This window comes from Tenrec ecaudatus, chromosome 18 (genome assembly GCF_050624435.1).
Source record: "Tenrec ecaudatus isolate mTenEca1 chromosome 18, mTenEca1.hap1, whole genome shotgun sequence".
In the NCBI taxonomy this organism is placed as follows: domain Eukaryota; kingdom Metazoa; phylum Chordata; class Mammalia; order Afrosoricida; family Tenrecidae; genus Tenrec; species Tenrec ecaudatus.
In genome coordinates, this window is record NC_134547.1 from 28,315,751 (window position 1) to 28,459,929 (window position 144,179).

Consider the following 144,179-nt stretch of genomic DNA (forward strand, 5'->3'; position numbering starts at 1 on the left):
TTGAAACTTAAGCTCTTGGTGGGTCTGCCTCCTGCCATTGCCACCCAGAAGGGAAGGCCCTATTTGCTGGGTGTTTTGTGTATGTCATCCAGGAGAATCGTCCAACTTAGTCTCCGCTGTCTTAAGAAGGTGACACGCGTGGTGGTGTCCCGTGCTACCTTCCCAACACACAGGAGCCCTGGTGGTGCTGTAAGAGAAAGGTGAGGCTGTTTGCTCCTGTAAGGAGTTACAGCCTTGAAAACCCTCCATAAGGTCACTCTCAAGCTGAAGAGGAGCCCTGGTGGCATAGTGGGCGTGTACTTACCTGCTAACCACAAGGTCAGTGGTTCAAACTCAGCAGCCACTCTGAAGGAGAAAGATGAGGCTTTCAACTCCCGTCAAGATTTAGTCTCGGGAACCCCACAGGGACAATTCTACTCTATGAGTCAGAATTGCCTTGATGGCAGCAAGCAATTAGAGCTGAAATTCTGAGCACCAGGTTTCCAGAAAGCTGTGCTTAGCTACGAAAGCCCAAAACCTATCTGCAATTTCCAGTGGGTTTAGCTTCCTTCCACGGTGTTCCTTCTGCCCATTGTCCACGGATGTGAAGAGCCGTACCCTCAGTCAGAGTAGGGAGGGGCAATCTCTCTTAAAGGCTGGCCTGGGTGTATTCTTGATGAAGATCACCTTGCCCTCCTTGGTCAGAAGGCCCCGGGAAAAATCTCCTAACACAACGTCCCAGTCCCAGTCCTGGTCTGGATTCTGCAGTCCCACCTGAAACTGTGATATACTGATCTGCCACCAATCATGCTTCTGTGCGTTTCCCTTGCCTTCCCATATCTTAAGTCTCAGCTCTCTGCAAACGTTTGGATCCCAGTATGACCTTGTGTCAATGGTCTCCCCATCCAGGTGATATGTCTTTTCTTGTTAAGCCTTAATAAGTGTTCTCTTTAAATCATATTTGAAATCAGGGTGTCTTTTATACCTTAAAACAGGTCTCTGTGAGTCTAAGTTTCCAGTGCACACAGCACATAACACACACGTTCTCTCTCTCTCCTCCCCTGCCCCCCCCCCCCCCAAGGCAATTCTGATTGTCTCAGAGCACCCACAGCAGGTGGAGTGGCCCTCCAGCCTCTCCCAGCTGGCCTCCCAGGTGTCTCCTTTGCTGACCAGATGACACAGTGACATTCTGCCTCCGGCTGAATGACACTTTTCCTGCACTTTGGGCTCTGTCTCATTCTGAACCCGAGCCCGGGGCGGCTGCTTCTGGGTCACGGTTTGTCAGCCCACTTCCTCCCCTCACTGAGGAAGTACTGACTGAGGCGGGGGCCTTGGGTTCCCACCACAGCCCGTCACATGACCCTGTGAGGGGGCTGTTTGAATGGGAAAGGGCTGTCTGACTCTTATGGTGGTTAACTGTGAGGGGGCTGCCTCACTTAGAGGTGGCTGTCTGGCTGTGAGGGGCCTGAGGTGTCTGTGGGACAGTAAAGGGACTGCCTGACGAGAGGGAGCTGTCTGATAGTGAGGTGTGTCTGTCTGACTGTAAAGGGACTGCCTGACGAGAGGGAGCTGACAGTGAGGTATGTCTGTCTGACTGTAAAGGGACTGTGTGACTGGGAGGGGCTGTGACTGGGAGGGGCTGACTGGGAGGGGCTGTGAGACTGGGAGGGGCTGTGAGACTGGGAGGGGATGCATGACTGGGAGGGGCTGCGTGACTGGGAGGGGCTGTGTGACTGAGAGGGGCTGTGCGACTGGGAGGGGCTGACTGGGAGGGGCTGTGTGACTAGGAGGGGGCTGACTGTGAAGGGGCTCTGACTGCAGTGGTGTGACTAGGAGGGGCTGTGTGACTGGGAAGGGCTGACTGGGAGGGGCTGTGAGACTGGGAGGGGCTGACTGGGAGGGGCTGTGTGACTGGGAGGGGCTGAGACTGGGAGGGGCTGTGAGACTGGGAGGGGCTGTGAGACTGGGAAGGGCTGTGACTGGGAGGGGCTGTGACTGGGAAGGGCTGACTGGGAGGGGCTGTGAGACTGGGAGGGGCTGTGACTGGGAGGGGTTGCATGACTGGGAGGGGCTGTGAGGCTGGGAGGGGCTGTGTGACTGGGAGGGGGCTGGCTGTGAAGGGGCTCTGACTGTGCAGTGGCATGACTAGGAGGGCGGTCTGATAGTTAGAGGGAGGTCAAACTGTGAGGGGGCTCTCTGACTTTGAAGAGGCGGTCTGGTAGGAAGCTGGTTGACTAAGGGTCCTGCCTGACTGAGGAGTCTGTCTGACTCTGAGAAGGTTGCCTTTTAGGAGCCTGTGTGACTGTGAGGTGTGTTTCTGACTGCGAGGGAGCTAACTGTGAGGGGCTCTTTGAATGGGAAGGGGCTGTATCACTGTGAGGGGGCTGACTGAGGCATCTCTCGGACTCTTAGGGGGCTGTCTGGTTGTGAGGGGGGCTGCCTAATGGTGAGGGACTATGCAGGGGCTCTGACTGTGAGGGGCTGCCTGACAGTGAAAGGGCCCTCTGACTGTGAGGGGTGTCTGACAGGGGGCTGTCTGACTGTGAGTGGGCTCCCTTTGACGCATCTGGCCAACTGTGAGGGGGGGCTGTGACTGTGAGGGGACTGACTGAGGCGTCTTCTGTGAGGGGGACTGAGGGGACTGTCTGACTGAGGCTGTCTCACTGTGAGGGGGTGTGTGACTGTTATTGGGAACAGCTAGCTCTTTGTCCACCTCACACCCAAGGCCAACCACCCTGTGCTGCCCTGTGGCCTGCAGCACCTGTTTCAGGCCACCTGGGGGAAGGCAGCTCCACGTGGCATGGACAAGGGCTAGACGCTGTTCCCACACCGCCCTAGGGCAGAGACAGCTGCTCTGGAAACCATGTGCTTTATTGAGAAGCGGGTCCCCAGGGGGTCTCCTGGGGCTGTAGAAAAGCGCACACCGTGTGGTTTGGAAGGAAGCCACCAGACATCCCTTGCTGCCAGGCCCTCAGCCTTTCCTGGTCCTTGTGCCATTAGGCCGAATGGAGGGAGGGCAGGTAGGATACCTGGAGTGTTCCACTCTATCCCCAGGAGGGAAGGAAAGGGTCCCATCCAAGGACCAGGACCTCTGTCCCCCACTTGGGTACGATGCACCCCAACTCCCGTCCTGGGCACAGGAAGCCGGGGCAGGGGCAGGGCCCGCCCTCAGTACAGGTCTGCAAAGGGCTTGGAGTAGTTGAACATCAGGTAGTCCATGTAGTAGAAGTCGTAGGCCCGCTGCCGCTGCAGGGTGGAGAGCTGGGCGAAGTACTGGTGGGTGATCCCGGCCGTGGTCCGTGCCTCCTGCGAGTGCCGGTCCTTGAAGCGGGGGAAGGTCAGGTTCTGGGGCGCCTGGATCAGACTCAGGAAGAAGTTGGCATCGTCCTCCATGCTTTCAAATTTGCCCACAAAGTCATAGTCGATGAGACAGGGGCTGCAGAGCCTGCTGACGTGGTCCCAGTGGATGTCCATGCCCACGGGCCGGTGGACATCCAGCAAGTACTGGACAAACTCAGGGAACCTCACTCCAGAGCCGCTCCGCAGCGCCTCCCGTGAGGCGTTGGCCCGGTAGCGGGCCAGGATGGCCTTGCCGAAGACGGGGTGGTAGTAGCTGTTGGGGTGCTCGAATTTGTCGCGGAAGGCCGAGACGAGCCTCTCGAAGGGCTCGCGCACGAAGAGCATCTTGGTGTAGGTGCTGAGGCGGTGCAGGATGCCCTGGCGGTCGAAGGTGTCCAGTCGCCGCAGGGCGCTGCTGTAGTGCACCGTGTCGTGCTGGATGTGGCCGGTGGACGCGGCCAGCCCAGCCAGCACCATGAGCACCCGCTTCCAGTTGGAGCAGCCAGCCTTGGGCACCTCACAGTAGAGCACGCGGTGGCGGTCTTCCACGAAAATGCGGGACACGTGGCGCGGTGTGATGGCCCGGCGGCTGCCGCTCGCCCGAATCTTGGCACATGCCTCGCGCATCAGCCGCTTGCGTTCCTGCTGCCTCTGCTGCAGGTGGACCCAGTGGCTGCTCGGCTCCCGGGGGCCCGGCCAGGCCAGCGTGCTGGTCAGGTTGTGGGCAGGGGTGGTGGCAGCAGCTGGCATCTTCTTGATGAGCAGCCTCCGCCGCCGCTGCTGGAATCGCAGAGGAGCCCTGGCCTTTGGATGAGGTCCAAGCGGGCCATGCACCAGAGTCCCGTGACTGTCCCACTGTGTGTTGGGGGCCCTGGGGACCAGACTGGGCCAGCCCCGGGTGTCCCTTTGTGTAGGCGCCTTCAAGTCACCATCCTGGTAACTGCCTGGTGGGAAGGCCTGGGGCAAGAGTACAATGGTCACCAGGGTGGACAGGACAGCTGAACCCAGGGCCACACATACCAGGCCCTACCTCTTTGGTGGCCTGAGTTCCACCCTTGGTGAGGGGGAAGGGGGCAGACTGGTTCTGTGGCATGTGCCCTCTTTGTCTCTGGCCTGCTCCTGGCCTAGTGCCCTGCCCACTGTCCCTGTCCAGCAGAAGGGCTGGCCATGGTCTCGAGCCCACAGTATGGGGACTGCGATGCAACTGTCCTTTTGGCCACAAGATGGTGCAGGCCTCCCAGAAACCTCTGTGTGGTGGGGTGGGCAGGGAGCTGGAGGCCTGCTGGGGGTTGGTCCTGATTTACTGCCTCTGTTAGCTCAGCCCCGAGCAGCCATCTCATAGCAAAGGGTAATTCACGGGCCCAGAGCCTCAGGCTTTGTTCCTAAGGCTCCTGGGACGGGCCAGACACATTTTTCTTTCCAAGAATGGATTCAGCCTGAGCTCAGAATGTGTGCCCTCTCCCTCCCAGTGTCCCCCAGGCTCTGCAGTGGGATTTATGGGACTCAGAACTTACGTGGCGCGGTGGCCGGAGCCTGGTGCTGAACTTCATTCCTGAAAAGCAAGCACAGTACACCTGTTAGGACTGTGATTTGGGGGGGGGGGGGTGAGCGGCTCTGGGAAAAAGCAATCTGTGGGGGACTGTGGAAACCCCAGCTTACGTGCTCGTGCCACCCGACAGCCCTCCGCATGGTCCCTCTCAGGGCAGTGTCTCAGCTCCTAACATGATCTCGACCAGCGGCCCCTGCCCAGCAGGGCCCCTTCCACTGCTCCCTGGGAAAGTTGGGGTCTCACAGAATCCCATCCCTTCGCTGTCAGAGCTTCCTGAAGTCAAGTCACAGATGAGCGGATGATTCCGAAAGCACTGTTTGCCTCTCTCCACACCTCCCCAGCCATGGGGTCTCTGGGCACCTGCAATAACACTCATACACAACCTGTACCCACACCAGGCACACGCCAGCCCTGCCAGGGGAGTACACTCCTTCCCCTCAACCAGGGCTTGCCCCCTAACGAAGCATTCCCTCCAGATCTGGGCCTTGTCGGCCAGCCTGGGGCTTTGGGCACGAGCTGCCTGAGCTGCTCACCCCGGGACGATCAGCGCTCAACAGGCCCAGGCGGCACGAGGGCCCAGCCGGGAAGCCTTAGCTGGCTGGGAAGCTGGAGCGAATGTTCCCTCTGCCCACTAAGAGGCCCTTGGCCTGGGCCGGGGTGGGGCTGCCCAGGGTGACACACTCAGGTGAGGCAAGCCTCTGGGCCAAGGAGAGGGTTCTGCTTCACCCCTGGTTTGGTCTATTTGGGGGGCAGAGGGGAGCTGGGCAGGGGCAGGGGCTTTCTCTTGGGTAAAGTACCTCAGGAGTACAGACCCCGCCACTCCCTGCCTAGGCACTGAGGAGCAGGGCTCTGCCTTCCACATGGTGAGCATTTTGGCTCTGAGGTTTCACCGAGAGTCACAGCAGAAGCACGCACGCCTTACACGAGCAGGGAGTCAGAAGCTCCAATGGACATGTCAGCACGCACGTCCAGCCACCCAAGACCGCGTCCTGGCTGCCGCCTGGGGTTGGAAATCAGGCTCTTGAGCCCAGGTACTTGCCCTGCTCTCTCTGGAGACTCAACAGAGATCTAGGCTCCGCTGCCGATACAACATCCAGATCCCCCTTCCCTGGGCCTGGTCCCCACCTTCTCTGTGAGCTCTAGGGTCAGCACTGATGGGGCCCTGGTCTCACACCAAAGATATGTCCACCCATCTGCACCCATTAGCAAGCAAGGAGGGGTGTGGAGTCACCGTGAAATAGGAAGCCTGCACCCCTGTGTTTGAGGCCCAAGAGCCATGGAGCTGAAGGCAAATCAGGACTCCCCAGAGTTTAGGGGCTCGCTGCATTTTTTCTTCTGCTGAAATGATTGTGTGATGCCTTTGGGCTGGGGCCAGAGTGAGTTAGGTTGTTACCTGAAAGGCCGGCAGTTTGAAGCCACCAGCTGTTCTGCTCCCGCAGTGTCAGAAGCCCACAGGGGCAGTCCCACTCTGTGCTAGAGGGTCTCTGGGAGTCAGCCTGACTTGATGGCATTGAGTTGGCTTGGGCTGGGCTGGGGGCAGGGCTATATCCTTCGTTAGGCAGATGTCAGAGTATCCCTACATCTCAAACCCAAGTGAGCATGGGGTAGGTGGGTGTTGAAACAGGTCTCCCACATTGCCCCCCCCCCCGAGAATGGGGAGAAATGCCAATAATGCCTAGGGTTCCTCGAAACCTCCCAGCTTGCTCCCTTCTTGCCAGTCAGCCCCTCCTCTTCCTCGGCCCATCTTCCCTGCCTGGTTGTCTCCGTTTTGTGTGCGCTTCCTCTTGCAGCCACCGACGACAGCCATTCCCCAGACCACGAAGGGGCCCCAGTGCACGGTTCAGTCTTCCTTCACACTATTGGGTTTCCTTAATTATTTTCTTCTGGTGACGGCAGCTGCTGGTTCTGTTAAATCACTTCTCCTTTTCAGAGTCTCAGACACAGGAATTCACTCTGCCTGTCAATCCTGTCACCCTGTCAAAATGCCACACTGCCTATTGTATTCCTTTCCTGGGGAAATCAGACACACCACGTTTGGCAAATGTGGGACCGGGGAACCACTTACCAAAAGCACTCAGCCAGCTGTGATCCCCCAGCCCCATCCAGCAGCCCTGCCCCCCAGCCTCGGGGGCTTGGGAGCTGTGGGTCCTGGCCAGGTGGACCTGTGGATTGTGAGTCAAAGGTAGTGTTGTGGGATTGCTCTGTGTCCCCCCCCCCCCCAAAGATATGCTGACCTCCTAGCCGCTGCTGTCAGAGAGAGTGACACTGTTTGGAAAGAGTGTCTTTGAAGGTGTTAGCGGTTAAAGGAACATGGGATCACAGTAGGTATCCCTGCACTGTCATCGGGTCCGTTCTGAGAGCAAACACTGAACGGGGCGAGGAGAACTACACTCCAGAGGGTTTCCTATGTTTTTACAGGCACGGGCAACCTTGTCTTTCTCCCAGGGATCAGCTGGTGGGTTTGGACCATTGATCTTGCAGTTAGCAGCCCCATGCCTAACCCAGAGTGTCACCAGGGCTCCCTCATACCAGACCTTCAAAAACCAAACTCACTGCCATCGAGTAGATGCCAGCTCACAGTGACCCTACAGCACAGGGTGGAACTGCTCCTGGGAGTTTCTGAGGCTGTAACTGTTTGGGAGAATAGAAAGCCCTGTCTATTTCCTGTGGACTGGCTGGGGGTTTTGAACTGCAGACCTTGTGGGCCACAGCCCAATGTGTAATCACTAGGCACACAAGAGTAGGCAAGTCCTCATCCCATCTGAGTGCTGTGCTTGCAGAAGAGGAGAGAAGGCACATCAGGGGAAGATAAGATGTGTGACCAAGTGACCTCTTGGCCAAGGAAGGTGAAGGAAGGTCAAGCTGCCACAAGCTGGAGGGGACAGGGCTGGCTCTTCTGGAGTGGACAGAAAGCCGGCATACTGATTTCAGACTTCTCCAGAACTGCCGAATTTAACCCTATAACACCTGAACTTTTAATTTCAGGGGGAAAATGTTTTTATTCTTTACTTTCATAGTTATCAATATAGATATTAATATATACATTTTAATTAAATGTTACAAAAATGTCGTACTCGGCATTATAGGGATAATACATTTCTCTTCTCAGCTGCCTAGTTTGGGTTGTGGCAGTCCTAGAAAATGAATACAGACCCTTTTCAAAATTGACTCACTCAAAGGCTGGCCAAGCGAGAGCCCCCAACACAGGCTGGGTAGGGGGTCCCTACTAGACAGGGCCTGCAGTGGAGTCTCCTGACCTGTCAGTCATGTTTGCCCCCAAAGCCAATGTGGCTGCAGTTGACACGTTTGGAAAGATAATTTGTCTTTAGAAAACCCAATAACAGAATTTACGTGGAGCTTGTGAGTTCTCTGCCAGCTATATCTTCCCATACAGGATAAAGCAGCTCACTGAGCAGAGGGAACTGATCTGGTCACGTCTTAATGAGGGCATAGACTTCACGAAGGTAGAGTGATGGGCTTTTCCCCTTGCCAAAGGCCTAGCGCCTCTGCTTTGTTTCCCATGAAGGAAGCTTGTGCAGGGTCAATTTTATGCCAATGTAATGGTACCTGTGTGGTAGCAGGGGCGGAAGCCAGCCTGTCAATCAAGTGGTAGCTTGGCGGTGCCTCCTTGGGGGCATGGCCTTTTTATGAGACACACTGGGCATTTCCCTTGCTTCCTCTTGCTCTTTGCCCTCCTGCTTGCTCGGATTCTGTGTCTGCATCTAGGGGTGGCCCCGGGGAGCTGCTGACCTGGGATTTTGGATTCAGGCATCTCTGTAAGCAGTAGCCTGTGATCACTGCTTCTCAATTCACCTTTCTCGTTCAGTGACCTGCAACTATGTGTCTGAAGAGGCTCCAGCTAGCCTCAGACCCATGGGCTCAAGTTGGATTGAGTGGGGCTGTCTTGGTAGGAAGTTCTCTCTCATACATAGATGAGTGTCGCTGGTTTTGGTTCTCTAGACAACCCAACCCAACACACTGATCCTACGTGTTGCTCCCATCCAGGCTGACGTAAAGGCCATCCTCGTTGTAGACGCAAGAAAACCAGGAGCAGGACAGCGTCAGAACCCTGGAGAGAGACACGGAGAGTCCAGGGGTAGGCAGTGATGGGAGGGACTGGAATCAGAAGTCACCAGTGCCAATATCCTGGGGGTCCCTTGGGGTGGCTTTGACCTCAGGATGACCACCAGCAGTTCCTCTCAAGCGCCCAAATCAGGTAATATCTAGATGTACCCAGTCTTCCCTTCTACCCAGTGGTTCCGATGGTGCCAACTACTCACCCTCAACAAGACCAAACCCCAAACCAAACTCACTGCCATCAAGAGATGCTGACCCAAGTGACCCTATAGGGCAGTAGAACTGCCCCCCTGTGAGTTCCTGAGATTCCTTATGGGAGTAGAAGGCACTGTCTTTCTACCTTGTTGTTGCTGGTGGTTTTGAACTGCTGACCTAGTGGGTCCCAGCCCAACTTGTAACCATTACACCACCAGTTGGTCCATACTCCACTTTCAGGTTCAGAGTTTGCCCTCTCCTCTCAACATAGTGCTAGAAATCTGTTTGTTTTTTTAAGTACCATCCCTTCCTCCCTCCCTGGCTCCCACCACACAGGAGGAATTCAACAACCTCTTCCTCCCTTGTTTGCCACGCACCTGGCTGGCAAGCACCAAGATCAGCATGAGCATCCGTGAGAATAAACATGCTTGAGTTACTTAGCCCGCCTAGTGCATCCCTCCAGGTGAGCTTGTTGGTGGCTGAAGTTTTTCTACTGCGTGTTTGACTGCTTGTCTTCCTTACCTGGACAGGGGAGGCTCGGCCTGAGGAGACAAGCTGGACAGCTGGTCTGGGGCAGAGTAGCCAGTGCTTCACCAGCATGTAAATTGTGAAACAGAGGGAGTCCCTTGTCCCCTTCCTTTCTAGTCACAGAAGGGCAATCCTGCAGGCCCAACACAGACGCTACAATGCCTGGTGTCCAGGATGCACTGGGAGAGGCTGAGGGGACCAGCCTTTCGTGAGGTCATGTAGAGGTGATGCCAACATGGATCAAAAGGGGTCCCAAGAGCCTAGAGAGGACAGGCAGCACCTGGTGAGCCCCTACCTCTACTCTCCTACCCTTGGGGGATGGTGCCTGCAGCTAAGTGCTGCTCAGAGCCCAGCCCGGGTCCTGACAGGGCAGTGCGGCCACTCTGGGCTCTGCGGCCTGGGAGAAGAGCCCCTGAGGACAGGGATGAGGACGAAGGGAGGGACCAAGAGGTAGAAAGGGGTAGGCATGGATCCAAAGTTCCTGGCTCACGTGGAGTTTCAAGTCTGGCCCTGGGTTTCCTGCATCAAGCTGATTGTTCGGCAGTTTTTCTTTTCTTTTTAAATCATTTTACTGGGGGCTCATACAACTCATCGCAATCCATACAGCTGAGCAGTTTTTCAAAGACCTGGACCTTCCAGTGGCTGGGCAGTGTGCCTGGCTAGCCTATCCGGATGTGCACTGGCCCCTCACATGCCCACTATGCTGCCCAACACAGGTCTGAGTGGGGAGACCACTAAAAGCAGCATCCCTAAGCGAATTCTAGTCCCCCATTTCCCCCTCCCCCTTAGCAGCAGCCCCACTCTACTCCTCAGCAGCAGAATCGAGCCCAGCTGCCCAGGGCACTGCCAGGGGCTGCACCCCGTGGCTGTCCCACCCCCTTCCTCATCAGGGGAAGCAGCCCCTACACCTGGATGGTTGCCTCCAGAAAGACCTTCGACCTTGGCGTCTCAGGCTTCTGGTGTCAAGGCTCACCCAGCTTTGGGGGGGGGGCAGCTCTCTTGACCTCACATGGCAGCAGAGAGCGGCAGAGTGGTCGCCCCCATGCTAGCATGGGGCCAGATGGGGTAGGGGAGAAAGTCCTCACTGAAAGTACCAGACCCGCCCACAGGAGAGGCTTTTTGAATGAGGGCAGGTAACCTCAGAGGACGTTCTTGACAAGGTGGCAGGAGGCGGAACAGGGCACACTGCCAGGCTGTCCAGGCTGAGATCTGGCCCGGGGGATTACATAGACACTGGGCTTCTCCCCAGGATGCTGGCTGAGGCCTACCACGCCCCCACAGCCTCATATCCCAGGAAGGGGCTCAGTGTCACTGTGGTCTCCTGCGGGGTGAATGGGGTGCACAGTCACTTCCCTGACTCTCAGCCCAGCTCCCTTTAACTGCAAAAGACCAGCTGGCTGCCAAGCATTTGGGCACAAAGAACCTCGGACGAGTCCTTTGACATCTCTGACATTCCTTTTCCTCATCTGTAAAATGGACATCAGGTTGGTGGCACGGTCGGGTGAGTGCTTGTTGAATGGAGGCCGCTGGGCACGTGCTGGCCATCTCCTGTTTACTGCCCAGCAGTCCGGGGAGGGAGGCAGGAGCTTCCCGTCTCAGGCTGAGGGGCAGCTGATGGCTCTGAAGGCTGCTTGTTCTGTTTGCTGATTCCATCCCCTCGGCTCATGATTAGGCTCCTCCCGACTCAACTGGGCAGTTTTCTGACAGCTCAGTTCGCTGGTGAACCCCCCAAGCTGTCAGACAGGCCAGGCCGGCTGGTGCTGCTGCCAGTCACCCTGCCTGCTGCTTAGCCGGACTGTGAACCTACCAACCGTCAATCACAGGCCGGGGACGGTGCCCAGCCCTCACCCAGCCAGCCGTCCTCCAGGGAGGCAGCCCTGGCATTCATGCCCCCGGAAGCTCTAATTGGTCTGTGCTGGCCACAGCGCCTGCAAACAGAGGGCTGGCCTTGCTGTCCACAATGGGATGGGGAGGGAGGTCCTCAGCTCATTCTTCACAGGCTGCCTGGTGCCCACGACATAGTATTACACACCCCGCCCGTGTATAAGCTGTGTGGGCCCCAGATTTGGAACATTTTCAATGTTACACGGAGCCCTGGTGGCATAGTGGTTACATGTTGGGCTGCTAACCACAAGGTCAGCAGTTGGAAACCACCAGCGACTCTGTGGGAGAAAGACGGGCTTTCTGCTCCCATTAGGAGTTAGTCTAGATACTCACACAGGCAGGTCAACCTGCTCTATAGGATCGCTATGAATCGACTCAATGGCAGTGGGATTTCAATGTGACACCATGTGCGCTACTAAGAGGAGCACGTCTGTGGCTAATACTCTTTGCAGGGCCTGTGCCTCTGAGCAAGTGCCTTGTCTTCCCCTCATGTGTCCATCCTCCCAGTACGGTGGGGCTGGGAAGAATAGGCAGGAGTTAGTGCCTGCTGCAGATGAGAAAGGACTATTTTTGTCATATGGCCGCCTGTCCCCCTCCCCCCCACACACGGCTGGCTTCTTTCAACAGGAGTAGTCTGCCCTCTGCTCTGTAGATCAACCAGCCATACTGCCCAGTGTCATTTGGTCCTTCCCTTGCTGACTGAGCCAAGTGTCAGTTTTTAGACACCAGCGAGACAGGGGTGGTCCCTGTCCTCATGAAACGTTCTGTATAGCAGGGAAGCCCAGTATAGAACAAACACTTTGGCATGAGAGGACTGCAGCAGGGCAGGGGCGGGGGGCTCCCTGGCAATGGGCGGCAGCAGATGTGGTCTCCATGCCTAGGGCTGTGATCATACTTTATTGGCACAGAGGGGTAATGGTGGTATTCCTGTCAGAGCTGTTCCAGGAGAGAGGGGCTCACAGGAGAGAGACTTGAAGGCCGGGAGACTATAGCTGAGGGGTGCCCAGAAGAGCAGGATTGCAGTGGCTGACAGGGGCCAGCACACCCAACTCCTATGGTCTGGCCAAGGCATTAGACCGTATCTCATGAGGATCAGGGAACACTTCTCACTCAAAAACTCATGGCCAACAAGTCTATTCCAACTCATAGTGACCCTATAGGTCGGAGCAGAGCTGCCACGTTGGGTTTCTGAGGCTATGAATCTTTATGGGAATCGGCAGCCTCATCTTTCTCCCTGGGAGAGGCTAGTGGGTTTGAACTGCTGATCTCATGGTTAGCAGCCCAGTGTCTAACCCATTATGCCACCAGTGCTTTAGGCTACAGACTGGTTGTGATTTGTGGAGCCTTCTGGAATCAAGAGCCAAGTCAGAGCAGAAAGGCTGGTGAGAGACTGTTGCCACTGTCCAGTGTGAGAATGGAGGGGAGAGGTGAGGGATCTTTCAGGAAGAACAGCCAGTGAGGTTGAGTACCTATGAACATTTGACAACAATAGCCTCTGGGTAGATGGGAGGAAAACCCTGGTTTTCCCCTTCCTATGGTGTGAATTCTCCAGCTGTGGCAGACATTAAGCTACTGAGGTGTTTGCGAGTTGGGAAGACATGGATCTTCTGAACCAGTACCAACCTGCTTTGGTACAGAACAGTCTCAGCTGGACCTGGGGGCTCCCTCGGGGCAGAGTAAGGGAATCTGCTCTGTGGTTTGAGCTGTTGGCGCCATTTCTTGCGAAGGGCCTCCCAAGGGTAGCTGACCAGTCAGAGGAGGGGGGGGTGAGGTGAAGCGGCAATGAATGTGCACAGGGCCTGGGCTCCAGGCCTGTGAGCAGCCACAGCAACACCGAAGCAGCTGCTCACACCAGGGTGTGGGTTTGGTGGAGTCCTGCCCTTTCCCAAAGGCTTCTGGGAAGCCACACCAGTGCTCCTGGGTTAATGGCATGTGACTTGCTTGGCAACCGGGGTATGGGTGACTGCTCTCTAGCCAGCTCTGCAAGGAGGGGCCTGATTTGGTCTCAACATTGGTGAATGCCTACAGTGCGGAAACGGAAAGAGAAGCCACAGATTGCCTCTGGAGCTGGCTAAGGTGGTGCCATGGAGGGGCTGCCCATTTGCATGAAAAATGCCACCAGAACTAGCAAAGCCAATTGCCCAACTCCAGGACAGCAGGGCGGGGACAGAATGCAACGGACACCAGGCCCCCAGAGGAGGCGCCAGTGGAGCAGCCTCATTAACTCGGTGGCGAGCACAAATAATGATTTCTCTCTCCAGTCCTGCTGGCCCCAGGGTGTGCCATGCCAGCTGCAGCATCAATTACTGAGGGGTCTGGCTGTCAGACCAATCACAGCTGTCACCTGTGAGACGCTGGAAAGTCACAGCCGAAGACCAATCCCAGCTAACGCTTTCTTTAGGTGACTGCTATGAGGACTGCTCTGTCTTGAGGGGGTACTCAGGCCACTGGGGAGCAATGCTGGCCTGCCAAGGGGAGTCAGGCTTAGTGGCACAAGGTCACAGGAGACCATGCTTCCCACAAGTGACACAGAAAGGGGCCACCCTCATTCTATGACGCTCACCTTTCCGACACAATCGCCGAAGCCAAAGCAGGTGCATAAGCAAATGTGGTGAAGAAAGCTGATGGTGCCTGGCTATCAAAAGAGATAGTGTCTGGGGTCTTAAAGGCTTGAAGGTGAACAAGCAGCCATCTAGCTCAGAAGCAAAAAAGCCCACATGGAAGAAGCACACCGGCCAGTGCGATCACGAGGTGCCAAGGGACCAGGTATAAGGCATCATGCAAAAAAAAAAAAGATATAAGTGTGTGTATGTATGTGTATATGTGTGTATATGTATATATGTATATATATACCATATTAAATGAAGGGGGAAGTGCAGAGTGGAGACCCGAGGCCCAAGTGTCGGCCAATGGAGATCCCCTCATAGAGGGGTTTAGGAGAGGAGATGGGTTAATTAGGGTGCGAGGTAGTACCAATGAAGAACACAGCTTTTCCTCAGATCCTGGATGCTTCCTCCCCCCAACTACCATGATCCGAATTCTACCTTGCAGGGCTGGATAGGGCAGAGACTGTACACTGGTACATATGAGGGCTGGAGATACAGGGAATCCAGGGTGGATGATACCTTCAGGACCAAGGGTGTGAGGGACGATGCTGGGAGAGTGGAGGGTGAGTGGGTTGGAAAGGGGGAACTGATTACAAGGATCCACATGTGACCTCTTCCCTGGGAGAGGGACAGCAGAGAAGGGGGGGAAGGGAGACTCCGGATAGGGCAAGATATGACAAAATAAGGATGTATAAATTACCAAGGGCACATGAGAGGGAGGGGGGAAAGGGGAGGGAGGGGAAAAAAAAGAGGACCTGATGCAAAGGGCTTAAGTGGAGAGCAAATGCTTTGAGAATGATTGGGGCAGGGAATGTATGGATGTGCTTTATACAATTGATGTATATGTATGGATTGTGATAAGAGTTGTATGAGTCCCTAATAAAATGTAAAAAAAAATTTATTTTATAAAAAATAAAGCGACTTTAAGGCAGAAAGCAAAAAAAAAAAAAAAGTGTCCAAGGGATCAGGTATCATGCATCATCAGAAAAAAAAATCATATCTTTGTGAAGGAGGTGGGAAGTATGGAGTGCAGAACCAAAGCCCATTTGTAGGCCACTGGACATCCCCTTACAGAAGGGTCTCGGGGAGGAAACGAGCCAGTCAGGGTGCGACGTATCAATGATGAAAAGTACAACTTTCCTCTAGTTCCTAAATGCTTCCCTCCTCCCCCCCTATCATAATCCCAATTCTACCTTACAAATATGGCTAGGCCAGAGGATGTACACTGGCACAGATAGGAACTGGAAACACAAGGAATCCAGGGTGGATAATCCCTTCAGGACCAGGGTGTGAGTGGCGATACCAGGAGGGGGAAAGGAGGGTAGGGTAGAAAGGGGGAACCGATTACAAGGATCTACATGTGACCTCCTCTCTGGGGGAAAGACAACAGAAAAGTGGGTGAAGGGAGACATTTGACAGTGCAAGATATGACAAAATAATAATTTATAAATTATCAAGGGTTCATGAGGGGGGGGGGAGCAGGGAGGGAGGGGGAAAATGAGGAGCTGATGCCAGGGACTTAAGTGGAGAGCAAATGTTTTGAGAATGATGAGGGCAATGAATGTACAAATGTGGTTTATACAACTGATGTATGTATAGAACGTAAAAAGAGTTGTATGAGCCCCTAATAAAATGATTTAAAAAAAGAAAGGGCCACCCAGGGGTGGGACACCGACCCTCAAGAGAGCTCCTGGATGGCTGGTAGTGACCAATGCTACCCAGGGGTGGCCCACCTAGGGGCCCTGGGCTGGGTGGTGTCAGCACGGTAGAGAAGGCGCCCCAGCACCAGACTCTTCCTCATTGAAGCTCCCTTCAACTTCACAGGAACACGGAGCAGCAACTGCATTTCAGGCGCCATGTTGTGTCATTTCAACAGAGCAGAGCCTTTGGTGTCTCGTGGGTGGTGGGGGCAAGGAGGGGGTACACTGACATACAGACTTTGGGCATTATTAGATGCATGGGTGGAATAAGACTTAAAAACTCACTGCCATCAAGTAGATGCCAATTCACAGCGACCCTAGAGGACAGGGTAGAACGGCCTCCTGTGAGTCTTCTAGACTGTAACTGTGTATAGGAGTAGAAAGCCCTTGGATTGGCTGGGGGTTTTGAACTGCTGACCTTTGGGGTCGCAGTCCAATGAGTACCACCACCAGGCTCCTTGGAATAAGTCTCTCTCCCTCCATCCCTCTGCTTCCTCCCTTATCCTTCTCTCTCCCACTGCCATCAAGTCGATGCCCCTTTGACTTTCTGAGGCTGTAACTGCTGGAATAAGACTAGGGGGGCAGGGAAGCTGGGGGTGTGGGTGGAGACCACTGGTTGTATATTATTACCTTTTTTTCTTCTTCTTCACCCTGTCTGAAACTAGCCCAGGCTCCAATAGCACTGAGGGGCAGGCTTGAATGTTTCTTTGCCTCCTTTTACGACCACCCAGACCAGTGTTTTGATTGGTTGTATATTTTAAAGCCATCCTGTCTGAGGGATGACCTAGAAAGACACCAGAAGAAATTAGGATTTATATATCCAAACATAGGGATGAGAAGTGGAGGCCTAGATGCAGGCCAAGAAGAGGGGCTGAGACGGGGAAGACAGATCAAGAACACAAGAAGCCAGCATGAGAGGCCTGGGAGCCTGGTATCTTGTGGGCATGGTGGTAGAAGGTGAGAGAGCTATCAGATATCTGGGTTCCCCAATCACACTGCCAGAACCCTTCACAGACAGGGAAGTCCGGGGCGGTAGGGGTGGGGGAGCGAGGGTTGGGAAGGGTTAGGACCCTGGACTTGGCCATTCAGACGTATCAGACCCATAGTCTAAGGGGGCTTCAAAATGTTCATGGAGAAATAGGATTCCAAGATAACGGAATCCCCCATTAACTTTAGAAGCTCCCTTGTGGCTCTCAGGTGGGCCATGATAAGAATAGAAGTTTGGGTAAAACCAGTAGAAATGAGCCAGCACGGGGGCCTTGAGTGAAAGGGAGAGAGACTGGGAGCAACATTCAATACAGCTAGGCACCGGGATGTTGCGTGGAATGTTCAGAGCCAGTCTTCTGAAGCACTCCCTTGGCCATGACCCCTTGGCTCTCTTCCTTCAGCATTGGGGAGAACCTTCTCCACCCATAAGAGGTGCCAATGGCTGGGGGCAGGAAGGCTGAGGACTAACCGGAAGGCTCTGAGGTTCCAGGTTAGCCCTTTTCAGGACAATGGCCTCTGCCTGGCCATCTGCAGCAACCCTTTGGAAATGAGACTTGTCCACTTGGCGAAGAGAATGTGCTCCTCGTGGAAGGGCTGCTACAGGTTTGGCTGGCATCGCCGTGAAGGGCGAGTTAAAGATGTTCCGCTGTGTTCCTGCATCCTTTGAAGTTCCATCAGTGTGGTCGCCATCAGAGCCAATCCCAGCTGCAGTGTGGTCCTAGAGAGCCAATCCCAGCTGCATGCATCTCCTATGGAATGAAGATTCTCATCTGGATCCCCAGACAGGGGCTGGGACAGCCTCCTAGCAGTAAGGAATGGGAATGGACTACTCCCAGAAACAAAGGCAGCCGACTTGGGGCCTGGGATCTTCCGAGCCTATGAGTGGTGGAGATGAGAGGACTGGGCTCCTCCCTAGAATTACTCCCTAGAATTAATGATTCTGGTGAGCTGGGTGGGAGCCATGCGGCCCACCGTAGCATCTTCTGCAAGATTAAACGTCAGTCCTTCTAATGACTTGATTTATGTGGGGAGGTTTAGCGCTCCAAACAAAATATTGTGATGATGGCAATAAATCATGCCCGGGATGCTTACAGTGGCAACTGTAGTGTGTGCTGTTTGTTTGGGAGGTGGTTACAGAGTGAGGGGCAGCTTGGAACAAGCTCAAAGTGCCAGGGGAGCTCAAACTGAAGGGTGTCATGCAGGGCAGGTCAACCAGGTGTGTTAGAGGGGTTGGAAGATTCGCAGGCAGTGCTGAGATTCTGTGGTTGGAGAGGGCAGGGGTGTGAGGAGCTGAGATTCTGTGGTTGGAGAGGGCAGGGGTGTAAGGAGTTGGGACACCGCCGGCAGGCACCGTCCTGTGCTGCGGTGGTGGTGTGTGGTGGCATCTACTGCCTGCCCAGCTGCACTCCCAGAAGTCAGCCCAGGAGGCGGCATCTGACTCCCGAGGTCGCCCATTCGCCGCTCAGTCTACCTCTGAAAGCTAGCCTGAGAACACACTGCAGATCACGCTGGAATGTTCTCTAACTAGCTTGCTCACGACATCGCCGGAAGGGACCCTTGCCAGAGGAGGCTGCTGCGCATCTGGTGAAGCAGGGGGCCGCTGGGGGTGAAAGGCCCTCAGGGAGGTAGACTGGCACAAGAGCCCAGACAGTGGATTCTGACTCAACAGCTTGTGCCAGGAGGGGCAGGAGTGGGTCTCATTCCATTTGGCCATTCACAAGGTCGCCACAAGTCAGCGTGGGCTCAACGGCAGCTACCTGTCTCAAATCAACCTCAAGATTTGCCTTCACAACGCACTGAGATGGGACCCGAGCCCACTTTCCAACACCCATCCTCAGCTGAGGTGCTATCAGAGATGCTGTTTTGTCTGACCCCCGACCCTGAGACCAACTTTAACCATTAGACAGGGTGGAGGGTGGGGGTGTCTGGCAGGACAGGTGAACACCCCAGGGCTGCTACAGAGACACCTGGGCTATTCCTACCAGCCAACTAACATCCCCCCTCTAGCCAAAAGTCCGCAAGCAAACCAACCTCCTCCTTGTTGGTAAAGTGTAGTATATTGTTGGCATTAGGAAACAGGAGGAAAGGGGGGCAGAGCCAAATCTCAGGGCAAGGCCTACTCATCCCGAGGCAAGTGAAATGGCTCATCCGAGCTGTTTCAGTTGGGTTTTGGTCTCGGTGCCTCCTGACGGCTCAGCCAGGGGCCTCAGCCCTGGTGCACACACATCTGTTTGGATCCTCACAGCTTCCTGTTTTAAGTCTTTGATGAGCAGACCCACGTGACGAACTAGGAATGGCGAGGACTGAGTTGAGCAGAGCATGACCAGATGAAGAGGAAGCCACTTGACCCTGAGAGCCGGCGCATGCTTCTTGCTGGCTTGAGGGAAGGTCTGCTCTAGATGTGAATTGAGGGTTTTGTTTTTCTCTTGACAACCCAGTCCCAGTCGAACACACCATGTTAGGTCACGCAGAGAGTACAGGCCCCACGGGATGGAGAGTCCACAAGAAAACCATGAGGGTCTAGCATGGTTCCTGCCCAAGGAGAAAGCTGCCACATGGCACCAGCACCTCCACATCACTCCGCGGAGTGAGTCCCCCAGGAGGACTGTTAATATGGCTGCTTTAAAGACCAGAGATTTAAAGACCACTGCCACATGTAAGATGCCTGGACAAGAGCTGAGGCAGCAGTCCACCTGTTTGACTCTTTGGCGGGAAGATGCAAACATTTGAGGGGTTGCTTCCTCAGTCTCTAGCTGACAGGGGAAGGCAGTCCACTGTCCATGAGCTTCCCACCCACACTCCATGCACGTGCCAATGCTTCATCATTCATCTACCATCCTGCCTGAGAGCCATGTGCCATCTACAGGGCATTCCATGTCATCAACACGACACCCCACTCTCCATCCAGGTCCCACTCGTCACCCACCATACAGATCCCACTGACCAATATCATGCCACCTATGTGCCACCCGCCCAGCATTTCTGTGCCATCCATGTGACAGGGAAGACACTACAAATGCAGCACAAGCCTCTCCCCATCTGGATTCTCCCATCACATCTCAACTCCAGTTACATTTTCTATGAGCAGCATAGGGTAAGATCCCAGGTAATGGTGGCTTTCTCCTAGTGGCTGGCATCCCTAGGTTATGCTTCTTCTGGGTAAATCGCCCTTTATGCAGCATCTCCAGGCTGTAGGGTCCTTCCAAGAGCACATCTCTCTGCCCCAGGAGGAGAGTGTCTTGGTCATGACTCCAAAGCTCAGCTTCCTGCTGGCCTGGAGGGTATGGCCAGTGGGTTTGGTCTTGGGATGAAGTGAGCCTTACAAGCAGATGAAGTGAAGGCAGAAGGGTGGGGAGAGTGGGGGAGGCCCAGGAAGTGAGTTCTAGGGGAAGGGATTCGGGATGGAGGTCAGGCAAGGGCTGAGGACACACAAGTGGGTAGTTGGATGGGAGCTATCCTGGATCGGTGGTCTGGGACAGAAAGGTTACTCAGCTGCAGGGAGGCTCCAATTAGCCCTGGAGCTGAAGGTGCAGCCTTTAGTTGTACCATCTCTATGGACAAGAGTGACAGTTCCTTGACCTTTATTGGCTTCTGTGACACTGATGGTGACAGCTCCATATCTAAGATAAGCAAGGGCCCCCCCAATGCCCCTCTCAAGTGTACAGCCCAGGCTGCTTGGAAAAATGTCACCTCTCTCCCCCCGGTGCTGAATGCAATCTCCAGTGTCAGAAGACAAAAGGCTCTGTCCGTCTCGGATTAAAACAAGGGTAAGACAGAAATGTTTGTTTTTCAAAGCCTGGCACATTTTGATAATGAAACCTTTAGAACATGGAATACGGAAACCATTCTAATTCCAGGCAGATAAGGAATAATGGTAACGTATTTCAACTTCAGAAGCAAAAATAACCTTTTATCACCTAATTTAACAATGTTACTGGGGAAATGTGTTAGGAGAATGTAAAATGCTATTTAAATGATAAAATATGCTGCCTGGGATGGCAAGGATTTTAATTGCCACAATCAGAGTCCAAACACACTCCTGTCCCGGCTCTGCAGACGCGCTCGCAGTGACAGGGACGGGGAGGGAACAGCAGAGAGGGTCAGCAGCAGCTCAGGCTGCCTCTCCTGGGACCTGCCAAAACCCGACAGCTGCCCCGCTCTATCGTGCTCATCAGCGCCTTTGCCTGGTGAAGTATGAATCCTCAGATATTAATATTAATTGGCCAAACATTAATATTAATCAGTTACTATATACTTCCCATGACAAAAGATAAAGGAGCCTTATTATGCGGTGGATCAGAGTACACAGACGATCTAAGTGGATTTCCTTGGGACGCGCAGCATAAAGCCGCCTAAGCTTCTTAGGCATGTCATCTCTGCAGAGAAGGGGGCTCGAGCTCCCCCGTGGGCAAATGAACAAGCAGGAGAAGCCTCGCAGGAGGGGAGTCTCCATCTCCTCCATTCAGGGTGGGGGTAGCAGGCTGGTGGGGTGCAGTGAGAGTGAATCCTCCTCCCCTTTTCTACCTTTGCTAATCTCATCACACCCACACCCCTGTGGGGAAGGATTAGTGGTCACTGTGGAAAACCTCATCTCAACCCCCACAAAGAGATGAATGGCCAGGCTGAGCCCCTCACAACACGCCCAGAGGACCTAATGCCCCCCAAGACTTCCTGTCCCTGCGGGTGGTGCGTGGGGGAAGTACTGACTCCCTAGGTCCTCATTTGGAACCTATGGGTTCAGGGCTGAGGCTCTAAAATGGATAAGAAGAGGCCCTGCGCCCATTGCACTGCGGCAGGTCGCCAGAACCGGGTTGGTTTTGCCTGAGAAGAATGGCCGTGTCTCAGCGCGGTGCATCTGGCTCTAACCCCAAGGCGCACTGCCCAGCAGGGCCTGGAGTGGTTGGGAGCCCCCTAGCCTCACAGACCCTGACGGGCTGGGGGCTGGTCTCGCCCTGGCAGCGTGATTACCGTGGTTTGGACATCTGGCCGCCTACCAGAGCCCTGGGAGGCCAGCCCGGTTAGCAGTGCTGGTGGGAGGGGCACCGAGACAAATGCGCTTCCAAGTTTTCCCAGCAGAAGATTAACTCCGTGCAAGCTTCCCCACAGCAGCCGCCACAGGCGAAGGCACATCTGAGCACAATTAACATTTTAAGCACTAATTATTTTACTTGGGTGTCTATGTCTGAGGATCCTTCATTTTCAGTTTAATTGGAGAAAAATGGTCATCAGTTATCGAGCAGTGGGAGGGCGGCTCTCTGCTTCCCCAACACCGAGGCACACGGCGGATCAGCTGAACATATGGGCTCTGCCATAGCAGAGGGCCGCCCCGCCAGGCAAGGGCGTGGGGGCGGGCCACGGGCACCTGGCCCACAGCCGGACATGTGCTGGAAAGGCTTTCGGCCCAGGTAACTACTGGCCGTTTTGATGACTTCCATTTTGCTCCCTTTTCGACAACAGCAGCAGCTGCAAGCAAACCACCTGCAAACGGAAACAGGATTCCTTGTGAAAAGGAGGGCCTGTAATATCCTGTCACTTCCCTTGCACTTGACACGAATCAGCACTCCGAATGAAGTCCTCAGGCTCCCACGGGGACCTAAGCTGGGCAGCGGGGGTGGGACTGGGAGAGTCAGCAGGCGGGAGGGCCATCCTGGGAAGTGAAGGACCAGGATAGTGTGGTGGGGCGAGTTCAGCTCAGGGGGTTCAGATCCGTGCCCACCACTGCCCTTCCCCTCCCATGAGACTTTGGTCCTCACTTGTGGAAACTAAAAGGAATGTTTCATTTTGCTTTTTCTGGGTCCCATTTGGGCAATCAATTAAGAGATTCAAAAATTCTGGAGGGGAGACACTGAGAAGCCTGGCTCCTGGAGGATGCAGCTCTGTCCTTCAGTGGGCTCCAGAGATGGTCTGGCCTGAGGCCTGGGGACTAGAGGTGGGCAGAGGGGTAGCCTAGGACTGAGGGAGGCAGTGTGTGGTGCCACCTCTGGCCTCCCCCTTCAGTCCTTCCTGGAGTCCAGACCAGATGGGGAAGGCCTACAGGCCCGTGAATAAGAGGCAGGACAAAGGACTTCCTCAGAGAACTGGCTTTGGGTCTGTGGGGGGGCAGGCCCAGGCCTGTGGACCTTCTCTGAAGCCCTGGGTGGGAGGAGCACTGGACAGGGCAGTTCTGTCAAGGCCCCTCCTTCTCCTTCCCCTCCTGCCTCCTCTGAGGGGAGTCTCTATCCACAGGGACCAGGTGCCTTCTCCCACAAAGCCCCTGCAAGTGTGAACACATCCACATGCAGACACCCAGGCAGCCGGCAACCAACCTTCACACTGCTTCTGCGGTCTCTGCCAAAGCCTTACCCCTTGTCTGTCCATGAAGAAAAACTTCCAAGACGTCCTTAGAATTGTGGTTGTCACCTAATATTTCATCTGTGCAAGAAAATGCACCATACATAGTATGTAGTATCTCTTTTTGTGGAGCTCTGCTGGCCCAGTGGTTAAAGTGCTCGGATATTGTTACTTTGAGGTCTAAAATATGCCTGACCCAAGTCATGGTCTGATCACTTGCCTCCTATGTGTGAAAGCTGGGCATGGAGTAAGGAAGACGGAAGATGAATCGGTGCATTTGAATGGTGCCGCTGGAGATGAAGATGGGAAGGACCATGGACTGCAAAAAGAGAAGTACGGCCAGAGCACTGCTTAGGGGTGATGAGAGCAAGACCCTATCCCACAGGCTCAGGACACGTTGTCAGGAGAGACCAGTCCCTGGAGAGGGACAGCATGCGTGGCAAAACAGGGGCAATGAGAACGAGGGAGGCCCTTGCGGTAGTTACATAATCTGGTGTCGATTTGGGACCTGAGAGGATTACTAGTGAAGGGGTGGAGTCTGGCCTGTCAATCAAGATACAACCAATGAGGCCTCTGTGTGGGCATGGCCTTCTCCTGAGAACTCTGAGAATTCGTGTATTTCCTCCTTGGAGTCAGGAGACTCTCTCTGCTCACTCTCTTGAAAATGCTCTGACAAGACACGTGGCACTACTACGCTGATATACCCCGAGCCCTGGGGACTGGAAAAGTCACAAGGAGACTCCTGCCAGCGCCGAGATGCTGGCACCACCACCGGCCCCAAAGATTTTCTACTCACGCCTGTGATCGTCCTGCATTCGGCATCATCGCATGTATAAAGAGGACTTTATAGATTGGTATCAGACATATGGGCTAATATCAGATTATGGGCTTGGACTGGGTTGGGATGCTTTCTTAATGTACAATTGCCCTTTATATAAAACGCTCTCTTATCCATTGATGAGCCTGTCTGGATTTGTTTCTCTAGTCTACCCGGACTAACACAGCCCTCAAGGAAATGGACTGACTCGTGGCAGCAACACTGTGCTCAAGCATGAGAACAATTCTGAGGCTGGTACAGGACCAGGCAGTGTTCCAGTCACTATGAGCCAGAACCATTTTTGCATGGTATCTTAGGATTGGCCATAACTGAAACCAAACCAACTGCCATTAAGTCAATTCAACCCAACAGCAGCAGGTTGGGGGTTTGGGTTGTTGTGAGATGCTGCAGAGGCAGCCTGACTCACGGTGAGCTTATGCTCAATGGAGTGAAACGGTCCCCCCCCACCAAGCCCCATGATCAATTGTGGATGAAACCATTGTGATTGATTGGTTTTCATTGGCTGATTTTCAGAAGTATACCTCCGGGCCTTGCTTCCTAATTCATCTTAGTCTGGAAATGCCGCTAAAACCTATTCAGCATCATGTCAACACGCAAGCCTTCACTGAGAGACAAGTAGGTGGTGCCTTGCACTGGCCAAAGATTTAATTTGGGTCTTCTGCATGGAAGGTGAGAATTCTTCCACTGGACCACCACTGTCATGGAGTAGAGTTCAACCCATAGCCCTCTGGTTTCTGAGACTGTTGTACATCTCGATGGGAGCAGGCAGCCTCATTTTTTTTTTTTCTTGCAGAGCGGTTGATGGTTTTAAATTGCCAACCTTGCAATCGCAGCCCCATTCTTTTACCACAGGGCCACCAAGGCTCCTTATACACAGTAGAAAGAATCACAAGGCCAGCACCCAGGTTCAGATACAGAGCATTGTCAATGTCACTGAGCTCCCTCTGGGCCCCTCTCAGACAGTCTCCTGATGCCCTTTCCAGGGATAACTACTACTGAAGTCTGGGTTTCCCATTCCTTTGTCCTTTAAAATGCCTTAATTTTTTGCATGGTAGCTTAGGATTGGCCATAACTGAAACCAAACCAACTGCCATCAAGTCAATTAAACTCATAATGACCCTTCAGGTCAGGGTAGAACCACACTCTGGGGTTTCCAAGATTATAAATCTTTATAGGAAAAGACAGCCTCATCCTTATCCCATGGAGAGACTGGCGAATTCAAACTGCTAATCTTGCAGTTAGCAGCCCAACCCATAATCCACTACACCACCAAGACTCTTCTGGGATGGGCCATAGTGAGAGTATGTGAACCACCAAACTCACTACCACTACCGCTGACTCATTGCGATCCTGTAGGACAGAGTAGAACTGCCCCCCTGTAAGTTCCTGAAGCTGTAACTCTTTACAAGAGTAGAAAGCTCCGATTTTCTCCCAAGGAGTAGCTTGTGGTTTCAAACTGCAGAACTTGCAGTTAGCCAAAGCACTGTGCCACCAGAGTGGGAATATTTACACCACAGAAATTGGCAAATGCTCTAAGTCACGGCTGTGGGTTTTTGTTTGTCCTCTCAGCCTTTGCCTTGGGTTTACCTGGAATGCAGGTCAGGCCGTCACCTAGGAGATGAGGATCCTCTCAGCTGAGGGCTAACCTGTGGTTGAGGGGGCACAGCTGTTAACAATCTACCCTCATGGAGCCCCGGATGGGTGCATCACCTAGTAGAGTTGGTCTGGACAATGCACCTCAATCATCTACTTCTACAAGTTCTAGAAAAGTCCAGACTAGAGGTGACCCCACGAATCTGCCCCCTCATGTTTTATTCCAGGGATCACAGTATTTACAGACCATCCCCGGAGTCAACCTCATGCTCACCAGTGCTCCTCTCAACCTGAAATTATTTATAACTTGGCATTCAGGCTTGAAAGCAATTTTCTCAGAATGTCTGATGTATGATGTATAGTCTACTTGACATGCATGTGCCCAAACCGACTGCTATGCAGGTCTGCCCCTCAATTACTATTACCCTGAATTAAAATGGAGAGTTAATATTTGCTTGCCAGGGTGCTAAAGTAGCATCCAGCACCCTCTGGAAAAAGACACACCTTGGGAGAAATAACAAAATACACCATGATTCGGTCAAATCATTATTTCCTAACGTGCTGTGTTAAGCATCACTCAAGATAAAATGGCCTGTGTCAAGCTATGCCAAGACAATACACTAAACTAACACATCTGCTGTTGCTCACACAATGGAATGTTGTTAGCAGCAGTTGAGTGATTCCTGACTCATAGCACTTCTATGTACAACAGAGGGAACACAGCAGCACCCTCATAATCACTGCAAGCCACTTTTGAGCCCATGGTTGTAGACATTGTCAATCTGGTGTCAACTTAAAGACTATTAAGAGTGAAGGGGTGGAGTTTAGCCTGTCAATCAGGTCAAAGCTTGATGAGCTCATTTGGAAGTGCTATGGAGATAAATAGCTCACTGGAGGTGGGACACACACATTCTGCTTCATCTCCCTGCGAGGGAGACATTACTGTTGACAAGTCATATGGAGCTATGCTGATGGCAGCCAGAGCCCTAGAGCTGGAGGAGCCACGTGGAGATCCACACCAGGGCTGAGATGCTTCTCCACCACCACCGGATCCACAAGACTTTCCACCCGCTGGCCTGTGATCTTCCTGCACTTGGCGTCATTGCATGTGTTGCATGAATCTGAAGAGGAATTTACAGAGTGGTATCGGGCATACGGGCTAATATTGGACTTATGGACTTGATCTGGACTGGGTTGTTTTCTTAATATACAATTACTCTTTTATATAAAGCTCTTTCTTACACACATGAATGCCTATGAATTTGTTTCTCTAGTCCACCCAGACTAACACATATCTCATTAGGGATCTTCCTCTTCTTCACTAATCCTCTGCTTTATGAAACACTGACATCCTTCTCCAAGGACAGGTCTCTCCTGATAACACATCCAAAGTGTGATAGATGAAACTGTGTTCTCCTTGCTGCTCAGGGACACTCTGGCTCTACTTCTTCGAAGAAGTGTGTGTTCCTTCTTCAGGCACTCCACAGAACCTTCAATATTCGTTACCAATCATGATTCGAATGTATCCATTCTTCCTTATTCTTTGTCCAGTTTTCATATGCACAAGAGGCTCTGTAATACTTTCAAGAGGTCTTTTGAAAAAGATTGGCCCTGTGCGGTTCATTGGTTGATTTCTTGACTGCTGTTGCCACGGGCATTGACTGTAGATCCAAGTAAAATGAAATTCTTGATGATGTCAACCTTCTGTTTATCATGATGCTGCTTCCTGGTCCAGGTGTGAACTTTTTCCTCTTCTTCATTTAGAGATGTAATCCATGCTTGAAGCCTGTAGCCTTTGCTCTCCATCAGTAAGTGCTTCAAGTCCTCCACTTTCAGCAAGCAAGGTTGGGTCATCTGCATGTTGCAGGTTGTGGGAGAGTCTTTCTCCAATTCTGATGCCACATTCCTCTTCATATTGTCCATCTTTTCAGATTCTTTGCTCAGTATGAAAACTGAAAAAGTATGGGGGAAGGATGCAACCACGATATAATCTTTCCTGATTTTGAACCACACAGAATCTCCTTGTTGTGTTCAGACAAATACCTCTTGATCTATGTACAAGTTCCACATGAGAACAATTAAGTGCTCTGGAATTCTCTTTCTTCACAATGTTGTCCATAATTTGTTATGACCCACACAGTCAAACGTGTTTGCATAGTCAATTAAACACAGGGAAACACCTTTCAGGTATCCTAAGCTTTCAACCAAGATCCAGTTGACATCAGCAATCATGTCCCTCATGCCACTTCCTATTCTGAATCTGGCTTGAATTTCTGGCAGTTACCTGACAGTGTATTATTGCAACCATTTTAAAAGTTATCTTCAGCAAAAATTCTTCTGGTCAATCAAAGGAAACAAACTATCCAGGCGTAATGGCATAGACAGATCTGACAAATGTTCTTGTGAGCTGCTAGGTCATGGTGGACTCCTGCGTGAGTCTAGTCTCATGCTATGACTTGAAGTAAAATGCAAAGGAATAACTTAATTCTATTTATCAGCAAGCTCTGTCCACACAGGATAAAACATCAGTGAAATTCGGGAGGAACAACAGCCAACATGGTCTGGGGTCCCTGGGGATGCTGACACCCTCTGGGAGGGCAATTGTCCATCCCAGCCTGGTTGGAAGGGGAGGTAAGATGCGGGGTGGGGGGGGGATCCTACTTCCCACAGAGATTTCTTGGGATGGAGGAAGCCTGGGGGGTGGGCAACCTTCTTCTCGTTGTTAGCCCTCCATCTTGTGGGAGTGGGGAGTGTGTCGGCTCAGGCTGGCTAGAATCTTGGCTGGGATTGGGATGGGGACAAGATTAGGTGGTTGGAACTAATATTGAAAACAAGAACCATGGGGATGGGGATGGGGATGGAGGGGAAAAATAAAGAGCTGATACTAAGGCCCCAAGTAGAAAGACAATGTTTTGAGAATGATGATGGCTACAAATGTGCTTGACACAATTGATGGATGTATGGATTGTGATGAGTTGTATGAGCCCCCAATAAAATGATTTTTTAAATGTTAAGAAGAAAAAGGAATGAAATAAAATAAAACAAGAGCCAAAGTCTCTGCGAACTCCTCACTCTCTCTTGCTGCTGATGGAAGTGGAGTGAAGAAAATTGAGACCCACCCTTGTCAGGTTAAGCAGTAAATGAGACTCTGCAGAAAGGCAGGGTGGAGGCGCAGAAGGCCTACGGAGCGTCCTCACTCTCTTCACGGATTCTGGTCATTTCCTCGCCTCCCATGGCTCTCTTCTCTAGTCAGGGAGAGTGAACTTGCTCAGGAACTTCTGCTCAAATCCTGTGATCCACCCCCACCCCACCCCAATGTCCAAGACAACGATGATTTACCACAGGAGCACAGCACGAGAGCTCCCTGGTGGCTTTCTGAACCCCTAGCTTCTTTCTACAAGGCCTGGAGCAATGAGGTGACCCAGGGATGTGTCTAATGAGACTGGTGAGTGGCCTTTTGCCGAAAGTCCATCGAGGTGGGGAGGGGGGACTTTGAACGACTGCTGGCTGACTCGTTTTAAAGGACAAGAATCCTCGTTCTTCTGCAGCTATTTCCATTTCCCCAATTAATGACTCATTAAGGGCAGAAATCAAATAGCGCAAAGACGTTCCAAGCAAACCTTGGCAGGGCTGTTAGTTTGGCCAGTCTCAAACCTCTCAACATATGCAGGCAGATGACAGGGGCAGCGTACACAGAGCCCACAACCAGCCCTGGGAAGCGTTCAGCAGTCAGAGAATATGATAAATTTATCCAGCAGAATGTTCTCTAGCTGCATGTCACATTCTCATCAAGAATGGGTAAAGGGTAATTGGATTTAAATGTCAAGATGTTCCCAGTGTAGGGTGGAAGACACAGATCTATTTCCTCAGCTACAGTTTTTTCCCCTGTCTTATGGCAATAACAACTGAAACTAATTGTTGCTGAAGATGACAGGAAAAAACTCTCCAGAACTTGGAGGTAAATGCTGAGTCATAGTCTTGGAGCCAAGTGTGTGGCTAATCCGATGCCGGGATGTCTAACAAGCAGTTGAATTGGAGAGTGAGAAGCTGGGATGAGGTGTCAGCTGGAGAGACAACGAACAGACTGAACAAGGTCCCAGGGATACCCAGCAGGTCGTGGCTGGGAGGGCTACCCTGGGGAAGAGAGAGAGTAGAGTGTGACAAGCCCAGGGACTCTCTGGGGACAATCTGCCCTCCTTCAAGGTGGATTTGGAAAAGCTGACTGTTGGATCTATTAGCTTGGGGCTGATCAGGTGAAGGGGTGAACTGTCTTCTCCATTCAGCTGAACTCAAACCATGGGCACAAGGAACGCTTATGCCTGCTTCCCACACTCAGGGCAGCTTCCATGTGCCCTTGACCCCACACTTGGAACTGGAAGGCCAAGGATACAGTTCTGTAGTCTTTCTTACAGAATAATAATACTGCTGAAAAATTACGGAGACCTTTATTAACAAAACTCATCAACACGAGAAATTGCTGCCTCTAGGTGGACCCTCTGACTTTTCCTTGAAGAATCACACGTCCCTCCGTTGACACCAGGTCAAAACTGGAGGAGCACAAGCACATTCGCCCCCACAGTTCTGTGAGTTCAGGGAACAAAAGAAGCCTGGAGGAAAAGATCATGACTAGAGGCTAGATGGGTAGGAGGGGTCCCCCAAAAGAAAATCTCCTAGGACAGTCCTTGCTCCCTTGGAGAATGAGCAGATGCATGGTCATAATGGAGAACCCATTTCCTCACTGCAAGCTGCCTGGCCTTCTCCTCACCAATACCATTTTCACTTAAAATGTCTTCCTAGTTACTTCCCTACCCCAGCATGATCAGCCAACATCCTTCAAGAAAGTCTATCAAAATTACCCCCTCGAGAATCCCCAAAGCCAGTCCCTATAACCCAAGCTGACCTCTCCACCTTGAATGTAAGGGGCTCCGCAGATCCACTTGGAAGTCACTGTTCTGATCAGACCCTTACGAGTCAGCATCAGCTTGATGGCAGTGAATTTTGTTTTTGTGAGTAATGAGACCCGGACACATATTACTACGGAAAGGAGTTGTCTGCAGCCATCCACTGAGGGCAGAGACATGTTTAGACACATTGTGTTTGCACTAAACCCACTCACGTAGGACCTGGAGCCCCAGGAGCAACCCTTGAACTCACCATAGACGCGATGGCAGGGGACTGGGTCTTGCCCTCCCGGAGCTCTGAGGGACCGGGGAGGCACTGACGTGTCTGCTGGTGCTCAGGAGAGACACAGAGCAGCCTAGTCAGTTTCAGGTCAACTGGGGTGGGGAGCAAGCAGTGTGGAGCATGTCCTTGGGGTTGTCAAGATTCCCTTCCTGATCACCCAGAGACTGCTGAGGAGCAGCAGACGCAGACAGACAGACAGACAACTGGCCACCATGCACTGCCTCTCGTGCAGAAGCTGGGGAGCTCTCAGTCTCACCTCTCTCCTTCGGAGAGGCTCAGGGGGTTGAACCACTGGTCTTGGGATGAGCTGCCCAACACCTAACCCAGAGCAGCACCGGGCTCCTTAGTCTAATGCGACAGTCGGGAGAAAATCACGTTCTGGGGGTCAGACCAGAACCAGTCGAGATTGGTTCAAAATACCTGTGGGAAGCCCATCCAACCCAGCCCTCCGCTCGGGTTAGGAGGGTCTGAGGAGAGTCCTGATGGGTCTCTCAAATTAGACCAAGACTTCCTCTTCCTCATCTGGGCTCTTAGTTGATAAACAAAGGCAGCGGATCCTCGGGTGTTGAGATCAAATAGGAAAGGGTGACAGCAGGGAATCCTGGAAGGCACCTGTGGGGAGCCAAGCAGGATGCCACGACCTACTGTGTTTGGCTCACTGAGTTCCAGATGGGTTTACCACGGACTTCCAGAAAACCACCTCTGTGGGGGCGTCCTATGGGCTGTCCTCACGGCTCCGTTCTTACCTCTTAAGAATCCAGTTCTCAGGTCAGCAAGCACAAGGTTGAGAGTAAATCAGTCAGCCTGGGGGCAGAGTTTGGGGAGCTGGGAGCTCCCTGGCCCAGGGGAAGACAGGCACAGGTTCCACAGGGTCAGTAGAGCCTGGGGAGACTGTCCTCGGCTGTGTCCACCGCAGAGGAGTGAGGTAGGAGGCCAGACCTGGAGGGGACTGGGGCTCTGAGACCCAGCTGCACAAAGGCTACCCATGGCCCGCAGCAGTCATTACCTTTACAAGCAGGGGGAGAAATGACACCTTGGAAAACACCACATCCTCAGAATCTCATGTCTAGAATACTGAATTCCCATGACAGGTGTGAGTGAGTGATCTGGTAGGAAGAGGCACTGGATCCCAGAATAAAGTGATTCTCTGTGGTGGGGGCAGTCACACACACACACACACACACACACACACACACACACACACACACAATGGATACCCACCCACACCCAACGCGCGCGCGCGCACACACACACACACACACACACACACACACACACGACCCATCCACCCAGAGTGTTCCTGACTAGAGCAGACCCCAAGCCCAGGCTGCTGGGGGTGGGGAGGCAGAAGGCAGACGGGATTCTTGGCTGAAGGCATTGTTCTCACACATTCACCTTTTTAAAACTGCTAGTGGCGCACCTGACACCTGTCCCCATCAATCTGCGAATTCTCCTCACACTTAACTGCTCACTCTTTCTGGGAGCTGCTGTTAGGCTCATCCCAGACACTCCCCACTGAGAAGCAAACTCTGCCTAGGTGGGGGTGAGGGGGGACTGTGTGCCAATGGGAAGGGCTACAGCTTCCCCTGCCCTCCTCCTTTCCCATCTCTCTCCTGCCAGGTGATTTCCAGGGATAGGCTGTCTCTGCCAAAGGCAAAATTTTCTGATCCAAAGCCAGGGCTGGCCCAGCTTCCTGTCAGCAGGCACATGCCTTGAAAGGATGTCACCCTTTCTGCTGGACCAGGAACTTCCCTGTCTGACACTCCTCCAGCTTCTGGCCTGGCATAGGGGGACCCTCAGACAGAGATCCCCTCTCAGCTTCTGCTCTGCAGGGCCCAAGCTGGGGAAGACTTGGGGCTCAGCAGACCTCATCCAGTCACATTTCCCTCCACCCTCCAGCCCAGGGTGAATGCATCAGCACTCCCCGAACTGTGGGCTGTGCATGCTGGGAAATCAGAAGGTCCTCCATTCCCACTGCAGCTGAGAGGCAGCACCTAGTGTCCACTCCCAGAGGAAGGAGCATGTCTTGGGGGTCCTGCCAAGGTCAGGGATGGAAGCTAACAGAGCACTCCTGTGACAGCAGGCTTCGGTGTGGGCGTGGGGCCTTGACAACATGCTCCATGTAAGAACATGTCAGATGTGCCAAGTGACGTTTCACCTTTGTGCTGCATGTTCTGCTGGAGCTGGAGCTAGAATAGGCAATGATAGACTAATCCATGGCCAGCCAGTGAAGCTACAGGATGCCATGTGAAAACACAATGCTGCTGTTGCTAGGTGTCACCAAGTGGGTTCTGACTCATAGCAACCCTGTGTCCAACAGAACAAAACACTCAACAGAAGGAAACACTGCCCGGCCTGCACCAACCTCACACCTGTTCTCATGTTGGAGCCTATGGAACCCGCTGTGTCAATCCGTCGTGTTGAGGGCCTTCCTCTTCCTTGCTGCACTCTACTACACACTAGCATACATTAAGAGTGAGAATGACAAAGACGATGTTCAGCACCCTACTCTGAGTAGCAACTGAGATCTTAAAAGCTCAGCCAAGGGGCAACTATTGGTCTCTCCCTATCCGAAGGAAAGAAGAAACAATCCAATGGACTGGCCCTGAGACCAGGAGAGAGAGGTGGTGCCCGGCCACCACTACCGCCTGCTCTGAAAAGCCTCACCTTAGAAGGTCCTTGGATGGAGTGGGAAAAAAAGGGGGAGCAACAGTTTAATAATCAATGAGACCAGGCTTCTGGGCCAAATGAAGACATGGAAGACCCCCAAGGCCATGGTCCTTTAGTCACCTTCAGATGTGGAACTGAACTCACCCTCCTGCTACAACAACCAGCCACTGAAGTTCAAAGGCAGTTTACCCAAGGATGGAGGGTTCAGAAAGAAGAAATGGAAAGAACACTGGGAGGAAGTAGATGTGCGGTTATGTTGAGGGGACATACCAAGTGTATAAATTGTTAAATGTGAAACTGATGGTCTACTTTGTAACTTTCACCTCAATCACAAACACACACACACAAGTAAACGAACAAACTGAGAACCAGAGAAGTAAAAACCAGAGAGAGGATGCAAATGAAGCTGCATGTCACAACACTGCTGGCTCGTGGGTTCTTGTGCTGGCGGTGAGCCCTGCAGTGTGACTCCTGGGTCAGGACTGGACAAGGGGCCACCATGAGCCTCCGAAGGCTGGCGTTCAGAACGACCTTACCTGTGGCTCAGGCCCAGTCAACTGGAACCTTATACTCTCCCTGGCCACTTGCCTGGTCCAGGGACACAAACCAAACCCACTGACACTGGGTTCATTCTGACTCATAGAGACCCTATGGGACAGAGCAGGCCTGTCCCTACCCCCGATGTGTTTCTCAGGCTGTAAATCATGTTTGATAAAACAGAAGGACAGTAGAAAAGAGGAGGGCCCTGAACAAGTGGCTGCAACAGTGAGCTCAAACACAATTGTGAAGAGGGTCCACCACCAAGCAGTGCTGCATCCTGCTGTACTCTGGGTTGCTGGGAGTTGGAGCTGACTTGATGGCCCCTATCAACCACCACCTTTCAGAGCACTGTCTCTTTTATCTCCCTCCATGTGGCTGGTGGGTCCAAACTGCTGATTTTGTGGTTAGTAACCCCATTTGTAACCCACTACACCACCGGATCTTCCCAGAATGAAGCCTCATCAGAACCGGAGAGACGGAGCAAGCCCATGTGAGAGGGCAGCAGGCCATCACATGCAGGTGATCTCTAGCTAAGAGCCAAATCCTCCTCACAGCTCACAAGCCCCCTTCTTCCCACAGCCCCTTGCTGCCCTGGCTCCCCCACTGGGGGACTATGGTTCTCTCTTGGGCAGCTCTCTTCCCAGTGCGGCTGAGGAATGCCCAGAGGTGAGGCTGGCAATGCCAACCATACCAACAGCAAGTGTCGGTTTGCAGCTTTGTGTGCGCCATCACCAAGGCATGGTAGCATGTGGCCCCACCTGAATAAGCCCTGGGTGGCAGAGACACCGTGTCTGGTCATTCCTGGCAGAGCTCGCATTGTTGAGGGTCATGTGGAGACCTGGGCAAAGCCCAGGGGAGCTGCAGGCCCCCTCTGCCACTGGAGCTGCACAGGAGCAGTGCCACACAGCCAGGCTGAGGGTCTGGAGGCCCCCATACCTCAGACTCTTGCACAGAGAGGGTGTGAACTGTGGAGGGCGGGATCCCAAGCTTTTAGGAAATCAGGCATTGGGCAGAATTCACCCCAAAGAGTCTAGAGCCAGGATCTGATATGCAACAGACTAGGGGTCTAGAATTTTTTTTTAAATTCTAATTCATCATAGAAATGAAGGCAGTTTCACCTGATGGGCCAGGGTTGGTGAGAACAACCCTATGAACCTTCAGGGGAGCTTGTGCATTTTTTTGGGGGGGGCACCTGCAGCCCTGCCAGGCCCCCATCCACAGACAGTGCAGTCTGTCCGGGCCTCAGGCCAGCAGAGGGGGTACTCCCAAAGCAAAGATGCAGAGGTCTGTGCCAACCCAACAGTGCCCAGAGGCCACTCTGGTCCGCAGCCACCAGTCGGAGACTGTGGGAGTCCTTCCCCGAGCGCTTGTTCCACGGGCACCTGGTCTCGGTGATTACCACTGAAGGCAGCAACGGAAGGCAGCAACACTGCAAATATTACTTCATGCTCCTCCCCGCCCCCCGCCCCCCGGCAGGTCACACACTCACGCATGGTGAGACTCACAACACAGACTCCCGAGTGTGTTCCTGACTCGGGTTCATAAAGAAACCCAAGTGCAGACACCCAGCCCCACCCAGCAGCCACCCAGGGATGCCGGGGCACACAGCATGGGTTCACCCAGTGCATACAGCAGGGCTGCCCAGGCCACACGGGCAGAAACTCCAGGGGCAGTTTGGCTACAGCCGCTTGGACGCTCACAGGTGGACCAGTCCTGGGGGCAGAGGTTTCGCAGGGGGTCAATGCCCAAAGGACAGGGTCTCTCCCTCCCATTAGCAGTGCTAGGACATGCATAGGTTTGAGTCATTGTTCCCCAGGATGAAGCCAAGGGAGCTGGCGCCTGAAGGGCTTTCACGCTTCGTGTGGCAGGAATCAGGGTGTTCAAGGGGGCTGTGTGTCAGGAGCAATCAGGCAGGGGGAGGGACCCCAATGCCAGGCCTGCTGTCTGTCACATACTGTGCCCAGGCCTCACTGCTCACTACCTTCAGCAGCCAGAAGGAGGAAGCAAACCCCAAAAGGGTTCTTTGTCATTGCTCGGCTTGGTGCCTGCTGTCTGGAGGCCATGTGTCTGGATGGCCCTCCTGGGACCTGGGAAAGTGACCCGGCTTCAGCTTGCCCCAGTTTCCAGCCTGAGGGAAGCCCTGGGCTGCAGCCTTCCCCCCTCACCTCCAGGGCTGAATGTCCCAGGGCTAGATTCCAGGAAGGCCAATCCCATGTGACCTGGGGAGTGGCTGGCTCTGTCACCTGCCCTGTCCTGTCTCAAGCCATGTCCCTCATTCCATCCAGCTAGGCAGCACAGACGCCGTGAGAGATTTGGGGCTGGAGGGCCACCTGTCCAGTTCCAAGGAGGTCTTGGGGCAGGGCAGGGGGCGGCCGCGAGGGAGCCTGGCCCACCACATACCTGTTTATCATCTTCTTCCACACAGGGAGCAATGATGGTCTTGACGCCCCAGCAAAGAACCCAGAGTGCTCTCTTTCTTAGTGTCCCAGGTGAGCAAGTCCATTTGGACCGGCAACCAGCCCTTAGCCCCAGCTACTCTTCCCTGAGCTTCCACAAAGCACCTACCATGACCAGACACACAGACATGAGAGGAAAGAGGATCCAGGAGCCAGAGCCCAGGGGGCGCCTGATGCTGAATGGACCAGTCTTGCTTGCGGGTCACCCCTTGACCCACATCCAGACTCGCCTCACCCGGGCCGGGTCTGGAGGGGAGCAGCAAAAGCCCATAGGAATCAAACAAACGCACTGGCATCGTGTGCTGTGCTCAGGGCAGAACTGTGCAGGGTTTACAAGGGGGAGCAGATCGCCAGGCTTTCCTCCAGAGTGGCTGGAGGGTTTGAACCACTGACCTTTTGGTAACCAGTTGAGTGCTTAACCACGACACCACCAGGGAACTTTAAAGCCCATGGCTGTTGCTAAGTGCCTTTGAGTCGGTTCCAACTCAAACGTACAAGGGAACAAAACGCTGCCCCCTCACAAGTGTGGCTGCGCTCGAGCCCACTGCTGCAGCCACTGTGTCAAACTCTGCCCTCAAGGAGGGGCTGTAGGTCACACCTTCCATTTGTGCAGTGCTTTGAACAGATGAGAGGCAGATGTAACCCTTCATTTTCACTCATGACATGAGTCAGGATAGGAGCAGGTGCTGCTGCCCCGTGACCAGGCCCCACGCAAGGAGCCCGCGGGGACCAGACTCAGCACCGCCAACGAAACAGTGGCCCGTGCTTCCAATCTCACTTCCTGCAAATTTAATCACCCATCATATGGGTGAAATACAAAGACTTCAGGCTCAACAATAAGCATGTGGACCTGGGAGGCACTTCTATGGGGAATCACGCAAAGGCAGCCAGAGGTGCCCACCGGGTTGTGTCTAGTCAAGTCTGGGGGTACACACTAGAGCTGTGTGGTGGGGATCAGTCCTAGGGGTGCCCACTGGGCTGTGGGAGGGTCAGTCTTGGGGATGTCCACTATGCTGTATGAAGCCAGTTCTACAGGTGTCTATTGGGTTGTTGGGGTCAGTTCTGGGGGTGTCACTGGAGCTATGGGGTAGGGTCAGGCCTGGGGCAAGCGGAGATGTTCTTCCCTGCCTGGAATGCTCTTTTTTCTTTTTTTAGCCATTTTATTAGGGGCTCATATAACTCTTATCACAATACATACATACATCAATTGTGTAAAAGCACATTTGTATATTTATTGCCCTCATCATTCTCAAAACATTTGCTCTCCACTTAAGCCCCTGGCATCAGCTCATTTTTCCCCTCCCTCCCACTTCCCCCTTCCCTCATGAAACCCTTGATAATTTATAAATTATTATTTTGTCATATCTTTCCCTGTCTGACGTCTCCCTTCACCCACTTTTCTGTTGTCCGTCCCCCAGGGAGGAGGTTATATGTAGATCCTTGCCCTGAGTCTCTGGCATGCATAGTTGTGGAGTAGTCGTGAGTGTCCTCAGGATCACGATCAGTGTCCTTCATGACATATCTCACACACACACACCACACACACACACACACACACACACACACACACACACGGTCTCATGACAGAGGCTGAGCTTGGCCTGTGCCTCAGTGACTCCCAGAGCTCTAGGCATTGCTCCCAGCCCATTTTCCCTCACCAACCACCCAGCGCTCCCTCCAGTCCGTGACCACCTGCCCCTTGCTCTGCCTGGGTCTGGTTTCCGCTGGGGCCTGCTGAGGTGGTCTTTCTTCCAGGCCAGCACCCCTGAAGCAGGCCCTTCAGAGCCTAGAGAACAGCTGGGAGCTCCTGGGGAAGGCCTGGCACCAGCCCTCAGTGGGCCCAGCTTTTCTATAGCTGCCACCTGCAGTGGGCCTCTGCAGCTCTCTCCAGAGGTAGGGTGGGAAAGGAGAGGGGGTTGGAGGGGAAACAGGGCCTAGAGGGGCTGGCAAACGGGGCCAGCCAGCAGCACTTCTGTACCGGTTACTGCTCACAATGGGGGAGGGGCGTCCTCCAGGCTGCAGGCACCCATTTTAAGATATCTTCAATTATTCATGGAGACTTGGCAGAATGACTGGCCGCCTGGAGCTGCCCCACAGATGCATTTTGCAGAAAGCCGCTGGTCTGCTTCTCGCGGGGAGGGCTGCTGGGGAAGGACCCCCACTCCCACCCCACGCTATGGCTGGCCCCTTTCAGGGTTGCTGACCTTACCCTTCACCCTCTTTGAAGAGGCTGCAGAAGGCTAGTGGACAGCAGCGGTGCCAGCCCCATGGCCAGGGAGTGAAGATGCGGGGTCTGGGAAGGGGCAGGCTGAGGGAGACGGTGAGGCCTGGACAGAGCCCGGGACAGAACCTGATATGAGAGCAGTCTGGCCAAGGGGCTAGTGGAGGCCCAGCCAGAAGTCAGAGCCAGTGCACAGCTGCCTCAGCTTGAGCCTGCATGGTGGCTGTGCCCCCATCCCCCCAATGTTGGGTGAGGCTGGGGCACCGAGGAGCCAGGCCTGTGCTCTCTAGGTGGTGCCTGTTTATGCCTAGGATGAGGGCAGAAGCAGCCTCAGGCTGGGGGCTCCTCGGACGGCTCTGCCCACCCAACATCTTCATTTCCACCCCAGCACTCAGTTCTGTCTGGGCACCACCCCCTCTCTCCTCTCAACTTCTGCGGTTTGGATAAGATGACCTTAGACCTCAGCCAGAGGCAATGGACTCCAGATGGACCAGCTGGGGTTGTCCCCAGCCATCAGAAGAAGCTCCAGGGTGAGCCCGGAGGCCCAGAGAGGAACTCTGCCACTTGGGGAACCGGGCTGCCTGTAGACGAAGCCCATCCAGGACGGCAGAGGCCTGGCGTGAAGGATCCACTCTGACAGCACAGAGATGATGCCCAAGTACAGACCTACCTGAAGCCCCTGCTGTGCGAACGTCCATCCACACCTGGGCCCTTCCCCTCCCAGCAGACCTCTTCCTCTGGCACCTGCCTTCTCCAGCAGGAGGCTTAAGCACCGTCCTCCACTCCCCATCACAGGCATCAAGCCAAGGGGATCTCCTTTGGCACGGCACACACACCTCTTGTGGAGGACACACGTGTCCTCAAAGCTCCAGAGATACTGGGCGAGGGAACACCCCGTGGACACACATTCCCCCAGGTCGGGCATGCACATATTCTAGACGTGTGGACACCCGAAGACGTGCCCCAGGCCTGTGTGCACATCTGCTGACATGCTCGCACATGCACACACACACACACACACACACACACACACACACACCCGGGATCCATCCCCCCACCCCTAAACAGGATCACTGCAGGATCCCAGGGGCAGTGGATACCAGACTAAAGCCATCCCATGCCCTGGCTGGACAGGGTGGTGCGGCAAGAGCCTCCTCGTTTCCTGCAGGCCCCCAGAGCCAAGCTGTGCTTATCTGTGGTGGGGTGAACTCCGGGTGAGAAATGATTACCTGTCACTCAGGGCTTGATTGATGCAAACCCCTCCCCCAGGGCTCTTGGCAAGGAGCTGGCAGATTATTGATTATCTGAGTCACTCGGTAAGCAGGCAGGCAGCTGGAGGCAGGACCAGCCCAGAAGTGGAGAAGGCGCCGTGAGGCCGAGCTGCCTGGCCAGTGAGCACGGACTTCTCCGGAACCCTTCAGTGTGTGTCACCCACAGTGAATGCGGGGGTTGCAGCCAGAGCGGCAGGAACCGAGGGAGACCTGGCCACCAGGAGTGCTGGCTGTGGGGGCTGCAGGCAGGGGCAGCCTGGGGTTCAGCTGTTTCCAGAGAATGTCCTCCCTCAGGGCTCAGCCTTAGTTTACCCCAACACCTCTGCTAAGCCACCCCTGGGACATCATTCTTACCAGGTTTACCACCCATCTGCCCAGTTTATTAATCATGTCTGGCAGTGCACCCAGGATGATGATGATGGTGTGTGTGTGTGTGTGTGTGTGTGTGTGTGTGTGTGTGTGTCATGTCGGGGAGAGGACAGAGGCAGGCAGACTAGGCCTTGTCTGGGAGGCGTCCATCCTGGAAGGATGAAGAACAGGGGAGACAAAGAGGCTGCGGGCAGACAAGAGGGCTGCTGCGGGCAGACAAGGGAGACAAGAGGACTGCTGTGGTCTGGCTCACTGCGCCCTCTGCTGGTGGCAAAGCAGATCACCCCTAACCCACTGCCATCGAGTCAATGCCGACTCATAGCAACCGGGTGAAGGGCTTCCAAGACTGTCCATCTTTACAGGAGCAGAGACTGCAGGGATCACTCCTGTGGCACAACTGGTAAGTTAGCCCAATACGGTCCCCATGCTTTAAGTAAAACCTTGGAGAGTAGAGGGGCTTGATTCTGCTGGACATAGGAGCTGGAAGTGACCCGCTGTGGCCTAACAACAGCACCTGGGGTAGGCATGGGGTGGAGGGCAATGGGGTAGCTGGGAGTGACCACTGGCTCTCGGGGCCTTCGTGTGCTCAGCACCAAGCTTCTCAGCAGACTCTGAAACCTCCCGCCGCTCAACCTATCATGTGTGTATATGTGAACGTTGGGGGTCTCCATTGTGGAAGACAGGCAACACTGGGACAGATGACTCTGAGTCTGAGGTCGACCACAGGTGCAGGCCTAAGACGGGCAGGGTGCCTCTGGTCAGACCAAGCTTTGCTTGGATCAGGCCCTGACCGCCCCTGGGTGGGCTGGCCTGGCCTGGTCAGGGTTCCTCCCTGTGGCTAGGTCTGTCCTGAGAAGGGTTCTCAGCAGCCATAGCTGTCCTGCTGGGGGCTTTCCCACTGCCGAGGGAAAAGAAACTGAGGGGGCAGCTTTGAGAGGAGACAGGGAAGCCCCTGACCCTGCATATCCTTGCCTCCCCCTCCCCCAACCCTGTTGTCCTTAAGACTTCAGAGCCAGGAAAAGTCCCAGCTCCCGTGAGGGGAAAGGACTCAGAGTAGAGTCCCATCTTGGGGCCTTTGCTGCCCCCTCCACAGTGAGCAGACCACCGGCTTGGCAAGGGAGTTTCAGTTGGGCTTGACTGGCTGGTAAACAGCTGCTAGTGGGTCTTAGGTAGTTTGGGGTGACCACGGAACCCAAACAGTCCCTCACTACTCCTACCTTACCAGGAACCTGTTCACAGGCAGCAAAGATGCACCTCTCCTCCAAACACTGCCGTGGGGCAAATGCACAGTGATTGAAGCTAATTGTCTTCTCTGGGTTAAAAGCCCTTCCGGTTCACCCAGTCCCAGCCCCAGGGATGTGGCCACAGTGGGATGGTGGCCAGCGAGAGGTGGTTGGCAGGGACCTGGACCCTGCCCAACAAGCCGGTGTGTAGAGCTCAGGCTGGTGGGGAACAGCTCCAGGCCCCACTCCGCAAATGTCTGGGTTATTTCAAACCCACAGAAAAGCCTGGTGAGGGGAGTCTTGGGGCCCCACTCTCTCAAGTCCAGTGATGATTCCCGGACCTCAGTCTTGGTCACTGGGGTAGGCAAATTGTCCAACCCCAATCCCATGTCCTGGCCTCCCCAGGTGTCCCCCAGAGTCTCAAGGCTGCAGGTCTTGCAGCCTGTGTGGTCCCACCACCTGCCGTCCAGGGAGGCCCAAACCCAGGACCTCTTCCCAGCCTCAGGCCAAATCCCTTCAGGCCCAACCTTGCCCAGGCAGCAGTCTAGTCTAGCTCCTCCAGATGCTAGCTTCTAGGTGGCTCTAGAAACCATTCTCAATGAGCCTAAGGCGTTTCCAAAACAGAAGCCACCACTTCTCCTGCAAGAAGCACAGGGGACTCGAAGGAAAAATTCCAGACAAGAATTACACGCCATCAACAGAAGATGATGTTACAGCAGCTGCTCAGCCCCTTCCAGCCTGCCCTGCAGTCATTCCCCACCACTCCCCCCTTGCAGATCTCTCAGCTCCATCTCCCACCCCACCCCCACCCCTGGGCCTGGCTTCCCCCACCCCACCAGGATCCCTTTGGCTCTGGGAGGAATGGGGAGAAACAGCTCTCCCCCATCCTGCTTCCCCCAGCTCTCGGCTCCCCCACCCGACCCACCCCCGGCCGACAGAAGGTATTTGCTTTATATCAAAAGAAGTGTAAATGTTTTTTAAAAAATGTAGCAGTTTCAGCAACAGTTTGGAAAACATGTTTCATTTTGGAGGTGGCAGCCGGCATGCCCTGTCTCTGGCTCTGGGGTATCACACCTATGACAGCCTGTGGGGGAGGAGGGGTGGGCAGGTCCCTGGGCCTGGGCACCTGCGCCTGGGAAGACTGCCGGCCTGTGAACTGAAGCCTCTCGGCAGTCCAGATCCCAATCAGGCCCAGAGAGACCCCGGAAGCCTTCTTTCCTGGCTCTGAGTAGCACGAAGAATTCAGGGCCCTCTCAATGGGCAGGTCCACACCACCCTACTCACAGCCTCGTCTCTCTCCCCTAAGCCAGAGGTGATGTGACACCCTACCCCACCCCCCACCCCACTTCCAACAAGCCCAGCTGAGTCTTAGGAGCTCACTTCTGCGTCTGTGCTGCCTTGGTGCCCCCTGCGGCTTACATGTCCTCTTGGGGAGGGGCCGGGAGGATTCCGGGTCTGCTCTGTGAAAGGCACATACACATTTATCTCAGTCCCTCCAAAGAAGCCGGTGGGGTTGACAGAAAGGGGTTAGACCACAGGGACAAGGGGAACCAGAGGAAGGACAGTACAGATGACACTCCAGCCAACGTTTGGGAGACAGAAATCGGGTTAATGAGGGGAGGGCCGTAGATTCTAGAAAGACATGCTAAAGGAGCCTGCCGAGGCCAGACTGGACCACTGATTTGCCCCACCGGAGCCAGAGAAGCTCACAGAGGGCCAGTGGGAGTGTGGGATTGGAGATGTAGTAACCAGGGGACTGACTGGAGGCTCTCTTAGCCCCATGACTGGCGAGAGAGACTGGCCAGAGGACTGTGAAGGTGGGGAGGGGGACGGGAGGATAGCACTGAAAGAAGAGAATGGCTTAGAAGCCTACACAGAGAAGGGTCAGAACCCAAGCTCACTCCCCGCTCTGCACAAAGCAGGGTTCTCCCTGACGCGAGCTGGCGAGCCCAAGTGCCTCCCTTAGAGCTGGCTCACAGGAAAGATCCTGCCAGCCCCCGACATCGAGCTGGGCCCACCACTGTAGAGCACAGCCTGCTCTCCACTGTGCATGACAACTCAGCATCTGAGAGTGGGTTTCGATCTGAAAGAGACCAAAAGAAGCAAACAGAAAGAGCTGACCCCAGAGGATGCAGACTTCATTTATGGAATAGTCAAAAACTGGACCCGGCCTCAACATGAATCCATGGGTGGAGGGGGTAGGGTTACATTGAAAAACGATGCCTCTTTGCCATGAATATCATGAAGCTGCTAAAAGGGAGGACAAAAAAAGCTACAGGCATTGACATAGAAAGAAGCACCACATAGTGCTGGTGTCTGACAGCAGATGGCAGTACCTGAAGTTTAATTACATGTATGTAAATTACAGGTACATAAGAAGTGGAAGCCTGGCAGAAGGTGGGAAGCAGAGCCACATATGTATGCTGAGACTCACTCCTAACTGGGACCACACACGAGCCACATGGAAAGTCAGAGAACTTCTGCCCAGCCCCCAGCCCCAGCCCCACCCCCGTGTGTTTTCCCAGGTGCGGCTGGAGACTCTTTCCTGTTTGACTTAGAGCAGGGGTCCTCAAACCACGGCTCACGGCCCACGTGTGGCCTGCTAAGGGCATTTATCTGTCCTGCCAGGTGTTTTTGCCCCGTTTTGTTTTTTTACTTCAAAATAAAATATGTGCAGTGTGCATAGGAATGTGTTCATAGTCTTTTTTTCAAACTATAGTCTGGCCCTCCAATGGGTCTGAGGGACAGTGAACTGGCCCCCTGTTTAAAAAGTTTGAGGACCCCTGACTTAGAGGGCCAGAAACTCACAACTCTTAGCTGACTGAGCTAGCTTGAGGCTGGACACACAGCAGGTGCTCAATAACTACTTATTGGATAAACAGGAGGATGTACATATGGGTCATGGGAGGGTGGGTACAGAATGGTAGAATGGGTGGTAGTCGAATATAATCAAATAACTTGGCCAGTGAACCCCACTCCCTGCAAGGAGGTGAAGGCCATCCTGAGTTTCAAGTTGCCAGCTAGCTGAAGCTCTGCACACACCACTCCCCGCACCCCAGGGTCCTGTCACCTTCTGCCTGAACAGACAGCAATGACCAGGAGAGAAATTTCAACTGCTGAGTTGCCAAGGCAACAAGCAGCACACAGGGATACAGAGTTGACAGGCCCGAGGAAGTCCTGTCTTCCATTACCTACATCACAGCCTGATCAGCTCTCCCTCGGGGTGTGTTCCTCTCAGTTCAGAAGTGGTCGAGCAGCGGTGCTTCCCACCCTTTACCCCAGCTTCTCGGAGGAGCTTCTGCAGTCCAGCCAGGAGCCCATACCACTGCGTGCAGAAACGTGGACTGGGGTCTCAGCTCCAACTGGGGCTTAGGTCACACTAAGAAGAGGACGAAGTCAGGGTGGTGCCGCTGGGCCTTCAACTGGCCACCCACCGCATATCTAAGACCCTGACTGAGCAGCAGCTGCAGCCGAGTGGAAGTTGAGGGACAGGCCAGGGCACATGGACAGGTAGTGACTTTTCACGGACAGAGCTCCTTATGATCTGTAGAAGCGGAGATTTTTTTCTCTTTCCCTCCAAGGACCAGGAGCTTTGAGCAATGATGTGCCCAGCACAGGCTTCTCAAACCATGTGGTGACAAGTGGGGTAGAGGGTGCTCAGTGAGCTGTGGTGGTGCAGCCCTGCCACAGCAGGGCTGAGTCTAGAATTCCTGCCTCCAAGATCAGTGCTGTGTTCTTGCAAGGTAATGGTGGATGAGAAGAGCTCCCACAGGAAGACGCTACTGAATGAGGTCCAGAGCTAGAGAAAGGGGCAGCTCCAAAGGCAGAAAGGTCGATAGGAAGCAGGGTCCAGAGAAACAGAGGCTTGAGAGAAGGTGTGGTGCTGTGGAGCGAGGAGCAGGCTGGATTTGATAGGCTGGTGGGGCGAAGTGGGAATAGGGAGGGTTTGGGGAACGACCAACTATGTGGTCAGTAGGTTAGACCACTGTACTCTGTGTCTGAGTATCAGAAAATCTGCGTGAACGTTCAGATGTCTTGGAACAGTGTGGGCACCAGTCCTGGACTTCAGGATCCTACCCCAGAGTGAGGTAGGGAAGCAGGCTCCTGAAGCTCAGGCCTTGGAGAGGGACAACAACAGTCATGCTGTTGTGAGGTATCATCGAGTCACTTCTGATCCACGGCAACCCTACGGATAACAGAATGCCCGGTCCTGCGCCATCCGTACAATTAATTGTCCCAAGCTTGAGCCCATTGTTGCAGCCACTGTGTAAACCAGTCAAGTTGAAGGTCTTCCTCTTTTCTGCTGCCCCTCTACTTGACCAAGCATGAAGTCCTTCTCCAGGGACTGGTTGGTATCACCTGACAACCTGTCCAAAGTATGTAAGACAGAGTCAGACCAATTATCCAGAGATGTGGCTCTTCTCTCTGTGTCGCTGTAATTTCCAAGGATCAATGTATGGGGCATGCACGTGTGAAACACTAATAGAGGAGACTGGTCCAATTTAGTTATAAGAAAGCCATCTCAGAAGCACAAACAGAGAGAATTCCCAGAAACATCCAAGCAGAGCTACTAGTGGAGAACATTCGAAATCCCTGCCTAAAAGAGATAGAGGTAGTAGAAGCCATGCCCCATTAAAACCAGAGGCTGAGGCAAGAAGACCATGAGACAGAGCAAAGGAGCAGCACCAAGATTATACGGCAGAGCTGTGGGCAGGCTTCCTGGCCCATGGAGAAATGAGGTTCAGCCCACATGACTGCAAAACTGAAGAACAGCCTTTGGCCACTGGTTGAGGAGAGGCATTGGTGTGGACCAATAACTGCATCCTTAGTGCTTTCTGATCATCTCTAATAGACCCCCATCATTGTGAGTATTGTCTGGGAACTTGATGTCCCCGCTGCCATGAATTATTGAGCCTATCAGAAAAGCAGAGTACCATGGGAGGAACGGTCAGGTGTCAGAATAGGGTGAAGAAAGAGGAAGGGGAACATGTCTGACCCCGGCCTTGTGGCAGTTGGCCTTGGGCCATGTGGGGACGGATGCTCCTCCTCCCTCCTGCAGCATAAGGAGGTCAGATGTGGCTTCCAGGGCATTTCCCTTTTAGGAAACTCTCTTTGGACTACTCAGAGCATATCATCATGGAAGGGACTGTATCAGATCTCATCGTGGGATGATTATATCATCACTGAAATCTTGGTCTAGCCAATTTGACAAATAATCTATGACCATTATCATTATACCTCAAAAGGTGGAGGGCATCAATGCCAGAACACTTTGTTTTAGTAACCTGACACTCTGTGATACTCACCTTCCCAACATGATCACTGAAGACAAAGTGATCATGCAAAGATGAAGAAAATTGATGGTGCCAGCTATCAAAAGAGATAGTGTCTGGGGTCTTAAAGGCTTGAAGATAAACAAGTGGCAATCTAGCTGAGAAGCAACAAAGTCCACACAGATAAGCACACCAGCCTCTGTGATCATGAGGTGTCGATAGGATCAGGTATCAGGCATCAAAGAACAAAAAAATCATATCATTGTGAATGAGGTGGAGTGTGAAGTGGAGACCCAACATCCATCTATAGACAACTGGACATCCCTTTACAGAAGGGTCACAGGGAGGAGACGAGCCAGTTAGGGTACAGTGTAGCACTGATGAAACATACAACCTTCCTCTAGTTCTTGAATGCTCCCCCCCCCACCCACCACACTATCATGATCCCAATTCTACCTTACAAATCCAGCTAGACTAGAGGATGTACACTAGTGCAGATAAGAACTGGAAACACAAGGAATCCAGGACAGATAACCCCCTCAGGACCAATAATTAGAGTAGCGATATCAGGAGGGTAAGGGGAAGGTGAGGTAGAAGGGGGGAACCAATCACAAGGATCTACATATAACCCCCTCCCTAGGGGAAATGGACAACAGAAAGGAGGTGAAAAGAGACATCAGACAGTGTAAGACATGACAAAATATGGAGACCCAAGGCCCAAGTGTCGGCCAATGGAGATCCCCTCATAGAGGGGTTTAGGAGAGGAGATGGGTTAATTAGGGTGTGAGGTAGTATCGATGAAGAACACAGCTTTCCCCCAGATCCTGGATGCTTCCTTCCCCCAACTACCATGATCCGAATTCTACCTTGCAGGGCTGGATAGGACAGAGGCTGTACACTGGTACATATGAGGGTTGGAGGTACAGGGAATCCAGGGTGGATGATACCTTCAGGACCAAGGGTGTGAGGGACGATGCTGGGAGAGTGGAGGGTGAGTGGGTTGGAAAGGGGGAACTGATTACAAGGATCCACATGTGACCTCTTCCCTGGGAGAGGGACAGCAGAGAAGGGGGGAAGGGAGACTCCGGATAGGGCAAGATATGACAAAATAACAAGGTATAAATTACCAAGGGCATATGAGGGAGTGGGGAATGGGGAGGGAGGGGGGGAAAAAAAGAGGACCTGATGCAAGGGGCTTAAGTGGAGAGCAAATGCCTTGAGAATGATTGGGGCAGGGAATGTATGAATGTGCTTTATACAATTGATGTATGTATATGTATGGATTGTGGTAAGAGTTGTTTGAGTCCCTAATAAAATGTAAAAGAAGAAAAGAGAAAAAAATGATTAGGACAAAGACTGTACAGATGTGCTTTATACAATTGATGTATGTATATGTATGAACTGTGAAAAAAATTGTATCAGCCCCAATAAATTGTTAAAAGAAAAAAAATTAAAAAAAATATGAAGGAGAAAAAAAAAAGACATGACAAAATAATAATAATTTATAAAGTATCAAGGGTGAGGGAGGAAGGGAGGGAGGGGAAAATGAGGGGATGATACTAAGGGCTCAAGTAGAAAGAAAATGTTTTGAGAACGATGATGGCAACAAATGTACAAATGTGCTTGACACAATGGATGGATGGATGGATTGTGATAAGAGAGGTATGAGCCCCCAATAAAATGATTTAAAATTTTTTTAAAAAGAACTTTGGGCCAGGGAATACATAGGCCCTCAGAAATAGGGAAGGACACAAAACAAAGGAAACACAAATTGACAAGTGTGATACAAACAAAGACTTCACCAAGACAGTAATAAGAGAGCCCACAGACTGGGAACACAACTTTAGCAATGACACATCAGACAAAGGGTTTATTACTAAAATACACGAGTCTCTAGCTTACACTAAGGAAAAAAACCAAAGAGCCCACCGAGGAATTGGGCAAGAGACCTGAACAGAAGTTTCAAAAGGCAGAAATCCAAATGGCCAATAAACTCATGAGAATTAAATACCCAATCTCTAGCCATAAGGGAAATGTAAATTAAAACAACTATTAGATAGTACCTAACACCCTCAAAGATAGCCCAATTCAAAAAATCAGGAAGCAACAAGTGCTAGAGAGGGGTGTGTACGATTAGGAACTCTCATCCACTGCTGGTGGGCCTGTAGGCGTGTGCACCGCCTACACACTGGAAATTGATCTGGTGATAGCTAAAATAAATAAAAATGGAGCTACCATATGACCCAGCAATCCGTATGACCATATGACTCTACTGGGCATGTACCCAGAAGAGGTAAGAAACATCTGCACTCTAATGTTTATTGTGGCACAGATAATTGGAAACAATCCAAATTTCCACCAACTGACGAATGGATTTAGAAAACTCTGGTATATACCTACAGTGAAATACTATGTAGTCCTGAAAAGTAGCACTGAACACATGAAGTACATCCCGCTCATGGGAAGACTTGGAGGACATTCTTCTATGTAAAGTTAGCCAAGCATAAAGGGATAAGTACAACATAAGTCCACTGAGGTAAGTTCAAAAAGCACAATGGGCTTAGAGGATAAGCTACTTAATGCATAATTCCCGGGTCCAGGTCCAGGCACTCTGGCAGGGGTCAGACCCAAACCTGCATATGGCATCTGTGTTAGTCTGGGTAGACTAGAGAAACAAATTCATAGATACTCATATGTTATAAGAAAGAGGTCAGGGAAAGAGGGACCAGAATTCAACCCAGTGCTCCAAGATGTGAATGCAACATGCTGACGTGGAGCAGGGAACCAGTGGAGAGGACTGGGGGGCTGGCCCCAATCCCAAATACTAAGTGGACACCTGTCCCTTCCCCAGAAGAATGTATTTCAAAAGACGGCATCAAATCTGCAGCTCTGGGAGAGGGACATATCTGATGGGAGCACACGGGTGCTGATGAAGGGGGAGGAGGAGAGAGTGGAGCACATCCTGGCCCACGAGGCCTTGAGAGCGATGATCCCAATTAGCGCAGCCAGTGCACAGAGAGGACCACATGGCCAGCCCCACTACGAGACATGACACCCCTAACTTGCCCATAGCTCTACAGGGAACAACTCTGGAGACACAGTGCAGTGTGGGAATTACATCCAATCTGATCCCGCCACACGGAGGCAAAACACTAAGGGGTGCAATAGAACAGCAAGGGAAGGGAGTGGCGAGGTCCCCAGGGAATGCTGAAGGTGGACTTTTGGGCCAGGGCATGGTGCCCCGACAGACTGAACTAGAAAACACTCCTAAAGCCCAACAAATGATCCTTGAACTAACTACATGGTTTTCTTTTTTGTTGTTGTTTTTTTGTCATTGGTTTGTTGTTGTTGTTTTGTTGTATATTGTTGCTTGGTTTTGCTCCGTCTTGTTTTTGTGCATACTATTTCCACAGGTCTGTCTAAATAAGATAGGCTGGATGAACAATCTGGAGGAGAAAACCACGGGACCGACAGTTCAGAGGGACATCGGAGAGGGGGAGGTCGGGGGAAAGGTAGTGGTGTTACTAAACCCAGGGGCAAGGGAACAACAAGTGATCCAAATTGGTGGTGAGACCTGGTAGGGCATGATCAAGAGTAATGTAACCAAGAGGAATTGCTGAAACCCTGGTCGGGACTGAGCATGATAGTAGGACAGGAGGAAAGTCAAGGGAAATAGAGGAAAGAGCTGGGAGGCAAAGGGCATTTTTAGAGATCTAGATAAAGCATGTATATATGCAAAATATTTATATATGAGGATGGGGAAAGAGATCTATGTGCATATATTTATAGGCTTAGTATTAAGGTAGCAGAAGGACATAGGGCCACCACTCAAGTGCTCCCTCAATGCAAGAATACTTTCTTTTATTAAATTGGCATTCTATGATGCTCACCTTCCCGACACAACCACTGAAGACAAAGCGGGTGAATAAGCAAATGTGGTGAAGAAAGCTGATGGTACCTGGCTATCAAAAGATATAATGTTAGGGTCTTAAAGGCTTGAAGGTAAACAAGCGGCCATCTAGCTCAGAAGCAACAAAGCCCACGTGGAAGAAGCACACCAGTCTGTGTGATCACAAGGTGCTAAAGGGATCCGTTAGCAGGCATCAAAGAACAAAAAATCATAACATTGTGCTCACCTCCATGATACAATTGCTAAAGACAAATGGGTGCATACGCAAATGTGGCAAAGAAAGTTGATGGTGGTCGGCTATCAAAAGATATAGTGTCTGGGTTCTTAAAGGCTTGAAGGTAAACAAGCAGGCATCTAACTCAGAAGCAACAAAGCCCACATGGAAGAAACACACCAGCATGTGCAATCACGAGGTGTTGAAGGGATCAGGTATCAGGCATCATCAGAACAAAAAATCATATAATTGTGAATGTGGGCGGGGAGTGCAGACTGGAGACCCAAAGTCCATTTGTAGGCCACTGGAGATCCCCTTGCAGAGGGGTTTCAGAAAAGAGACGAGCCAGACAGGATGCGATATAGCAGCGATGGAAAATACAACATTCCTCTAGTTCCTAAATGCTTCCTCCCACCGCACTATCATGATCCCAATTCTACTTTGCAAGTCTGGCTAGACCAGAGGATGTATACTGGTACAGATAGGAACCAGAAACATAGGGAATCCAGGGTGGATGATCCCTTCAGGACCAGTGGTGTGAGTGGCGATACAGGGAGGGTACAGGGAGGGTGGGTTGGATAGGGGGAACCGATTACAAGGATCTACATGTGACCTCCTCCCTGGGGGACGGACAACAGAAAAGTGGATGAAGGGAGACATCGGACAGGGCAAGATATGAAAAAATAACAATTTATAAATTATCAAAGGTTCATGAGGAAGGGGCATGCAGGGAGGAAGGGGAAAAATGAGGACCTGATGCCAGGGGCTTAAGTGGAGAGCAAATGTTTTGAGAATGATGAGGGCACTGAATGTACAAATGTGCTTTACACAATTGATATATGTATGGATTGTGATAAGAGTTGTATGAACACCTAATAAAATGATTTTAAAAAATAATTTCAAAAAATAATTTTTAAAAAAGAAAGAGATTTATATAAAAAGCAACTGAATATTGGGAAAATACCTGATCGCATTCCAGATCAAGTCCTTAAGTTCAATATTAGTCCATATGTCTGATACCAATCTATAAAATCCTCTTCAGACTCACGAAATATATGCAATGATGTCAAATGAATGCAGGAAGATCACAGGCAAGTGCTTTGGAAGTCTTGTCCATGCAATGGCTTTGTAAGCACCTCAGCGCTGGCAGGGGTCTCTACATGGCTTCGCCGGCTCCAGAGGTCTGGTTGTATCAGGGTAGGTCCACGTGGCTTCTCCAGCTCCCAGGGCATAGCGCCATGTGTCTTGTCAGTAGAGCAGCTCTCAGGGAGTGAGCAAAGAGAGAAGTGTCTCCCCGCTCCAAGGAGGAAATACAGATGTTCCCAGAATTCCCAAGAGAAGGCCAGGCCCACACAGAGGCCTCATTGGTTATATCTTGATTGACAGGCCAGATTCCACCCTTCACTCACACCAGATTATGTAACTACCACAGCATCCAACTTAAAAGAATAGTGTGTCAGTTACATAATCTACTGTCAAATTGAGGAAGGAGTAGCCTGTCAATCAGGTTGCAACTTGATGACCTCATTTGGAGGCAAGACAGAGATAAATAGGTCACTGGAGGCCAGATACACTCCCTCTCTGCTTTGTCTCCCTGTGAGACATTCCTGTTGACAAGCCACATGGAGCTACACTGATAAAGCCAAAGCCTTGGAGCTGGAGGAGCCACGTGGAGACCCACACCAGCACTGAGATGCTTCCACTGCCATTGGATCCACAAGACTTTCCACCCACTGGCCTGTGATCTTCCTGCATTGCATGTTGTTTGCAGGGTCATTGCATGTTGACGCTGCTGCTTGAGTCTGAAGAGGAACTTATAAACTGATATATTGGACATTTGGGCTAATATCGGACTTATGGACTTGACCCAGACTGAACTGGGATGTTTTCTTAATAAACAATTACTCTTTATATAAAGCTCTTTCTTATACACATGAGTATCTCCCTAGATTTTTTTCTCTAGTCTACACATAGGGGAAGGGAAAAAAAAATTTAAAAAGACAAGTGGTGGGGAACCAGAACACCAACCCACCACGGAAGAGTATTACTTATGTCTGCACAGAAACGGGAGAGAGGGACCAGGTGCCAAGCCTTGAGGGCAACTTACTAGCACGGAGCAGTGAATTAACAGAGAGGACTATGGGGCTGGCCCCAAGTCAAGCTATGTTGAGCCCGCTCCCCAGGAGGATGTGCCACAGAGGACCTCACGAATGACATAAGCCAGGGAGAGTGGCAGGTCTGTCCAGAACACTAGGGAGCAAGCTAAGAGGGAAAGAGAGAGAAAGAGAGGAGAAAGAACCATATCATGGCCCACCAAGCCCCAAGGACAACATCCCTGCTCGGAGCAGCCAATGCACAGAGAGGACCGTGGGGCCAGCCCCACCAGGAGGCACGATGTCTGCTCACTGACCACAGCAGGCAGTACTGGAGATACACTGTGGAAAGTGTTCCGTTTGACCCCCTGGCCCGCTCCCTCCCCCCCACACACACCAGGAATCAGCTATCAGGTATCAAAAGATCCAAAACAAACAAATATATTGATGCATAAGAGAGGGGTCAGAGTGGAGACCCAAAGCCCATCTGTAGACAATTGGCCATCCCCTCACAGAATGCCATACAGAAGGGTGTACGATTCAGCCAGCGTGCAGTATAGCACCGATGAAACACAACATGCCTCTAGTTCTTAAATGCTTCCTCCCCTCCCCCACCACCACTACCATGACCTCAGTTCTACCTTACAAATCTTGCTAGACTGCAGTACTAACAAGAGCTCTTGACACATGGAATCCAGGGCAGATAAGCCCCTCAGTAATAGTAGTGGGAGTGGTGACATCATGATGATCGGGGAAGGGCAGGGGGGCAGGGAGAGAAAGGAGGAACCCCCCCCCAATGAATAACAGAAATGTGGGTGAAGGGAGACAATACGAAAATAACAATAATACTATATAATTGGTCAGGAATTCATGGGGGTGGGAGGGCGAAGGAGGGAGGGGGGAAAAAGAGGAGCTGATATCAAGGGCGCAAGTAGAAAGAAAATGTTTTGAAAATGATGATGGCAACATGTGATTTGGCTGAGCTGAAAGAGGTCAGGGCCCTGCTTCCCTGCATGTCCTGGAGGTCAGCAGCTGCCCCCTGAAATGAGGAGACTCAAGGACAATGCCTGGAATGCCTGACTCCCTGAGAACCAGTCTGCCTGCCTGCCTGCCAGAGCTGATCAACTACATCCTGTGGGACACACACACACACACCATCCCCACCCCACCCCAGCTTTCTTTTAAAAACTCCAGACCCCAGGCAAAGCGCGAGATTCCCCTGGGCTACTTGCTAGACCATGGGCTTTGCCTGGGAGCTGCCCCCTAAAAGAGCTAATTCTGCTTTCCCTTAGTCTTTTCAGTTATCTTTGTTCGTCTCTGTGCCTCTGTTTACCTCTCAATAGATACAAGTGTGCTGGATAAAATTGATTTATGGGTTGCTATATGAGCTATAAGAGCCCCCAATAAAGTGATTAAATTAAAAAACTGGGAAGACTCAAAATCGACATTAGTCCAAAGCTGATTCCTATAACGTACCTTCACCCTCCAACCTTCCTTACCAATCCTGACACCGCTCACCTCTCACACAGCATGTTCTACAACGCTGCAAGATTGGATGGCCCATTGCAAAGTAAGAAATCCTGGGCAAGCCTCAATGAAATGGAATTTTCTTAAATGACAAAAAACAATGAAATTAAGAGTTGATTCTTCAAAGAGATCGACACAATTTTATGTAGACTTACAAAGGGCGGGGGGAGGGGATTGCTAAATTCAGAAATTCAGAAATTAATAGATTTATAAGGGAAACATCTTCATGTTAACAAGTTGCGTAACATGAACAAAGTAAACAAAGCTGTAGAAAGACAGACATCACAGAAACTGACTCAAGAAACAGAAAATCTAAATATACGAGTGGGGGATGGGGCAGAGGAGGGAAGGAAGGGGAAACGGAACCACCAACACGGCCCCAAGGGGGGCAAACAACAGAAACCATGGGGGAAGGAGACAGGGCTTGATGCAAGATATGAAAATAATAATAATCATTTATCAAGGGGTCATGAGGATGGGAGTGGGAGGGAGGGAAAAAGGAGGAGCCGAGACCAAAGGCTCAAATAGAAAGTAAGTATTTAGGAAATAATGATGGCAAATATGTAGAAGCATATACACAAATATGCTTGATGCAACTGAAGTATGGATTGTTATAAGAGCGGTAAGAGCCCTAGTAAAATGGTCTCTTAAAAAAAATCTCAATAATCCTAAAAGTATAAACTGAATTGGTGATTTAAAAATCTTCCCACAAAGCGCTAGATGGCTTCAGTGGTAAAGTGTACCAAACACCACTCAACTCCCTTGAAGAGCTGGTTCCAAGACCAGACAGAGACGTCACAAGACAGAAAATAGCTCTTTAGACAGAACGTAGATCCCTTGTTTCTGGGACGTGAGGAGGGCACAGGGCTGACTACAAATGGTCAACGGGATTTGGGGTGGGGATTGGGGCAAAGGAAATTCTCTGGCTGCAAAACTCTACAGCTTTAATACAATCAAGAATGAATTGTACAAGAAGGCAGGTGAGTATAAATCACACCTCAGTAAAGGCCCCGTTCCCCAGGCATCCACAGCCCTTGTCTCCCAGAGCTCACCTGAGGCGTGGCCTCCAGTCACCCTGTGACTGCTTCCCCAGAGCTCTTCTTCAGTTTTAAAGTGTTAGGTTCTATTTCGCTCAGATGGATCTGCGCCTCAGCTCAGTCGACCACACTGCTGGGATTGGCCACACTAGCAGTATTTGCTGTCAGGGGATTCAGCCATTACCTACCCAAGCCTGGGAGCCCCCTGCGGAAGGCCAAGCCTACCCCCAAGTGAGGCGATAGGAGAAATCAGAAAGAGCTTGGTGGAGGTGTGAAGGGAAGCCCCAGCTCAATCCTTCCTATGGAAGCCTGGCTTGCTGCCCCCCATCCCCCCACCCCCAGCAGATAGGTCTGGTGACAGGTGTCTCAGGTTATGCTAATGGCCTTCCTCTCTCTTTCTCTGGCCACAGGAAGTCCCAGCACAGGTTTGGGCTCAGACCCAATTCATGGGCCTCCAGGTGGGAGGATGAAGCGGCTCTGGGAGTGGCCTCTACCCCTGACAACTCTGCTGAAACAGCTGCTTGGAAGGAGCTAAAGGCGGGAAATGCACTGCAGCTGACTCACGGTTAGCAACATGGAAACAGGGCTCATTGCGGTTCTGTTCTTTATGGAGGTGCAGTGGGTTAAACAATGATCTGTTCACCAGAATGTGGACGGTTCGAATCCATCATCCACTCCTCCAGAGGAAGACGAGCCTCTCTCCCTTAAGGATGGACAGTCTCAGAAACCCCGAGGAACAGTGATATTTCATCCTGTAGGGTCACGAGGAATTGGAATTATTTGATGGCCATGGGCGTCACATCCATCCTACGCTGGAACTCACTCGATATTTCTAAAATCCATGCGTGAAAGTGCTTCCAGAGGCAGAGCGAGCCAGCTGTGTCCTGCCTGTGGCCCTTCTACTCCTGGTGGCTGTCCTCCCGCTCCCCAGAAAGGAATGAGGCACAAGCAAACCCTCTCGCTGCACAAGCCTGACAAGCAGGCTTGGTGTAAGCCCAGAAAATCCTGTAATTACTGCCGCCACTGTTGGTTGGCTTCTGGGGAGGAACTAATTCAAGCAGTGAGCACTCGACCTGAAATATTATGAATGTAATTTTATTATTTGGACTATCTGGGTCACAGGCAGGGGTTATAATCACTGCTTTGGCCGAGTTCCTGCTGGAATGGCTCACTCACTCTCAGGACTGACAGTTGACAGACAAGCCAGCCCTTGGTGCTGAAAGCGCCTGCCCCTGCCTGGGCCGTGGCTGTGTCTCCTAGGGCAGCCAGCACCCTCCCCTCTGTGGGGTGGCACACTCCTCATGGACCAATACAGAGGGTGTACACCCACACTCGTACATGTCCATCATCGGGAATGAGAGTGAGGCAGGAGCACATGTCCACAGAGGTCCACTTTGCTTGCCATCACACACACATGCATGTTTGGACTAGAAGAAGGCTCTGCAGTGGCCAGGAAAGACATGCCAGCCTCAGGGTGGCCATGCTGCGTAGCCCTTCCCCTGACCCCCAGCTAGCCCGCGTTCACTGGGGTCGGAGTTTGGTTTTTCTAGCTCCAGTGGTGGTTGGGCACACCAATATAACTCTACCTTTGGCGTCCACAGAGCCGGGTTCTAATTTAAGCCTGGTGTGTGTCCTAGGGTAAATGGCTTCCCATCTCCGTGTCTCCGTCTGCCAGCGGTAAAATGGGGGGTTGTGAGTGGTTCAAATCAAGCCAAACACACTGCCATTAAGTCAGTGCTGACTCACAGCAACGCCCTGTGGGTGTCCGAGACGGTAACTATCTACGCAAGTAGAAAGTCCAGGCATTCTCCCGAGGAGCTGCTAGTGGTCTTCTAACTGCCGGCCATGCAGATCGCAGCCCAGGGCAGATTGGTAAAGCACACACAGCACAGTGCCTGGGATGCACGAGGTGGGAACACACTCCAGGTGCCACCTCCTCGAGACTGAACTTTCTGGGCCCACTCACTGCCCTCACGGCATCACCAACCACAACAGGGAAGGAGGAGTCGGTCAAGTGAGTGTTCTGTGCTGGGTTGGGCCTGGCCCCTCTCCCAGCACCCTGGACCAGTATGATGGCCACAGACAGCGTCCTTCCTGGGTGGTCAGGAAGGAAACCAGGGAAGGTGTCCGTGCCACACCTCATCACCGCGGGAGGAATCCTTTCTCACATCAACTCGCCCCCACCCCTCAATTCACTCCCCTACAAGATTTCCTGAGAAAGGTTTTTTTTTTTTCATGTATTCACCGCAAAGGATGCTCACTAGTGGGCACCCATACTTGGCTAGGAGTAGCAACGAGCAGATGAAGGGCAGTTAGTAATGTGCTTCTTCTCAGAGCGCCCATCCCTGACTCTGGCCTCCCGTACACCTCGCTGACTACCTTCGGGGCCCCAGAGATCCTACCTGAAAAACGGAAAAGTGTCCAAGTCATGACAAACCCTGGGTAGGCTCCTGGTCCCAAGCCAGGCAAGGGCTCCCTGGGATGTCGTGATGCCCCATCAGTCAGCAGGCACCTGGAGGAGCACGGCCCACAGGTCACTAGAGAGGGACTTGATGGAAGTCCACCGAGGCTGGAAAGAGTTCATCGAGCCTTTGTCTTCCTGGGGGGCACAGGGAGGTTTGGTGTTGAGCCCTGGTGGCCAGAGGGGCAGCCTAACTGAGGAGGGCAGGTTGGGGATATCAGACAGATCCTCTCCACCCGGCATCTGGTCCATCCAGTCCAACCAAAAGAAGGGGCCAAATGGGACCTTCTAGACTCGAACATGGTCTATAAACCAGTGGGATTCATATAGATCCAGATTCACTGGTACCCAGATGCTCTTCCACCACCTGTTAATGTGTTGTACTACGGCAGCTTTGGGGTTGACACAATGCTGGACGTGATCTATCACCGGTATTGCAAATACTAGCAAAATCATCCTCAGTGGGCAGGTACAGCAGAGCTTCCAGATTAAGACAGACTAGGAAACAGCCCCGGAACCATGGTGCTGGTGAAGACTATTGAAAGTAGCAGGGGCTGCCAACAGAACAAACACATCTGTCTTGGAAGAAGTGCAACCAGGATGCTCCTTGAGGCCAGGGTGGCGAGACTTCGTCTCACGTTCTTTGGGCATGTTGTCAGCAGAGACCAGTCCCTGGAGAAGGACATCATACTTGGTAAAGCAGAGGGACAGCGAAAAAGAGGAAGACTCTCAATGAGATGGACTACGAAGAACAGCTGTGAGGATGACGCAGGACCAGGCAATGTTTCGTTCTGTTGTGCACAGGGGCATAGGAGTCTGAACACACTCAACAACCACAGCCTGGCCCTCTACTTGTGAAAACTAGCCGGTGCTAAGGGATCACAATATAGCATGTTCTGTACTAGCACTGGGTCGCGAGCTCCCCCAGGGGGTTACAACAATGGACTCAAGCCATCAGGAATGGACTCAAATGGTCACAAAGGTAGCAGAGGCCTGGGTGACATTTCAGCCTGGTGACACACACAGGGTCATAGCTGATTGGACAGCAGCCAGCATGTTTCAAAGGAGATTCAGTCCCACTGGTTCTGTCTGTCACAGAACTCAGGTAGGAGTCAAGCACCTTTCCTCTGCCCAGGCTCTGTGGTGCTCCAATGCAGCTTCAAGGTCCTTTCTGATAGGCCCCAGAGACCCCACATGTTGTCATTGATCTCCCGCCATCCCTCTGTTCTCTCCACTTCTTCCCTCCCAAGCAGGATCAGGATAAAAGCCAAATGCTCACAACTGGCTATAGTCTTTTGGGGAAGTCAAAGGACTCCTTCTTGTGAGGTCACGAGGAGAGGAGGGGCCACGGGACTCCTAAGTCCTGATGACCACCCACCAGCACAGTCTTCCAAGGATAACACACAGACACACACATTTGGACCAAACAAACAAACAAATAAGCCCATTGCCATCAAGTCGATTTGCCTTGAACCCAAACTCACAGTGATTGAGTCAATGCCCACTCAGGACAACACTCTAGGCAGAGTAGATCTGCCCCTGTGAGTTTCTGAGACTGTAAACGTCTCGGTGTTTGAGCAGCCTTCTGTTGGGTTTCCAAGGCTGTAAATCTTTATGGGAGTAGACAGGCTCATCTTTCTCCCTCAGAACGGCTGATGAGCTTGAACTGATCAACCTTAGCAGTCCGATGCTTACTGGACGTCACCAAAGCGGTTCACCAACCACCCCTTCAACTCAACCTAAGCTTCCAACTGCCTGGGCTGAGAACAAGGTGCATTCGTGGAGCAATGAGTTAAGCTTTGGACTGCCATCAGAAAGGTTGCCGGTTGGGACCCACCAGCTGCTCCATGGGAAAAGATGAGGCAGTCTGCTTCCATAAAGGCTCTCCGCCCTGAGAGGCGCACAGAACAGTTCTATCCTGTCCAATAGGGTCACGGTGCATTGGAATCAATCCGATGGCAGGGTTGGGGCTGGGAGCTGAGAACCACTAATCAGGAACTAGACTCTGGGCTGAGGCTGGGACAGGGGTGGGGGTGGGGCATCTGGCTGAGGGTCAGCCCATTCTGGGGAGGGTGCTCAGGCCTTCTAAGAAGGGCCAAGAAACACAGAGAACAGAGCTCAGGGCAAGGGGAGCGGCACCCTCCACTTTCTGCGTGGACCCAGGTGCACCCACAACCCCATCAGGGAGATGCTGAGTCACAGAGGCTGGGACAATGGACCCAATTTAATCTGAGCTTTTGCCCCTCGTGTAAATACAATTTGAAACTCAAGAACTCATCCTCCAAGTCCAACCACAAGTTGAGTGAAAGCTGCAGGGTCACAAATGTTGGAAGACCACCAGCTTTATTAGAACACCGTCCAGTGAAACTCCATCTGCCAGGCAACTGGTAACTTCCGGCAATGTTGAAGCAGAGGATGGAGCAGGAGAGGAGCCACCTTCCCCACGTCACAAGCAGGTGCAGCAGCCCAGCCTTGGGGCAGGGGAGGGACAGGTGGTGCCCAGCTGAGCCTGAGGCCACACTCACCTGCAGCCAGAGGCCTTAGCCTCCCTGGTGGGCATCCCTGCAGAAGCCATGGCCCTCCACCGGCCTCAGGAACCAGCCCTCCAGCGCTTCCGTTGTCATAGCTACCACCATGACCTTTTCAGGGTTTGAAAACAAGAACCACCGGTGGCCATGGAGAACAGGAACAGCGTAGCAACTACTCTAAGGCAGGCACAGAACCGTTTCCCCTGCCCACGCTAGGCCTCAGGCTCTAGAAGCACTGGGGAGGCGTGGTGTGGGGGTGTCTCAATAGACTCGTGTTTGGGGCCTGGGTTGGAGGAGTGGGGCTTCTCATTCTGATTCACCGTGCGTCAGGTGAGACTGCACGAGGAGGCGGGCTTGTGGCAGGGGCTTCCTCCTGGCTGTACCATGTTGAGGCTGGAGAGTCCTCTGCCCTCCCCGTCCCCCCACAGATCTCCTGGGGTGAGAGGTTGACCAATGGGACTGGGGAGATTGGCTCTGATGTCAAGTGTCCCCAGAACAGGGTGGGGGGAGGTTGGGGTGCAGGAGGAGATAGAGGCAGGAGGAAATCCAACCATATGTGATTTGAGGGCATCTCGGACACTGGTCTTAACCTTCTTCCCCTCTCTCCCCTGCCTCCTATTCTTTCTCACCAGGCAGAGTGGGGAAGGGCTCAACCCACCCAGAGACGCATCATGAACCCTTGAGTGATTCAGGTGACAAGTGAATATAGACTGATCCCCCACCCACCCCTACCCTCTGCCCCAGGGGTGAGGGTGGGGGTTCAGGAAACAAAAGGCTGCTTTGGAGATGAAACCCCAAACCAGGGCTTCCCGGGGACAGGGCACCTTGGGAACCACCAGAGTGGCGACAGCAAGGGGCCCTGTCCTCCAGTGGCTGTAATTTCAGAAGGCACCTTTGTCCTGGGCTTTCTCGGGGCTGGATTCAAGGAGGCTGGCTGCTGCCAGAACCTGAGAGCAGACAGAAACATTGCCACCTTCTGAGAAGGGGTAGAGAAACGTCCACAAATCCAGACCATGACTAACTAGGAAGCTACAGGCCAGGAGGACATTATGGGCTGAATCGGGCAGGTTTAGGTTCAAATTCTGGTTTTGTTGCTCTCCCAGCAGAACTCTGGATCACTGTCATTAACCCCTGTGCATCAGAAAATGAGGCTGCTAACACCCCCTCTCAGGGTGAGGCAGGAGGTAATGACAACACTCAGGACAGTGCCCGCCCCCAGTTAGCAGCTGCTGTCTCCTGGATTTGTGCGCACACACACCCCACCCCACCCCCGAGACTGTGGTGCTAAAAGCCACGTCTGCCGCCCTTTCAGTAGACCCGCACCAACCATCCAGTCTATGTTTAGCATCTTAGTTGAGTTCGATTGTTTTAAAAAAACGAAGCCTCATGCGTATTGGCTGTGATTATCCCAATATCTCTCCTTTTTAATTTCCTCACCCCTAGGAACCTTTAACTGCACAATTCTGGGGCTACTTTCTATTAATATCAATTTCCAGATTATGGCGAACCGATGTCTGGTTTTTAATTTCATTAGGTGATGCCTGTGATGAGGTCCTCGGTGCTCATTAGTTTTCATGGAGCATATTGTAATGCGCCAAAGGAAAGGGCGGCGGGGCTGCAGACGCCAGGGCAGCTTCTGCGGGTCAGGCCCACACACCGAAGGACAGAGCTGCGGGGCAGCTGCTACGAGGGCGGGCGATAAACTCTCTTCGTGGAGAGAGGGCCCTCAGTGGGCACCCAGCCCCCACCCCTCAACTGCCTCAGTGAGGGTCCTTCAAAACCCACCCGCCGTCCCCACAGGGCAGAATCTGGTGGAGGTTCCAAAGTCAGCACCGCCAGAGTCCGCCAGCCCCTGGCTGAGGAAGCATAGACTCGAACAGGCGCCCTTGGACCCCCACTGCCCCCAGGCGCCATTGGACTGTTGCCGCCCCTCCATCCATCTGTCCTGCCACTTCCCACAACTCCATTCACACCCTAGTCTGAGTAAATGTAAGCCCAGAAATTAGCCTAGGACACTGTGGCTGCTCCTCTCCAGCCCACCTCGAGTTCCTGCAGTACAGCAGTGCCTAGAGCATCATGGTGGGGCCACCTGCCTGCTCCTCCTGTCTCCACCTCTGCTGTGCACACTAACCCCAGGGGATCCTGTGGTGCTGCTAGCCCAGCCATGGCTCAGCTCCCTCCCCCCCTGCCACCCCTTCACACCAGGAAAGAACCCACAAAGACAAAGGAAAGGGGGCAGGAAGCCAAGGAAGGAGTGGTTTGCCAAGCAGGCCCATGCCTAGCCCTGGCTTGGAGGGTCTGGCACATTATCCAACAAGAACTGAGAATCTGGTGGGTAGTTTGTTTTCCCCCCCACTGTACAGTTCTATTTGGCCCGGTTCCGAAAGGGCAGCCTGGAGGGTGAGGCAGCCTCCGCAGTAAGAAGTAAGAAGAGCCTGCAGCCGCAGCAGGTGCATTGTTTAGAAACACTGGGTTCTGAGAGCCCCAGCCCTGCTGATTTTGCAATGATATATTGCCAGCTACTTAACTGGATGGATCACTGCAATTACATGTCACTTCTGATATTAGCAGTCACAACAAGGATGTGTCAGCCTCGCAAGGTTTGTAGGAAATATATATATGATGTTCCGCAATGCCGTTAGAAAATGGCTTCAGGAAACAGACTTGAGGGGACCCCAATAAAACCTACCTGCCCGGGGAAAGCCACTGGCTCCATACAAACTGGAGAGGAGGCTGTGCCCGACCAAGGAGCGAAAGCTCCACCCTTGGCTCTGAGGAGGGCGCACCCCTGGGTCCCTCAACATCCTCCCAGCAGGTCGGTCTGCATCAGATTTCCTCCCTGTCCACAGGGCCAGATGGTCAGCCCCTAAAACAAGTCTCCTAAAGAGTCATATCTTCCCTCTGACTGGGGCAGAGGCTACTCTGCAGGGCTCCACAGGCTTGCTGGGTGCTGGCCTCAGGTTCCCTCCCCATTCCTTGTTCACTTGCCACACTCTCATACCTGTGACGCGTTATCCATGCTGTCCTCGCTGCCCAAACCTGTATCTTGCAATGGATTGGGGCCAACAGCCAAGTGGCCCAGGGCAAATATTCGCAGAGAAGCTGCATGGCCTTGAGCACGCCTCTTATCCCCGCTGTACCTCTATAATCACATCTGTCAAATGGTGCTACAGTGCGGGATTCATTTACATGAGCGTTGAACCTGTGCCAATGCTGTGACCGTGTGGGCTCCTGGGAGCACTCTGGAAGCCTGCGCTGTGACTAGTGCTGTCACTGCTGTTGGTGAGTCCTCCCCCATGCGTCCCTGGCACCTCATCTTTAAAGTGGGGGGATCATAGTAGTGGGCTGGTAGTATTGCTGTGATCAGACTTACATACAGTAAAATGTGCATAGTAAGTGCTCCATTAACATTTGCTGTTATTGTGATTGTAGGGAGTCCTGATAGTACTGTGGGCTAGGCATTAGGCTGCTAAGTACAAGGATGGAGGTTCAAATCCAGTAGTTGCTCCTTCAGAGAAAAAGAAGGTTGTCTGCTCTCATAAAGGTTTACAATCTCAGAAACCCTACGTAGGGTTGCCATGAGTCAGAATCAACTCAATGGTGGTGGGTTTGGATTTGGATCATTATTGTGGAATTCTGGTGATGAGGGTTGGCAGTTTGAACCCACCAGCAACTCTCTGGAAGAAAAGACCAGGCAATCTGTTCCTGTAAAGATGAATTGAACTCCTTGCCATCGAGTTGATCCCAACTCATAGCGACCCTATCGGAGAGTAGACCTGTCCCTGTGAGCTCCCAGACTGTGATCTGGACAGGGGTAGAAACCCTCAATTTCCTCCCTCTGAACACCTGTTGGGTTTGAACTGCTGTCAGCAACCCAACTAGTAACCTACTAAGCTATCAGCCAAGAAAACTCTCAGGGTCTTGCCACATGGGCTCAATAAGAATACAGCATACAGCTTCATTTTTTCTTACCCCTCAATGCCCCGGTGCCCTGCAAGGAAGGCTACAGGGCAGGCTAGAGATCAGAAACCATCAAAGGCTGTGCAACCAGCTCCTGTGCCGGCACTGTGGGGTCCCTGAGACGGAGCTCCACTGTCAACAGTAGCTGCCTTCCGCCTCATCACCCCACCCCTGGCTCCCAACCACCATCCCCAGCCGTGTGGCTCGAGGAAAGGGCAGGGAGCTGCTGCATCTGGACCTCAAGTGGCCCCACTTAAGAAAACTCATTCTGCAAAAAGCCAAAGCTAACACACACACGCATGTCTAACAGAATCTATAACAGAGGGTCACTGCATAAACCAGTGAATCCACCATCTACTAAAGCTTCATTGACACGAAATCCATACCGCCCCCCTTTTTTAAAGACAGGATCATAAAATTAGAACACTACCTTGCCATCACCAATGACATCCCCCAAAGAGAGCCAACTGGAACTCGAGCTTCCGGAAAGCCCCTGAAAGGGACCGTCACAACACAGTCCCATGTGTACATGTAGTACAGTTATCTGCCCAAGCTGCTGCATGTAACTCATATTGTTAGACCATACCAAAGAAGCACAATCAGAACACTTCCATAGGGCAAATGGCCTGGCTTCTTCACAATGACTGTTGTTGTCAGATGCCACGGGAGCTCTAGTGATGTAGAGGGTATAAGCTGGGCTCGTAACCCTTGCTAACTAAAGGTCTGAAGTTCAAAACCACCAGCTGCTCCATGGGAGAAAGACGAGGCTTTCTACTCCCTCCCGTACAGTCTCAGACACCCTCAAGGGCAGTTCTTCTGGTGACCCCGTGAAGTTGGGATTCCATCCTGTTGTGAGCCGCAGGTTTGTTCAATGGCTGGCTTTGTGGAAACAGGTCATCAGACCTTTCTTCCTAGACTGTCTTAGTCCGGGAGCATCAAGGATACCTGCTCATCATCCTAGCAAACCCACAGCCGCCACTGACAGACCAGGGATGGCTGCTCAGGAGCTATGGGATTGGCTTCGGACTGACTTGGGCCTCCCACATGGAAGGTAAGAATTCTTCAAATAAATAGTCAGATGGAAGTAAAGATGGGACCGAAGAATTCTTCAAATAAATAGCCAGCTGGAAGTAGATGGGAGAGAGGGCCCTTGTGATGGGTTGCTATTGGAGCCAGGTGCCTTCGAATCAGTCCCAGGTCATAGCCGCCCACTGTTGTAGCCACCATGTTGATCCATCTCGTTAAGGGTCTTCCTCGTTTTCAATGACCCTCTACTTGGCCAAGCATGATGTCGGTCAGTTTGTCATACCTGTGTGTTGCTGTGATACTAGAAACCATGTCACTGGTATTTCAGATACCAACAGGATCACCCATGGTGAACAGGTTTCAGCCAAGCTTCCAGACGACGACAGATTATGAAGAAAGAATAGACTGTCCACTTCGGAGGGACTGCTGCTGTTGTTACGTGCCACTGAGTGGCTCCCCTCCCACAGATACCCTACGTATAACAGGACAAAGCACTGCACGGTCCTGCACCATCCTGTCAGGAGCTGACAGTGTTTCTAAGCTACGCACATGGTTTTCAGTGGCTCCTTCCTCTGAAGGGGGAAGCCAGTCCTTCTTCATCGTCTGTTCTTAATCTGGAAGCCCCGCTGAAACCTGTTCTCTTCCGGTGACGCTGCTGGCCTTTGAAATACCAGGGACCTAGCTTCCAGCATCACAGTACGACACACTGACAGACAAGTGGTCTGGGTCTTCTTGGTCTGCTGTGATGAAAATACATACGTAACAAAACCAATTTAACCGCTTCTCCTCGGGAGCTTCTGGGAGAGAGACTGCGCGCCTCAATTTGTGCAAATATTCTTGCCACCTTATTCCATATCCTTTCACCACCATAACCAGAAAGTCAATGCCCCCTTAGCAAACCTGCCTCTTGTCCCTTCCTCACACCCCAGGTAACTGCTACTCCGCTTTGGTGTCTACCTATTGGCTTCTTTCACATAAACGAGATAATATTAGTCCTTCTGCAATTAAGTGATTTCACTCACTCAGGTAGCAGCCAGCCATCAGGCCTTCGCTTCGCATTATGGCTAAGTGTATCTGTTCATCAGGAGGACTTCTATAGGGTTTTAATAGATCTTTCCTCTTAGTTTCTCAGTCTGGAAGTTTGACTGACACCTGCTCGGCATCAGCCTCCATGTGTAAGCCTCCATTGCCGGATGGGAAGGGGCTACACACGAAGTGTCCTGCTCGGATGGTGAGAATTCTGCAACTGAATACCAGGTGAGGTTACAGGGAGAGTTCATTATGCAGGTTTCCAAAAATCTAATATAGCAAAATCTGACTCTGAAGATGGCTTGACTTATAAACCTAGGCCATCCCTTAAGATCCCTTCTAATGCACGAAGCCAGGTGAGGCTTGCTGGCTGATCCACAAGACACCCAGGTGCTGCTACGTCCTGCTAACACCTGGTGGTGCACAGGAGAAAACTGAGAGACACCCAGATCCCCAGGATCAGCAAGCATCTAAGAACTCCTATCTGCCTCAAGCAGGGTCCTTCCAGATGCCAACACCTTTACCTGCCCATCCTCACTCTCCCACCCAAGTTACTGTCACCAAAAGCAGAGTCCAGGGACCTTGGTTCCCTGGGAAATTTTCACCGTACTACAACAACCAGAATGGCCAGAACGGGATTTCCTCTGCAGATGGGTTCCCCCACCCCTGCACTCCCCAGGGAGGAGGAGGCTTTCCCAATGGGCTGGCAGGGTAGTCTTCCATGTCTGCACCTCCCACAGCAGAAATCCCCTGGGAGAAGGCTTGTCTGAGGTTCCCGGGGCCACCCAGCCGTGCAACTGGACACATACACTTTGTAGGCACTGGTTTCCAACAGATAAATGTAATCAAGGTTTATATGCTCAGAGAAGCCAACAGGATGGGATTGTTTCACTTGAAAGATCAGAAGAAAATTGTAACTAATGTTGTGGAAAATTACTTTGATATTGCTTTCTTGGTACCGAATCACAATTAGGCTGCTGTGAGCAGTACAAGGGAAGAATAAATATGAATAGTAACAAATCAACACAAACAGCCATGTCAGGAGCGCTTTGCTCAGGAAGAGTAATGTAGGCATTACTTAAAAGTTTTCTCATTTTGGCTTAAGGTGCCTTACATGGAGAACTCGGTGGTCCACTCATTACGTGGCACCAGCAGAAGGTGATCCAGCCCAACTGAGGACCCAAGGGCCAAGCCTTCTGGTTACCTGACTCTACAGTGTGGGTGCCGCCCTCCCGATTTAGGGAGTGCTCACCTCAGCTACCCACTGAGCTGCTAACCACGAGGTCAGCAGTTCTACCCTATCAGGCGCTCAGAGGGGGTAAGATGAGGCTTTCTGCACTTGTAAAGAGTTCCCATCCCAGCTGGCCATCACAGACCCCCATCCTCTCTCCTAGGCTTGTTCTGCAGTAGGTACTGACATCCACATGGGCAGCTGCTCATGGGGTCCCTCTGCCCCGTGTCCCCACCACCACACATGCTCAGCCACAAAGGACATCCTGGTTCCATTTGTCCCCCTACGTTTGAGCCTTCAGCAGTCACACACAAGCACAGGATGCAGCTCTCTCCAGTCCTGACAGCACTGCCCTCTGGGGCCCAAGAACCAAGGACAGTTCTGCGGCGGTACAGAAACCACAGACAGTCCTGGGTGGCTCCGGGGCTCACAGGAAGTTGCAGAGGCCGCATGGAGGAGGTAGCTTGGTCCTGGGGAAACAGCCAGACCCACTTTTGTGAGGGTTGCACCCGGGCATGAGTCAGCACCGATGACTCACCCTCCCAGGAGGGGTTCTCTGGTGGCAGCCAGGCACCAGGCACTGGTTCTGGCCTCCTCCTGTTCCTTCTGCCTTCCCGCCTACGTTTCTGAGCACCTGGGCCCTTTAGAACCACCCGCCTAGCTGAGCACCTGTTTGCAGACACAAAACCACCAGGTTTGGAGGAGAGGCAGCATCAGCCAGGTTGAAGGGGGATTAGTTGAGGGCAGGGTTGGAGAGAGGCTGCAGGCCAGGGTACCTGTCATGGATGGAACCCTGTCCCCAAACATATACACTGCAGTTCTAACACCTGGTACTTATGGACATGGCCTAGGTTGTATATAGGGTCTTTGGAAAGGTCATCAGTTGAATATGAAGCCACATGGAGGGGTCCCATGCAGTCTGAGGGCTGTCCCATCAGAAAGACAGAAGATGGCCACGTGACCACTGAGCTAGGCTGCAGCCAAGAGCCAAGGACCACCTGAGAGCCACCAGAAGTTGGCGGCTTTTTCAGGGGAGGGTGGCCAGGCCAACCCACCAAATGAGAACTGGGCCTCAGGATGGTGAGATAGCACCATTTTAGTCTTAAAAGCCACTCTGTCAGTGGGCCTTGTCCCTGCTGCTATTGCTAGTGGTGGCGAGCTAATTCTGACTCACAGCGACCCCCGTGTGCATGGCAGAGAGTGACTCCCTGGTGGTTTCGAAGCTCTGACTTTCCAGGGGTAGGCAGCCAGATCTGCTTTCCCAGCAGCCTCTGGGTAGGTCTGAACTGCCTTCATTTCAGGTTGCCCGCAAACATGTAACCCTTTGTGTCCCACATAGACAGCTAGGACATGAAGCTGGTGCCCACCCTCCTGGGCTATGCCAGATGGGCAGGGGTGGTTCGGAAATGCCTCCACTGGACCTCTGCTCCCCACAGCCCTCTCTGAGCTGGTGCCAGCTCGCAGCATTAAATTCCCATGTCCCTGCAGGGAGGGGCATCTCAGTGTGCACAGCATATCTGGGGACTGTGGGACCTGATCAGGTGTCATTAAGCACTTCGCTGACATGCCCACAGGCCCCATGCTGGGAACCACCACTGCCCTGATCTGGCCTTGACCTCATGGTCTGCTGACCTCACCCTGCCATTCCTAGAGGGGGCCGGATGTCAGTGCCAGTAGGTGCCTCAGGTGCCCTCCCCACATTTTGTCTGCTATCATTTGTCTGTGCCTTCCCCTCACGGGGCACAAGCCCACCTGCCCCCAGCAGACCACAGTGATGGACTTAGTTGGGGGAGGCAGGGTGGAGGACCAGTATGAACAGCTCACTGACTCACAGAGCCAGAAGTAGTCCCCCACTCCCCAGTCCAGGCCAGAAATGTTGAACTCAGGGATCCTCAGGGCTGGGATGGGAAACTGAGTCACCCTTGGGGACCAAGGCTCTCAGGAAGGTGTCCTGCACAACGTGGAACAGGAGCCAAGATCTGGCTGAACCCTTCCTTAAATTGGAGTTTCACCCAAAGGCAGCACCAATGGACAGATGGCTGGCTCCCCACCAAAGAGCACCCCCAGGCTGCCCTGACACAACTTGCTAGCTGGGGGACAAACGCTTAAGCCCAGAGGCTGGGGGTCTGACTACAGACACAGCACTGTCTACCTGCAGGAAGCTCAGACCCCCTCCTCTGACTGCTGGGGGTCTCAGCACCCTCTTGGCCTACTATCCTCCAAGCAGGAGGCCTGTGCTGAAGAGTGTGGACTGCAGACCGTACCACCTTACCCAGCAGACCTTACCACCGGCACACCAGCCTGCACCTTGGCATGACTAGGGTGGGAGCTCACCTGGCACCTGCTGGGGAGCCAGCTCCGTGGGGTCCTGCAGGCTGATAAAGAGGAGCAGGCCCGCAGCTCCAAACAGGAGGATGGAGGCGAACAGGCAGGCCAGCCGCATGGTGCCGGGTCTCGGGGGCTTCCAGTGCTCGTTCTGAGGTCACCTCTGGGGTGTGGGCGGCACCTCCTTCCCTCATTGTCCACACCAGCCGTCCATCAGGCAGAGTCTACAGGGGAGAGGACGAGAAAGACTGTCCACCACGGAGTCACCGGGCGTCCCCAGCTGGGCTGGGCCCCCAGCCTGCGTATGACCTAAGTCTGACACGGATCCCTCTGGAGTCAAGTGTCCCTTCGATCTTATCAAAGAAACAAAGGATAGTCTTGTCACCACCTGTGTCGCGAATCCAGCTTCCTGACAGGTCAACTGTACCTACCACCCACTGCCACTGAGGGGATTCTGACTCACAGCAGCCCACTGAGCCCCGGGGTTTCTGAGGCTGTCCATCTCTTAAACAACAACAAAAAGTTTTATTGACATGTAATTCACAAATCATACAATTCAATCATCCGAGGCTGTCGATCTGTACAGGAGCAGACAGCCTCTCCTTTTCACCCACGGGGTGGCTGGTGGGTCCAAACTGCTGACCTTGACAGCTAGCAGCCCGACGAACGACCAACATTGGGCTATACATATAACCAGCAGGGCCCTTGGATCTGTCTGTGCTCTCAGAAAACCACAGAGAGGGACCTTTGCCAGACCCTGCCTGGGGAAGGCCAGATCACAAACTTGCCCAGGCTTGCTGAGACTCCACCCAAGTCCCACCTAGGACACAAGCAGGAACTGGATCCTTGTTCTTCCAAATGGCCCTTAGATCTACCTCCAAAGTGATGCCTTCCTGGGGACGCTGGGGACAAGGAACTCCATGGAGCAGGAGGCCTTGAGAACAAGCCTCCCCACCCCAGAGGATTCTTAGGTACACACCAAAGTCCTCACTCGGCCACTCGCCGCATGCCAGGGAGAGCGGTCCAAACACCACTGAACAGATGCACCAGCAGGAGCCGACACACAGACAGACCACTGAGGCCCCTCTCCTTCTGCAGGAGCCAGACCTGCCTCAGATGCTGGCCCAGAGGCTGGGTATACTATCAGCCTTCCCACCCGGACCCCTCCTAAAGGGCAGAGAAAGAAATCCCAATGTCATCCCCCCAAACCAAACTCATTGCCATCAATCAATCTGACCTGCCACCACCAGATAGGACAGGGTAGAATGGCCCCATGGGTTTCCAAGACTGTAAGTCTTTCCAAGAGTCTAAAGCTCTGTTTTTCTTCAGGAGCAGCTTATGGGTTTGAACCGCTGACCTTGTGGTTAGCGGCCCAATGCCTAGCCCACTGTGCCACCACCCTACCCCTCAAAAAAGCATAGCAGTTGCCACCAAATTGATTGTGATCCCTGGTGACCCCATGTCCATCAGAGCAGATCTGTGCCCCAAAGAGTGTTTGAGGCTGGGATCTTCTAGCTTTGGATCACCAGGCCCGAGGATTCAGGGTGCCCTGGGTGAGTTTGATCTACCAACCTTTTGGTTAGTAGACTAGTGTTTAACTGCCTGTACCATCTCAACACCCATCAGAGACTCCCAACTCGGACAAGCTGTGGGTGTGCAGTGGATGGTGTGTGGGGAGAGGAGTGAGGCATGAAGTTGTGGCTGTATGGGACATCTGGCTTCACAGGTAGCAAGTTCCTACAATCCATTTCCTCTCAGAAAGACCTCCATTCTGGCTCCTTACCTTCACCCAACCCGACTGGCCCAGGGACACCGCCCTCTGTCTACCCATGAAACCCTGTGAAGTCCCCTCCCCAGGCTGAGGCCCGGGAGCAGCCCCAGTGGCCTCTGTGACCACACATCTCCAGGCCAGGTGTGCCTCTCTCCACGAGGCTGCAGGAGTTCAGCCAAGGACCTGGCCCTGACCTATAACCTGGACACGGCTGGAGGAAGCCCTAGCCGCTGGCCCCAAGGAGGAAGTCATAGGGAGAGGAGCCCCTTCCTCCCAGGCCCAGGGGGGGGAAAAAAGTGTGAGGCCTAGCATGTTCCTCAGACAAGCTCAGGGGCTGAGGAGTGTTAAATTACAGGTTTGGGTTTCTTCCCTCTGCAGTCTCTGTAATTATTTTTTCACTCAGTTAACTTTAATTAACCTGCCCCAGGCCTCAAGGTGCGGGTGCACTCCAGTGTGGGCGCACTGGGCCATGCAGAGCAGGTGGCTCCCACGACGTCCAGTACGGCTGTGGTAGAGGTGCGCCAAGCTGATCCAGAGTTCAAAGCTGTCGTGGAGAACAATGTGCAGCCATTTATCCCCAAGGGCTCAAAGCCTGGTGCCCCTCATGTGGGTCCATGCCGTGCCCTCCCTGGCTGCTTTGAATAAGGCTGTCCTGGGGGCTGGGCTTTCTGTTCTTGGAAGGTCATAGATACCCGGAGCCACAGCCCCACTGGAGGGCTCTCATTGCTCCCGTGTTTTCTCTCCAGCACTTCTGAACACATGGGAGCCCCTCCTGGGCCCACGGGTGCCAGACTGAAGCTCTAGGGAAGAGTGGGTGACTGAAGAGGAGTCAGGGTGTCCACCCACAAGCGGTTGGCTAAGCCCGCTGGGAGGGAGAGAGAGGAGAGATAAGGGTGAGAATGACATTACGCACCAAGGTGCCAGGGTGAGACTGCCTGTGTACGTGGGCAGGGAGCCAAGAACTTCTTGGTACTGCAGTTGCTGCTGTGTGTACTCACACACATACATACAGATCACACCACAGAGGGGTCCCACAAGCCCTTGCTCCCGTTGGTTGCAGCCATGCTCACCTCCCAGGACAGAGAGAAGCTAAAAAAAGAAAGAAGAAAGAAAGAAAAAAAAACTACTCACTGCCATCAAGTCGATTCTAACGTACAATGGTCCTATGGGACAGTGTGTTAGTTTGGGTAGACTAGAGAAACAAAGCCACAGAAACTCGTATGTATATAGGATAGAATTTTATATAAAGGGTAAGTGTACATTAAGAAAGCATCCCAACCCAGTGCTGCCCAAGCCCATAAGTCCAGCATTAGCCCATATGTCCTATACCGATTTACAAAGTCCTCCTTAATCTTACAAAACACATGCAATGATGCTGACTGCAGGAAGAAAGCCAAATCAGTGAGCATGGAAGCATCTCAGCGCTGGCAGGGGTCTCCACACGGCTGCTCCAGCACCAGGGCTGCATCGGGGTAGGTCCATGTGGCTTCTCCTCAGGGCTGTCTCAAAGGAAGTAAGCCTTGCCAGCTGAAGTACCCTGGTCTGACCATCAGAGAGCAAGAGACCTGAGAACTAGAAAGGTGAGACTCATTGAGTCATTTATCGCTCTGCCCTTCAATTAATCCCACATGTTTTTATCGGCCAGCTTGGCACAATAAACCTTAACTATCTCAGGCAGCGTAGAACTGCCCCTGTGGATTTCTAAGGATATAGATCTATATAGCACAGAAAGCCTCCTCTTTCTCCCAAGGAGCAGCTGGTGGGTTTGAACCACTAACGCTGTGGTTAGCAGCCCAACTATGTCACCAGAGCTCCTTAGACAGAGGCCAGGAGGCCAATTTGATCCAGGGTGACTTCCAACACCAAGATGTTTCAAAACGAGTGAAAAGACATGGCATGATGGAGAAGTCAGGAAGACCGTTTTCCTGGCCTGGTAAAATGGCTCCTAAAATGCCTCCAAATGGAGGCACCAAGACTCCTTGTGGATGAACAAAGGAGACCCGAGCCCCTGCCATCACTGTGTTGTTTGCACCTGTGGGTGCTGCAGAAGAGAATCTCTTCCTCCATCTGGCCAGGCTGTTGCTGCCCCAGCTAGTACAAAACTCCTCCATGGAAAAGCAGACCACCTTGCAGCCAGTGCCACTCGTCCCTGGTTCTGCCCCCACCTAGCCCTCCACCCTAGACACAGGAGCGGGCTAGCATTGCCCAAGTGCATGGCAGCCAGGCCAGGAGGCTGCAATCAGCTTCAGAGGCCCTCCCCTCCCCTTCGGAGACAAGGCCCTCTCCCAAGCCACGAAGCTGCTTTCATCAAAAAGCAGCCTGCCTGTCCTGGACAACTGGTGGCCGGCTGGCTGGGTCTGTGGCACCTCAGAAGGAGCCTCCCAGCAAGGGGTCTAGATGATCCTCCTTGCCTCAAAGGTGGAGGGGATGGGCAGTCCCCAGACTCACTCCAGGATGTGTTTGTGGGAACCCCGCTTATGCTATCAAGGTTCTGTTCTGTCAGAGCTCCAGGACATTTTCAAGGCAGTAGGGAGATGCTAGGAGGCCTGGTGGCATTGGGCCTCTAATGGCAAGGTCAGCAGTTCAGAACCACCAACCAGCACCAATGGAGAAAACAAGGCTTCCGACTCCCATAAAGAATTAACCTCAGAAACCCACAGGGGCGGTTTCAGCTGTCCTGTAGGTTCTCTCTGAAAGTCAGCATCGACTGGATAGCAGTGGGTCTGTCTGTTTGTTTTTTGGAGGGAGATACTAAGGAGCCTCAGTGGCATAGTGGGTTATGAGTTGCCCTGCTAACCTCAAAGTTCAGCAGTTCGAACCCACCAGCCACTCCTCGAGAGAAACATCAGGTTCTCTGCTCCCTCAATGACTGACAGCCTCGGAAATTCAGAAGGGCCATTCTTGTCTGTCCCAAAGGGTTGCTATGAGTCAGAATCAGCTTGATGGCAGGGAGTTGGATGTTGATTTTGGCAGAGAGATGCTGTGAGTGGAGCTATTGCCTAGGACTGGGGGCTATGACCCTCTAAACACAGGGGCCCTTTCTCTAAACATGGCCAGAGCTCTCCGCCCCACCTGGAATCAAGTCATTCCCAACTCACAGAGCCTGCTCGCACTCATTCCAAGACAAGTACTTCCTTCTGGCACTCCTGCCAACATGGACGGATAATAAGACAATTCAAATCCCCTGGGGCGGGGGACAAGGGGAGAGAGGGTTAAGGCAGGAAAAATGAGCAGCCCCTTGGGTTTTCATAGAACTGTGCCCTCTCCACAACCTCTAGCTCATCCCACCCCTGTGACTTCTGGCCCTGAATGGCGTCACCAATTTTTTTTTAATCCAATTAATCTTGTCACCACCTCTTGGGACAGGGGACAGAGCCAAAGATTCAGCCCATCTTATTTATTTGATTTTTAAAAATTGTCTCTGGGAAATTCACTTCAGGGCACAAGCAAAGGCTTGGGAATTCTGCCAAAATACACGCACCTCCGGTGGCGATGGGCAGGCCGGCGCACAGCTCCAAGGATACGCTTGACTGCAGCTGTTCCAGGGCCTGGAAGCTCCCACAGTACCCAGGGGATCCCCCTCTAGCTGCGGGGACCCACCCTACATGCACCGAGCAGCAGGAGGCCGAGGGCGCGCAGGGACCACAAAAGTTGTCTGTCCAGTGGGTCCCCTTCTGGCACCGGCAAGCGCACAATGACGTCCCTGTGCCCAGGGCTCCCGCAAAGCAGCGAGAAGGGCTGCTATGGCAACTCGAGAGAGCGGAGCCAGCAGGGCGGCCACCTTGATGCTGGCACCGTGCGCCCTCCGCGGGGGGAGCAGCCCAAGGGGCTGCAGGCCCGGCTTCGCCAGCGCCGCAGATGGCGGCTGGCCGCGGTCTTGGGAACTCCCAGAACTCCGCCCGAGGCCCCGTCCCCCGAGAACGCCACCTCCATCGGTGTCGTCAGGCTCGTGCTGCTGTGTGCGGCTCTCGCTTCGCATCGGAGATCGGGCTCTTCCTGACTCCGGCTCATTAAACCCTGCAGCTTGTTAAAATCGTTCTCGTGGCAGCCAGTCTGCTCCATAAGCACCTGCACGAAGTTGCAGGGCTCCGCGCGGAAGAGAGCGGCCCGCGGGCTGACCCACCGTAGGCTCCCAACCACAGGCGCTGACCGAGGTGCTGACGTCCCCAGGCCCACTTCTAGAAACAGCTCACTCCCGCCGTCTGGAGCGGTGTGGCAACCCCTACAGCCCCCAGAAGGGGGAAAGGGGAATCCCTCAAGCAGATGCCAAGGCATAAGTCAGGCTCGAACAGCCCGCTTAGGAACACCGCAGCCCGAGCTCCACCGAGAGGCGCTGTGAGGGGCTGCAGTGAGGGGGTCTATTGAAGGCCTGGTCAGGAGGCCACCAGCCACAAGGCCCTGCTTTGCTGTTTACAAGCAGGGCAGCTCAAACTCACTGCCATTGACTCAATTCCCACTCATAGGGACCCGACAGGACAGGGGAGAACTGCCCCTGTGAGTTTCTGAGGCTGTAACTTTATGGGAGTAGAAAGTCCCATCTTTCTCCCTTGGAGCTGGCTGGTGATTCCAAACTGCTGACCTTAGCAGTCCAGCGTGTAACCACTGCTCCATCAGTCAATTCTAACATATAGCAACCCCATTTGGCAGGGCAGAACCGGCTCCTAGAGGTTTCAAACCTGTCGTCTCTATTGGAGTGGATCACAGGTCTTTCTGGGCATTTGTACCAGTGTGCCACCTCTTAAATGATTCCGGGTTAGGAAGAGGAACAGCATCCCTCCTTAACCCTGCCCTGTCAAAGGCTAGCATACCACATCTGTGACAGCCCTTCCCCCGCTGCGTGGAGCACTGGCGAGCCCATATGTGACTCTTGGGGCCTTGGGAGTGGTGTCACGCCTCTCCCCATCTTTGTATTCCCAGCACTCAACACAGTGCCTGGCACAGGGAAAGGGATCGATGCACTTGGCGCATCTGAATGAGCCCCCATGAATAGATAGACACATTGGGGACCATCCAGAGAGAGGCATCTATGAACCTAGAATTTTTAAAAAGGCATTGATGTTTCTGGGAACAGTGGGTCTGTCTCAGAACAGGGTCTGAAATGTAGCCCAGTACCCAGGGGGAAGAAAGGGGCAGGAAGTGAGGCACCACCAGAGAACCAAAAGGTGCCAAACAGCTAAGCTCACACACACCAAAGGTGCACAGTATTGGGCTTCAGGTCATAGGGCTGGAGGGCTAATATGACTGTGTAGGCGTAATAGTTATGCATTGGGTTGCGATTCAAAAAGTGAGCAGTTTGAACCAGCAGCCCGGTTCTCAGGAGAAAGACAAGGCTTTCTACTACTGTAAAGAGTTACAGTATTGGAAACTCACCAGGGCGGTTCTACCCTGTTCTGATGAGTTGCTATGAGTCAGCATGAACTTGAAGACAGTGAGAGCACAATAAAACAGAACAGAACAAGAGATGAATGGACTGACCAAATGTGACATATACACACGTGTACTACTGATTTATAAAGAGAGGTGATGTTCTGATGCATGCCATCAAATGGATGAACCTGGAAAACAGGTTGAGATAAGTCAAGCAGGAAAGTGGGATATTACATGATCTAACTTATATTAAAAAGTACGAATAGCCAGAATGTGCCTTATAAGGGTGGATGGTTGGGCTTCATTTCATGTACTTTGGACATGTTATCAGAAAGGACCAGTCCCTGGATGGTCCTTTCGTGCTTGGTAAAGTAGAACACAAGGATATATAACACTAGGAAACCCTGAAACAAAATTACATTTTGAATGTAGGGAAAGTGGAGGACAATTAAGTCAATTGGCATAACATAGTTTACAAGACAATGCTGTACACCCTACTGAGATGAGTGCTGACTGGGTCTTAATAGCTAGAGAGTGGCCATCTACGGTACAAATACTGGTCTCTTCCCATCCAGAGGTAAGAAGAGTGTAACCAACCAAAGACTCAAAGAAACCACTGATCCCAAGGACTAACAAACCATACAAACCACAGCCTCCACAACCCAGAGACCAGAAGAACTAGATAGTGCTCAGCTAACACTGCCAACCACCCTGAGAATGACCACAAATGGTGAGTAAACTGTAGAACAAAATTCAAACTCATGGAAAAGACCAGACTTCCTGTTCTGATACAGACTAGTGGAACCCCGAGACTGTGGCCCATTGACACCCTCCAAACCCAGAAGTGAACCCATCCCAAGGAACAACTGTGAAGTCGAACAGCAGACAGCCTATAAAGTGAGCAGTGACACTCAAGAGGAATGTACTTCTCAGAATAATCAATCAATCAATCAATCACAGGAGACCAAAATGGCAGCATTTGCCTAAAAACAGAGCTCAAAACACAGGAAGGAAGATTCCCCAAATGGAAATGGGGAATGGTGCCATAACACTGAAGGATTGCAACTAAAGTTACAAATCAATATCTATATAAACTGTTACATGGGAAACTAATTTGTTCTGTAAACTTTCACCTAAATCATATTTTTTAAAATCAATGAACGCAAACTTGCCAAAAGTTCATTCAAGGGCGATATTGAGCAGAAGTTGTCAAGAATTTTGTATGATGGGTCTACAATCAATGCTCATGGAAACATCAGTCAAGAGATCAAAAGAAAGGTGGAGAAAAGAGGTCAAAAGACACATTGCTTTAGGTAAACATGCTAATACCTCTTTTGAGTATTGACAAGCAAGGATACTATTTTGAGGACTAATGTGCGCCTGACCCAACCCACAGTGTTTTCAAACACATCAGATGCATGAGAAAGCTAGACACCGAATAAGGAAGGAAAAATAATTTATGCATTTGAATTATGGAGCTGAAGAAGAATATTCCAAGTGCCACGTACTGCCAAAAGGACAAACAAGTCCACCTTGGAAGAAGTACGGCCAGAGTGCTCAGAGACGAGCATGGCAAGGCTTCATCTGACATACATTGGACATGTTGTTAAAGTGGAGGGGCAGCGAAAAAAAGGAAGGCCCGCAACGAGATGGACTGACACAGTGGCTGCAGCAATGGGCTCAAACATAAGCACTACCGTGAGGATGGCACAGCACCGGGCAGTGTTTCATCCGTTGTGCAAAGGGCAGAGGATCTGGACGGATACTGTGGGGTGGGCATCAGACTCCAAGTCAGGAGCCCAGATTCTGGACCTGGCTGTCCTCCAGCCAGCTGTGGGACTCTCAGGATTGAATTTTTGGCACTCAGAATCCGTACCCATCCAAAATGCCCACTGTAGATAAGTTCTGAAGTTCTGGTGTGAAACACGTCTTGGAAAAGAGAACATCATCATGCTAATTTCATTTGTATACGTCCAGGTGGCCCTCTGGTGAGGGTGTCCCTGACCTGCCTCCATGCACAGCCAGCCGTCAGCTGCAAGAAAGCTGCCTCCCACCAATGCATGTGTCCCAAGCAGTGCATTCCAGAGATAGATTGGGTGTCTATGGACCAAACAAATCCCGCCAAACTAGTTCCCTTCAAGACAACTCTATCCTGGTTAGAGAGCCCCACGGTAAATGTCAAACTGTAAAGTGTTTTTTTTCCTGATCTGCAAAACCATGTTCCCCTGAGGCCTGGCTGCTGAAGGCAGTCTTACCTGGGGGAACTTACTACCTGGTGACCCTGGGCTGTGCTTGAACCTGTGGTGGAAGGAGTCCCCAGAAATGATCTTTTGTCTTGCTTCTTTGGAAAAACAGGTTGGGAGATTCTTTCCCCACAAGCTTTCCCTGAACAGATTTGTTACTTTTGTGCAGGTGGATTGACACTTTTTGGTCAAGCTACAAACAACACCTTCATATTTTGTGTCTGGTTCTGGCCTGCAGCCAACTCTGTAATTGGTATCAAACTGGGGGCCGTGGGGCTGGTCGATAGACTAAGCAAATGAAGTGAACTCTTGCCTACTATGTAAATAAGGTGTCTGTGGCCTATCACTGGTCAGTTTGTAGCCTTAGTGGGCGTGCCCTGCCTTGCAACTGACAAGTATTAACGCAGCCAAGTCCAAAGATGTCTTTCAGAGAGACAGAGCGAGAGCGAGGACACGAACGGGACTTTCTATAAGAGCTGTAATACGGGGAAAGAACTGTACCAATGAAGACGGAACCAGGCCCAGAAAGGGCCCAATGGCCCAGCCAGCAGCGACAGATCGCAGTGTCAAGAGAAATCTGTGCTTAAGGAGCTGAGAAGAGCCTGTTCTCAGGGGGCCAAAAAAAGGCTACCCAGTCAAGGGGAGCCGAGAGGGTTATTCTGTACTGAAGGAGGAAGACTGCCTACGTGCTTCCTGACCCAGATCCTGCCTTGTAGCCTTGATCTTGATTCTAACATCATGATCAACTGTGTTGATCCTAATTTATACCTTGTTACTTGCTTGAACCTCCTACCTGCAAGTATGAGGGGGCTTCAAAGAGTTCGGGGAAAAGTGGAACTTACCCACACCTTTTTGAAGCTTCTTCATACAGTCGCGTGAGTTCTGCGTGGCCATTGTGATGGATTCTCAAACTCAGTAGAGCAGCTGAGTGTGGTAGGGAAGACAGCTGGCATCAGAATTAGGAGAAAGGATGAGTCTGTCTGGCATTGTGCTAAACCTGGTGTGCATTATGCCTTGATGAAGTTAGGTTCTGGGGGTGATGCTCCTACAACACGCCTCCTACCATTTTAAAGAACCCCCATCGCCTCAGAAGCACAGGCAGGGTGGACATTGAGTGCAGAAGACTGTGGACGAATCAATGCATTTGACTGACGGTGCAGGTGAAGAAGAATGAACGGCTGAAGAACAAATTGATGGTTCCTGACTGACAGAAAGACCGCCAGCATGCTCCTTAGACTCGAGGCTGGGAAGACTTTGTCTCATGTACTTTGGGCATATTATCAGGAGAGATTAGTCCCTGGAGAAGGGCATCACACTGGTAAAGTAGTGGGACAATGAAAAAGAGGAAGGCCTTTGATGAGATGGATTGACACAGTGGCTGCAACTTAAATGTAACAACAATTGTGAGGACGGTAGAAATCCAGGTGGTGTTTCTTTCAGTTGCACACAGGGTGGCTCTGAGTTGGAACTGACTCCATGGCACCTTAACAACAATAAACACGGAACCCAGTTGACCCATTCCCCATTTAATGAAAACTATTTCTTCATCATCAGGGGGACCCTATCATATCTATAGTCACCTTTTTTCATTTAAGAATTAAGAATTTGAAAAGATAGGATGAGGGATTCTTGAGGGGATGGAAATGTGAATCTTGACATTGTCAAGGTCAATCTCTAAGTTTTAAAATTTTACTCCCATTTTGTAAGCTATGACCCAGGGTACAAAGAGTACATGGGGTGCTTCTGTATAGTTTCTTCCAACTGTATAGGAGTCTGTAATGGCGGCAGAATAAAAACTTCCAAAGCATCGAGAACTTAAACATGAACGGTGCTGGCCTTTCAAGCTCGTGCAGAAAGGAAGTGCATTCTCAAGCTTTGCATGTAAATAATAGATAACCACTGGAAATGGATCAGCACCCGCCCCTCTTCTCTAAAAAGCATTTTAGAGCTAAGGACCCATACCTTTAACAGGAAAATTTGATGTGTTAGCAACTGCTGGTTGATCTCTGTGCATTTTTCAATTGCAAATTGCACTTTTAAAATGCAAACAATTATTAATATTGATTGGGACTAAGACAATATTGAATTTCAATATACTTCCAGCTCTTTTATGAATTATCCGGTGGATATGAGGGTGATTATGAAAAAGGAGGATCTGTATGCTCAATTTCTTTTCAGCAAGGCACCTTTCAGAGGGATGGCAGGTTCCATGGATAATGACAGGCATGGGGGCAAGGCTGCCCCCAGAGGCCTCCGCCAGGACCTTCAGTTTCGCAGCAAGGCCAGACTTTCCACTCCCCTGTACTTGCTGCATTCGATTCAAGCCAAGATTGGAAAGCGTGGGTCTGGGATGGGAAATTTTTTAAGGGAAAGAAAAGAAACAGAACAGATACTCGTCATGTTTTGTTTATTGGGTATTGTTTTCTTTCTCCTTTTTGTTTTAACATTCCAGGCACTATGGCGAGTACTATATAAGCATTCCATTTAACTCTCCCACAGCGCACTCACTGTCTGTTCTGACTCATAGTGACCCTATAGGACAGGGTAGAATTGCTCCTGTGGGATTCCAAGACTGTAACCCTTTACAAGAACTGGCAGCCTCTGCTTCCTCCCGATGAGCAGCTGGTGGTTTTGAACTGCTGACCCAACGTGTAACCACTATGCCACCAGGGCTCCTACCTTCCCCCGACAGTGTCTGGAAATACAAGTCCTTGCTCCTGTAGGTCACAGGCTTGGTGTTCAGAAAGCTCATGCTGTCGTGGGACTTGAGGAGCTAGATGCTTGTTACAGAGAGTACAAAATCTCACACACACACACACACACACACACACACACACACACACACACACACACACACACACCATGAGGGGGAGAGGACAAAGCAGAACTGGTCTGAGAAGCCCAGCGGTGACGCAGGCCCACTGCCACCTGGACGGGGAGCTCTGGCTCCAGCCTGGTGTTTGCTCCAATGCCAGGCAGCAGCCCAAGACGGCTGCACCGTGGTGTCTCTGCCTTCCTTAGAAAAGGGTGGGGGCTGTTCACAGAATCTCCAAGAGACCAGAGAGTGGGCCATCTGCTGTCGCTGGCCACATAATCCTACGGTTGACCCTGTGTTGTTCCCTGAAGGGGCATCTGGGCCTCCTAGCTCCGGCTCAGGTGCTCTATGTTACAGGTGACAAAAGTAAGATCCAGAGAGACCACGCTGACGTGGAAACCACAATCTGCCCAGATCTCTCAGACTCAGCTCCTGCCTCTCTCCCCTTTCCCATGGCTTCTCTCAAACAAAAGCTTCTATGAGACTGTCCTGACCTTTCCTTAGAGAGATGTGCGGATGGATAATCTCCGAAGGAACGGGCGGAAGGGAAGTGAAAGCAAATGCCCTCACCTGCCCTCCTCCATCCAGTAACATGCTTGCAACAAACACACCCAGGTGCGCATGGACACCACAGCTGCTTGGCCATCATCTCACTGCCAATGGGAGAGGGGCAGGACAGGGCTCTTTGGGTTAAATGGTCCCCGACAGCACAGCCCTGAGAGAGTGGCTCCCCAGCAGAGCGACTCGGGGCTACCCAGCCCGCATGTGCTTTTGGAAAGCACGGACAGAGCTCTTACATTTCCCAGCTGCTCTGACAGCCACCACCACAGCAGGGGAAATTACAGGGAGGGAAAATTGCATATTTACTTCTCAAAATTGGGAGTTGGGTATAATACAGACAGGGAGGAGTGTGTGAGTAAACCCGGAATGCCTGATCCCTGGCAGGGCGCTGCTGCCTCCAAGCTGCAAGCAGCAATTCCCAGGCTCTGGAGGAGCTAGTAGCTAGGAGGCTCCCTTCCAGGGAATCCCTCCCTCTCCCCCCGGCTGGCACCAGGAGGACCCAGAGGACTCATCTTTGTGTTTCCAGCTGCCAACAGTGCCTGGCACAGAGTAGGTGCTCAAGCAGGGCATGATGAGCCAAGAAGGAATCGCAAGAGCAAGGAGGAGGGAAGATGCCTGAGCTGCCCCACTGGGGGCAGGCTGGCCTTGCTAAGCTGGCTCCAAGGCCAGCTACCACAAGCATGCCCTCCCCCGTACAGCAGGATTCTCCCTGCAGCCGCCCTCGGGGTGTGCTGTCCGTGCACAATCAGGTCTCCCTCAGGCCACCAGGCTGGGGGCAGAGTTGTGAGGGGTCTGGAACTTCTGATGAGTGGCTAGACACAGAAGAGAGCCTCCCTCCTTCTTGAGTCTCTGCCCCAGGTCTCCTTCTGGCTGTCTTCTTAGGCTTCAAGTCTTCGCTATTCCACTAACCCCACTATGCCTCCTCCCACTCTCCCCACAAGGTGTTGGGAAGGCTCATTTGAACTCATCTTAGCCTGCAGACCCCTCAAAGCAGCTGATTTCACACCTGTTGCCTGGAAAGCTCCCTACACTGCCACTGGGGTCTGGAGTGTATCTACTGCTCAAACCACCTGAGGATCCCTTGCTGTCTAATGGCTCAAGCCCATATGTCTCAGTGTGATGCACAACGTTCCCAAGGACCCAGTCCCTGCTGGCTCTGACCCCAGCCTCATCTCACCTTCTTCTGAAAGCCCCCTGGCCAGACAAGGGGCCCTCCTCTGTGTCCCCAGAGCCCTAGCCTTTCGTCCAGCATGGGTAAGTAAGCCACTAACCAGAAGGTCAGTGGTTCAAACCCACCAATCACCCCATGGGAGAAGGATGAGGCTGTCTCTTTCTGAAAAGATTTTCAGCCTCAGAAACCCACAGAGGTAGTTCTCCTCCAACTGTGGCCCCTGGATGGTATAAGCACTTAATGCGCTTGACTCCTCACGTAAAGGCTGAAGATCCAAGTTGACCTTAGAGGTGCCTTGGAAGAAAGACCTGGTGATCCACTTGTAAAAATTTAGCCACTGAGAAGCACACCAGCCTGTGCGATCACAAGGTGTCAAAGGGATCAGGTATAAGGCATCATCAGGGGGAAAAAAATCTTACCGTAGTGAATGAAGTGGGAAATGCAGAGTGGAGACCCAAAGCCCATTTGTCAGCCGCTGGAGATGCCCTCGCAGAAGGGTCTAGGGGAGGAGATGAGTCAGTCAGGGTGCGATGTAGCACCGATGAAGAATACAGCTTTCCTCCAGTTCCTAAATGCTTCCTCCCCACCAACTATCATAATCCGAATTCTACCCTGGATAGAGCAGAGGATGTACACTGGTGCAGATAGGAGCTGGAGGCACAGGGAATCCAGGGCGGATCATACCTTCAGGACCAGGGGTGTGAGGGGCGATACTGGGAGGGTAGAGGGTGAGTGGGTTGGAAAGAGGAAACCAATTACAAGTATCTACATGTGACCTCCTCCCTGGGGGAAGGACAACAGAAAAGGGGTGAAGGGAGACGCTGGACAGGGCAAGATATGGCAAAATAATAATTTATAAATTATCAAGGGCTCACGAGGTAGGGGGGAGCGGGGAGGGAGGGGGGGAAAGAGGACTTGATGCAAAGGGCTTAAGCGGAGAGCAAATGCTTTGAAAATGATGAGGGCAAAGAATGTACAGATGTGCTTTATATAATTGATATATGTATGGATTGTGATAAGAGTTGTATGAGTCCCAAATAAAATGGTTTTTTTAAAAAATATTTAGCCACTGACAACTCCACGAGGGAGCTCTGGTGGTGCAGTAGTTTCATGCTGGCCTGCTAACCTCAAGGTCAGCAGTTCAAAACCACCAGCTATTCCTCAGGAGAAAGACTGGGGCTTTCTACACCAGTGAAGAGTTGCAGTCTGGGAAAATCACAGGGGAAACTCATAGGGCCCTGTCCTATAGGGTCGGCAGTGAGTCAGCAAGTTTGGCTTTTCAGTGTTGTTTCTGGGAATCCCATGGAGCCCAGCTGTCCTCGGATGCACAGGGGATGGCTGAGAGCTGGGGCTGCCCTGGCAGCACCTGGTCCGGTTGGACAGTGCATGAGATGTGAGTGGGCTGCCCAGGACTAAGTGCTCAAGGGAGCCACGTGGAGGCCGTCTGCCTGCAGGGCGCTTGTTATCCCCGGGTCCTCTCCTGAGTGTCAGCTTATCTTGAACAACACACAAATGACCCGTGTCCTTTCTCGCTCAGCCTCAAGGACATAAGCTACTCGGTGACCCTTGGGCATGGCGGCACTCCATAGACTGCTGGCCAGGCTGGGGTGGTGTGCCACGGGGGAGGGCAGCACTCCGCCCCCTGACTGGAGAACCACATGCAGTCAGTGTCCTTGTGCCACTCCGACAGCTTGCTGCATCGAGGCCACGTGCCTGCGCCCTGCCTTCTTCCTTACGTCCAGAAGAGAGAAAGGCACGCACTGGCAGTATCTACATTGGATGAGACCCAAAGTGGTCTTCCGTGACCGCCTGTTTGAGGCAGCTCACTTCCCTCAATTGCTGGGATACTTTTACAATGAAAAAAATAAATAACTAAATAAGGACATATCCTTGGCCAGACTTTCAAATCTTCCAATGGGGAATCTAGATTTTTTAACTTGAAGCTTCTTGATTCTTAAATTGGCAAGCAATGCACATTTTAAAAACCTTCTTGGGCAAAACAAAGCTCAGATCCACCCTGGATTTGGACTGAGGCTTCCCTAGTCACAGACCCCAGTTGTCTTCAAAGTATGGGTGCTAGGGAAGACTATGAAATAGACCAGGACTCCGGGAAGCATGAATAAACCTGTCCTGAAAGTACAGCCACAATGCTCCTTAGACTCGAGGATGTTGAGGCTTCATCTCACATGCTTTGGAGACAGGTTGTCAGGAAGGACCAGTTCCCGGGGAAGGACATCATGCTTGGTCAAGTAGAAGGGCAGCAAAAAAGAGGAAGGTACTTAACAAGATGGGCTGACCGCGTGGCCGCAACCATGGCTCCCACAGATCCAGGGGCAGGCAGTGCTTCGCTCTGATGCCCACAGGGTGGCTCTGCATTGGAACGGACGTGATGGAACCTAACCACCACCAGTGGAGCCATGTAATAGCAGAGCCTGGCTTGGGGAAGGGCATGTACCCTCGGGATGCCTTCTGGATTCAAATGCTGCCCAAAGGCTCGAGGAGTTTTGTTTAAAGTCGGTTGAGGGGAGAGGGCAGTGTGGAAAAGCTGCAGACGTATTGCTGGTCAGGAGCTAGTCCCCACAGCTCTCTGTCTGCCTGGGAGTCACCCAAAAACAGTGCACCTGCCTGGACCTGGAAGTCAGTCACTGGGCAGGCAGGGGACCATGTTCACCTCCTTCGCCCAGCCAGCAATGCCATGCCCACATGGACTCAGATGCACCTGTGGCAGGCGCCTTGGCCTCCCTCAAAGTACCACCACAGAGGATCGAAGGGGTATTGCCCAAGCAACTCTCACCTAGTTCCATGCAGCCAGAAGGCCAGAGCACTTGATGTGAACTCAGTGACAACAGCATCTTGGGAGTTGAGGGATAGAAACCCAATTCAGTGGAATTCTGGCAGCCTGTCAGTGCCATTGGGATGCCAGTTACTCCCACGACTATGGCCCTCCATCCTCAGACAGCCTCTCCAGGGCCACTGAACTGCTGCAAGCCCTGGTCCAGCCTACACGTGTGCTCATGAAGTCCAGAGAAAAGAGAAACCCCTTCCCCAACGGGGGCACAAAGCACTTGGGCTGAGCCAATGGGACCTCCCTAGGACAATCACTGGGGCGGAGTCAGACCTGTGCCAGTGGACAGGGAGGGACCTAGGTGACCAGAATCCAACAGGGGCTAGCCCCTCCCAATCCCAGCAAATATGACAAAGGGGGCGGAGTGTCATACAAAATGACACACTAAAGCCGCATCAACAACTGTCAAACCCATTTTACAGGCGAGGAAATCTCTCTCAGGCTCAGAGTCTGAATAACTTGCTCAAGGTTGCACAGTTACTAAGTGGCGGAACTGATCTTGGCATCCATATCTAATCCAGGAATCAAGCATTAAAGCCCGTGGGAGGCCACATAAGTGCCTATTGTGACGAGGAGCCACATCCTGACCCACATGGACGAAGATCCGGAGATGGCTACGCAGGTCAGCCAGGAGCCCTATCCTTGCTCGGACCCCCTCTGTTCACACCATCCAGCCTGCAGCAAGGCCCCTGCAGCAGTGGCCATGGGGCTTGGGGAGAAGCTGGGGGCAGCTGGCCCTAAGAAGGTCCTGAGCTCATGTGTGGACATGACTGTCACCATGTACACGGACGTGTTGGGGGGAGCCTCTGGCTGTCCCTGGGAATGAAGTGGGTGGGCGCCCCATGGCTGTGTGTGCCAGAGAAAGAGAGAGAGAGAGAGAGAGACTCTCCGCTGCCCTGCTGCCCCAGCTGGGAACAGTTCAGGTCAATGCGGCAGCTCCTTACCCCCTTACCCCTACCTCAGCTTGTTTGCTCCCTGGAGGAGTACAGGGCTCCCCTTTCCCCCTTAGCCTGGAGGTGGGCTAGAGGTGGGAGTGGGGGCAGGGAGGCCTCCTCAGTGATGCCATCTGCCACCTGGGCCCCTGCTCTCCTCCTCCCTTCACCCGCTCTCCGCCTCAGGGCGCATCCCTCTGGCGACCCCCGGGAGTTGGAAGCTAATTTTCCAAGATCATTAGTGATGGAAAGACCTCAGGTTCTGCCTTTAATTAAAGTCGAGCAGGCAGGGCTGGGGGAAGGCACCCCCACGCAGCTGTCCTTTTCCTTTCTCGCTGGTGAAAGCCATATGCAAATAATTAAGCAAGGCATGGAAGCCATAATTAAAAATTTCACAAACCCCCTCATTAGTGGAGCAGCCTCACCAGGAAGCCAGCCCCCTACCCCCAACCCTGCAGATGGCTAATTGGGGCTGGGGGTGAGGCGGGTCACTTGGACTGACAGGGCTCCTGGCCTCCAGGGATGGCCTCCCACCTTCCCTCAGGAAGCCTCTAACCAGGGCTGAGGGCCCCTGAGAGCCCAGCAGAATGGTGGGTGAATGTATCTGCTCGTCCCTCATCCAGCAAGGAGGCCCCCACACCACCAGGCCCTGGTCCCCATCCCCGTCTCCTGTAACCCTACCCTCTTTGTGCACGGCTGGGAGCTGGGGTGCACTGATGGACGTGGGGTGAAAGGCGGCGGCTGGGAGCTGGGGTGCACTGATGGACGTGGGGTGAAAGGCGGCAGCGAGAGGCTCCTCCTGAAGGATGCCGGGCAGTCCCATGCTAGCCCTTGTGGGGAGTCCATTCTGTTGGCCTGCTGGGTCTGCTTTGCCAGAAAGATCCTCGCTGATGGAGTTTCCCGACCCCCATCCTGGTGGCCACGTTGTGGGGAACCCCCTGCCTGAAGACAAAGGACTGATGTCCGCCCACAGGCACTCTCGTTCTCTGTAAACATCCTCGCCCAGCCCCAAATCCACTGCCATCAAGCTGATTCCCACTCACCCTCCCCACTCCACCCCCCACCCTCTCCTCACCCAAAAACACCACTGCCATCGAGTCGAGTCAATGCCAGCTCATAGTAACCCTGTAGGACAGAGCCAAGCTACCCCTGTTTCCGTGGCTGTAGGTCTTTAGGGGAGCAGAAAGCCTCGTCTGTCTCCTGTAGAACAATTGGTGGGTTTGAATCACTAACCTTACAGTTAGCGGCTCAATGCATCGCTCACTGTACCACCAGGGCTCCACAGCTTCAGCTAGTACCTGGAGATGCGGCCATCCCAGACCTGGGGGCTTCCAGCTGAGGACCAGAACACTGTCTGGCCTCACTATTTCACACGTCCTCTACCCTCCCCCCACCCCACCCCCGTCTGGCTCAGGGTCCCTGGCTTGTGCTCTCAGCTGTCTGGTTCACCTCACATCTGGAATCGATCCCCCCGGCCATTCACTGCAGGCAGAATCTCCACTTGCTCATCGACATTTCTAAATGAATATTTACTCGTCCCAATCATAGCCACTTGTTTTCTGCCTACCCTGATCAATGGCCCTCCTTTGAAGAAAAGGTACTTACCAGAGCCATTGATCGACACCTGTCATGGGAGCAGGGGGCAGATGTGTCCTCCCAGCCACAAGGCCTGGACTCTGGTCAGCTCAGCTCATCAGATCGCCCGCACATGGCTGAGATCCTCAACAGACTCTTCCTAAGACACTGTCAGTGTTCAGGAATACATAAGCTGACTGTGATGAGAATCCAACCCAAACCTGGATCTCCTTGTAAGGGTTTGGGAGCAAATCACTCTTAGAAGAAATACAACCAAATGCTCCTTAGAAGCCAGGATGGCAAGACTTTGCTTCCCTTGACCAAACCACTGAACAAACAATTAACTTACTACCATCAAGTCAATTCTGACTCACAGTGACTCTGTAGGGCAGGATAGGGCTGCCCTGTAAGTTGCTGAGACTGGAACTTTTTTTTCCCCCACAAAGCTTTTTATTGGGAGGTAATACAGATATCATATTATTCTACAGTTCAACCACATCAAGCAGTACTGCACAATTGCTTCCACAATCAGTTTCAAAACATTCTCTTTCTTCTTGAACTCCTTGATATTATCTCCCTTTAGCCCTACACCGTCCCCATTATACCCCCAGGAACTCTTATTCCACTTGCTGTCCCTGTAGGTTCATCGATCTTGGGTTCCATGTACGAAAAACAGAAGCACATATAGCAAAAATTCAAGCGGGCAATCCCAATGACAAAATACATTAGAATTAAACCCCAATATGAAGAAAAAGTGAGAAAAACATAAAATGTTGAAAACCTTATAACTCTTTATGGAAGTACAAAGCCCAGTGTTTTTCACACAGAGAGGCAAGTGAAGTTGAACTACTGGTCTTGAGGCTAGCAGCCTAACGCGTAACTAACTACTATACCACCAGGGCTCCTGACCATGCCACCAGGAAAGACATCGTTAGAAAGGGATGCTATGAGTCAGAATTGACTTGATGGTATTAAGTTAACTGTTCAGTGGTTTGGTCAAGGTAAGCAAAGTCTTGCCATCCTGGCTTCTAAGGAGCATTTGGTTGTATTTCTTCTAAGAGTGATTTGCTCCCAAACCCTTACAAGTAGAAGGGAAAACGCTCAATGAAATGGACTGACCATGTAGCTAAACATAGGCAGGGTCATGAAAACAGCACAGGACCAGGCAGAGTTACACAAGACCCAAGATGGCAAGCACAGCGAGCCACAGGGAGTGCTGTCCTCAGGTCACAACAAGCCAGCACTTCCCATCTCCAGCCTCCTCCAGGCCTCCACCCTTCCTTCCAGATGGCTTATCACTTCTCTTCCTGTCTTCCCTCTGGCAAACGGGGTGCAGGTCCTTCTGCCAAGAGTCATCGGACCCCCACGATCTTCCTTCCCTCTGGGCATCCTGCCCTCGGAAGCTGGCCCAGAGCAGCATCTGTCCTGGTGGAAACTCCAGCTCCTTCCTCCCTTTGGGTTTTTTCCCAAGGAGCTCCTGGGTGGTGCCAACCACTGACTAGAGACTGGAGGCACCAGCCCACTCCCAGGTACCTACGAACTACTTCTGCAGAATCCGCCATGGAGCACAGCTCCACTGTGACATCAGGGGTCAGTGCGTCGGGGGAACTAGACCATCACTGGACATATGGGGAACTTGACTATCTGGGGGTCAGTGGACATCAGGGGGAATTTGACCATCCAGGGGTCAGTGTATGTCATGAGGAACTTGCCCATCATCAGTATCTTTCCGCAGCATGCTTGCAGCATGCTTTGAGGTCTACTGGGGCCCCCCTCATTCCTTTCACTTCTCCATTTACAGACTCCAGACACCCCATGGGTCATGGGCCCCACCAAACATTGGCTTCCTGGCCCTCTTCATCATCCCCATTGTAAAAGCACTTACATAAGAACCAGCCCTTTCCGCTAAGGTCAGGACATACCCAAAAAGCAGACAGCTCTAGGGACATGGGGATTATCCTACTTATCCAAACCATACAAAAAAGCTATCCTACCTTATGACTGATATTATTCTTTATGAAATGTTTCAGACATGAGAAGGTACCCAGTACACCCCTCCCTGACTTAAAGAACAAAGCAATTAGCAACACTTGACTCCCTTTGCCCGTCTTCCTATGCTATGCCCCTCCCTAGGTCATCACTCATCTAGTAAATGTTTAATGAACATCTACTATGTGCCTGACACCATTCCATGCTATTGGAAGCCATCAGTGGGGAAAGCAGACAAAGCCTCCACCCTGTGGAATTACATTCCAGCCAAGAACAAGACAGACAGTACAATAAACATAATAAACGAGGGTAAACTGTACCAACATGCAGGGTGAAGGCAGGTCACAGGGCCTTGGAGGGTGAGAGGAGATCTCACTGAGAAGTGACATCCTGTGATGGGTCGGGCAAAGGCCTTGAAGGAGAACTCCTGACACGGACTGTTTGTGGAGGGGAGTGTGAAGTGGGGTACCCAGAGGCAGTGGGACGTAGTTACAGGGTCCCTGCAAGGCATCGCTGAGCGAGGCTGGCGCAGAGGAAGGGTGTGCTCTGGCCAGGGTTTGAACAGGACCACACAGCCGAGATTGCAGGCCAGGATGGAAGCAAGGCGGCCAGGGTATGAAGCCGCCACAGCACGTGTGCTGTTGTCCCGTTCTGACTCCCAGCGACCCTGTGTACTGCAGAAAGAAAACCCTGCCCGGTCCCGTGCCACCTTCACAACTGTTCCCATGTTTGAGCCCATTGTTGCAGCCACTGTGTCAATCCATCTGGTGGAGGGCCTGCCTCTTTTCTGTTGCCCCTACCAAGCTTGACTAGTCTCTCCTGACACCACGTCCAGAGTATGAGGTGAAGTCTTGTCATCCTTGCCCCTAAGGAGCATTCTGGCTGTACTTCTTCCAAGACAGATCTGTGAGTTCCTTTGGCAGCCCGTGGTGTAAATGTTCAGGTGAGAAACCTCGGCCGTGACCCAAAAGGTGGTGTCTGCGAGCCTCACAGAGCAACGGCGCTGTTCGAAGAGCACTCGACTTTGCGGCTGGAAATGACTCGTGTTTGCAGGGGTGCTTGACCCCAAGGTGCGTATTGGTAGCCAGGGATTCTTCTGAGACAGACACTGAAGACCCGAGGTAAAAGGGGGAAACAAACCAAGTATCTCTCCTCTCCAAGCCTGGCCCTGGTGGCTTGTTTTCCTGTCTAGAAGGTTATTTGGTCTGTGAGATGGTGGCAATGATGGTGCGGTGACTGGGAGCAGGCTGCCTGGGTCCAACCCCCCGTGGCCCCATCACACAGCGATGCCCCCTGGCTGTGTTACACAGTGGTTCCGTGCCTCTGTCTTCTCATCTGCAAAATGGGGGCATCTTAGCTGCCTCTGGGTTATTACAAAGACCAAGTGGCAATAAAGGTGGCAGTCTGGTCAGTGTGCTGAGCACACACTGGCACACAGGGGTTCCCAGTTCTATTGGTGATGACTTTGGGGAGGATAACCCGACCTCCCCAACATGCTTTCCTCTCAGGCAATTCTATAAATCCCCGGTGGAATGCCTTCGGAGCATGGAGACCGTGGAAGCTTCCAACAACGGTGTCCAGGAAACATCTCAGGAGCCCAGGCAGTCCCATCAAAAGGGCTTCCAGGAAGCTGGCCGAGAGCGAGCGCGCTATCAAACGCAGATAACGAGCAGCCATTCTTGGCACCCCAGCTCCAAGCCAACGCCAGCCTGGGGCCATCCGCACTGGTGTCCATCAAGTCAAGGAGCAGGGTGGGCATGTGCCTTGAAGGGTGGAGTTTTTCCCCAACTAGTTCTACCCCATGCACTGAGTATGCCAAGCGCCATTCAGCGATAACCACTTTAAAAAGCTGACCCAGTTGGCCTTTTCTACCTCAATGATCTAAGCCAGTGGTTCTCAACCTTCCTCATGCCGTGACCCTTTAAGACAGTTCCTCATGTTGTGGTGACTCCCCCCAGTCATAAAATTATTTTCATTGCTACTTCATCACTGTAATTTTGCTGCTGTTATGAATTGGGCGAGGCTTGTGAAAGGGTCACTCGACCCCCAAAGGGGCCGTGACGCACAGGTTGAGAACCGCTGATTTAAGCACATATACCAACTTCTACTTTCAGCTCAGACTTTGGGCATGTTGCCAGGAGAGACCAGTCCCTGGAGGGTGTCAGGCTTGGTAAAATAAAGGGGCTACTTGAAAGAGGAATGTCCTGGATGAGAGGGAGTGACTCTGCGGATGGAACAATGGGCTCAACCACAAGAATGATGGTGAGGACCGTGCGGACAGGCAGTGCTTCGTGCTGTTGTGTACAGGCCGCTATGAGTCAGGACTGCCCTGCCGGTCCTTAATGACAACAGTCTTCACCCACATGCCCATCACAAACCTTGGACACTATCCGTTTAGACTAAAGCAACCAGAAGGCAATTTGAACACATGGAAATGGGACACGAGCACAGCCTTCCGTCCATGGGGTTTTCTTTTTACATCATTAATTACTTGTTAGCCAGGTTAAAGTCTTCAAAATATTGGCACGTTTTTTGAAGCTGGTGCTTGGCAGGGAATGATAGCGTACATTCTGAAAATATCTGTGAGATTTACCTCTTGCATCCTCTATCTATCTGTCACACACACACACACACACACACACACACACACACACACACACACACTCCTGATCCTGATCGCAGCATGGCTAGAACACTCACCATGGAAGTGTCATATTATTCTCCAATTCAGCTCATTTTCTTGGAGGAGACTTGACTCGAGTCGGAGACATAATCAATTTGATTGGTTGTCTCCAAGGCATAAGGGAACAGCCTCTCCTTGCTGATCACATTGCTCCCCACGGTCACATACCCCCGTGCACACTCAGCTACTTGTGCACGGCGTCTTTCCTGCCCATTCCCCGCCACTAACAGCCACCGAGAGCGTGGACCTCGTGCAGGCGCTGACCTCTGGGAGCCTCACAGAGGAGCTCGTGGGCTCCAGCTGCCCTCCTAGGAGGGCATGGCAGGGCCGCATGAAGGCATGCTCCATTTGCATCGTTTGCCCCGGATTTCTACACGAGGGTGACAGACGTTTGGGGTCCTGATGGCTTTTCTCTCCCGTGTGGAGCAGAGTATACTGTTCCCTTCTTCCTACTGCCATCGGATCACTTCTGACTCAGTCACACTGTACAGGGGTTTCAGAGTGTCCATCTTTGTGGGAGCAGACCGTTTCATCATTCTCCCAGAGAAGCTAGGATTGAACCACGGATTCTAGAGTTTGCAGCCCCTCCCACAAACACACACACATTTAACTCACCACACCACCAGGGCTTCCTATTAGTTTCTGTCGAGTTTGTTCCAATTCACAGAGACTACGTACAACTGAAGGAAGCACAACCCCGTCCTGCACCATCTTCACCGTCATTACATTTGAGCTCATGGGGTTGCCAGACTAAAGTACCACCACGAGGTGGCCGGTTTCCCTCTGGACACTGGGAAGTTCAACCCCACGTGGTCAGCCATGTTGCTTCCTTCTGAGGGCCCAAGGAAGTGGCCTCCTGTCCCTCTTCTCTCACCCAGGGACTGACCAGGGACTGACACTCCTTGTCACGCCAATCTCACCTCTGTGTTGGCGAGACCATCTTCCCCTGCATGTGCGTTTCTAAGTACTTTCAAAACTCAACACACTGCCATCGATCGAGTAGATGCTGACTTAGAGTGACCCCATGTGGGTTTCCAAGACAGTAGCTGGTTAACAGAGTAGAAAGCCCAGTCTTTCTACCGGGGAGCTGCCAATGGGTTCGAAATGCTGACCATTTGGATCGTAGCCAAACGCATAACCGCTGCACCACCAGGGCTCCTTGAAAGGACACTACTCCGAAGCAATCAGAAGCCACGCTACTCCAGTAAAATTTCATAGAGACTGATAGCATCTTCAAAGACGCCATTTCAAATTAAGGCCACCTCCACAGGTACAGGACTTAGGACTCGAGCATATCTTTGGAAGAGGGGATATCATTTCATGCACAACACTCAAAACCAAGCCAAACTCACTGCCTTCAAATTTGCTGCAACTCATCCGGGCAACGCTATGAAGGGGCCTATAGAACTGCCTCTGTGGGTTTCTAAGACAGTAACTGTTACTGAGATGGGAGCAGACAGCCTCATCTTTCTCCCGCAGAGCAGCTGATGGTTTCAAGCTGATGACCTTGCAAACAGGTTAGAAGCCACCAGAGCTCCCTATCCACAAAACAGAGAATAAAATTTTGCAGGAGGGGGTAAAAAACACAACAAAAAACAAAGGTGGGAGGGCAAAGAATGTACAGATGTGCTTTATACAATTGATGTATGTATATGTATGGATTGTGATAAGAGTTGTATGAGTTCCTAATAAAATGTTAAAAAAAAAAAAAAAGGTGGGAGGGTGGTTTTGCATCACTTCCCAGGACGTGCCAACACCTCAAGCAAGGTGAACCCCATCTTTGCAACAGACTAGTATGCACACCCTTAATAAGAACCTCGTGCCCAGCACCCCGCCCCCACCCCTCGCTCCTGCTTACCCCTTACAGCATAAATGAGCAAGCAAAAGCAAGATACTTGATGCTGGAGTTTGGTTTGCAGAGGGCAGCGTGACCTCTGGGTTCAACACAGGGCCAGGCACTGAGCCCTGCGTGGGTTCCAGAAGCAGGAAATTTGCTTGTGTGTCTGGTGCTTGTTTGGCACAAAAGCCATGGCCGCAGAATACTGATGCCTGGGGCCGGTGGAAGGAACCCTATTGCGGAGGCTCTTTGATTTCCAGCGTGTATCCTCAGGATCAACTCTAGGGAAGGATAAAACCGAAGATACAACATAAATAAGTTTCCCAGGGCTCAGAGTCTCTTTTTTGTATTTCTCTGTAGTTAATACAAAAGTCCAATGTTTCCTTCAAGTACATCCTCAACCTTAAAACAGAAACCCTTAACGCTGTGCCCTGGAATGAGACTCGTGCTAGCAACCTAATTGCATAATGGCAGCCCACGCCGTCCCTAACACAAGTGCCAGGGAGGAGGTCCAGGTGGGGTTTTCTCCGCATCCCTCCCTCTCTTGGATCTCTGCAAAGCCCTGTCCAACCAGGAAAATTGTGAAGAGTTTTCGCTTTTGGTAGTTTTCACAATGAAAGCATACTTTGCATTGGTGGGCCCTTCCCCAAGAACACCTCTCCAAGTATTCTTGTTCAGCGCTTGTAAATTACTCTTCCTCTCCCCAGAGACAGGCCTACCTGAGGCACACTTGACCGTTCTCCTAGGAGAACCGCTGCTCAACAACCATGTCTGGACAAGGTGGAAGGGCAATTCCATTTCCTTTTCCAAACGTTAAGTGCTCAGGGGTTTTCTTTCTTCTTCAGTGGGGAAACTGGGTCTCGACCCCATTCGCACGCATGTGGACCAAGCCCCAACATCCAACATGGCAGACTGCGGAGTTCTCCAGGGGCTAAGTGTTCTCCCGGCCCCATCACGCGAAGGCCAATGAAGGCTCTCTGAAGGAAAGCGGGATTTGAAGCAGTGTGTGCTGCATAGAAAGCCCAGGCGCTCAAGCTACACACGCCATGCCTTGGCAACAATCACACACACACAATTTCTTTAATTCCCTTCACGCCGCCTCAGCACTCAGACAACCTTGAAGCATAATAGTGGAAGGGGCAGCGTTCTGGGGATGAAGGCACTCCAGAGTCATCCTCTCTCAGAGAGAGGCCATGTGCTCCCTGGCATGCATGGGGTTCGACCCACTCCTATTCTTCCCCTCAGGCGCTGTGGTTTGAGTAGGATCTGAAGTGACTCCTAAAGCGACCAATACTTCTCCCCGGGCACCAGGGCAAAAATCACTTCATCTTCAGCACTTTCTTTGAGGCAACAGTTCTTCTGCAAATGAAGGCAGATGGCTCCCATATCACTCCATCTAATATGCCCCCAGCTTGATTTATAGATTTCTTTGCATGTTACCTGAACATAAACAAGCCTTGTGTTATTTCTTGCACACTTGTCAAATTACAGGAAGATATTCTTTTTGACCTTTAAACCTAAATAAAAAAGTGCCTGAGACGTTTTCCAGCAGACCCACAGATGCCAATTAAGAGGATGTAATTATGAAGGGGATCGTCATTGTCTGTGCTTTGGGTAATGATTTAATTTTAGTTTTATGCGTTCACTCAATGGAGGAAAAGAAAATAAACTGGGCTGCGAATAATCTCGTGAACGCAATGGGAATGATTTGGCACCATTTGTTCCTTAATTTACCAAAATGGGAAGGAGCTGGGGGAGCTTGGCACCAGGGCTTCCCAGAAGGAAGGAACATTTCTTGAGAGGTGCAGAAGCCGCATGGAAGACCCAAAATAGCGACAAGACTGCCGTTCAGCCCGCAATGCAAATTGGATCTAACTCTAGGCAGGGCCGGGAATTCCGTTTGGACCCCGCACAAGACATTCGCCTGTCTGTTTCTCCCATGGACCTGCCTAAGGCCAGGGCAGCCCCACTAGAGGATTCTCTACACAAAATGCACATGGGCACATGGACAAAGTGGGTGTGTCTTTTCTTCTCCTTAAGCAAACCGATCCTTCAAGGCAAATGGACGTGGTCCATCCTGGGCTAGCCTCCCACCTCCCTCCGATGGGCCAAACTAAGTTCATATCTATGACCACTTAGGGCAGGCTTTGGCCCCAACCCCCTGGCCCTTTTCAACAACCAGGTTCTAATTTAAATCTCTCCCCAAACTTCCGGAAAGCTAACACAGGGGATTCAGTAACGCCGCATTTGGCAATGCCTGGGTCACTGCTCGGCTCTGTCTCCATCTCTGTCTTGACAGCCCATGTGCATGCACAATAGTTGCCCCCAGTCCCACGGCCCCTTTCACCACACTGTCCCTGCCATATGCAAACTCCCCCTGCCAGGCCCCGAGCTCCACGAGGTTGCCCCACTCTACTCCTTTCTCCACCGTGGTAATGGTGCCCTTCACTACATGGCTCTGTCCCTCTTCCTTCTGGGAAGGACCAATGGGATTTGCTTCCTCTCATTATCTCAGAGCTGTAATGACAAGGGACCTGGCAGACAGTTCTTGGTAGGCTCAGGAGCTGGGACCGAGGAGAAAGGAGTCCTGTCTGTTGTGACTATTCCGCAGAGACCCACACAGGGCGTGCACACACAGGGCTCTTCCCGGACTCTCCTGGTCACACGGAGCTAGAGGTGCTCCGGCCCTACACACATGCTCATTCTCCAGCCCCATGAGTAATGTGGCCTACTTACGGGGAGCTAACAAGGCCCCTGCTGTCCCGCAGTCAGTGGCACTTCAACCTCAGCTCCCTGATGCCCCAGAAAGCTGGGCGAAGCAGGGCAACTTGAGGAGGAGCGGCTCTTGACTCCATGTCTGGGGAGCCCAGGCTGGGACCAACTAGGGGTGCCCTTCAGCATCCAGTTGCAGTAAGTCTCCGAGTCTCTTCTCAAACCTGAAGATCATGTTGTTCATCAGCCCAGCCTGGCATATATGTCACTTCCTCCAATTGTTCATTTTCAAATGCTTACTGAGTGACAGCCCCATCAAGCTTGGAGCCAGGAGTGCCAGAGAGGCCGTCTCCTGGGAACCCTCCCTTCACCCCAGTGCAGCTGGTGGAGGTCTCTGGGTAGTGTTGGGGGAAGCACTGTCGCACGTCTGCAGAACCTCTAACAAGTCAGAGGAGAATTCCAATGAAATGCCTAAAGCCTTTCCGTTTGCCATTTTTCTCCACTTTTGTACTTGAGTGTGTCTTAAGGGATCAATGAAGCCAGGGGTCAGAAAATTACAGTTCACTGGCCAAATCAGCCTGCTGTAAATAAAGTTTTATTGAAACTCAGCGAAGACCTGTTCATTTCCATGTTGTCTGTGGCTGCTTTCACCTTACAGTGGCGCAGGTGAGGAACTTTGACAGAGAGTTTTGGGCCTATGAAGCCTAAAATAATTGCTACTAGACCCTTTAAGAAAAAGTATACAGATCTCTGGCTTAAATCACCAGTATAACTTACTTATAAATCATCTGTCACAGAGAGTATACATAGAGGGCTAAATAAAGGCGTGTACATATGTAAATATATTTATGTATGAGGATGTGGAAACAGGTCTATATGCATACATGTATAGGGGTTTAGTGTTAAGGTAATAGATGGACACTGACCCTCCACTCAAGTATTCCCTCAATGCAAGAATACTTTGTTCTATTAAACTGGCATTCCATGATGCTCACCTTCCCCACATGATCACTGAAGACAAAGTGGGTGCATAAGCAAATGTGGTGAAGAAAGCTGATGGTGCCCGGCTATCCAAAGATATAGCATCTGGGGTCTTAAAGGTTTGAAGGTAAACAAGCACACATGGAAGAAACACACCAGCCTGTGTGATCATGAGGTGTTGAAGGGATCAGGTATCAGGCATCAAAGAACAAAAAAATCATATCATTGTGAATGAGGGGGGAACGTGCAGAGTGGAGACCCAAAGCACATCTGTAGGCAACTGGATATCCCCTTACAGAAGGGTCTCAGGGAGGAGACGAGCCCATCAGGGTGCAATGTAGCAACGATGAAAAATACAACTTTCCTCTAGTTCCTAAATGCTTTCTCCCCCCTGCCACCCCCCACTATTATGATCCCAATTCTAGCTTAGAAATCTGGCTAGACCAGAGGATGTACACTGGTACAAATAAGAACTGGAAACACAGGGAATCCAGAGCGAAAAATCCCTTCAGGACCAGTGGTGAGGGTGACAATGCCGGGAGGGTGGAGGGAGGGTGGGGTGGAAAGGGGGAACTGATTACAAGGATCTACATATAACCTCCTCCCTAGGGGATGGACAAAAATGGGTGAAGGGAGATGTCAGACAGTGTAAAATATGACAAAGTAATAATTTATAAATTATCAAGGGTTCATGAGGGAGGGGAGAGTGGGGAGGGAGGGTTGAAAATGAGGAGCTGATGCCAGGGGCTTAAGTGGAGAGCAAATGTTTTGAGAATGATGAAGGCAATGAATGTAAAAATGTGCTTTACACAATTGATGTATGGATGGATTGTGATAAGGGTTGTATGTGTCCCTAATAAAATGATTTTAAAAAATCATCTGTCCCGTAATTTCATCTCAAGACCAATAAACTTTGGGCTCATTAGTAAACACTATCACTCAAAGGAATAAGAAATGAAAGTCCCAGAATCTCAGCTCAAACCATGTGCTCTGAAGTCCCCAGTTCTACTTCCCTACAGAACTAACCAAACCCAGCACCCCATCGTCATCAAGCCGATGCCAACTCCCGGGGACCCACCCATGCAAGTCCATCACCTCAGAATCCGCACTGCCACTCAGCCCACTCGGACTCCCTCTGGGCCAAGGAGGACAGCCCCTTGGGTTCCCGAGACTGTGAACCTGTACAGCAGTAGAAAGCCTCGTCTTCCTTCCATGGAGCATCTGCTCATGTTCAACTGCTAACTTTGTGGCTAGCCGCCCGGCATGTAACCATCAGGACTCTCCACACCTCCGTACATCTCTTTAATTTACACATGCACACAGAGGTGTCTTCACACAGGAAAAAGCTTAACACGCTATCATTCAAGTGAAGATGCCTTCAAAAGCCACCCCAACCCAGTTCACCTGGTTTGTTTCCTTTCCCACGTGCTTTCTGGATCCACCCTCACAAACATGCAACTAGAGAAATCAATTATTCTGTGTCTGTGGGCATGTGAGCGTGGTAGTTACATGTATCATGTCAACTTGATAAATAAGTCTAGGGGTGGAGGGTAGCTTGTCTCAGTCAGGTCACAGCCTGATGATGCCTCCTAATGGGTGTGGCCTTCTCATGAGGATTCTGGGAACTCCCTGTCTTCCTCCCAGGAGGCAGGACATATTCTCCCTCTGCTCTACCTTCCTGTTGCCCTGAAGATGCATCACTGCCATTGGATCCACAAGACTTTTTGCCCACCGGCCTGTACTCTTCCTGCATTCTGATCATTGCATGTGACAGCATGAGTCTGAAGAGAGATTTATGGACTTAGGTGCTGTGTTAGTCTGGGTCAATTAGGCAAACAAATCCACAAAAACTCATATGTATAAGAGAGTTTATAAGGGTAAGTGCACATTAAGAAAGCATCCCAACCCAGTGCTGTCCAAGCCCATAAGTCCAACATTAGTCCATATGTCCTACACCGATCTACAAAGTCCTCCTCAATCTCACAAAACACACACAATGATGCTGACTGCAGGAGGAAAACCGAATTGGTGAGCATGTAAGCATCTCAGTGCTGGCAGGGGTCTCCAAGGGCCTGCTCCAGCACCCAAGGCTGCATCAGGGTAGGTCCATGTGGCCTCCCCTTAGGGATGTCTTGCAGGAAGTCAGCCTTACCAGCTGAAGCAGGGAACTGGCTAAGTCAGCTGCACCCTGGTCCGACCATCAGAAAGCAAGAGACCCGAGAACTAGAAAAGCGAGGCTCACAGCCATTTATATCTCTGCCCTTCAACTAATTTCACCTGTGTTTATCGGCCAGGTTGGCACAATAAATTTTAACTTTCTCATTGCTAATATCGTATTTATGGACTTGATTTGGACTGGGATGTTTTCTTAATGTATAATTACTCTTTATATAAAGCTCTTTTTTATACATATGTGAGTATCACAGGACTTGTTTCTCTAGTCAACCTTGTCTAACACAGTGAGGATCATAACAAATTATGGAGAATGAGAATTCCAGAGCACTTAATTGTACTCATGGAGCCGGTCCATAAGCCAAGAAGCAATTGGGAGACCAGAATAGGAGGATGCTGTGGATTTAAAATCAGGAAGGTGGGTATCAGGGTTTTCACCACGCTCATTCAGTATCTAGGTTGAGCAAGTAATCCAAGAAACCAGACTACATGAAGAATACCGTGGTAACAGGATTGGAGGAAGGGTAGATCAAAGACTACAGCTTTCAATGCAGGTTACAGCTGAACATAACACAAAAATCCTCACAATTGGACTAATGAACAACATCATGGTAAAGGGAGAAAAGATTAAAGTTGTCAGATTTCATTTTACTTGGGTCCACAACCACGTCCCATGGAAGCAGCAGTTAAGAAATCGAATGCCATATAGCATTGGACAAGCCTGCTGCAAACAGCCTCTTTCAAGTGTTAACAAGCAAAGATGTCACTTTGAAGACTAAGGCATTCCTGACCAATCAATGATATTTTCAATCATTTCATATGTGTGCAAAAGCTGGAAAGTGAATTAAAAAGAATCAAAGAATTGATGTCTTTGAATTATGGTGTTGGCAAGGAATTTTGAATATGACATGAGCTGCCAGGACAGCAAACAAATTGCTCCCCTGTTTCCACTCACTGTAGGGAAAAAAGAGGGCCCCCACTTACTTATATGACTTATAGAGACCCACTTACCAAGGACCCACATACCTACTGTTGCCGTTTTCTTCTTGCACCTAGCGACAGTCTTGGACATCTTCTGAAGTCAGCGCATTCAGATGTACCTCGCACTTTTTAACTGCCCGGAGTATTCCATGGGCTGGCTGTTGAAAGCTCAGCTCAATGCATACAAACAGCTGAAGCAGCCAGCTGAGCTTGGCATACCCAGCTCTCCTTTCTTCCCAGGAAAAAAAGACTTGTTATTCCCATGTTATTCTTCATGTAGTCTGGTTTCTTGGATTACTTGCTCAACCTAGATACTGAATGAGCGTGGTGAGAACGCTGATGCCCCCCCCCCACTTCCTGATTTTAAATCCACAGCACCCTCCTGTTCTGGTCTCCCGATTGCTTCTTGGCTTTCTACTCCCAGGAAGAGTTTCGCTCTCAGAAACCCAGAGACAGTTCTACTCGTACTACAGGGTCACTGTAAGTCAGGATCAACTGGATGGCAGTGAGTGTTGAGTGAATTATGATTAGAATTGACTCAAAGGCTGTGGTTTGTGTGTGTGTGTGTGTGTGTGTGTGTGTAAGGGGGTACGGCAGTGATTCTCAACCTTCCTAATGCCGCAACCCTATAACAATCCCCCAACCATAAAATTATTTTCATTGTTACTTTATAACTGTAATTTTGCGACTGTTATGAATCAGGTGACCCCTGTGACCCCTGTGAAAGGGTCATACCCCCCCCAAAGGGGTCATGATCCACAGGTTGAGAACCACTGGGGTATGGGGTTGGTGACCCACATCACCTCAGAACTGGACATGTCAGGGAATGGGCTGCAGGTCCCAGCCATACATCCATCTATTTAAGGATGTCCCCACCTGCGGGAGTCCCTGAGTCATTGTCTACAGCAGCCATACTGCCAGGAGTCTTTGCTTGACCCTCAGCCTCCCCCAGAGATCTATGCCTCCAAACACCCCATTCAAAGAAACGATTTGAAAGGAGAATCACTGTGAATATAAATGACTTTCTCAGAAGCTTGACTTTTTAAAAAGGAAGATGAATCTGGCCCTTGAAAATAAAAAACAGATTGAGAAGCTGAGCTCCGTGGAGTGACTTAAACAGGAATTCAGAGTTGGCACCCACTGGGAGCAGCGCAGCAAAGGCAGGCGGCGGAAACAGGCAGAACCTCCAGCTTGGCTCAAGAGCACACCTCCCTCCCCACCTCCCTGCTCAGCATCCCACACCGACTGAGCATCAACCTGTGGGCAGCACCGGAACCACAAGCTGCAGGGCACATGCTATTGGAATTTCAAGCTCTGAGAAGGGGCCAGCACATGCTGAGTACCATGGACAGGAGAATGAGAACTGATAGGACAGGTAACCTTCCCCCATACCTCCCTCCACCCAACAGGAGGAGTGTATGAGGACAGGGGAATGATGTAAACATTTTTCCATTTTAAAATCCCACTCTGGATTCTGGTGAAGAATAGATTCATGGGGAGGCAGCTCCGCTGTTCTCTCACTCTGCTTACTGAGGGGAAGCCTGGCATACCCTGCTGGGTGTTGGGTACACATCTGGAGGACGGGGCAGGGGTTCTGCCTGTGGCTGGGTCAGGGCCTGTAGAGCCTTCAGGACAGACTATGGCCGAGCAGTGGCCATCACCTCTCCCGCTGGCCAGAACAACTCTCACCCAAGGGTTTCACGGCCTGTCCTTTGGGAAAAGAGGGGCTCCTGGTTGAGAGGTACTGTGAAATGAAATGACTCAGGATGCCTCTTTCATCCAGAATCTTTGTAGTCCCACCAAATGATTCGGTGGGAGCATGCAAATGAGGCAGAGGATGGTAGATCTGGGATTGGAGGTGTTTATTTGCTGGGCTGCTAACCTCAAAGTCAGCAGGTCGAAACTACCAGCTGCCCCAAGGGAAAAAGTGAGGCTTTCTACTCCCATAAAGAGTTACAGTCTCAGAAACCCACAGGGACCATTCTATCCTGTCTTGGAGGGTCGCTATGAGCTAGGATCGACTGGATGGAAGTGAGTTTTGAGGGATTTTTTTTTAGTCATTACACTGAACATAAAGTGTACCGTTCCAGAAATAGGAACAGAGAACTCCATGATCAGCAAGAATGCAGAGTGCAGCCAAGCTCTCTGCAAGAAGTGATCAAGGCTGCAGCACAGGCACCAGGTGCCGCGGCATTGAGATCATCAGCCAGAGCAGCGAGCTTCCCAGCCCACAGAAGGAAGAAAGCTTTGGGGCAGGAGGCTGAATTCCGGAGTAGATTGTCCACTGGACATTCATCAGCTCTTTTGTAAGAAGTTTTGTGACATTTACACAAGCAGGGCAGAGGCCAAGGGGCAGAGTGGCTGAGAGGCTGAGAATCAGAGAGATGGGGCTAACAAAGATGCTTTCTTTAGACAAAAGAAGTATATCCTAAACACTTTCTGATCCTGACTTGAAATCTGTCAACTTCCCTAATAAACTCTATAACCATGCGTATGTCTATGAGTTCTCTGTGGCCATGCAATGGGATATCAAGGCCAGCAGACATGTAAAGTACTGTGGGAGGGACCATTAGGGTCAGAGCAGGGTAAAGAAAGAGGCTGGAGGCATGTCTGGTCACTGTCTCACATGACTCATCCTGGGTCAGATATGCAGTTGAATTCTCCTTCCTCCTTGTATCACCAGAGGAGGTCAGACGTAGCTGCCATGCCATTTCCACAGGAAGCCAAATTCACCTCCAGCTAAAGACAATGAGGACCACAGAGACGAACATGTCCAGGGGCTGCTGACCAGCTAGATGACTAAACACCTGGGACTTAACCCTGGGCTCCTCCTTATTAGCGCCCTTCAGGGGTTTGTTATGAGAACTGAGATAATATGCACAGCGCACCCAGCCATTGTTGGCAGCTCAGTAAACACCCACTGTGAGTCAACTTCAGGGGGCACAGATAAGCACTTGCCTATGTCTTGTGACAAGAAAGAGGCACAAGAAGAAAGCCTCTGCCAGAATCCAACCTCCTGCCCCACCCACCACACCCACAGGCCTTAGCATGGGTTCTCTTAACTAGAGGGAGTTGTTGTTGTTGTTGTCGTTGTTGTTGTTAGGTGCCATCAAGTTGGTTCCGACTCAGAGAGAGCCTATGCACAACAGAATGAAACACTGCCTGGTCCGGTGCCTTCCACCCAACAGTTCCTACGCCTTAGCTCACGGCTGCAGCCACTGTGTCAGTCCATCTCCTTGAGGGCCTTCCTCCTTGTCACTGCCCCTCCACTTGACCCAGCGTGGTGTCCTTCTCCGGGGACTGATCTCTCCTTATAGCATATCCAAAGTATGTACGACAAAGTCTTGCTATCCTCGCCTCTCCCTTGCGGTACTTTTCCAGGGGGAATTTGTTTGTCCTTTCAGCAGTCAGTCCCTGGTTCTTTCAGTATTCTTCTCTACCACAATTCAAATGCATCAAAGACCTAGGCACCCCACTTGGGAGGAAGGAGCCACTGAAAATCTTAAGCACAGCTTTGAAACACTGTAGGGAGGTAGGGGGTGCTACGAATGCATGTCTAAATAAAGGTCCTCCGTCTTGAGCAAGTGGAAGACGGATGTGGAGTTAGGTGAGCAAATGGAAAAGAACCTCCTGGTTGCAGAAAGCTTAGAGAGTAGCAAGGAAAGGAACTCTGTTAAGATGAAGGCAGACGCCTGCAACAAGGAGCTCAAACAGGACTGCCATTGTGAGGGGCACAGGACTCAGCAGCAGGCCGTGGGCTTGCTATGAGTCGGAAGTAGCTCCCAAATGCAGTCATTGACTGAATCCCTTTCTCCCCCAAATTCCTATGGCAAAAATCAAATAAATGTGGAAATGGGGGAGAGGTGGAGCCTGTCCCCATGGAGGACGCTGGTCAAAGTGTGCTGCTGCCACCCCCCAGCCCCCCACCAGATTCAGCAAGGAACCGCAGACAGCCATGGAGAAGGTGGCATGGGAATGCAGGGGCAGGGAAGGGCATGATGCACCTAGAGATTAGTCACCGAAAAAACAAGTCCATAAGAACCTTGAAACACCACATGATCACTCAGGTATCAAGGATCAAAGAACAAAACAAAAAAAATCACACTATTGTGTGCTCATCTTCCCGATCTGGTCGCTGAAGACAAAGCGGGTGCATTCACAAATGTGGTGAAGAAAGCTGATGGTGCCCGGCTATCAAAGGATATAGCGTCTGGGGTCTTAAAGGCTTGAAGGTAAACAAGTGACCATTTAGCACAGAAGCAACAAAGCCCACATGGAAGAAGCACAACAGCCTGTGTGATCATGAGGTTTTGAAGGGATCAGATATCAAAGAACAAAAAAAATCATATCATTGTGAATGAAGGAGAGTGCAGATTGGGGAGCCAAGACCCATCTGTAGGCAACTGGACATCCCCTTACAGAAGGGTCTCAGGAAGGAGACAAGCCAGTCAGGGTACAATGATCCCTTCAGGACCAGTTCTGAGAGTGGCAATACCAGGAGGGTGGAGGGAGGGTGGGGTGGAAAGGGGGAACTGATTACAAGGATCTACAAATAACCTCCTCCCTAGGGGATGTACATCAGAAAAGTGGGTGAAGGGAGACGGTGGACAGTGCAAAACATGACAAAATAATAATAATTTATAAATTATCAAGGGTTTGTGAAAGCAGAGGTGGGGAGGGAGGGGAAAATGAGGAGCTGATACCAAGGGCTCAAGTAGAAAGCAAATGCTTTAAGAATGATGATGGCAACAAATGTACAAATGTGCTTGACACTATGGATGGATATATATGGATTGTGATAAGAGTTGTATGAGCCCCCAATAAAATGATTAATTTTTTTAAAATACAAGGAAAAAAAATAGGCTTGAAACACTTTCCCAGATACCATTCCTGTATCAAAGAGAAAACAAAATTAAAATCTAGATGACAAAATCTTACGACAACAATTTACACACTAGCCAGACATGTAGAATGTGGCCATTACACTGTCCTCTAAAGGAAACTCAGTGGTTTTAAGTAATTATGCTGGAAGGAAAACTATGGGGCAATAAACGGCCTAGGCTTTCAATGGAAGAAATCAGAAACAGAACAAGAAAATAAACCTTTACCCAAACAAAGCTCACGGCTGTCCGATTAATTCCGACTCACACTGACGCTTTAGGACAGAGGGACGCTCTGCTCCGTGGGGTCTCCCAGGCTGTCAATCACTCCTTGCAGAAGCAGGCAGTCACGTGCTCCTCCCGTAGCGTGACAACAGGTGGGTCAAGTCCTACCAGGCAGGCAGCCACGTGCTCCTCCCGTAGCGTGACAACAGGTGGGCCAAGTCCTACCAGGGTTCCTTTCAACGAACCCCTCAGAAGGGACTCAAGATCAAAGGCGGGAAGGTCTCATTTTTGTTTCTTCCAGTTTTCTTTTTTTTTAAACCATTTTATTGAGGGCTCATACAACTCTTATCACAATCCATACATACATCCATTGTGTCAAGAACATTTGTACATTTGTTGACCTCATCGTTCTCAAAACATTTGCTTTCTACTTGAGCCCTTGGTATTAGCTCCTCATTTTCCCCTCCCTCCCTGCCCCCACTCCCTCACAAATCCTTGATAATTTATAAATTATTATTACTTTCTCATGCCTTACACTGTCCACCATCTCCCTTCACTCATTTTTTCTGCTGTCCAGCCCCCAGGGAGGAGGTCACAAGTAGGTCCTTGTAATCAGTTCCCCCTTTCCAACCCACCCTCCCTCTGCCCTCAGGGTATGGCCACTCTCACCACTGGTCCGGAAGGGATCATCCGCCTTGGATTCCCTGTGTTTCCAGTTTCTATCTGTACCTGTGTACATCCTCTGCTATAGCCAGACTTGCAAGGTAGAAATGGGATCATGATAGTGGAGGGGGAGCCTTAACAAGCTAGAGGAAAGTTGTGTTTCATTGTTGCTACCCTGGAAAGGACTCATTTTAAAGGGGGTCCCATCAAAGAATGAACAAGTAAATCCAACAGTCATTAGTCACCCTCAAAATGGAACTCACTGCCCGGAGCCAAGGCTGACTCATAGCCACCCTAGGGGACAGGGTGGAGCTGCCCTATGGGTTTCTGGGGCTGGTAATTCGACAGGAGTAGAGAGCCCTTTTCTCCCGAGGAGCGGCTGGTGGTCGAACTACTGACCGTGCAGTGAGCAACCTAATGCCAATCTACCCCTAGGGCTCCCAGTTCATTAGCTAGGAACATAATTAAACCAGGAAAAGCTCTGGTAGTTCTTCGTCGAGGAAGGAAGGGAGAAACAAGCAACTGTATGCCACAGTGAATCCAGCGCTATGAAACATTAAAATCCAGAAACCTCGTGTGGTCGACCAGGGAGGCAAAGGTGATCTAAGCGGAATGAAGAGGGAGGAAAGGTAAAGAGAAGAGGAGTGTGCGAGACTCATCTCCGCGTCCCTAAAGGCGTCACTGTCTTCAGAGCTGTTCACTGGGAACGTTCAAACCTTCAAGGAGCAGACATTCCCTACACGGCACAAAGCAGGGGAGAAAGACAGATGACTCACACATAAGCTCAACAGCCAAGCCTGTCAAAGACGAAACAAAAAATAAATAAAATCGCAGAACCATCTTGCTTGTCACTCAACTGCAAGGAAACCCACTGCCATCGAATAGATTCTGGCGCACGCGACCGACAGGGCGGAGGAAAGCTGTCCCTGGGGATTTCTGAGACTCTAACTCTTGACAGGCGTAGAAAGCCTTGCCTTTCTCTCACACAGTGCTGGCGGTTTCTCACTGTTAACCTTGCGGGCAGTAGCCCGAGTCACAATCCACCAGAGCACCAGGCAAGGAGATGCAGAGACCAAAAACCTGAATCCGCAGACACACACTGCCCCTCAGCACCAGCCCGAGCTGCAGACTGACAGCCATGCTGGGCCACAGTGCGGCGCAGCAGAATGAAGCACCTGGTTGAGCTGCATGAAAAGACAAGCCCTGGGTGGAAAAACAAAGGCAGGCGGGGAGAGCTGAAGCAAGGCACACGCAGCTGGAGCCCCAGAGGCCAGAAGGCAGATGCCGAAGGCCAGCCGGGGGCTTTAGTGTCCTCCAAGGACAGAGGTATACCCTGGGTCCCCTGCAGATGCGGAACTGGAACCAAACTCCAACACAATTTGAGAAAAATGGAAATGTCCACACGCAGAAGAGCCTTTCAATGAATGCTGGCCCACCCAAACTGCAGACGCCCGTGCAAATGCTGAAGACAGTCACCCAATCACAGGATAAGAGGTTCTAGAATGGGGGGCTACTCTTCCAGGGACTCCCGCCTCCAGGGAACTGAGGCTAGAAAACTCAACTTCAGCCTGGGGGGAAAAAAAACAAACAAGCAAAAAACTGTAAAGAGGCACCGAAGAGAAGTCTACCAAGAAGCAAAAGAAAGAAAAGAAATTGCCAGGACCTCGAGCGCTGGTGTAAAGAGGAAGGCCCCCAAAGAGATGCCTAGGGCAGCTGAAGCCTAGGGCAGCCGTGAGGCTGGCTCCGGACAGGGCAGTGGTTCGTGCTGTTGCACACAGGGCTCCTGGGGATGGCACCCAGATGGCACCTCACACACCACCACTGTGGTGCTAGAAGAGCTTGTTGGTGGCGCGGCCACTGGGAAGGCGACGATGGCTCCAGTAGTGACAGCCTCAGAAACACTCCCGGGCAGTTCCGCTTTGTCGTATCGGGTCACTGGAGGTTGGGATCAACTCAGGAGCAGTAAGCTTGAGTTTGGGTGTTTTTTTAAATGCAGAGCTAAAGGAGTCCTGGTGGCGCCGTGGGTCAGGCATTAAGTTGCTAAAGCACAAGTCTGGTGATTGAAACCCACCAACCGCTCTGCAGAAAGAGCAGCCGGTTTGCTCCCAGAGAGGGTTACAGCGATGGCAGTGGATATGTGGTACTAGAAACAGAGGCCTGACATACGGAAGTCACACAACAAAGTCAGTCGCAAGCCAGGGCTTCCCTGAGAGCCCTCAGAAGGAGGGATGTTAAAAAACACTCTGAAGTAACGCTTTTAGGAACCTGAAGGCACAAAGCGCCCATAAAAATAAATGAACCCATCAATCAGGCACAATCTTAAATTAGTGAGGATGATTTTTTCTTTTCTAGAATAGCATGCAGAAATTATAATCCACCAGAGAAAATGGTTCACCTTGAGAAAAACCAGCTAATCAGCAAACAGAAGGACCAGAAGAGCTGGCGACTGGGGGGACTGGCACAAAAGAGGGACAGTACAATTATGCCTGAAATAATCATGGAGTAAAAGAAAGAATTATCCAACACCAGGAAACTACAAAGCCCAGCACAACGATACAAACATTCTCTATTAGAATTTCTAGAAATAGAGCACTTGAAATTAGAAACACAATAGAAGGTTTTAATAACAGAATAATTAGCAAATGATGAGATTTAGTGACCTAGGAGAGATGTAAGATGAAAACCCAGAATGTAGATACGAACAATCGGAAACCGTGAATAGGAGGAGACGCTGTAAAGCAACACTGATAATAATGAAGAGTCGGCCAGAAACGCGCTCCCAAGGACGGAAGCAACCTCCGCGGCCCTCTGAGAGACTTATAATAATAGCCTTGTGGGGAGCCTGTTAGCATCAGCACTGGGTCTCTGGAGCATCTCAGAGAACAGTAATAAGCTTTCCATAGAGCTGACCGTTGCCGGGTGCTATTTTAAGCGCTTTAACATATATTAACTCAGTTACTTCCTACAACAACCGAAGAATTTGGTAAAATCATATCTACAATGTGTAGGACAGTAAGCTGAGGTGCCCCCATCCATCCATCAGTTCAGCAGACCTGTGAGTGACATGTTGCTGGGAGCTAACCACTAGTCAAATACTAGCAAGATCGCCCATGATGAGCAGGGCTCTGAGGGGCCTCCAGACGAAGGAAGGTCTGGTGATGCGCTTCTGAAAATCAACCAATAAAACCCTGCGGATCAGAGTAGACTCGTGGTCTGATATGAAGCCCTCAGAAGGAAGGGGTGGGCAGGCACTCAAAATACACAGGGGCCACATTAACCGTTCTCACAGGCCACCGGTTATGGAGATGGTGCAGAACCAGGCAACATTTTGCTGTGTTGCACATGGGATCACCAAGAGTCACAGCTGCCGCAAGATGACCACCAACAGCAACAACCGCCACGTGAGGCTCAGAGGTTTTAAGTATCTTCTACAGCTTCAGACCCCATGTTCTTGGCCCCGACGCTATAAGGCCCTTCATGCATGTGACTGGCATTTCAAAGGGCCACACTGAGAGCGAGGAGAGCGCTGATTGGAGAACCGATGTCTGAAAGCTGTGGAAGTTAAGAGAACCCGAAACACTGAATCCGAAGAAGGCCATCAACTTCCAAGCAGAAGAAATAAAAATCAATACAAAGAAAAATCATAGGGAAGCTGAGAAACACACACACACACACACATCACAAAAACCACCAGAAAGAGAAACACCATCCATAAGTGACTGATAGACTGGACGCAGGTTTCCATAAGACTTCCAACGAGGTGGCGGCGCAGGCAAGCGTGCTGATACAGACCCTGTGCACGGAGGAAGAGAGACCAGGAGAAGCTGACACGAACGGTAATCCTGGAACCCTGCGCTTCGGAGGAAAGAGCAGATTGAATGACTGGGAGGAGCTGAAAAAGTCAGCCAGAGAGAAGACAGATGGGTGAATTGTTGAATGGTCAGCTCGGCCCAGTCAGGACCAGTACAAGTGCCCACAGCAGTGGCTGCCACGGGAGAGGTGGGAGTCCCCTGGTTCCCACCCTCCTAGTGACTACAGGGGTGTCCAGACCCTAATCTCACCTACTCAGCCTGAGGTGGTGTACCACCAATACTCCTGGAGGGCACGGTGCGAGACAAGGGGCCTCTTGCCAGCCCCCCGCAGGGGCTAAAAGAAAAAACTCTTTCCGGAACAGTCACCAGACCTCAGGCACATTTGAGCCTGCATGACCTACTTCTGTGCCAGGTCCTTGGCCTTGGCTAGTAGGTAGCTCCGAGGAACCTACAGAAGAAGAGAGCATCACACACCCTCACCCTTCTCCCCATACTGGGTGCACTCCTTGCCTGAGGTGGATCCATACAGGGTATCCCAGTTCTCCAGTTTTCCCCTCTCCAATGGCTGTCACTGGCCCCATTCTTCTCCCGAGTTTTCTTTATTGTACTTTTTCTCTTTTTTTCCCTCTAGCTTTGTTTTTTGTTTTGCTTTTGTCTTATTGGAAATTGTCAAGGATTTTATTTTACTTCAATTTATAATCAATTCTCATGGAAGCAGCAATAAAAAGTCATCAAATCACATATTGCATTTGGAAAATCTGCTGCATAAGTCTTTTAAAAAGTGTTAAAGAGCGAATAGTCTGAGAACTTAAATTCACCTGAATCAAACCGTGTTACTTGTCTCTTTTTTTCTTTTATTTTGAATTTCTTTTTAATCATTTTATTGGGGCTCTTATCACAATCCATACTTATATCCATTGTCAAGCACGTTAGTACATAAATTATCACCATCATTTTCAAAACATTTGCTTTCTACTTTAGCCCTTGGTATCACTTCCTCTTCCTACCACCCACCAACCCGCCCTCACCCTCCCTCCCTCATGAACCCTTGATAATTTATAAATTATTGGGGGTTTTTAAAAATCATTTTGCTAGGGGCTCGTACAACTCTTATCACAATCCATACATACATCCATTGTGTCAAGCACATTTGTACATTTGTTGCCATCATTGTTTTCAAGACATGTGCTTTCTACTTGAGCGCTTGGTATTAGCTTCTCATTTCCCTCCTAGCCCCCATGAGCCCTTGAAAATGCATAATTATTATTTCATCATGCCTTACACTGTCCAACGTCTCCCTTCACCCACTTTTCTGTTGTCCATCCCTCAGGGAGGGGGTTATATATAGATCCTTGTGATTGGTTCCCCCTTTCGACTCCACCTTCCCTCCACCCTCCTGGTGTCGCCACTCTCACCACTGGTCCTGAGGGGATCATCTGTCTTGGATTCCCTGTGTTTCTAGTTCCTATCTGTACCAGTGTACATCCTTTGGTCTAGCCGGATTTGTAAGGTAGAATTGGGATCATGATAGTGAGGGGGAGGTAGCATTAAAGAACTAGAGGAAAGTTGTATGTTTCATTGTTGCTACACTGCACCCTGACTGGCTTGACTACTCCCAGTGACCCTTCTGTAAGGGGATATCCAGTTGCCTACAGATGGGCTTTGGGTCCCTACTCCACACTCCCCCTCATTCACAATGATATGATTTTTTGTTCTTTGATGCCTGATACCTGATCTATTGGGGGGTTTTATATGCCTTACACCAAACTTTCCATTTCATTTCTTTTGAGTTATTAATTTTTCTTTCTTGCTGTTATTTGCATGTGTTTCTATCTATGGTTTGTTGTTGTTGTAATTATTTTCTGTAAGGGCTGTTGCTTTTTGCCTCCTTTCCCCCCTCGTTTCCCATCCCACTCAACTGGAGCCACAACCTGTGCTGATATGGCTCAGCCATGAATATACCTCCTGCTGCCACCCCTACTGGGTGACCACCAGTTCCCGCTCCTATACCTCCTGATTATCATTAGATAGCTGAAAACACTGGCCAACCTGCCCTCACTCTGCTATATGAACCTTAAGCAGAAATGCGCACATTCTCTTACACCCTCCAGCACACAGGTGGGGAATGTAAGGACTTACCAACATACAATCATCAGTTAAATACAAACACATGTCACGTTGCCTCAAAGACAACAATTTCATTTCACAAGAAGAAATAAGATGAGTGGTTCCCAAACGTGACCATACACACACAGCACCAAACCCTGTCTCCTGCAGGAGAGGCTCGGGCGCTATCTGACGAGGAATCGAAAGAATGGCACTTCGACTCCCTTCGAGGGACTGAGAGAAAGATTAATGAAAGCGAGAATCCAGAGGAAGAAGACAAGAACAAACTGAAAAAATAAATAAAAACTTAGAAACTATAGAAACACAGTACATAGAAAACCCAGAAGACTGAGATTTCAGAAATAGATAATGGGTTGAAAGAACAAAGGATTAGAACTGAATCAATGAAAGGTCAACTTAGAGAACTTAACGACAAACTTCTCAGCACTAACCTGCTAGGGAAACAATTCAAAAAAGAACCCAAAACTCTTAAAGAAAGCCTAACAGTTACGTGGGGCACCACTAAGAGGAAGCGTTTAGGTGTAACTGAAATTCTGGAACCGAAAGAAACAACCACAAAATGGAGAAAATCACTGAAATAAAACCTCCCTCACACCATGAACTAATCTCACTGTCGTTGAATCAATGCCAGCTCACAGCTGCCCAGTAGGACTAGGTAGAACTGGCCCTGTGAGTGTCAAACAATCCTGTCTTCTGTGAAGCGGCTGGTTGTTTGAAACTGCTAACCTTGCGGTTATCAGGCCAATGTGCAAACCACTACACCACCAGGGCTTTGGACATCAGGCAGCTATCTTCAAGGTCGGCAGTTCAAAACCACCAGCTGCTCTAAGGGAGAAAGATGAGGCTTTCTACTCACACAAACAGGTACAGTCTTAGAAAGCCACAGGAATTGTACCTTTCCCTATATTATGAGTCAGAAATGACTCAATGGCAGTGAGTTTGCTTTTTTGGTTTAACCATGAATGGAGAGAAGATAAGCATTGAAGAAGCAGAATTAACCTCAAATAGGACAGATCTCAAAATGAAATCATATGCCATATCAGAACCAAAATTTCCCAAAATCAAATTCAAGGAAAGAATCCTGAGAGTAGCTCAGGAGAAACAAAAAAAGTATCTACCAAAGGGGAACAAATCAAACAAATCTTCAACTTCTCAGCAGAAAGCATGTAGGCAAGAGGCAATGGGATAGCATACATAAAAATGTGAATAAAAAAATTACCAGCCAATAACCAAATACCCAGCAAAAGTGTCCCTCAGATACACTGTTGAAATTAGGACATATCCACGTACACAGAAATGGAGGAATCTCCAACTTCACAAGAACAACTTAACAAGAAATAATAAGGGGATCATTTTGGCAGAGAACCCACAACAATAGTCAATGGCCTGAGGCTAAGGCAAATGAGGAACTAGTCAAAAGTCAGCCCAGACACAGAGGCATCCAAAATAAAAGTAGCCTAGAAGACTGAGATATTTATTTATAAAAAAAGACAATTACAAAGAAATAGAGTTTGGGGCATTTTCAAAGGGAGAAACTCAAACAGATTTCAGGTTAGAAAAGACCATTTTAAACTTGGGTAGAAATGAATAAATTACAGGGTCACCTCAAAGAAATGAAATGAAAAAAGAGGGAAATCATAAAGTTCCAGTGAACATTAAAGCAATAGCAACGGAGAAAATGACAAGGAAACTCATAAACAAAATGAACGCAGCACAAAATACTAGGTGGTATAAAGAAATGAGCAGCCTGAAAACACATACAGTAAAGAGGAGTAAACTCAGAGCAATCAATAATTACATTAAATTTAAATCCATTAATGCACCAGTCAAGAAACAGAAGAATGGTTACGCAACCAGGACTCATCAATATGAGACACCGCTTAGACACAGAGACAAAAATAGACTAAAAATCAAGGGATGGAAAAATACCTTTCAAGCTAACAGTAATGGAAAAAGAGTAAAAATGGCAATATTAGTTTCTCCAGAAATCCAAAGTCCACCATCAGAAGCAGAGACGAGCATTATATAATGACTACGTGATGAACCACACAAGAAGACTTTAAAGAAGAAGATTTAATTCCTTGCAGGAATGAACCCCTGGGTGTAGGGGATCGGGATCACAGTGTTGAAGGACATCAAAGTCAAGAGGCAAAACACAGTTCACAAAAACAATACTCCACATCCTCCGTGGGTAAGTAATGACTAGAGTCTTAAAAGCTCACAGTGGGTCTGTAAGGTGCAACTATGGATTCCCCCCCCCATCCAAAGGAAAGAGGAATGAGATGGCCCCCACCACTACCAACGGCTCTCAACGGAACCTCCTTAGAAGGGGCTGGGTATCTGGTACACCAAGATGTGAATGCAACATACCAGCATGAAGCAGGGAACCAGTGGAGGGCTGAGGGGCCGGCCCCAATCCCAACTACATGGACAGCCGCCCCTCCCCCCAAAAGAATTTACTTCAGAGAACAGCACTGAAGCTACAGCTCAGGGAGAGGGACCTGTCTGATCAGAGCACACGGGAGCAGGTGAAGGGGACGGAGAGAGAGTGGAGCACAACCTGGCCCACCAAGCCGTGACAATATCCATGCTCAGAACAGCCAGTGCACACACAGGACCATATGGGCAGCTCAACTATCAGGCACAACATCCTTCCCTGACCCGTAGTCCTACAAGGGACAACATTGGAGACACACTGTGGGAATTGCACCCAATCTGATCCCACCACACGGAGGCAAAACACTAAGGCCGTGTAACAGCAGCAAGGGGAGCAGAGCAAGGTAGTCCCAAGGGAATACCAAAAATAGACTTTGGGTGGAGGGCATGGCACCCCATCAGAATCAACCGGAAAACACTCCTAAAGGTCAACAAACAGACCTTGAACTATGTAGAGGCTTTTCTTTCTTTTGTCATTGGTTTTTTTATTATTGTTGTTGTTTTTAAATGAAGGTCCTGGGTATCGTGGGAGAAAGCTGTGGAATACAATTTAAATTCATAAAAGAAACCAGGTTTGCTGGTTTGTAGAGACAGGTAAGACCCCAAACATTATAGCCCTTAGTCAACCTTCAGTTCTAGAATTGAACTCACTACCATATTAAAATAATCAGCCACTTAAGCTCAGAAGAGCAGCATCTGGCCACGGATAAAGATCACAAGGTATAGAAAGAAGTAGGCATGGAAACAGGGAGAAAGTGGGATAGGGGATGGTACACTGAGGAGACTGCCCTCGATGAGTTGAAACAAAATGTGTATGAATTGCTGAATGTAAAACTGATGATCTATGTATTCTATAAACTTTCACCTAATTCGTAAGAAAGTTGTTTTGTCTTTTAATTTGTAAAGGACATTCCAATTGGGACCAGAAACCATGGAGTAAGGTCTTCAGAGAGATTTCAAAAATTAGGTGCCCAAGCACTAATGTTCCCTGTAGGCTTCCTAACCCCCACCCCAACTCCCGGTATCACAATCTCAGCGCAGCCTCCCAATCTAGACTAGACAAAAGCATGTACATCAGTACAGGCAAAAAATAAAACTCACAACACGTGGAACCCAGGAACAGAAATAGAGGTACCAAAAGGGTAGGGGTAAGCAGGGGAGAAGTTGGGAGGAAGGGGTGCACGATCGCAATGAATAGCACATTACCACACACCCCCGGTCAGGGGGAAGTACAACAGAAACTAGAGGGGAAGGGAGACGGCAGTCTGAGTGATTTTTGAAAATAATTAACAATCTACAATCTAACAGGGGGCCATGAAGGTTGGGAGGGAGAGGGGTGAGGGAGGGGGAAAAGGAGGAGCTGATCCCAAGGGCTCAACGGAAAGTACATGTCTAGAAAAGAACGGTGGAATACATGTACAAGTATTTTGAATATAATTGATGTGTGGCTTGTAACAAGAGTTCTAAGAGCCTCCAATAAAATGGAAAATAAATTTAAAAAATTTTTAAATTAGATGTCATTCCAGAAACCCTTATCATACTCAACTTTTAAGGTCAAAGTAATATATCTGAATAAACAAAGGCCAAGTAAGTTTACACAGGTCTTACCTGAACGCTATATTAATGAGATATATGAAGAAGTGGCAACTGAACCCTGAAAGGAGATAAGACATGGGGTATAAGAAGTAAGCAAGGTAACTGAAAACCCTAAAGAAGATTGGAATAGAAAGGAAATTCCCCAGTATAGTTCTGGGCATATAGGATAAGTCAACAGTCTCATCATTATACATAATGGGAAAAGACTGACAACTTTACCTTCAAAAGTGAAAATAAAACAAAACAAGGGTATATATCCAAGTCCACAAAAATCGTCTAAAGCTAATAGAGAAATTTAGCAAAGTTAAAGAATATAAGGCCAACAAATAGGAATCACTCCAGTTTCTGGATGCAAGCAATGAGAAATCTGAAAAAGAAAGTACTCAAATTCTCAATACCATCAAGTAAATTCCAATCATAGCAATCCTATAGGGCAGGTGGAACTGCACCTGTGGGTTTCTGAGACTGTAATTCTTTCAGGGAGTAGAAAACTTCATCTTCCTCCTGGGGAGCAACTGGTGGTTTTGAACTGCTGACTTTGCAGTTAGCAGCCCAATCAGTAGCCACTACACCACCAGAGTTCTGAAAGGGAAATTAGGGAAACAACTACCTTTAAAAGAACATCTAAGAGAATAAAACAGCTAGCAATAAATTTATCAGGGAAGTGAAGGACATACAATGAACACTATAAAATATTACTAAAAGATTTTTAAAAGACTTAAATAAGTGGCAAGCGGTTCCATGTTCATGAATTGGAAGACTTAATATTACTAAGATGTCAATGTTATACAAAGTGATCTACAACTTCAAACACAATCCCATTAAAAAATCCCAACAATCCTCAATTTTCTATGGGAAGGCAGGGGCCCTAAATTGCTAAAACAATGCAAGAGAAAAACAAAGTAGGAGGGCTTATACTTGCTAATTTTAAGACATACTGCACAGCCACTAGTCAGTACCGACCACCAAACAATATGTAGTTACAGTAATCAAAACCATCTGGCACATCTGACACCAGGGCTCAAGTAGAAAGCAAATGTTTTGAGAACAATGATGGCAACAAATGTACAAATGTGCTTGACACAACGGATGGATGGATGGATGGATGGATTATGATAAGAGTTGTACGAGCCCCCAATAAAATTTTAAATTTTTTAAAATAATAAATCCATAACTGAAGGGGGCAACAATCTGGTACTAATATTACAATACACATATAAAACAATGGTAAAGAACAGAAATCCAGAAATCTGTCCATACATCTATGGTCAGCTGATTTTGGACAAGGATGTTACATCCATTGGAAGGGGAAGAACAGTCTCTTCAGTAAATCATGCTGGGGAAATCAGACTTCCAGACACAAAAGCAAACCATGATTCTTGCCACACACCAGGCACAAAAAGAAATTAAAAACGGGACTTTAGGATCTGCATTCAGGAGGACCCAACTGTGCAAACAAAAACCGTAAAATTCTCGAGATAAGCAGGAGCACCACTATCAGGCCTAGTTTTCAACAATGGATTGTCTAATACAGTAACAAAAGCACAAAGAACAAGAAACAGAAAAAATAAATGGCACCTTATTAAGAATGTTCAATTTAAACAAGAGGAGCTACTATCAATGGCTCAAACAGAAAGAAAATGTTTAGGAAATGGTGGCAGCATCCATACGAATGTGTCTGATACAATTAATGTAGGACTGTTATAACACTGTAAGAGCACAATACAATAATTTTTAATACAAATTTTTTCATTTAGTTTATCAATAGACTACCAAAACCTGAAAAGGTAACTGGGAGAATATCTGAAGAAACCATATATCCAATAAGAATCTGAAATTCTCAGCTATCTAGCTGAGAAGCAACAAGCCCACCTGGAGGAAGCACACCGGCCTGTGCGGTCATGAGGTGTAGGCAGGACCAGGTAATAGACATCAGAAGATCCGAAACAAACAAGCAAAAAAACATTGTTGAGAACCAGGGGGGTTGGCGCAGAGACACAAAAGCCCATCTGTATGCAAAGGGACATTCCCTCACAGAAGGGTCACAAGGAAGGGATGAGTCAACCCAGGTGAAGTATAGCACAGATGAAACATAATATTCCTCTGATTCCTTAAAGTTTCCTCACCCTCCACCCCCACCCCCAACTATCATGACCCCAATCTGCTTTTCACTGCGGGCTAGGCCGGAGCATGTGCTCAGGTACAGACAGGAGCTCAGGACACACTAATCCAGGTCAGACAAACCCCTCAGGAACAGAAATGGGAGTAGCGAAACCAGGAAGGTAGGGGTTAAGTGGGGAGAGGAGTGAGGAAGAAACCATGGGAAAGGGAGACAGCAGTCGGTGTGAAATATGAAATTAAAAATAATTTATAATTTATCAAGGGATCAAGAGCATGGGAGGGGGTTAGGGAGGGTTAAAAAGAGGAGCTGACATCAAGGCTCAAATAGAATGTAAATGTTTAGAAAATAACAATGGTGACATATGTACAAATATGCTCAATACAATTGATTGTTATCAGAGCTGTAAGATGATCTTTTTAAAAATCATCTAAACTTCAAAATATATATAAAACTGAGACAACTTAGCAAGAAATACAAATAACCCAATCAAAAGATGGCAAAGGCCTTGACTTTTCACCAAAGAGAACACCCAGATGACCACTGCACAGGAAAAGATTTTCAGCATCGTTAGCTATCCGAGGTGCACACCATCCCACAATGAGACAACATGGCACTCTCGCTAGGCCGGCTGAGACTTTGAAAATAGAGAATAACAAATGTTGGCAAAGATGCGGTGAAGCTAGAATTCTTCTCAATTGATCATGGGAATTCACAATGGTATCCCGGTAGTGGTAAACACTGTGGAAGTGTCTCAAAAAACTAAATATAGCACTACCATGATGTTATTCTCACCAACAGTCCAAATCTAATCTAAAGCAACCACCAACAGAGCAAGGCTATACCCACGATCCACAGGGAAATCCTCACTTGCTAACCTAATAGGTGACATTACGTCAAAATATATTGCGACAAAACCATGCTGTTGATGTGGTGGTTGTTAAGTGCCACCAGTTTGGCTGCAATGCCCTTTTGACACTTGAACAAAGTGCTGCCTGGTTGGTGCTGTGTTCGAAGCCACTGTAACAGCCCGTCTCACTGAAGGTCTGCCTCTTATTTTGCTGAGGACGCTGCACATCAGCAAGCATGATGTCCTTCTCCAGGAACCTGCTCCTCACGCTAGCATGCCAAAGTACAGGCGAAGTCTTCCCATACGAGCTTTCAAGGTGCAGTCTGGCTGTTCTCATTTCAAGACAGATTTGTCCCCTCTTCTGGTAGCCCACAAGTGGATTCAATGTTCTTTGCCAATATCATTATTCAAAGGCATCAAGTCTTCTTTGGGCTTCCTGATTCAGTGCCCAGCTTTCATGTGCATATGATGTGATGGGGGTGGGGGTGAGAAACAACCCATACACCTTAGTCCTCAAAGTGACATTTCGAAGAGTTTGTTTGCAACCAATTTGCACGAGGCAATACATAATTAGATTTCTTGACTGCGGCTCCCATGGGCGTTGATTGTGGATACAAGTAAAATGGAATCCTTCACAACTTCCATCTTTTCTCCATTTCTCATGATGCTGTTTACTGGTCCAGTGGTGAAGAGTTTTTTGGTTTTTTATATTGTGGTGCAGTCCATACTGAAGGCCCAACACTTTGACCTTCATCACTAAAGGCTTCCAGTCCTATTCGCGTTCAGTGAGCAAGGTGGTGTCACCTGCGGGCCACAGGCTGCTAATGACCTTCCTGCTATTCTGAGGACTCCTTCTTCACAGCCCGTTTCTCAGATGATTTGCTCAGCACACTTTTTCTTGTTCTGTTCCAACAACTGCTTTTTTGGACTATGTAGATGCTGCGTCAGCATCATTAAGTGTTCTGGAATGCCCATCCATTGAAATGTGGTCCATAGTTTGGTATCATCCACACCGCCAAGTGCATTTGCACAGCAATAAGACAGAGGTAACTCGTCTGTCTGGTACTCTTCATTTAGCCGAGATGCACCTGATATCAGCACCATCCCTCTTTGCACACCACCTCTAATCCAGCTTCAATTCCTGCCATTTTTTCATTTTCTTCAGCAAAAGTTTATTTGTAGGCTATTACTAATATTGTTCTACAACATTTGCATTCTATTAGTCCATCTTTCTTTGGAATGGACACAAATATGGATCTCTTTTAGTCAGGTGGCTAAGAATCTGTCTTCCAGTGGTTTAGGTATAGACCATGATATTGGTACAGAGCATTATATCCATTTATATCTTAATTTAGATTTTATATCTTAATTTAGATGTTGAAATATCTAAATGTCCTGGGGCCTTGTTTCCCCGGTGTGTTCTGAGCCGTTCAGCCATCTTTCTTTGATACCATGGGTTCTTAATAGAATACTCCCACTTGAGATGAATTAAGTTGGTGCAGTGGCTCTTTCATATTTTACCCCTAAGTCCTTCAATATTACCAAGTTGAGGCTTACATTTTTTCCTTCATTTCTTTCAGCTTGAGTATGTTCTTACGTCTTGACTCCAGATATTTGAGCGTTTCATTATATACAGAACTAGCATCCACATGGCCCAGCAACCCCACTCCTAGGAGGCTTGACTTCCTCTCCCCAAAAGACTTGAAAGCAGCAACTTATGGATTTGTTCACCACTTTTCATGAAAGCATTATTTCCAATAGCTAAAAGGTAGAAACAACCTAAATGCCCATCAACAGATAAATGGACAAACAAAATGTGGTCCATATATACAACAAAATACTATTCAGCCAGTCAGAGAAAGGAGTTCTCAATACATGCTATGATATGTATGGATCTTAAAGCCCTTAGACTGAGCAAAATAACCAAGTCAAAACCCAAACTCATTGCTATCGAGTCAATTTTGCTGCCTAGAGGCCCTATGGGACAGAGTAAAACTTCCCCAGTGGATTTCTGAGACTGTAAGTCTTTACCAGAGTAGAAAGCCGCATCTCTTTCCAGTGGTGCAGGTAGTGGGTGGGTTTGGACTGGTGACCTGGCATTTTGCAGCCCAACCCATAATGTATTAGGCCACCAGGGTTCCTTAAGCCAATCACAAAAAGGATAAATATTGTATGATCTCCTTCACATAAAAAAGGCAAATGTAGAGTGACCAAAATTTATGAGTGGTTAAAAAAGGCAGGGGGAGAGGAGAAAGAGGGGTGAGTCACCATGGAGAAATCTCATTGATTAAGGATAGGGTTGTACAGCCCATTGCTATTACTGTTGTCAAGCTGAATTGATAAAAGTTAATAGATACATAAGGATAAATCAAAATGTATTGCTACTAAGGTTCTAGTTCATGCATGCGTGTGTGTGTGTGTGTGTGTGTGTGTGTGTGTACTTCATGTTTACTTCAAACAAAATGCAATGGCTGCAAACAGGTTCTCTCGTGACGCATTCAAGCACCTTTCAAAAAATGACCCAACACAGAGTGCTTCACACTGGGTCCACGGGACCAACTAAATTCCGGCAGAGGTCAGATCAGAGGTCATATAAAGTGTATTTGGGGATTATAAAGGGGCAATCTTGATAAATTTTCTAAAAGGACACTGGATGATCATGGGGCTTATTAAGAGGAATTTGAAGAAAATTGAAAACTGCACTGGTGAGAAAAAGGCCAGGAAAGTTGTACCCCCAAAATCTATTTCCTCAGCACGATGCACCTGCTCGCTCTTTGAGGGCAGCAGGGGCTGTCCTACAGGACTGCCATCAGGAACCCTGACCCCAGAGACCCCACAGTCTGATCTTGCACTCCAAATTTCTTTTTGTTCAAAACATCAAAGAAAATGTCAAAGGAATGTGATTCCAGTCCCTTGAGAACACCAAAATTACCATTTTTACGTGGCATAAATCTAAGAGTGCAGAATTCCTCAGGGAAGGGTAGAGAGGTGGAAATACCACCTTCGGGCATGTAGAGATAGATGTGGAGGCAATGTCAAGAAACAGACGCTTCACACTCTCCTTTTTTTAGCAAAGGGGACAAGGTTTATGATCTTGTAGCCGTATTTTTTGACACATGTTTACAACCAAGGAGCTGCAAAGGCTGCTTATGCACAGCCAAACACCTGGTGGAATTCAGTTCCTGGGCTTGGAGGTGCAGGGTCATGGTTCATGGCCATCCCCCTGAACGGGCCTGCCATGCTTTGTGCTGCTGGTCCCCCTCCTAGTTGGTTGCCCAGGGCCTGGGTCTTAAAAGCTTGCAAGAAGCCTTCCAAGGCACAGTTGGTCTCTATTCACCTGGAATGACAATAACTAATGGAAATACACACTAGAAAAAGATGCCGCTAACAATAGCGACGCAAACAAAAGAAAGAAATGCTTTGACAAAGACTTGGAGCCTCCTTGTGAAGAAAATCAGACCAGCATGATGGAAGGCTTGAATAAACACCAAAACATCCCAGGCTGTCCGTCATCGCCTTTGTTTCCCCATTTCACTTAAAAACAAACAAACAAGAAAATGAAGTACTACAGAGAAAACATCCAGAATCCAGAAATAAAGCTTACACAATTGATTTCTAACAACCGTGTCTGCACAATTAGATAGGGAAAGAACAGTCTTTTCCACAAGTGGGACAGGGGCAGCTAGACCTCCAGCCAAAAGAACAACGTTGGACCCTCCTCTTCAGCACATGATTAGCAATAATGTACAAGGGAGAGCTTCAAACTTCATGTGGAAAAATGAACAGAAGAGATAAAGGAATTTTCCATTCCCTGTGAGTCCCCTTATATTTTGGCTCTGTGGCACAAGGAGTTCCCTTATGTGGCCTTGTGCCCTGAGTTTGTTAAAAATCCAAACCCTGAGGGGAGATCTTCAAAGTAGACTGATATTTTCTGGGTAGACTGTAAACAACTTGATGCTTTGTTATATTTGTCTGGACTGGCCTGCTAATTGACAAGTCCTGAGTTGACTGGACTTGTAAGTAATCTAGGTTTGGTTGGGCTCTGATCTGGTTGTACAAAAGTGCCTGACACAATGGATGGATGGATTGTGATAAGAGTTGTACGAGCCCCCAATAAAATGATTTTTAAAAGGGGGGGTGGGAATTAGCTGGGCTCCAATTCGGCTAGGACGATTGGTTAGTTGAGCTTCACTCTGACCAAGAAAACCTCACCTTGAAATTGATTTAAAAAATGGCCCATACAAATGGCTAAAATAGAGTTTGGGGGGACCTCCTGATTACTAAGAGCCAGGAAAGAAAGCAAATCTTTTCAACACTGGGGCTCTCCCAGACTCGCTGTAAGAGCCACCACGCAGAGCAATAACACGGAAGAGCTATAACACTGATGGAAAGCGGAACCCAAGTACAGAGCTGGACCTGACAGCAACCAGAATGAGTGACAGCAATGCCCATACTGCAGGGCAGAGGCACAGTTCCACGGTACAGGCCCTCCTAGCAGAGGCTCCCTGCAGATCAGTCCCGCGCCAGACCAGAGCAGCAGACTGGAATCCACCGCCAAAGGAGGTGGCTAGCAGCCCATCCCACAGGGTGAAGTCTCTGGGGGTTTCCTGGGGAGTGAACATGAACATCACTTCCAGGACATGCAGGTCCCCTTTGAGACGTGAGTGGCTCTGTGCTGCTGGGACCTCGTGCACACTTTGCCCTTTCATTCCTTCGTTTGCATCCTTCCCTTCCCATCCTTCTCCATTATTGAAGTTGTTATCACGGAGTTTCTGGGAGTTTTGTGGCTGTTGCCATGAATGACCAAACACGGAAGAAAGGGAAAGAATGTCCTAACCCCGCTGATGTCAGAAATGGTGTAGAACCTAGAGCGCATTTGCATAATTGACCTGCGCCCCCAATCAGCTTCAAGGTTGATTATTATACTCAAAGTTATTCATGAAGTTACAGAAAATGTTGCCCACTTTAGACTCCAGGGAGACTGGGATCTGCTTTTCCCATATTCCCTGATATACCCTCAGTCTCAATAAATATCTGTTGGCTCAATAGATCAGCAGACTCAATAGGGTAGCATAATAGATATAATTAAAAATCATATTTCTGTACACTTACCCTAAAACTTACCTATAAACAGAAGCACATATCTATCAGCTATTTTTTGAAACTATAATGTACCTCTGTGTATCTGCTGTTCCCTGGAGCCACACTGGCTCCAGCTCATGACAAACATGCATAACAAAATGAAATCATGCTCCCATCCTCCAGCACCGTATCCGGCAATGTTTTGTTGTGGCGCAGAACATTTCCACTGGCTCGTTTTCAGAAATAGACTGCCCGGTCTTTCTTCCTACTCTGCCTTCGTCTGGAAGCCCCACTGAAACCTGCTCAACCTGCGTGGCCCTGCCTGCATTTGCATCACTGCAACACACAAGCCCCACAGAACGGCAGTGTGGTGGAGAGTGCATTTAGAAGAATAAAAACTGATATGTCACATGATTAATAATGAGGGGGTTCAACTCTGAGGACAGTAAGAGTGTGTTCATAAGCTGCCATCTTTCCAATTGTGGACTCGGGTACCAGACTAGACACACTAGCAGAGCAAAATCCTGGAGTGGTCCCACATACAAAAAAATTCTGAAAATTATCAAAATGGCATTTAAAAACCAGTAAGCAAAGACTGGCTGTTCAATAAATAACGCTAGAGCAACAGACTGGTCATTTCACATATGCAATAGAATCCTGTTACTTAGAAATATGTAAGGGCCAGGGGAAAGATCTGAAAAATCACAGGGAGAGAAGAGAGGCCTGCGTGAGGTGAGGTGAGAAGGGATGAACAGGAAGCTATCAGGCTCATTATAAGCCTTTTATTATGATGCCTTTTTAAACTGCGAACATGTATTACCTTGATAAAAAAGAAGTTACCTTAAAAAGCCATCTATAGGACTCCCCCCTATGAGAATGACAAAGACAGGCGGGTTCAAGGAGGAAACAACACCAAAGACTCCTAGGTCTGATAGGAACACATGAAAGATGCCCTGCTTGCGCACCTCTGGGCACAAACTGAGGCGGAGTTTTCTAGAAGGTGATTTATTTTCCGTATGAAGCATTAGAAGCCTGAAAGCTAGGCACACCCTCTGAGCCAACAGTTTCACTTCTGGGAATGTATCCTGAAATTACACAAATGTACTCAGCAAGAACGTTCACTTCAGCCGTCTTTAAAATTGAAAAACAAAAATGAAAATTCCCAAAATGTTCAATAGGGACATATAAACTTAATATAAATTATGATAAATTCATACAGAGTAATGCTGTGCAGGTGTCAGAAGGAAGATTGAAACAGATCCATTACCATGGAAAAGCCTTCATGGTATATAAAGTGATTAAACCGATTCTATTCAGCATGCATAAAGATTATTGCATTTCAATCTATCCATGAATATAGCAGAACAAACAGAGGGCAACATTATGAAAACTTCTTAGCCATAACCAAGCCCAACCTTCAGGAAATGATTGCTGGACCTGGGGGCTCGGGGGACACCAAGGTCAACTGCCATAGCATAAAGACATTTTGAGGCATTCAAATTTAGGTGTTGGACAGCAGGAATGAAAATTCCAGGGTGTTGAGGCAAAACACTAAGGGGGTGCAACAGAACAGCAAGGGAATGGAGCGGTGAGGTCCCCAGGGAATGCTGAAGGTGGACTTTGGGGACAGGACTTAGTGCCCCAACAGACTGGACTGGAAAACACTCCTAAAGGCCAACAAACAGTCCTTGAACTAACTACAAGCTTTTCTTTCTTGTTGTGTTTTGTTTTGCTTTTTTGTCATTGGTCTGTTGTTGTTTTGTTGTACGTTGTTCCTTGGTTTTGCTGTCTTGTTTTTGTGCATGTTATTATCTCCGCAGGTCTGTCTAACTATGATAGGCTGGATGAACAATCTGGAGGAGAAAACCATGGGACCAAAAGTTCCAGAGGGACATGGGAGAAGGGGAGGTGGGGAAAAGATAGTGGTGTTAAAAAAATCCAGGGACAAGGGAACAACAAGTGATCCAAATCAGTGGTGAAGAGGGTGTAGGACGCCTGGTAGGGTGTGACCAAGGGTAATGTAATCAAGAGGAATTACTGAAACGCCAATGAAGACTGAGCATGGTAGTGGGCCAAGAGGAAAGTAAAAGGAAATAGAGGAAAGACCTAAGAGGCAAAGGGCATTTATAGAGGTCTAAGTAAAGGCATGTACAACTGTAAATATATTTATATATGAGGATGGGGAAATAGATCTATGTGCATATATTTATAGGTTTAGTATTAAGGTAGCAGATGGACATTGGGCTTCCATTCAAGTACTCCCTCAATGCAAGAAATTGCATAGTATCTTCTATTAAATTGGCATTCTATGATGCTCACCTTCCTAACACAATCACTGAAGACAAAGCGGGTACATAAGCAAATGTGGTGACAAAAACTGATGGTGCCCCGCTATCAAAAGACATAGTGTCTGGAGTCTTAAAGGCTTGAAGGTAAACAGCGGCCATCTAGCTCAGAAGCAACAAAGCCCACATGGAAGAAGCACACCAGCCTGTGTGATCATGAGGTGTCGAAGGGATCAGGCTTCATCAGAACAAAAAAATCATATCATTGTGAATGAGGTAGGGAGTGCGGAGTGGAGACCCAAAGTCCATTTGTAGACCACTGGACATTCCCTTACAGAAGGGTCTCAGGGAGAAGATAAGCCAGTCAGGGTGTGAAGTAGCAACAATGAAACATACAATTTTCCTCTAGTTCCTAAATGCTTTCTCCCTCCCCACCACCCACCCATCCACTATCGTGATCCCAATTCTACCTTACAAATCTGGCTAGACCAGAGGATGTACACTGGTACAGATAGGAGCTGGAAACACAGGGAATCCAGGGTGATGATCCCTTCAGGACCAGTGGTGAGAGTGGTGATACTGGGAGGGTGGAGGAAATGTGGGGTTGGAAAGGGGGAACCAATTACAAGGATCTACATATAACCTCCTCCCTGGGGGGTGGACAACAGAAAAGTGGATGTAGGAACACGTCAGACAGGGCAAGATATGACGAAATAATAATTTATAAATTATCAAGGATTCATGGGGGGAGGGGAGTGGAGAGGGAGGGGTAAAAATGAGGAGCTGATACCAGGAGCTTAGGTGGAAAGAAAATGTTTTGAGAATGAAGAGGGCAATGAATATACAAATGTGCTTTACATAATTGATGCATGTACGGATTGTGATGAGTTGTATGAGCCCCTGGTAAAACGATATAAAAAAAAAGAAAAATCCAGGGTACGGTATAGGACTGATGAACCACAAAGCTATCCTCTATTTCTTTAATATTTCTTCCCCTTACTCTTATGGTTTTTATTTGTTTCACCTCATTAATCATTTTAGATTTGCATATGTTCATTTGCATATTTAAGATTGGTACATGAAAGCCGAGATAGATAACCCTTCAGAAAGGATAGCAGGAGTAATGGTTCCCTGGAGGTACAGGAAGAGAGGGGAATAGGGAGCTGACTGCACCGATGACTACATAATTCCACTTGATGGGAATGAACACAGAACTGCATGTGAATGAACATACTAGATCATGTAATTTATGGCAAAAGAAACCCAAAACACTATTATGGGGGGAAATAAGGGTTCCTGGGGGTGGAGTGGAGGAGGGAGGGATAAAGAGGAGCTGATATCAAGAAGTTCAAGAGGGGGGAAAAGATGTATTGATTGATTGTGGAGCAAGTGTACAATATTGCTTAATGTGAATGAACTATGAATTGTTCTGATATCTATAAGAGCTCCCAATAAAATGATTAAAAATTAAACAAACAAAAACATGATGGTGTTGGGGAAGCCTGAAAGTGCCCTGGACTTCCAAAAGGAAAGCAAATCTGTCTTGGAAGAGAAACATTCAGAATGCTCCTTAGAAGTGAGTGGCCAGACTTTGTCTCATATATTTCACATGTTTCAGGACGGCAGGTCCCTGCAAAAGAACACACTGGTTGGCCACGTAGAAGCTCAGAAAAAAAGACACGGGTTGACACAGCTGCTGCAGCAATGGGCTCCAACATGGCGACACGAGGACCCACAGGGTTAAAACTTTTTGAGCAGCCATCAAAATTACAAATATTGGTCTATCCGTCCTGATCAACGAACCAAACAAAAAAAATCCATGGCCATGGAGTGGAGGCTGACTCATAGCAACCCCATATAGAATTTTCCAAGGCTGTAAATCTTTATGGGAACAAGCAGCCTCATCTTTTTTTTTCCTCATGGAGCAGCTGATGGATTTGAACCACCAGCCTTGTGGTTAGCAATCCAATGCTTACCCTAGAGGGTGAGTCCAACGCTTACCACCAGGGCTCATAGAGCAAAAAAGAGGGAAGAAAAACAAAAAGTAAATTTGAGGAAACAAGGTCGAATACAACAGTCAAACCCCAACCTCTATGACCCTGAGACCAGAAAGATTAGATGATGCCCAGCTACAACTGCTGACTGCTCTGAATGGGATCACAATAGTTGGTTCTGGATAGAGTAGAGGGAAGTACAGAACAAAACTCAAAATAATCAGACGGGCTTGCTGTTCTAATAAAAACTGGCGGAAATAAAGACTCTAGCCCTCTGATAGCATTCAAGCCTGGAATGAAACTCATTCCCATGGCTCAACTTTCAGCTAAAAGGTGATCGATCACTAACATCCAGGCCCACAGGGCAGTGTTACCCAGGGATAACGTGCAAAAGGCAGGAAGGGATTGGGAAGGACAAATGGCGGCGTGTTGCTAAACTATGAGATTGCCATCAATGTCATGAACTATTGAACAGAAGACGACCTTGTTCTGTAAATGTCCGCCCAGATCGCAACTGGAAGCATGACTGCATGCGGTGTCTTTGTGTTGGTGTGTGGTTGTTAATAGCTGACCGTCGATTCCCGCTGCTGGTGGCCCACGTGTGCAGAGTTGAAGTGCTCCGCAGGGTTTTCACGGCTACGGCCTTTCACAAGCAGACCACCCGGCATGTCTGTGAAGGCACTTCAGGGTGGAAATGGAGCATTTAACAGAACTTCTGCACCACCCAGCGACTCCTTATATAAATTATGGATTTGGGTATATACAACTATCAAAACATCAAAACTCTCTCTCTGCAACAGTGAGTGGGTGCACCAGATCGAGAGGAATGGTGACATGTTTTTAACGTGTGCTCTTTTAGGGGACGAGGCTTGGCAGGCTCAGCCAACACTAAGGCCCCAGAAAGGAAGCCTTCCAATCTCTTTTTGGCAGATGGAGTGAGCCCAGGACAGAGGCCACAGCCAGATAGCACTGAGCCCTACAGGTCTGTAGCAGTGGCCTGGGGTCTTGCCGGTTCCTGTCCCTTTCTGGTCACGCACTAGACATCAGGCCCTGATCCTGCAGTGGGAACGCGTCCACCTTACCAATGAAGGCTCTGGGCCACACATTCTCCACAGGTCCCAGAGAGCCAAACACAGTCCACACAGACCACACAGACATGTTTTCTTTGGTCAGATTGGACTTGGTTCTGAATTTGTAAAGCAGCAAACTGGTCCCCAGATTTAGAAGGGAAGAGATTTCATAGAAATGTACAGCTGTTTTTGAGTATTAGGAACACCTGGAGCCCTGGTGGCATAATGTTTAGGTGCTGAGCTGCTAACCACGAGGTCGGCGGTTTGAAAGCTCTCAGGGAGAACGATGGGGCTTTTCCGTGCCATGAAGAGTCCCCGTCTCGGAAACTCTCACGGGGGCAGTTCTTTCTACGCTGTTCCATAAAGTTGCTGTGAGCGAGCACTGACTCGCTCCCTCGGTGGCAGTGAGTTGGTTTTGGTGAGCACACCATGTAGATGCTGCAGCTGGCCTTCTTTGGCTACTCGAGAGAGGAGACTCCAACGCCACACCAACACCCAAGGCCAACTGCCACCAGGCAGAGGTCGGCCATGCTGCCCCTCTCCATCTTTCTCTTACCTGTACTGACACCAACGGTCCCTCCCACGGCGCGCCACCTTCCTGCAGGTTTCAAGCATTTGTTGCCAAGCCCACTCAGAACCCACAGACAAAACCAATTAGGGGATCTCATTAGGGAGTTAACACGTCACCAGGTCACCACAAACAAGGATCAGACAACATTAGGGCTACAGCACGGCCCACAGCAGCACCTCTCCTCAGTTAGACGGCAAACGTCCCTCTCTCCGGTCCGTAGCCCCTCAGCCACACCGTCACTTGGCTTCTGCTAGGAAGCCTGCCTGCGGCTCTGCCCCAGCCTCGTCGTCTGCACTGCTCACCTGCTCCGCTCATGTCTCAGCCTCGCTCCTTAGCTCAGTCCCAAGGGCTCTGTGTCTCTGGCGCCTCTGGTCTAGGGCAGAGCTAAGGGAGAAGTCTCGGGGACAGGCTGTTGGTTTAAGAAATAGAAATTCCCAAAGCCAGAGCCTTACCTCACTTCAGACAGAAATCTTGAATGGGCGCCACGGGTGCCCTCCTTCCTGCGGGCCCTGGGCTTTCTCTGTTCCTGCTGCAGCCATGATCCCTATGGATAGTGAGCGGAGTGGCAACTAAAACTGACCAGTCCCTCTGCTGGCGTCCCATATGGCATATTTGCATAATCCCAACCAGTCTCTTGGTGGGAGTTACACAGACAGCTCACCTCACTCACGGCCATCGAGTCAATGCCAACTTACAGCGACCCTTTAGAACAGGGAGAACTGCCCCTGGGGGCTTCAACGCTGTAAGTCTTTACAGGAATAGAAAAGCCTCATCTTTTTCCCTTGTAGGGGCTGGTGGTTTCAAACTGCTGACTTTACAGTTAGCAGCCTAACTCGTAACCACTGTGTCCCCAGGGGTCCTCCATAGACGCAAATGGAAGAACCATATAAAGAAATTCCAAATCAACACACTGGGACACTTGGATCCCCATCCCTCCCTGCTCTGCCCCATAGAAGAAGCACCCAGACCCTTCCACGCCCCAACCTAAGACCTACAACATTACTTCTTGTATCTTGTAATACCTCTCACTCTGCCGTCAGAAGACCACCGAGTTTTCCACCATCTCAGCCTCCCGGTTTCTGAGCTATCTGGGTTCCCTGACTTTACTAGGAAACAAGATCTGCCGCTCCTCTCTCCCCCCGCCTCCACCCTCAGCTTGTGGAAACCAGTGCTGACACCCCCAGTGCCCCCACCCTCTGTTTGTCCTGCCCCTTAAGGGCATAGATGTTTTCTCAACATAAAAATCTCCTAGTTTACCTTTGAACCAGAACTAGGGACCCTGACTCCAGTGGAGGCCACCTTAGCTCAGACACAGGACCCTGCAGAGGAACAAAGGTCCTAGAACAGCAGTTCTTAACCTGTGGGTCGGGACCCCTTTGGGGGTTGAACGACCCTTTCAGGGGTTGCCTTAAGACCATCAGAAAACAGTCTGCCCACATGCAGATATGCCCACATACAAGTATCCGGTGTGAAGACTGTTACCCATGCTACATCATGCTTCAAGACAAAATTTCATTTATTTGTCATTAGAAATAAATATTTCACAATATATAATTACATTGCTTTGTGATTAATCACTATGCTTTATGTTCGATTTGTAACAATAAAAATACATCCTGTATATCAGATATTTACATTACGATTCATAACAGTAGCAAAATTACAGTTATGAAGTAGCAACGAAAATAAGCTTATTGTTGGGGTCACCACTACATGAGGAACTAACTGGTCGAGGCATGAGGAAGATTGAGGAGCACTGGCCTAGAAGGACTTCATCCCCAGCCTGGGGATCTAAAACGGGACAGAGAACCATCCACAGCCCTAGGAACTCGGACGCCAGGCGGAGAATTCTCAGGGCCATTGGTTTAGGAAAACAGAAAACAAAAGCCAGCCCTTGGGCTGAGTTCCCGGGAACTTCTGAAATGGAATCTAGCAGACAGAAGGTTTCTTCTTGAAACATGAGTGACAGCAGGAGAGGGCGGATGGAGAAGCAGGTGCAATGCCTCACTAAGGTGCTTGCTGGTCCCCCAGGGCTGGGGCTGGGGGGGCCCTAGTAGTGCTTCCAGATTGAGGCCAGGGCACTGGTCCTCAGCCAGTCACAGGAGATGACACGGGGCATAACCACAAGCAAGGAGGTCCCCTGACGCTGGGACAACTTGTTGGGGGCACCACCAGGCGGGGCAGCAGCAGGCATGCCTCAGCGCAAAGCGGGTCCGTAGTCAGGGCTGTGGTGCGTCCATTCCCAGAGGCCATGAGGGGCCTTTCCCAGAGAAGTGGTGGCCTGCCTTCACCATTTGCCATCTTGTGTGAGGCCACGCAGGAAGGGTGAGGAGAGGGAAGCGTGCGCTGAACATGCAGCCACAACACCATCATTTATTTGAAACAGAACATTAATTCCGGCTGTCATTAGAGTCCATTTCAATTTTGTAATAACATAAAAAGTTAAGAGTCTAATTTATTCATACAAATCTTGTTAGCATCCAATTTCCACATAATGTAACATATTACTTAAAAAGCTGACAAAGCAGGAGAAATTAAAAACATAAAAAAATAGAAGGAAAAAAGAGTGACCCATGGCTCTCGTTATCACAGCACCAAAGCGGGAGGGGGCAGGGCCAGCCGGTGGGCACCTGGAAAAGAGACCAAGGATGCTGTGGAGGCAGTCCGGGCCTGGCTCCCATATGGGGGGAGGAGGGGCTCCCAGGGCATCCCAGATTCCCCACTCTCCGCCAAGGGCTACCAGACCTCCTCCATGTCACTAAGTCCCCCATGCTGTCCCATGCGGCGTGCGGGGCGGGCTCCCCAAACAGCTCCCAAGCACTCTGCTCAGCAAATTCATCCCAGAGAGCCAGTCGCTCCTCTTAATTACACATCTGCAGTATTTGCATTAGATGGCTGTCACCCTGTAATTCACCAGCACACGGGTTTTAATTGTACATTAATCTTCCCCACCCGCCACTCCTCGGCTAGAATCTGTAACAGCAGCAGTTTGGACCACTGTGTTGTTTCCTCCACCAAAAATAGCTGATGGATGTAATTGTGCGTTGTCCCTTCTCCTCCTATGCCAGAGCTACCTGTGGTGTGCCGGCCCTGGAGGGAGGCGCCCGCCGGCACCCCGAGGCCACCTTGCGAGGTCACATTTGACTGTTTGGCAGCCAACATAAAATGTTAGAAGAAAGGTCAGTAGCAACAAGCCCATCTTCCAATTATCCACCAAGTGCTGCCAGCGCGGCCCAGGCCACGCATCTTATGTGGGCCCTGTGAGCATGCTCACTCTGGGGACGTCTCACCAGTGGGGACGCGGGGCAGTGGGAGCACCTGGGAAATCCACCCTGGAGGAGGTTCCAAGGTCAAGGGGAGAATCAGGAAGGAGAACGCAGAATCACAAAGCCCTGGAAGGCTGCCAGGGCCCCAGGAAGCTACATTTAGCATATCATTCTCCCAGCAGCAGGGTAGAAGCCTTAACTCGCTTTCTGATGGAATCTGAATGGAATTTGTTACAGGAACATTGTGATTGAAATATCACCAATTGGCTTTTCACTGACAACTCTGCTAGAGAAGGCAATTGCAATGGGAGGTGGGAGTGGGAGGGCGGGCCCCCCTGCCTGTTGTGCTCCACCACCGGCCAGGGCAGGTGGCCCCGTGCAGTATTTATAAAATCCACTGAAGCCCTACGCGGCAATGAGCGGATATCATAACATATATTTTCAAAGCGCCTTGACATTTCCCCATGGGATCAGATTCCCCCTCCAGAAGGCCCACCAGGCCTCGTGCTGCCTCGGTGGCGGGTGTGCGCATGCTCCACTCCGAAAACCTTCCAAAGCCGGAAATGAGTGCCGGGAAGAAAAAAGCAGAGGGTGAGGGCAGTGTCTCTTGTGCCACGAGACGCGGAAGTCCACCTTTCCTTGGTGGAAGATTAGCAGTGCTGTGGTCAGTGACGGAAGGCAGGGGAGTGGATAATTCTCATTGCTAACTGCAGCGCTGAAGACATGTGAAACAAGGGGGGACGATCGATGGCCTGCCTGACAAGGCTGAGAACCGACTAGGGTGAGGGGACAGGTAGCCACAATGTCTCACACCTCAGCCCAGGAAGCAAACAAGCAAAAGAGAAAAAAAAACGAGAGCAGGGCATGTATTTTCTTGGTGCCAAAGCTCTGGGACCAGCCTTCTTTTCCTTTCTGGACACCCTTGGACCAGGGAGCCCTGGTGTCATAATGGGTTACTCATAGGGTTGCTAATTTCAAGGTCAGGAGTTTGAAACCAGAGGGAGAACGATGAGGCTTTCTATTTCTATTAAGAGTTAGTCTTGGAAACCCACAGGGGCCTTTCTACTCTCTCTTAGACAAGGGGTCCTCAAATATTTTAAACAGGAGCCAGTTCACTGTCCCTCAGACCCATTGGAGGGTCAGACTGTAGTTTAAAAAAAAACTATGAACAAATTCCTATGCACACTGCACATATCTTATTTTGAAGTAAAAAATCAAATGGGCAAAAACACCCGGCGGGCCAGATACATGTCCTTGGTGGGCCGCATGTGGCCCGTGGGCCATAGTTTGAGGACCCCTGCTCTTAGAGGGTTGCTATGAGTTGGAATCAACTCAGTGGCATTGGTTTTTGATTGTGTGCTCGGACACACCTGGAGACCCATTAGGAAGTCGGCTTTCCCTCAGTCTGCTATGCAGGAGCATCGCCAGCTTCCCAAGGGCTGAGGCTACAATCACTTAGATGAGATGCAGGAGACTGATGCTTCCAAATGGCCTTGCACCTCCCCCTCATCCCTCAGGGCTCCTCCTCCTTCCTCTCATGCCTGTACCAGCTGCCATCCAGTTGGCACCAGCTTATGGGGCCCAGGTGTCCTAGAGCAAATCTGCATAGTTTCCATCAGGTTTTCAAACGACTGGCTTTTCAGAAGATGGCCTGGCACTTCCTTCAAGGCACCTCCGAGTGGACTCAAACACCCCACCCCACCCCATCTTCTGGTGAGTGGCAATGGCACTAACCACCTGCACATCTTCTACCCAGGTCTTTTGGAGGCAAAGCCATGGGTCAGGTTGGAGACCCCAAGTGGTGAGACATGAAACGGTGTGCATGAGTCGCAGGTGTGCCGGCCCCTGAGGCTGTGTGCCCATAAAAGGCAAGGTTGATGTGGGGGGTTTTGATGAACCCTGCCTGGTGTACCTCCGAAGAGAAGCTAGGTACTTGTCAAGCATGAAGCTTTATGAGCTGGCTACCTACAAACCCTGCGTAAAAGGTCCACACTTAATGCTGCTTTGGCAGTAAATCGGCGCGCTGCATGGGCCTGGCTGCATCAAATTAGCACGGACCCGTACAATCTTACTGGAAGATTCTACACATCTGCCAGGTCTTCACATCTGTTTTGGAGAAAACATCAAGGATCCCCGCCCACCCTTAAAATTTTTTTTTTACTTTGATAAACCTTTCATATTAGTTATCACAGAAGAGCATAAACCTTTCTAATCTGTCTTCCCACCAAAAAAAGGAAAAAAAAGGTGTTGTTTTTCCCAAACTGCTTTTAGCTCTTCCATTTTTGCACACCCGCCTCCACATCACATAAACAATGTGTGTGTCAGGGATTCATTTGTTGCCCTATTTTAAAGGGACTGGTGGGCTGCGGCGGGGACCCACCAGCCACTCTGTGAAAGACAAGCCACCGGCTGCTGTTAAAACTTGGCAGTCTTGGTTCTGTTAGGAGTTGGGATAGGCTCAATAGCAAGGGGATTGGTTTGGTGTTTTGCTCACACTGTCCATGCCCAGGTGGCAAAGTGGGTTCCATGTTGGGCTGCAACCCAACAGTTCAACTGTTCAAATCCACCAGTAGCTTCGAGGGATAAAGATGAGGCTTTCTGCCCCTATAAAGATTTACCCCCTCAAAAACCCATGAGGCAGGTCTACTCCATCCTACAGGGGGGTTGCTAAGAGGCAGAATGGACCCGATGTCAGGTCCGAGGACTGGGTTAGAGAGAATGTCTACCCACACCAGAATCAGGTTCTCCTTCCTGGTCTTTGGCATGCAGCCCCACCCCTCACTGTCTAGGAAGCCTTTCTTTTTTTTTTTTTTTTTTAATTTTAACAATTTATTAGGGGCTCATACAATTCTTATCACAGTTCATACATATGCATACATCAATTGTATAAAGCACATCTGTACAGTCTTTGCCCTAATCATTTTTTTCTCCTCTTTTCTTTTTTTACATTTTATTAGGGACTCATACAACTCTTATCACCATCCATACATATACATACATCAATTGTATAAAGCACATCCATACATTCCCTGCCCCAATCATTCTCAAGGCATTTGCTCTCCACTTAAGCCCTTGCATCAGGTCCTCTTTTTTTTCCCCTCCCTCCCCTTTCCCCCATCCCTCATGTGCCCTTGGTAATTTATACCTCGTTATTTTGTCATATCTTGCCCTATCCGGAGTCTCCCTTCCCCCCTTCTCTGCTGTCCCTCTCCCAGGGAAGAGGTCACATGTGGATCCTTGTAATCAGTTCCCCCTTTCCAACCCACTCACCCTCCACTCTCCCAGCATCGTCCCTCACACCCTTGGTCCTGAAGGTATCATCCACCCTGGATTCCCTGTACCTCCAGCCCTCATATGTACCAGTTAGGAAGCCTTTCTTAACTCAGCTTGAACCCTTATCGTGGCTTTATGCAAATGGCGCAGGCTAGATATCCTGGGACTGCCTTCCCTGCAGACAGGACACTCCTGACCTTCACAGGAAGAGCTCCCACTGAGTGGTCCATAAGCTGTCATCTCCTGCCTCCCTGTCTTTCCCTGCACTCCCTGCAGATGTCCCAGCCAGCATCCCTTGCCCTCCATCCCCAGACTCAGCGTGATCAGCCAGCTCATCATCGTACTGTTGGCACAAAACCCAGTTGTGCTTGGTCTCTCTCTAGCTCGCCAGGGCAATGACTGGGTCTGTAAACCACAAAAGCAAGCAACACAAGAAAGGAGGCCTCTCTGGGGGCAGGAGCGCATAAGGTGGTCACAGGCATGGCCCTTTCCCCTTCCTTTGAACAGAGGGCATATCATTCATAACAAGGTGGTATTGAAAAAGTGATCGAGGCTACATGGGGCAGAGGGGCTTCCAAACTTCTCCCCCAAACACTAAACTTACCGAGTCAATACTGACTCATATCAACCCTATAGGACAGGATAGAACTGCCCCATGTTTCTCCCAACAAGCTGCTGGTGGTTTTGAACTGCCAACCTACAGAGGAACCCAAAATAGATATGCCCACTCAGGATAAGGCTACCTATGCACCTAAATAACCAATTCTTGGGGCACAGGTGGGAAGCTATGGCTCCTGGGGAGACCATCACAGAGTCTGGGGCTAGAGCCCAGGACTCACAGGCCTTGCCTTTGTGCTGGCTTTGGGAAAGGATAGGTCATTCAGAGAAACCGCACAGACACAGGGCACCCTCTGGGGACCTAGTGTAAGTTCCAGACACACACGCACATGCACGCACACACGCAGCAGCAGCAACAGCTCAGGCCACACCCAAATCTAAGTAGCAGGGGTGGAAGAGAAGAAAGAAGCCAAAAGCAAGCCACTCATTCTGTGGCTGGCCCCTCAGTCACGGGTACCGATGGGAACTCGCTCCATGTGGGGACCTGTGCTATGCACTGAACATCCAAGGGGCATCGGAACTACGCCCTACACATGAGAATGTTACAATATGGAGATGAAAGTGAGTGTTAACATGTGTTGAATAATGGTTTTGAAATTCAAAATATCCTTGGCAAAAATATACTTGATTAGTCATCTGGGAAATAAAGTTCAACCGCAACGTGAGGCCTGTGTACCGTCACCAGCGTGGTTCATGAGAAGACCTGGCAACAGTGTTGCGAAGGACAGGGAAGGACTGGGAACAACCGGAATGCTCACCTAGGAAGGTAAGTCAGAAAGCATGACTACAAAAATCAGGGAAACCTTCCATTTTAAAAACGTCCTAAAAATGTGTCTCAGCTGATCCTCCATCTAGACACCCACACTTCTGAAGGGGATGTGGCCATCCCTCAAAGACTTCCCCTAACAGTTACCACAGCACAGTGGTCATGTTGGGGTTCTCCAGAGTCTCAAAGGGTGTTAATTTTCAGCCTTTGTTGAGTTTGGGGAACAAAAAGAAGGCTGAAGGGCCAAGATCAGGGCTGTAGAGTAGACGAGGTGAGGTTTGCCAGTGAAATTCTCATTGGACACACTTGCTCTCCTCAAGCCAGAAATAAGTCAGAGTCTGAATGGGGAAAAGATGTCTTCAGCACAACTCTCCTGGTCTTTTCCCCTCTCCAACAAAGTTTCAAATGCTGTTAAACTCTTCCCAGAGGACATGTGGGTGAAGGGAGACAACAGACAGCGCCAGATACAAAATAATAATAACAATGTATCATTGAGCAAGGCTTCACCAGAGTGGGGGAAGGGAAGGAGGGGAAAAAGAAGAGCTCATGCCAACTGCTCAAATAGAAAGTGTTTCAGAAATGATGACAGCAACATATGTACAAATGTGCTTGAAACAATTATGTTATAAGAACTCTAAAAGAACCCATAAAGTAATTTTTAATAATAAAATTAAGTTAAATTTTAAAAAAAATTTTAAGTACCATGGTCGGCCTGTGTCCATTGAGAAAAATCTCTCAAGATTGCCCCTCTGGGCACAATCTTTTAGCTGATGTCTCGACCTTGAATTTAATCAGCCCCAAAGATCCCCTCAGAAGTCATCGTTTGGATTGGGCGTTTGCTTGTTTGGAAAGGCACCCTAAGAAGAGCATTATAAGTCCATCCACTGAATCACAGAGACATTTTAAACACATTTTGTTTGGAATTAACCTGTACATGTATGAAGTGGGCCCCTGGTCACAAGACTTTACTCAACCGCATATAACTAATGGAGGGAATAAGTAAGTACAACCACTTTAGAACTCTTAGACAGCCCCTGTGAAAGACAAGGCACAACACATTCTTTCAGACTCTCACTGCCATCGAGTCAATTGCAGCTCAGAGCCACCCAATGGGACCCTATGTAGAACTGTCCCTTTGGGATTCTAGGCCGTAAATCTTTCAGACAGCCTCGCCTTTCTCCATAACAGCTGCTGGTGGATTTGATCTACTGGCCGTTCAGTTAACAGTCCAATGTGTAACCCACTGCAGTATCAGGGCATACTCTCCAAGGTGCATGCATATGTCCAAGAGACACGTGTGAGAAAGCCCAGGGTAAGGCTGTCCATAATAGCCCCAACACGGATGAATCTACAAGTATGCAGACCAGAAGCCAGACCCAGGAGCATACACAGTGTGTGATGACGTTTATATCCAATTTAGAAACAAGGAAAAGCCACCAATGTCACTCAAAGTCGAGATAGCAGTCACCCTTAAGGGGGCAGCGGCTAGAAGGGGACTCAGAATGATGTTCATGCTAATACAAAGATCCGCTTGGGAGGGTGGACACTCACTGCACTGGACACTTCCCATCTGCGTGCTTTTCTGCATGCATCTTGCGTTTGGTGTAAACCGTTTTAAAATGAACTGGAGTGCATGCAGGGCAGGGAGAAGGCACTGAAGGAAACTGCTTGGAAAAGTGGAATTGGAGGGGGCACCAGTCAAAGGGAACACACAGTCCCTAAGCCTTTGTCAGTCATATCACCAAGCAAAAAGCCCTTGACCTTCCTTCCATCCTAGACAGAGAGAAACTGAGCCTTGGCTGATAGACCAGCCACGAGGGGTGATCATGATAACTGTAGCTGCCACTTAAATGGGTAACAACAGAAGCCACTTCAGAGAGCTGTCCTGCTTAATGGCCAGCCCGTAAGAGATGAGGAAACCGCAGCCTCAGCCCACAGGGCATCCAGGCAGTGAGGGTGGGATCTGAGCCTGGTCTGACTTCAGGTGCCGGTTTCAGTCTGCACCCACAGGCATCGGGTGAGGGAGAGAGGAGGGAGGTGTGTGTGTGTGTGTGTGTGTGTGTGTGTGTGTGTTTTGGGGGGCGAGGTGTCCAGCTGGTTACCATGCTGTCCTTGGACACAGTCACCTGTGGAAGAGGAATTGGGAAGAGGTACATAATAGGCATAGATTGTGCTTTCAGAGGGATGAATTGCCGTGCAATTAAATTTGCAGATGAGGCCAACCCTCACCAGGTGAAACAACATCAGTGGATACGAAAGGCTAGGCTCTGACAGGGCACAGCAAAATGGGCTCAACAAGGAAAACGCAACCTCCCACAGCCACCACAACCGTAATCCACACGGAATGACTCTCCTGAGAAAACGGTGGAGAGGGTGCTGGGCAGCCATGGCGAGGTAGCCATGACCAATGACAGGACACTACTGGTCCCAGGGCATCTGGATCAGAGCATGACGCTTTACCAGAAGGTGCCATGCCTAGGCCCGGGGCCCTCCCACCTCCTTGACGCCTTTGTATAGGGCTTCAAATAAGATGTCCCCAAGCTGAGAGGGTGGGGAGAAGTAGGCCCCCGCGGTTGGAGCCGGCTCTGTCCAGAGGAATGAGTCAGTGAAGGGACCAAGGGCAAGTGCCAGGGCTCAGTCAGAGTACAAAGCACCTGCACTGCGGACTGGGTTCGGCGGTCTGCCTAACTCCCACACTGAGCTTCACTAGTGTAGACAGAGGACCTGACTCACCAGTGGGGTCAGCCAGCGTTGGAGAGTACCTGATGGGTGCCTCGGCTCACCCCATGTAGACAACAGGCCTCTGTAACATCCTGGGTTTGACTAATGTAAGCAGAGGTCCTGCATGACACCGGGCTCCATCGCCCAGGCCAGTGCCTGAGGAAGGCCTGCCTGCCTGCCCTGAGCTCAGCCATGGAGAACGGCCAACCCCAGCCAGAATGTGGGAGCTCTGAGCTACACTGAGACCCCCAGAGTGTGCAGCAGGCACAGACCACGTGGAGGCACCATTGCAGACACATGCATGGTGTGGTTCACACTGCCTGCTACCGAATAACTGCCAAGAACCTTCTCCATGGCCAGCTCTTTGTGGCCAACACAGCCAGGAGAGAGCGCTTTTTGCCCCAGCATTATTACCTGCTTGTGTTGGCACCCCTGGATGGCGGTCCTGCACACAGAAGGCCCTTGGTTAATTAGTATTGGAGTGCGGGGATGTCCCCTCCAGTGGCAGAAGCTCAGGGCGGTAGAAGGGTCTTGGTGCTCACAGGTTTGAGCAGCTGACCCTGGTCCAGAGAGATGCCTCAGTCCCCAAGAAGAGGCAGCTCAAAGAGGGGGGAGGGGGACAACTTCTCTGCCAAGTGTGAATCAATCTCTGCCCAGCTAGGGGCTGCTGGGATAGGGGCCCGCCTGCCCCTCCCTTCACTGATGAGCATCTGGGTGCATCCAGCAGCCCAGGAAGGCCAGGCAGCCAGCTACAGTCAACTTGCAGGTCAACAGCCCAAGGGGTCAGCCCGAGAGAGGCCTGGGGTGGTGTGGGAGGTGTGCTCAGGAGTCCATCTGTGCCTCCCAGTATCCTTTCCTTGGCACTTGTCCCTCCCGTCCCCGAGTCTGGCCCCAGCCAGGGAAGAGCTGCCTCTGGAGGCAGCGCAGGCAGAGTGAGGACAAGGTGACAACATCCTAAGCTGTTGCCTGCAGCTCAGTGGTCGTTGGACTCAGGGCTTACAGCCAGCAGTGTGGGCACAACAGGAAGCAGGGTGACT

General features: G+C 50.5%; 1 protein-coding gene across 1 annotated transcript; it reads right to left on the reverse strand.

The window, feature by feature from the left end:
- Positions 1-3,147: 3,147 nt before the first annotated feature.
- Positions 3,148-72,988, reverse strand: CHST8 (carbohydrate sulfotransferase 8). The gene is made up of 4 exons (XM_075536689.1): positions 72,944-72,988; positions 70,163-70,304; positions 4,833-4,870; positions 3,148-4,275 (listed from the first exon to the last, which is right to left on the reverse strand). Exons 1-4 carry the CDS (start codon positions 72,986-72,988, stop codon positions 3,148-3,150), a joined length of 1,353 nt encoding a protein of 450 aa, XP_075392804.1.
- Positions 72,989-144,179: the final 71,191 nt, after the last annotated feature.

What these genes read in the sequence shown, in the direction of transcription:
- CHST8 (XM_075536689.1), bottom strand. Translation starts at nt 72,988, where the DNA reads ATGGCTGCAACCAACGGGAGCAAGGGCTTGTGGGACCCCTCTGTG. An exon ending in GGCTCCCCAGCAGGTGCCAG is followed by an intron (nt 4,871 to 70,162) that starts GTGAGCTCCCAC and finishes CTTGCTTTTCAG; the next exon opens with GAATGAAGTTCAGCACCAGG. An exon ending in GGCTCCGGCCACCGCGCCAC is followed by an intron (nt 4,276 to 4,832) that starts GTAAGTTCTGAG and finishes CTCTTGCCCCAG; the next exon opens with GCCTTCCCACCAGGCAGTTA.